At 36.8% G+C, this 120176-nt stretch overlaps 8 protein-coding genes and 1 long non-coding RNA gene across 16 annotated transcripts; 6 read left to right on the top strand and 3 right to left on the bottom strand.

Moving 5' to 3' along the window:
• The first annotated feature begins 2183 nt into the window (after positions 1-2183).
• LOC121737825 (zinc finger protein on ecdysone puffs-like) lies at positions 2184-13284 on the top strand. Of its 2 annotated transcripts, XM_042129542.1 has the most exons (11): positions 2184-2348; positions 2458-2760; positions 3164-3324; positions 4077-4305; positions 5296-5563; positions 6255-6355; positions 7456-7625; positions 9648-9813; positions 10503-10671; positions 10934-11047; positions 13008-13284. In XM_042129542.1, exons 2-11 carry the CDS (start codon positions 2464-2466, stop codon positions 13187-13189), a joined length of 1857 nt encoding a protein of 618 aa, XP_041985476.1. In that variant the 5' UTR covers positions 2184-2348; positions 2458-2463; the 3' UTR covers positions 13190-13284. The 2 variants fall into 2 exon arrangements, with proteins under 2 accessions (XP_041985476.1, XP_041985477.1); XM_042129543.1 differs by lacking the exons at positions 2184-2348; positions 3164-3324 and having other exon boundaries at positions 2611-2760.
• Positions 13285-17839: 4555 nt separating this feature from the next.
• On the bottom strand, positions 17840-23176 carry LOC121737824 (zinc finger protein 271-like). The gene is made up of 6 exons (XM_042129541.1): positions 23027-23176; positions 21131-21238; positions 20755-20869; positions 20327-20413; positions 18923-19912; positions 17840-18616 (listed from the first exon to the last, which is right to left on the bottom strand). The coding sequence occupies exons 1-6, from the start codon at positions 23129-23131 to the stop codon at positions 17946-17948; spliced, it is 2076 nt and encodes a 691-aa protein (XP_041985475.1). The 5' UTR covers positions 23132-23176; the 3' UTR covers positions 17840-17945.
• Positions 23177-33490: 10314 nt separating this feature from the next.
• LOC121737835 (zinc finger protein 724-like) lies at positions 33491-35788 on the top strand. The gene is made up of 4 exons (XM_042129566.1): positions 33491-33625; positions 33995-34099; positions 34218-34323; positions 34817-35788. Exons 1-4 carry the CDS (start codon positions 33521-33523, stop codon positions 35617-35619), a joined length of 1119 nt encoding a protein of 372 aa, XP_041985500.1. The 5' UTR covers positions 33491-33520; the 3' UTR covers positions 35620-35788.
• A 1650-nt stretch (positions 35789-37438) lies between these two features.
• On the bottom strand, positions 37439-44069 carry LOC121737827 (zinc finger protein 235-like). Of its 2 annotated transcripts, none has more exons than XM_042129546.1 (7): positions 43971-44069; positions 42041-42101; positions 41241-41426; positions 40872-40973; positions 40153-40230; positions 39442-39534; positions 37439-38558 (listed from the first exon to the last, which is right to left on the bottom strand). In XM_042129546.1, exons 2-7 carry the CDS (start codon positions 42066-42068, stop codon positions 37573-37575), a joined length of 1473 nt encoding a protein of 490 aa, XP_041985480.1. In that variant the 5' UTR covers positions 42069-42101; positions 43971-44069; the 3' UTR covers positions 37439-37572. The 2 variants fall into 2 exon arrangements, with proteins under 2 accessions (XP_041985480.1, XP_041985481.1); XM_042129547.1 differs by lacking the exon at positions 43971-44069 and adding an exon at positions 42446-42515.
• Positions 44070-45101: 1032 nt separating this feature from the next.
• Positions 45102-50550, top strand: LOC121737831 (gastrula zinc finger protein xLCGF3.1-like). 4 transcript variants are annotated; one of them, XM_042129554.1, is made up of 6 exons: positions 45102-45365; positions 46837-46897; positions 47521-47706; positions 47988-48089; positions 49260-50251; positions 50514-50550. In XM_042129554.1, the coding sequence occupies exons 2-5, from the start codon at positions 46870-46872 to the stop codon at positions 50243-50245; spliced, it is 1302 nt and encodes a 433-aa protein (XP_041985488.1). In that variant the 5' UTR covers positions 45102-45365; positions 46837-46869; the 3' UTR covers positions 50246-50251; positions 50514-50550. The 4 variants fall into 4 exon arrangements, with proteins under 4 accessions (XP_041985488.1, XP_041985489.1, XP_041985490.1 ...); XM_042129555.1 differs by having other exon boundaries at positions 49260-50253; positions 50506-50550; XM_042129556.1 differs by having other exon boundaries at positions 49260-50249; positions 50502-50537.
• A 2292-nt stretch (positions 50551-52842) lies between these two features.
• On the top strand, positions 52843-96203 carry LOC121737828 (zinc finger protein 85-like). Of its 3 annotated transcripts, none has more exons than XM_042129550.1 (5): positions 52843-53046; positions 53143-53244; positions 56480-56588; positions 58369-58443; positions 60410-61085. In XM_042129550.1, exons 1-5 carry the CDS (start codon positions 52921-52923, stop codon positions 61027-61029), a joined length of 1032 nt encoding a protein of 343 aa, XP_041985484.1. In that variant the 5' UTR covers positions 52843-52920; the 3' UTR covers positions 61030-61085. The 3 variants fall into 3 exon arrangements, with proteins under 3 accessions (XP_041985484.1, XP_041985482.1, XP_041985483.1); XM_042129549.1 differs by lacking the exons at positions 52843-53046; positions 53143-53244; positions 56480-56588; positions 58369-58443; positions 60410-61085 and adding exons at positions 87381-87402; positions 94001-94118; positions 94260-94361; positions 94523-94640; positions 95094-96203; XM_042129548.1 differs by lacking the exons at positions 52843-53046; positions 53143-53244; positions 56480-56588; positions 58369-58443; positions 60410-61085 and adding exons at positions 86832-87030; positions 87301-87402; positions 88191-88299; positions 89261-90488.
• On the top strand, positions 64522-81039 carry LOC121737829 (zinc finger protein 846-like). Its single transcript, XM_042129551.1, has 6 exons — positions 64522-64658; positions 64755-64856; positions 68202-68310; positions 69448-69522; positions 71441-71557; positions 80181-81039. The coding sequence occupies exons 1-6, from the start codon at positions 64533-64535 to the stop codon at positions 80975-80977; spliced, it is 1326 nt and encodes a 441-aa protein (XP_041985485.1). The 5' UTR covers positions 64522-64532; the 3' UTR covers positions 80978-81039.
• On the bottom strand, positions 72255-89706 carry LOC121737843. The gene is made up of 3 exons (XR_006037198.1): positions 89692-89706; positions 79794-79797; positions 72255-72317 (listed from the first exon to the last, which is right to left on the bottom strand). It is a non-coding gene; the product is annotated as an uncharacterized LOC121737843 (long non-coding RNA).
• Positions 96204-96347: 144 nt separating the features above from the next.
• On the top strand, positions 96348-114055 carry LOC121737836 (zinc finger protein 239-like). The gene is made up of 4 exons (XM_042129568.1): positions 96348-96653; positions 112201-112302; positions 112787-112898; positions 113025-114055. Exons 1-4 carry the CDS (start codon positions 96549-96551, stop codon positions 113801-113803), a joined length of 1098 nt encoding a protein of 365 aa, XP_041985502.1. The 5' UTR covers positions 96348-96548; the 3' UTR covers positions 113804-114055.
• Positions 114056-120176: the final 6121 nt, after the last annotated feature.

Genomic DNA, 120176 nt, shown 5'->3' with positions numbered 1-120176 from the left:
TTCTGACGTGTCATAATGTATGAGCGGGGCGGGTCGTCCGAATTTTTGTGATCAGAAATTCGGATAATGTGCGGCCGGACTAAAAAGGACATAATATTATCTTATTTTATTTTAACTAATATAATATAGTATAGTATAATATAGCTAATATAATATAACTACTATAATATAGAGTCACTCTAAAACTAGAGGAAGGTTTATATTTATATATCATAATCATTTGTTTTACAGATTCTTTCAAGATCCTCTAATAATAGGAAAATGGCTGAAATTAATTGGGCGTGTTGGTTGGAATCCCAAGAAAAATTTAACAATATGTAGCAAACATTTCATTGAAAATTTTTAAAGAAAAAGTAGAATAAATACTATTTTGGTTGTTAAAGGAGCTATCCCAACTTTATTTGTACAAGTTTGACATACTGTTGCACTTGTTACTGAAGCAATTATTAAAAATAAGCAATTATAAGTAATTTTTGCTTTTTAGTTCATTTAAGATTATACTTAAATGAACTAAAAAGTATTAAATAATCCTTATTCTGTACTCAATCTTCATAATTTTGAAGTCGGTACCAGTCCTAAGTATATAAGTTGCAGTTACACCTATTCTGTCAGAGAACTGGCGATTAGGTTAGCTGGCACCGATTGCAAAATAATGAAGATTGAGAACAGAATTAATACTGAGTACAGAATAAGAATTATTTAATACTTTTTAGTTCATTTAAGTATAATATTACTATTGTCATTACCTTGCAAGTCGGTTTTAATTTTTTGTTTAAAAATAATAATTTTACTATTTTTAGCTGTCCTTAAGGTTTTCTATACTTACAGTTGGTGTTTTAAAAAATCGAAATCAAAATTGCTTTATTTCTGAACAAATCTAAAATAAAATATATTTTCAGAATACATGGTGCCTACCACCGGTTCAAGAACTAAGCCGACGAGAAGAACCGGCGTAAGAAACTCGCACGGGGCCCACTTTTTACCAAAAAAACTTTTTTTTGGTAAAAAGTGAGAGAAAAAATAATCTTTTAAAATACAATTTACAATGCTGTAACTAAAAATTAGAAGTAGCCTTGCAAGCAGTCAGCATTCTACTCCCAAGATGTGGCATCGTTTATGAAATCATTGACCTTATTATAGGCTTTGGCACAAAACGTTCTTTGACTACTTTTTTAAATTTATTAATCGAAAGTTCCCATTTGAATATCAAGGAGTCACTCATGGTTTCCATCACTAGACCACCACTTTTGTGAACATGATACCTACTCGGAACAATACAATGTACAACAAAAGAAAAATTTTGAAAATCGGTTTATAAACGGCGGAGTAATCGTTGAACATACATAAAAAATATATCCACAGGCGAACGTCTAGACTCCTCCTGTTTGGAAGTCAGTTCAAAATAATTGTAATAAAAAATAATGTTATATTTTATGATATGTATTTAATTTAAGAATAAAATATAATATACTATTGTGTGTTGTATACTTTCAACGTTTACTTTCAATGTAAGGGCTGATTTACCAGATAGATTTTACCTGAGTAATAAATAAGTAACTTTATAATGTGTTATGTGTATATTATTTACCCCTATAAGAACCTCATGTCATAACATATCCGACGATTGAAAAATCATTCCAAAAGAAAACGTGTATCTACTTTTCAATCGTCACCTTTTTTTGCCAATTAAAATTTATGATATCTAATTTGAAATACAAATCTGTCAAAGTTGCATATTATTTATTTCTTATAGAAACTCAGGTAAAATAACTCGAACGGACTATACTATCGATAGCAAAATACTATACTATCGATAGTAAAATATACATCACTAGCACACGCACACATTGACAGATCGAAAATGGTCACGCATTTTCGGGTTGTCAGGTGGTCTATACGACAGTACCGTATATATTAAGTCTATGGTTTTTACCATAGACTTAATATATACTTTTTACTGTGCAAAATATTAAAATATTAGTTTTTTTTGTAAAAATGAATGATTAAGAAGCGATTAGCATGAAGAAAAAAATTAGGTCAAGTAGCCTATTTTGTTTTCACTTTTCCTACTCGACACTGGCCATGGTTAAATAGCCGAAGTGCCATAATAAGAAAAAAAAGAAAGAAGACGATGTAGTACTGTCATTTAATGTCGTCGGTGGCCGTCAAAATGGCGTCAAAAATTTGCACGGCTTGCTGTGAGCTGTCGGCCATTTTCTCTCGGATTTTTAGAGAAATTTATCGTCTACAATAACAAATTGTGCGTAAATATTAGTGCACCATTTAAAAGCAAAAACTATCAACCTTTCTTCGTGTAAACAAAGTCTTGGATTACCCACCCGAACCAAGTAAGTGATTATATATTTTATCAAGATAGAAAAGAACAGATAGCCCTTGGTTAGCCCGTAGCCGGTACCAACGCCATTGGCGATCATAAACGTGTTATTTTCTCCTCAGTTCAACATGGCAAACCGAAGACCGCAGCCAGGCAATCGCCGCATGGATTTCGGTCGTAATGACCGAAACAAGAATTTCCGGAGCGGCGTATCGCCATGGCAGGGCGGAGGCCCCGGGAACGATCTCCCGAACCTGCTCCCGCTAGCCGGGGGCTCCACTGAGGCTACCCTGGCTTTGGCGAGCAACATCATCAACCTCCTCCAACCCCGCCAGAATCCTGTCCCTTCCCTCCTAGACATGCCCATGAGACGCGACTTTGGGCCTAACATGGGTCGGTATGATCGTGGTTACCCCCCCAATCGGGTAAGTACATCCCCATTTTGACAAAGTACATATTTCTCCAAAAACTTAGTTCTCCGTAAAAGTTTTTCTCTGGAAAGTTAACAAATGTCTCTTGTCTTTTGTAACATTTAATGCTATATTGATGTGGCATTTTATTTCAAAATCGAAAATTCTCTTTGAAAAATGTTTGTGATCAGACAAATCTCTTAACTTTTAGAATACTAAACTCTCTATTTCGGAACAGTACAAATTAATTTCTCTCTTACTACCTGTGAATACAACTCATCCCTTTATACAATGTGTACTTGATTTCTTGTTTACACTTTCTATAAGTTTTCAGGTAATTCGACATTTGGCTGACGTCAAATGTCCTTTCTAAGGCCAATACGGCTGTTTCGTACTAACACTTGTCAATTCCCTTTAGATGGGCAATCAGGGTAATTTCCGTCGTACGGGCAATTACAATCGGGCTGGTGAGCGTATCAACACGAACCGTAAGCCGTTCAGGCCTAACGATGGCCCAAGGCAACCCAACAAGAACGCCCAGAGAAAGGAGGCCGATCCAAAGCCAAAAGTTAAGGCGAGGTAAGGAGCTTCCTTCCGGTGCTAGTGCCTAGTACCGAGTTTCCGATCCCCGCAACCATTTCAGCATAACTTACGTTCACTGGCAAATTTGGCCGTATTGGCGAATCTGTACCTCCGTTTCGGAGATATAAAACGTGCTTCTTTCAACCATAGAGTGTCTATGGATAAGTTTTGTTGAAATTGTCTTGTACGTAAGACATGTATCCGATGTTATGCATCAACTTCTATTTAGATTGCATGCTATTGGGGTTGTCAATGCAAAAGTGGTAACAATCTTTTATAAACTCTTCCATGTAAAAGTACTTTTGTATTGACTAGTCTATTTTACATCATCAAGGTAAAAGTATGAATAGTTTTAATTTTTTTTATAACTAATTTATGAGTACAAAGTTATTAATTAAGCTGAAATTTTAGAAACTGAAATTATAGAAAATGTTTTATACTGTAATCTTTATTTTATTAAAAATCTGCTAATCTTTGACTTTGGAAACATCCCTATTAAACATGGACGGACAGACTGACAGACTCAGCTAAACATTGTTGCAAAAAGTCACAGTCACAAGGTATGAAGCCCACATGTGTGCTACATTATGTAAAATAAAAATAAGGCAAGCGAATATATTTTGTGCTATGGATTTCTACCAAGCTATGCCTATTCTATTTACTACCACACATTGTTTTTCTGTTCATATTGCAGAGAGTAAACTTGATATTCCTTTCAAATTAATACAATATCTGAGCACTTCTTACAGCGATGAAAAGGAAACCGAAGGTGAAGCTAGCAAGGAACAAAAGGAGGCCCCGAAGACTCGCTATGATGACATCAACCCCCAGCTCCTTCGCTGCCACATCTGCAACAAGAGCATGTGGGATGGACGCTCCTTCGAGAACCATCTGAGTGGCCGAGCCCATGCCATCATGATGCAGAAGACGGCTGAGAGCTATGCCCTCACTGCGGATACCATGAGGCAGGAGTTTAAGGTATAATATTATGTTGATGTTTTTGACCTTTTTGTTGTTTTTTTTAACAGATGGGTTGATAAATTGCAGATGTTGTAATAATAAGGATTCTGTGAAACAATAGTTATTGTAAAATCGCGTCGCATCGCTTTTTAGAGCAAGGCAGATGGGCGTAGCACAGTCTTAATTCACAATATGGATGTTCACAGTATAAAAACTATAAATATACTCCTAAAGACTATACCATACTCCTAATGCTCCCAAATTTTTTAAGCTTTATTCAGTTCTAAGGACGAAAAAGCAGAGCAAATAATTCTAAGTTTAAAATTAAATTATTTTTTTGTATTTCTTACCGCCATACTCAGAGACATTTAATTACGATTAACCTTGAATTTAATAAAGAGTTTGACAGATAATGTTGGTAATTCGTACGCTGCCAATTCAGAGGACGTACTGTGAAAAAATTATCCGATTGATGCGAGCCGTCCGTTGCGTACGATACCAACCTGTGAATGCTTACCTTTTGGCGGTACGTCACAACAGGGGGCCTACCACCTCTACTAAGCGACATCGTTTGACAGATAAACAATATTACTTTAAAGTCAAGCTAGCGATCTTAAAAAAAGTTGATATTTCACAGCAGATTTAACAATGTTTTGCTTTTTTTACCGTTTTTTAGTAAAATTATATTTAAAAAGTGAGTATGGTAATGTGATTGTAATACGACAAAATGTTCTGAAAACATAAAAGTTTTAGGGAAGGTCGTGATAGGCCCCCTGCATGCGTCATAAACTGCCGCCGACTGCCGCCGACACGTGCCGTCGACTGCCGCCGACACGTGCCGCCGATTGTCGCCGACACGCACCGTTCGTCTTTAAGAGCGCTTATGTAAAAATTTTGAATTAATTACAATTAAGTAAATAATGTTCCACTCTGAGTTGCGGCAGCTAGTGACCACATTATACCGAACAGATACTAGAGTAAACATTTTAATAATTCTTTCACCCTCAGATACGTGAGATCAAGCGTACACGGAAAACCGGGCAGCACCCACCTCGCGACTTCTACTGTGCTATGTGTGACATGTACGCAGCGGACGGAGCCATCCATCGCACCACGGTAGGCCACCGCAAGCTCAAGAAGTACCTCCATCCGACCTGCGCTGGATGCCACAAGGAGATGCCCACCCGTATTGAGCTGGATGAGCACCGGCTCACTGTGGAGCATCTCCGCGAGATGCAGAATAAACAAGAGGTGGTTACTAAGCCGAAGCCTGAAGGTTATTATTATTTTTATTATTATTATTTGTGTAACCACAATAGCAGCCATTAAGCTGATGCGTGTGTGTCAAATTGTTTGAAGATTTCATCTCCCAATTGGTCCAGTTTGTTTTAAAGCAGTTCACAGAAGTTGCCATTACAACACTTTCAGGAAGTCTGTTCCAGACCACTTCCACTCGGTTAGGTAAAAAGTGGCTTCTAGGTAACTTCTTGCTGGGATTTCGGCATAATTTTAAAGGATGTCCTCTTAGGTGCTTATTCGTATTCAGGGTGTAAAGTTCTCGGAGACAAGGCACATCATAAATTTCGTGCAGTATCTTATAAGTCTCGATAAGACTTCCCCTTAGCTTAGTAAGAGAGATAAGTTTGACTTGATTGTACAATAATTGACAGTTTCACTTTCATAATTAATTAGACCATCTCAGATCAATAACACCAGTCGCACACATTTGCATTTTAGGTAACTTTTACAGTGTGTATTGACTATTGACAAAACATTCGGTTAACATACGTGTCTAGATCAAGTAGCAATAGAATTACGTCACACGCGCTTTAAAATTTCACGAATATTTCATTTCTTTTCAAAACGGTTCATTCAAATGAGTCCATATTTTAATAAATAATATAAAATTCTATTACCGAGGGACTGCACTAGCAGATTTTTAAAATGTTTTTTATTTTCAATTCCAGTGATGGTGATATCAACTCTGAACATGGAGCAGATGTATCTGCGCGAGGATCCGCCTCAGCGCCGCCGTTTCAACAAGGACGACAATGATGACTCCAACAAGGTGAGATTACTCAACCACTTGCTTACTAGATAACGCCCGCATCTCTGCTGCGCCAAAAGTAGTTTATCGCGCGGGAACCGTAAATTTTTTAAGATATAAAGTACCCTATGTCCTTTGCCGGAACTCAAAGTATTTCCCTGCCTTTCAGCAAAATCGGTTCAGCGGTTTGGGCGTGAAGACGTAACAGACAGACAGACAGACTTTCGTATAAATGATATTAGTATGGATTTTCGTCTTTATACAAGCCATGCTAATATTATAAATGCGAAAGTCTATCTGTTTGTCTGTTACGATCTGATTTACTGTTTAAATTCTTCGACATCTTGTATTATTCCTTACTTAGGACCTGTTTCACCACTTCCTGATAAGTGATAAATAGGCTATCCACCAATTAACTTGACAGATCATGTATGGATATAATCTGTCAAAAAGTTGTGAATGGCCTATTCGACACTTTATCAGAAAGTGGTGAAACAGGCCCTTAATATTTTGTAAAAGTGTGTCTGTCTGTTACCTCTTCACGCTTAAACAACTGAACCGAATTAGGCGAATTTTGATATAGAGGTACTTTGAGAGGCTGGAAAGGACATAGGATACTTTTGTTTTCGAAGAATGTACGCGTAATTATCGAATTTCGCATGTCCTCTAGTAAATGATATTGTTTCGTGCTAGGGTTCGAAGGATTTGGAGAGAAAGACCTGCTGACTCTCTTGAAGACTTTATTCACAAGCACTAGGTCCAAAACACTATGCAGTATCACTGTCCTAGGTCATAGCACTCGTAGCCAAGTCGTAGGTTTCACTGGTTCATTCACTATTGATCACTTGTTTTAACATCTAGCTGAGCAATAAGATTGGGAGTGCTTTATACACCTCATGTTAAGGTATTTATTTTCCAACAAGATTTCTTTTCTCTTTTTGTTTTTGTTGATTGGTATACATTGTACATATAATAAAGTAATGTAAAAACAGAGTATGTATACCATTTTTAGTCTTTTCGTAGCTGTTTTGGAGCATGGCAAAGATCAGAACTTTTCTAGAAATGCCATTCTAAAGAAAGTAGTTTTGTAAGTAAGGTTATAAATTGGTTGTAACCTTCAGGAGGGTGACGAGATCAAGAAGGAGGCAGACGATGGTGAGGCTGAAGACAAGCCGCAGGAGGAGGACACCACAACGAAGAAACCTCCCATGGACACCGAAGATACTGTGTTGGACTACAACGATGGAGACGACCTGAGCCATCTCACTCCGGAAATGGTGCCCGCTTATAGGTGTGTAATTTTGAAATTATTGGCATCACCTGTCATTCAATTATTTGCGAGAATCACTTATTCTTAGTTTTTGGGTTGCAATAATGAAACTACAGCACATACTCATTTGTATACCTACTTCTTACATGTAGGAACCACCTACACATTTATACACAGAATGTGTTGTAGCAATAGATAATATAAACTATTGTTATAAAGCTGAAGAAATGGCATAAAGGACTCTCTCAGCCTTTTGACTTCTTACCTTAAAAATAAGACTCAAAGGGTTGAGGTAAATAGTACAGGGTCCAGAGGAACCAAAATCGAATTTGGTGTCCCACAGGGATCTATATTAGGTCCATTTCTTTTTCTCATCTATATAAATGACTTACCTTACCTTGTTAAGGATAATAATAATAAGATAGTAATCCTTGCTGATGACACTTCACTTATTTTTAATGTGAAGCGACAACAGTCAAACTACGACGAGGTAATCATTGCTTTCTCAAAACTAACAACTCAAACTATTAACATTCAACCAATACAACCAACTATACATTGATTTAATATTAATAACTTTTAGCCCGGGCGCGCACTAGCGGCCAGGTCGCGGCGGCCAGGTACGCGTCGTGTATGGCGGTTTCATACTAAGGTATCTATCTCGGTGGCCGCCGCGGCTTGGCCGCTAGTGGGCGCCCGGCCTAAGTAAAACAAAATATATAAAGTTTACTTTGCCCAATGTTAGGCAAGTCCAAACTAATACTATTAAATGATGAGAAGATGAAATTGGTAGACACCACTGTATTCTTAGGTATTACACTTGTTGGTAAATGACAGTAGGTCTCCATATTGCTAATCTTGCGGATAGGCTCAGTTCTGCAGCATAATATGTAGTCAGAAAGATAAGAGAAATTTCCGACAAAGACACGGCACGATTAGTCAGTTGGGCATCTATGGTCGCCCAGTTTTAAGCATTAGGGCAGTCGTAAGTCAGGTACTCAACCCTTTTTTACGCAGGCCACAAACACTTTGGTCTTGGCTTCGCGGCCCGCAACCAAAATATTTTAGGGTTAAAATAAGAATGTTCTTTAAAATTATTAGAGATCCAAAATTGCCAAACGTTTCATAACTTTTACGAGCACTTTGCACAAATTTGCCGGTGGGGATGAAATTCAAAATAATTGTTTTATTACACGCGGGCCGCTGAAAAAGTCTTGGCGGGCCGCAGGTTGGAAATAGCTGCTTTAGGGCAACTATAGCAGCCCAGATTACTTAGCCCTTGATTTTGATTATTGCACATATACATATTTTCCAGCAACGATATCAAAATACTTAGATACGACGTATGCCGTCAAAACTGTAAAAATGATTTTGCATGCAAAATGTGTGTCGAGAAAATATTGTCGTCCTTTTTTGTGTTACAGTAATAGCATATACTACTTTCTCTTTCGCTCATTTTACGATTTAATCGAATCGAGAATATATTGTAGTCCTTTTTTGTCTTACAGTAATAGCATATACTACTTTCTCTTTCGCTCATTTACCGATTTAATCGAATCGAGAAAATACTGTCGTCCTTTTTTGTCTTACAGTAATAGCATATACTACTTTCTCTTTCGCTCATTTTACGATTTAATCGAATCGAGAAAATATTGTCGTCCTTTTTTGTCTTACAGTAATATCATAATATACTACTTTCTCTTTCGCTCATTTTACGCTTCGCTTTGATTTTTCTCTTAAAATGGAAGACAATAATTTAAATATTAATAAAATCTTAGTAATTACGTGTGAAATATTATACCTTTGGCTTTATTTGTATTCCTCGTTTTGTTGCTGCACTGTCGGAAGGCATGACGGCATTCTGGAGCGAAATGTAGCGAAAAACAACGCGGTAATTAATGAATTAAACACGTCCGGCGGTTACCGCGTCCTAAGGCACACTGCTCTCAGATGAGTGAGCTCACTCATTTCGAGGGTGACACATTTTAGCGCTGACGATTGTATGGAATGCCTTTTCTAACGTTCTAATTCTATGTTTTCCAGTACCGAACGTGGCGTGGGCGCGTCTTTCCTGCAGGAGTTCCGGTGTTACCAGTGCAAGTTGTGCCGGAAGCTGCTCGATAGCGAGGAGACGGCTGAAGTCCACCTGCGCACCTGGCGACACCACCGCCTGTTTGTGCGGCTGCTTGCCGAGAAGAGCGGGAAGGAGGTAGGTATTTATGTCATACAACAGCCGTTTGACAGCAGATATTGTTCTACTAGATGATCCGTAGCGCCAAAATTTGTTTATCGCGCGAGAACCGTACGTTTTTTTCGGGATAAAAAATATCTTATGTCCTCTCCCGGGACTATCCTATGGAGATACTGAGTGTATCTCCATACCAAATTTCAATAAAATTGGTCCAGTGGTTTGGGCGTGAAGCATACAAGCAAGCAGTGGGGATCTTTTTATAAATAAAAAATTAGTGTAATGCTAAGTACTCACATTCGTTTTTGCTCGATCGAGCAATAACGTCAAGTAAAACCCGCGGCTCTGTCTGTTGTCCACACATTCAGCATTGCTCGATAGTTTTACTCGAAATCGATACATTTAATTCCATGAAGCTGGCTCGATGCGAGCCGCAAAACTGTCAGCTCGAAGCTGACAGTTTTGCGGTCCACACAGTAATTATTACTCGATTTGGAGTAAAACTATCGAGCAAAACCGTATGTGAGTACTTAGCATATAAAAATGTTCTCTCAACAAAATCCGTCCTCTTGCGCGTCAATCCTCGCAAAACATAATATCTTGCCCACATCAAACTTTGGTCTTGGACCGCCACTGGACAGACAGACGGACAGTCAGACAGACAGACGCACTTTCGCATTTATAATATTATTATGGATTATATGTTTCAGACGCCCGGCGAGTCGAACAAGCGTCCGCATAACAGCGACGACACCGGCAACTGGAAGCGACGCAAGACCGACGACGACAACGGCGGACAGGACAAGGACAACGCCGACAACGGCCAGGGTGATGACAACGGTGGCAACGACAACGGTGATAACGATGTGCAAGTCAAGTGTGAGTAACTGTAATGCTAAGTGCTCACATGCGGTTTTGCTCGATAGTTTTACTCCAAATCGAGTAACGATTACTGTGTGCACTGCAAAACTGACAGCTCAATGGAATTAAATATATCTAATTTCCTTCAATTTGGAGTAAAACTATTGAGCAATGCTAAATGTGTGCACGAAAGCCCGAGCCGTGGTTTTTACTCTACGTGATTGCTCGATAGAGCAAATCCGTATGTGAGTACTTAGCATTAATGAGGATTTTGTTACAGCGGAGACCAAGAATGATGAGGAGGAGCTGCTGGCCAACGGGGAGCAGGAAACGGCGAATGAGGATGACCTCGAAGACTGGGAGAACACCGTCGATGAAATACTACAGAATGAAGGTCGGCTGGTCAAAACAAATGAGTAGAACCAAGTATAAGCTTAAAGTGCTCTTTAGTTGGTAATTCTGCATGACATGCATCTACGTGACAGTATTAATAATTGTTGCATGACATGCCAATGGCGAAACGATTATGCGTGCATGTAGTGCACATATTGCAGGACGAAAAATTAAACAACTTGTCAATCGTACAGCACGTAGTTTGCATGACATTCGCATCAATCAATACAATAAACGATCATGCGTGCATGGCAGCACGTTACGCATGTAACGCTGAATTATCGTCTACTTTGCGCTTAAATTTTGTGAAACCGTGTTTAAGTTAATAACACTGTCGATGAAATACTATAGAATGAAGGTTGGCTGGTCAAAACTAATAATGAGACAAACCAAGTTAACGCTTAAGAAATTTTGTTTGTAATAGATTTATGTATGTGAGAATAGTTTATAGTAATAAACCCATTTATTACATGTCAAATGTTTACATTGTAGAATGTAGTTATAGTTTGTGCGTTTTAAGATGATGTGGGTGACAGTTTTCATACTCCTTGCTACGGGTTTTGTTTACAAGAAAACAAAAAAAATCAAAACGTAATAAATTATATTCCATCTACAAAAACAAATGTTTTCTATAATTGTAAATGAATAAAAATGAAAAGTCGCTAAATGCTAATTTATTAATATAAAATTATAAATATTAACTGTGAAATAGGAGTATAAAATTATTGTAACGAAAACATTTGAAGAATGTTAGATGCATGAAACGCAACTTATGTCAATAGAGATTGACTCTGTTGAATCGAAATAAAATCGATAAAAAAGGGCGGCCATCTTAAATCGCCGGCACCACTGAAATGTCAGTACGAAATCGATAATTCATATTGTAAATTTTATTTTAAAAATATTAATTTTTTTCTCACTTTTTTGGTAAAAAGTGGGACCCCGTGCGAGTTTCTTACGCCGGTTCTTCTCGCCGGGATAGTTCCCGAACCGGTGGTAGGCACCAGTAGTATCAACATTCTGAAAGCATTTGTTACAAATCTATTCGGAAATGAAACAATTTTTATTTTATTATTTATCATAGCTAAAAATACATACAGGATTTGGCAGGCGCAACGACGTTATGTCAAAATCTTTATTTAATTACAGTAAGGTTAATATTCGTCTCTGAGTCTGGCAGTGAGTTTTTAGGAAAGGCCCCATCGGGAAGAGAAGAAAACTCAAAAATGATACCATTGAATTAATCACAGGCTTGTACTGAAAAGTTGTAAAGAAGGATGGTAGAAAATTGAGGCATTGTTTGGCCTTTATAAATAATAATTAAGTCAAGGTCATTCAAGAGCGAAGCTTAGTGCCGAGTTTCGTGCATTTGTATGTTCGCACTCAGTTGATACACATAAGTATGGTACTTTAGTATTATTATTTATTTTTTAATTAAAACAACATCCTAAGGGCCTGTTTCACCACATCATACATAAGTGCCGGATAGACCAGCCACCAATTAACTTGACAAATAGAGTATGGAAAATGTCAAAATAGTTGTAGATAACCTATCCGGCACTTTATCAGGAAGTGGTGAAACAGGCTTAAATATAATCAGAATTCTAAGCGGTAAGAGAGGTTTTATTTGGTTATAACAGTGTATAACAGTATGGGTCTTATAGTTTCAAAGAAAAGTGACTGTGACATATGGACAGACAGACAGACATGACGAATTTATAAGGGTTTCTTTTTTTTATTCGACTACGGAACCCTAAAATCTGTATTAAATTATGTGCCTTGTTCAGTGGCGTAACTATAACATCCGGAGCCCGTGGCAAAATCATAGGGCCCTATCGTCTCGTTAATAATAAAACAATGTATAATAAAAGAAATTTGGCAAGCCAGCCACCCTATAGTTACGCCACTGGCCTCGTTATTTTGATTGTACACGTGTTTTATAAATATTGATCACATTTCAGATAACGAGGAACCCGCCGAAGAAACGGCTGAAGAACAGACTCAGGTTGAGGAGGAACCGGAACCGGCACCCGAGCCGGAACCGGCACCCGAGCCGGAACCGGAACCGGACACAAAGCCGGAAAGTCCGGCTAAAGTGGCCCGCACGCCGCGCGGACGAGGCCGTGGCCGACGCCGTTACTAAGACAGAGTTTTAGTACATGCACGAAAGTAGCATAATATTGTCCCTCTACGAATAATAAAAACTAAGGAACAGTAACTGTGTCAAAAATGTTGTATAAAAACACAAAATTGTGTACCGAATACTTTATGCATGTATTCGGTACACAATTTAGTGTTTTTATACAAGTGACAATTCGTTTCAATGGCTTTATTTCCTGAATGTTAGTGTTCGTAGCTATTGTCATATTTTAGTGTGCGAAAAAGAATCAAATTCAAAACGATTGAAGTATGGGAGTTACGTTTCCTCTACGTAATATAAAAGTTATAATAATACCAGCTATACTCAACCTGCGGACTGCGGTCCGCCGGGACTTTCTCAGTGGCCCGCGTGAACCATTTTGACTTTCACATTCACCGCTAGAATAAGGCAGTCGTCTTGAAAGTCGGTAAAAGACACTTTTAAATCTCTAATTTTGAAGAATGTTATTAATATTTAATTTTAGTTGCGGCCCGCGACAACAAAGCTAAAACATAATTGTGGATTTAAAAAAGTTGAGGACCACTGTTATGAGCTATACAATGTTTTTGTCTGTTTCTTTCCACTTTTAACTTATCAGTTATCACACAAAGACAAAACATTATCTATTGTATACTTTTATTAGTAAGTAAAAAATATACAGGGTGTAACAAAAATAAGTGATAATACCCTAAGTATTATCACTTATTTTTGTTACACCCTGTATAGGTACTGCATACAGTTTTAGGGTTATCAATCCATAATTTTCCTCGAGTAGTAACCATAGACAGAAACTTCCACTCAGCACTTAATGAAAAATTACCTTAACATTTGCTTCTTTTTTTCACATTTTTTATGAGATTTTTTTTTTTATTTTACATAATATGAGTTTTTAATCAAACTATATTTTAAACAAGTAGATGTAGTTTTTGATATTCGAATTCTGCGATGGCAGCGGCGAGGCGAGCACTTTCAGTGTCATATGATTTTAAACTTTATCTTCATTATTGTAATACATAGTATCGCTTGAGAAATGCTCGCCGCGCCGCTGCCATTCCGGTGTGGCGCGGCCCTTATACTTAACCTTTTTCTGTATTCTTCTATTAAATTATATCACGTATCAAATTAGTAGTACACAAGTAACATTTTCGATTGCAATTAATATGATATTATTGGTGTTTAATACTATTATTAATCTGGGCGTCGCATCGCATCGTCATAACAAAAATAAAATAAAATTTAATTATAAGACTTAATATCTATTCATCATAATATTATTATGATATGTAAGTATAAAAATATTATAACTATGAAATTAGTTCACTTTAAATCCACTAAAAATTAAGTTTTGCAAACAAAAATTCTAAGAAGCATAATTTATTTTTATGCTATAAAGATTGCTGTTTTTTTACAAACTATAATAATTGTACCTCTATTTTAAGGAGTGTATTATAATACAGTCCAAATATCTTGAGAATTGAGATTCATCTATGATGAACTTCATAGATATATTATTATAACAACATGCTGAAACGTGATTTGATGATATAAATATCATCAAATCAAGCGTATTTTGACCTATTTGACCTTAAAAATAACTTATAGGTTATTAAATTTATTTGGATTACAATTTACTGTAGTAATTTATAATTTGTAGATTGTGTCTGGCGTAAGACCATCATAATTGTAGTTTATTTAGATATTATTAAGACAGATATAGATGTAGTTTAGGTATGGTACCTAAAATTTGCTTAAGTACTTTAAGTGTCTAAATAAGGTCCCCTTTTACAAATCTATGTTTATTGAGCCATCTCATCATTATTATAACAGATATAACAATATGATTTAATATGATGGACAATCTGCTTTAACTGAGGTTCGTGCAAGTGGATCTTAAAAAATATAATAATAACTCACTGCAGATTCAAATTTCACAATTTCCTTTAATAAAAATTTCTTAAAACAAGGTTTTTTAAAATTCTAGTAGTTAATATTGAAGTAAATAGATTTAAATCAGTAGTAATGGTGTATCATTGTCTTCATGCTTCTTAAGATTAAATTGTAGAGATACAATCTTGTTGATTGTATCTCTACAATTTAATCATAGGAAAGGTTTCCACAAAAGTATTGACAAAATGACTGATTGGTAAAGAAAGTTTGTCCCTTATAATATGACAGTCCTTATAAAGAAAGAAGACATTTCGAATGTAGTATTTAACATCATTATGTAATAAATAAATCTTCCTTCTGCAGTAATTTAGTTGGGTTAGAAATGATGAAATAAAAAGTAAATAAAAAAAAAATGTCTGGTTTTTTATTTACATACCTATGTTATAGAATATTCCCACTTTTAAACAAAAGTTGTATTGCAATCTTTTTGCCTTGGATTTAAGTAGGTTTATGCCTGCCTGTAATACACTGTAGCTCCCGAGTAGCCAAAGTAATGGTGTAGTTTTTTTAATGACATGATAGGCTCTTTTTCCTTACCCATGAACCCATGTTTGCATGCATATAAATACGTAATTTATATCCAGCTTATGTGTACTTTATGTAGAATCAAGACATACATAATCTTTTTGTTTTTTAGTTTAGCTTCAAGTATTTTATGCACATTGATGTGCCTGGGTCAGAAAATAGAACAAAACACTGTTCAATGATTAAAAGATGACTTTTTATGCCATAGTTATAATAGTCTTGACTATCTTGACTATTGCAATTTGCAACCAAAGTTAGGTCAGAGATGGCGAACCAATGGCGTGCAACAAGTGGTGATCACAAAATTATTTTAGTGATTATTCTACAAAAGCGCCAAGATTATTGGGTGTTAAAATCGTTAAATACGTGTCAGGATAACTTGACAAAGAAACATATTATTTGTTGATACGTCCATAAAATTACTAAAGAATTCTTCAGAAAAGTGGCACATATGTTATGTTATGGGTTGTCATCCCGGTAAGTTTTTTCAATTTACTTTCTTCCTCGCATTAGTTTCAACAATAATTTTGTGTCACTTATTTGTGTCTTTTGCCGCTTCTTCTGTTTTTCTACAGGTTTAACTTTCGGTTTTTTGCTCTCTTGTTTTTGTTTACTTTTTTCAGGTTTCTTGAACAAGTTTTTCAATAAAGTTTCGCTCCTAGAAATGTTTTTAGCCATCGACTCATCGTGTACGGCTTCCTTGAGTAATACCTCTTTTTTAAATGTTACTTTCTTTTCAGCATTCTGTTTCTTTTTAATAATTTTATTTGTTAGGTTACCTGGAGAGGCAGCTTGACTTTTCGCTAGTTTGTTAAGAATTTTGAGTTTGTTCTTCTGTAGTTTCCCCATTTTCTCAAAACACAACTGAGAATATAATGTATGTAAACGTAACAATTTTAATTTTCACTGAAAGTTAATTTGGAAAAATATCACATTCACTATCTTGACAGATAAATAACAACTTCTTCGCCTTCCGTTTTTACTTTCTTCGTCTCCTTCCTTCGATAAATATAAACTAAAGTGCGACAACAGCTGTGAACTGACACAATTGTCAGTTCTTTTTTTTTTTATGAAATAAGGCGGCAAACGAGCTAACGGGTCATCTGATGGAAAGCAACTTCCGTCGCCCATGGACACTTGCAGCATCAGAAGAGCTGCAGGTGCGTTGCCGGCCTTTTAAGGGGTAATAGGGGAGGGTAGGGAAGGGAAAAGGGTAGGAGATTGGGCCTCCGCCCTCCGGTAAACTCACTCACTCGGCGAAACACAGCGCAAGCGCTATTTCACGCCGGTTTTCTGTGAGAACGTGGTATTTATCCGGTCGAGCCGGCCCATTCATGCCGAAGCATGGCTCTCCCACGTATAAAGCCTTGTCACTACAAGGCTCTAAAATCTTTAAAATTAAATCTAAGGCGGGGGCGTTACTAGTAAAAGAGAACTGTCAAAAATGGCGTTTTTGTATGATGATGGCAGCGTTAGGCTGGCCTCAAACAGCCGGAATTTCATCATGGGAAATTCATATTCTTACAGATCGATCTATAAAATTCATAATCTGAAAAAATCAGAATGTGTGTGGAGCGTACTGATATTGTATGGTATTCCGGTCTTTCTGTATTGATAATATGAATTTTCGATTAAGAAGTTCCGGCTGTGTGAGGCCAGCCTTATAGTTTTAAATACATCGTAAATCGTAATACATCATACATGGTTAATTTATGCACTCGGCACATTGTGTAAAGTAAATTGTTTATTTTTTTGAATAAAAATAAATGTAATAATTAATACGCAAGGTTGTGAGTCGTGCTCATAAGTCGCAGAATTTCGGCTGGCAGAAATTCTGCTGCATTCAGATTCATAGAAAATTCCGACTTCATTCACACGAGCGTAATTTTGTAAGTGAATGACTTGTATGAAAAAATATTTACGCGACCGAAATTCTGCGACTCACAAAATTACGCTCGTTTGGCATCATCCACAACTAAACGGTTTATCGTCGGTATGTTTTCGTGCTTGAACCATAAAACTCTTAACTCAGAAAAGTAGGGTTTGTCGCCACGCTGTATTCTTACATATTTTTTGTATCCTTACATATCTAATGCGTTTACAAAGTAAGCGAGAAGCGCAAACAGGAATAGTTACAATAAGTGACAATAAAACGAATATATTAAAATGTTTTATTAGTTTTGACATACTATATGTAATACTAGATAAGCCACAATTATGACTTGTGAAGTGTCGCGTCGCTCTACTGCAGCTTAGTGTCGCATAAGTGGTCCTATACTGGCTCTTATCAGGTTCCATAATGTACTTTCAAATGTCTCTTCAAAACATTAGAATATTTAAACTTTTTGCCGCAAACAGTACAGCTATAGGGCCTATCTTCGCTGTGCACTTTTAAATGACCATTTAATTCACACGTCGTTCTAAACTTTTTACTGCAAATACCACAACTATGGGGTTTTCTGCCACTGTGTTTTTTTAAATGGACTCGGAGATAATCAGCAGTTTTAAAATTTTTGCTGCAAATTTCACAGTTGTACAGTCTCTCGTCGGTATGTAATTTCATGTGCCTCATCAAAATGCCCTTTGTTGTGTAACTTTTACCACAAATCTTACAACAGTGAGGCTTGCCAACGCAGTCTACATACCGAGGGATAAGTAACATTCTGTGCATTTCTTTGTGACTTTTTAAATCAGTTTCCTTAGCGAATATCTTACTACAAATATCACAGCTGTACACTTTGGCAGTGTGTGTTGCTTTATGTCGTCTTAAATGGGACAATACAAAAAAGTCTTTACTGCAAACTTCACATTTGTGAGGTCTTTCGCGGTTATGGGTATTTCTTATGTGCGATAATAAGTTGTTTTTTTTATTAAATTCCTTACTGCAAATATCACAGGTAAAATATATCTTATCTATGTGAATCTTTATGTGCCTTTTTAAGCCATATCCTGTAAGGACATACATTACAATAGCAAGTCGTATAGCTGTGACATTTGTTATAAAATGTTTACTTTTTCCGGAGATTTCAAGAGACATTTAAAAACACATACCGGTGAAAAAGCCTTTTCCTGTGATATGTGTATTAAACAGTTTAATGTTAAAAGTAACTTAAAAAGACATATTATCGATTGTCATAATGAGAAACCGACCAGTAATTGTAATGTGCGCAATAAACTATTGTCAGCAAAAACTTGTGACTTGGTAAAAGATGAGAGGGTGCATACTAGCAAAGAAAACTACACCTGTGATGTTTGTAATAAGACATTTATTACAAACATCACAGGTGTAGTTTTCTTTGCTAGTATGCACCCTCTCATCTTTTACCAAGTCACAAGTTTTTGCTGACAATAGTTTATTGCGCACATTACAATTACTGGTCGGTTTCTCATTATGACAATCGATAATATGTCTTTTTAAGTTACTTTTAACATTAAACTGTTTAATACACATATCACAGGAAAAGGCTTTTTCACCGGTATGTGTTTTTAAATGTCTCTTGAAATCTCCGGAAAAAGTAAACATTTTATAACAAATGTCACAGCTATACGACTTGCTATTGTAATGTATTCTCAAATGACTATTCAAGGAACTTAAAATTTTATACCTTTTAAAGCAAATAGTACAAATATAGGGCTTATAGTCTGTATGTGCTGTTAAATGCTTTTGTAAGTCTCTGGGACATGTATACTTTTTACTGCAAATCTCACAATTATACGGCTTGTAGTCGCTATGACGATATTTTATATGGCTATTCAAATTACTTCTGAATCTAAACTTTTTACTGCAAATACTACAACTGAAGGCTTTGGTTTCGCTGTGTACTTTTAAATGAGATTTGACTTCACTGGATTGTTTAAACTTTTTACTACAAATATGACAACTGTATGGTTTATTGTTGCTGTGTATTTTTAAGTGACTATTCAAATCACTAGAATCTGTAAACATCTTACTGCAATGCTTACAGGTATAGGGTTTTTCACCAGTATGTCTTCTTATGTGTATAGCCAAGTTAGTTTTTCTATTAAACTTTTTACTGCATGTGTCACAAGTAAAGGTTGTTCCATTATGAATTATTTCAATGTGCCTTTTCAAACTCTGATTCCTACTGAACTTTTTGTCACATGTTAGGCAGATGTAAGGTTTGACATCAGGTTTTTGTTCTTTAGGAACTTGTTTGCCTGTGACAATTATTCCATCAGATGTTTCTTTACATTTCTCAAGGTCAGTCTCTATAATATTTTCTTCTTTTATGTCTGGAAATAAAAACATTTTAAGTTTAATAAAAAACAATTGTTCCGTGCACAAAGGCAAAAAAAAAGGTGTTTTCCCAAAATTTACCAACAATATATTTTTATACAATACCATTTTACAATTTAAAACAGACGAAAAACGCAAGAAACTGATAAAGTAAGAAATGAAATAACAAGTAAGAAGGGGAAATAACCAGATAAAGTCAGAAAAGAAATTGCATATAGTAGACTGATATTATCACTATCTCTATAATATAAAAATGAGTCGCTGAATGTGTTGCTAAGCGCAAAACTCGAGAACGGCTGAACGGATTGGGCTAATTTTAGTCTTAAAATATTTGTAGAAGTCCAGGGAAGGTTTTTAAGTGACACGAAGTTCACCGGGACAGCTAGTTTATTATAAAAATTACAACTTACCTAAAGGTAGATGATCAAACTTATTGGTGCTAGTATGATCATTCTTATAATGTTCTCCTGACAAATCCAATTTCAGCTCAGCGGAACCTTCAAACATTCAAGAAAATCATGGTTTAGTAATAAGGCCCCCAGCCCTGGATTTACAAATAGGGCGTTATAGGCGACGGCCTAGGGACGGCAGCGTCAATGGACCCCATACAGATACATACTTGGCGGGGGCTCATAAAAAGTATAAATTCGGCACTGAAAGACCCCTTTGTGTGCTTTATTCTTAATTATTGTATATATATTTTTTAACTTTGTCTATGTATTTGATTGTGCACAATAAAGTATATTTGCATTTCAATAAATAATCATTTCACTACACAATAAGACGTGGAGAAAATTGTAGGAGCAAACAGAATGAAAAAGTGCACATATATTTTTACCTTTACATTGTTTTAAACTTTTTTTGACATCAGGCTCATGTTTGTTTGAGTACTCTGGCGGCACTTCACTATAGTTGTGTGTTGCTGATAGTTTCAGAAGTTGTGTTTCTTGACCCTTAAAATTATTTTTTAGATGAAATACAGTGTAAACTTTCTTACAATGTTTTTATGGCAAGTTTTATACATTTTATCTTAATATAATATACAGATAATAATTATATAATATACATATTTTATTGTATAGACTATAGGTAAGTATATAAAACCTCCAAACTTTAAACTCCATACTTTTCTTCTGTATCTTTTCAGTGCTTTGAGTTTTAGTATGGTAACAGGAACAAGTTAGAAGTAACAGATCTACACACTTGTATGTTACCTGATGATGATCAGTTTTCAAGATATACTGGATTTGTCTGACCAGCTGTTCCCATTGCAGCAGCCTCTTATAACAAATGTAACACAGTGGCTCAGAGCCGGAATGCATCTGTAAAAGTTAGTGTCATGTATTTTCAAAGAATCTTCATTAACCCAATGCCATTATGTCACTGAGCTCCATGTATAAGGGAGCATACTCATACTACGTGACCTACTTTTAAAGATTTTTGGACCCCCCCCCTCCCCCTCGTGACCACGCGTAGTATATGCCAAGACCCCCCCCCCCTTCAATTGTTCACGTGGTATTGACAATAATAATTTTTAATCATTTTGTAAGTAGAAAGAGTATCTAGCAAATGAAAATAATTTGACTCATGTTTGTGACTTGTGTTTATTAAGAGGAACTAGGGCCGTTTTTCCATACAAACATTGTTTCCTCCCTGGATAATGCCGGTACAGTTATAATTTTTTTCCTGAATGTCTAATATCTATGGCCACTATTAGCATGTTTCAGTCTTTTTATAATTTAATTATAAAAAAGATATGAACGTTCAAAAACCAAAAAATGGCCAGATTTTCCGCTGTGTTCAAACATCCAGAAAACAAATTTGGCTAGATAATAGAAAAAAATTAAACATAGGAACACAGCTCAAGCCTTGCTTTAATTTTTAATGAAAAAGGTACTTAAATCGGTTAAGTTTTGGAGAAGAAATCAGGGACAACGAATCATTGATTTTCAATTCAAGCTGAAGTTGTCTCTATTGCGCTCTGCGGCGGGAGGCTTGAGGTTTAGGGAGACAGCAATAGAATTTACGAATACCGTACTTGTTTTTCATTTCTCTAGCCCTTGGTGTATCCTCTAAAGTTATTTATTACAAAAGAATCTTTGCATGTTTATAATAATTATTACTACTTAATTAAATATGAGAATAAAAATAACAATCACCAAAATACATTAATATCCAATAGTTTGCCAAAGAGAAATACTTGACACTAATATTAATTAAGATATACTATACAAGGTGTACCAAAACCCCTCCCCCCTCTCATGACCGAGCGTAGTATTTTGAAGACCCAAAATACTACGCTCGGTCACGAGTCCCCCCCCTAAATGGGTCACGTAGTATGGGTATGCTCCCTAATGGAGGTCAGTGCATTATGTTAATTGTGAAATACTAGATTTTTGACAACTTCCTTTGTCCAAATTAAAAAATAATCCCTGCTGCAAATACTTCCTAGTTCCTGGGAATCAAGGTATGCTTAATATGTTTTAGATACACAGACTAACTAATTAATTTGTAATATTGTATCCAAACCTTGTCAAATAATAGCTCTTCATACACTTTCTGTAGGTGAGTGTTTTCCACATAAACTGTGACATAGCTAGCAAAACACAAAAAGCAGATGTCTTCAGAATTCTTTATAATTTCGGATTGCATGATAGTGCAGTTGCGATTAATGTTCACTCTCAGACTACTAAGGGGATACTGAGTATAATATATTTGAATAACAACTAGCAAGCCATAGCCCCATAGATAATACAGATATAATTATTATAGCAAGCTATACTTAGCTTACTTACTTTTAAACTTTGTGTAGTAAAGATTCTAACAGTAAATACTAAATATATTAAACTAGATAACGCCCGTTACTCCGTGGCGCCATAATTTGTTTATCACGCGGGAACCGTACATTTTTCCGGGATACAAAGTATCATAATATGTCCTTTCAGGGGCCCCAGGATTTTCATTTTCATTTTTGGGCGTGAAGAGGTTACAGACAGACAGACATAATTTCGCATAATATATAAAATTAAGTATGGATAGTTTATTCTACTGTTATAGACTAAAATGTAGATTAACAGGTAGATCCAGCAAGTTCACAGGTAAATACGCACCATCACATTTGATAGACCTTCGTATACATTTTGTAAACGTAGATTTTTTACATAAACTACTCTGGCATTATCAGCAAAACATAATAAACAGATGTCTTCATTCATACTTAAAATAATATTAATTTATTATTTCTGCTAAAAATTAATTGAAAATTGAAAACATCCAATTCGACCACAAATTCGACCAAAATTGACATTAAATTGACGTTCACGTTTCTATTTTTTTTTTTTTGGGATTTGGCACTGACACTAGTGTACTTTGCCATAAACAAAGGTAGGGAATAGGCGGTGAAAAAACAAAGTAAGTACGGAATTTAGGATTTTGGATCTAGTTAGAAAGTTTCATAATAAAATATTATATTATATAGATTTAAATATTAATTAAATTGTGACGTAAATATTGAGATAAAAAAGAATAAACTAATATATTACATGAATTTAATAATATTGGAACAGAAGTAGGAAAGGATATAGATATAGAGGAGAGGTTATCATATAGACAGGAGTGATCATAGAGAGGACAGGAAAGAATAATATGATTTAAATCACCCACTTCCAAACCACAATCGCATGCATCATCGTTGCGAATCCGAATTCTTTTTAAGTGCGCCGGTGTGATGACATGTCCCAACCTCATTCTAATTATAGATGAAGTTGTACTTTTTGATAGCTTTATTTTGAAGAACCAAGGCTTAAACTGAATCTCAGGTTGTATATACTTATAATGAACACCTTTTCTTTGACTACTTACTGCCCAGTCCTTACTCCAATCCTGTTGGAGAAAGTTCTTGGCAAGAGACGGTAAGTCGTGACAATAATTCACATACGGAAACACATCTCCACAAGAAACCGCATCTTTGGCCAGTCTATCTGCCTCCTCGTTTCCAAGAATGCCGCAATGACTTGGAATCCAAACAAATGTAACAGACAAATTACTGACAATACACCTGTGCAAAAGGTTTCTGATTTGTATGATTATGGGAAAACATTTTGATCTAAACGTAAATCTACTCAATGCTTGCAGGGCACTCAAAGAGTCAGTAAAAATTACAGTGTTTTTAAGCTTTGCTAGTAATATGTAGTCAACTGCTTTAAAAAGACCAAAGCATTCACCAGTAAATACTGAAGTTTGTGGAGGAAATTTAGAACTATATTGTATTGGAGATGGTAAATACCTACTCCAACACAATTATTATTATCTACTGACATTTTAGAGGCATCCGTGTAAATGTGATGCCAACCTTGCCAATTATTCGTTGTTAAATAATTAAAAAAAAAGGCTTTGCATAATATTTATCAGATTTTTTTATTCCTATGTCATAGCGGATATCAGGATTTAAAACAAGGGATTCAAAGGATGAGTTAAAAAGCGGGAAAACAGGTAATCTATGTGTAGGGGCATCAAGCGACAAATATCGGATAAAGCTATTAACTAAGCAAGGGCGAGATTTGTGCAACCAAAATTGATTATTATTTACTAAATCTAACAGTTTTTTTTAATTTCGGAATAAGGGGATGGTTTGAAAATTGCAAACAGCGAATAAAAAACTTGTCAGCCAGATATTGCCGCCTTAGATAGAGCGGTGGTTCACCGCATTCTACCTGCAATGCATTTATTGGCGATGATGCCATGGCTCCACAAATTATCCTCATAGATTTTGCCTGTATCTTATCCAACTGTTTAAAACCAGCTACGTTACAAGGTTCTAAAAGGAATGTACCATAGTCTAAAACACTTCTTATTAAAGCGTTATACAGCAATTTTAGATTAAACGGGTGAGATCCCCACCACACTCCAGATAAACATCTAATGGGGAAGATTTTTGCCATTTTTCTCCGCTAGGTGTCGCGATTCCTATGATCCGCTATGCCTATCTGTGCATCGTTACATTTGAGATCTTTTTGACGTTTTTATAATAAATCTAATAAAAATGACAAAGTGTGCAGTGCCGGGATGCAAGGAAAATGGTTATCTTTTGTTCCCAAAAGATAAAAATAGGAAAAGGTTGTGGGCTAAAGCAATAAAACGGCCAGAATTGGCGAAATCGCAATCTTCATATTTACGATTTTGTGGACATCATTTTACAGAAAATTATTATAAAACTTTTCTTCTAATTCTTTTGTATGGTAAATTTTGTGCTTTCAGAGGTGAGGAAGAATATTTTTTCTTCGGGCGATGAAAACTCTATAGCTTTTGAGTGGACACTTCCTCTAATACTACAGTTTTATGTTCAATCATATCAACTGTACCAAACAACACAGTAGCAACATGCTTGCAATGTGAATTAACTCCAGATCCGGCTGTTCATTCACAATTAGTCTCTTCTAATATACCATTTTTGTATAATTTAATATTAACCTCATACTGAGTTTTTTTCATTGCTGCTTTACAAAAACCTTTTATATATATTGTAAAATCATTTATCGAGACAGCTCTTAATATAAGAAGGTATCTATTCTCGTATAAACTTTTCCCCTTTATTAATGATTGACTGCATCTGAAAGAATTAAAATTAAGTAAGTAGAGTAACACAGCAAACTTTTTTCCTGATTATGAAAAATGATCTTTTATAGGCACAAAAAGTTTATTAAATGAATTAATATACTCACTCTCCAAAATACTCTTGTATTTGATGTTTATTTAATGGTGGCAATGGGGTATTGCTGTTTATATCTATATAATAATCGTCTTTTGGTATGACCATAACTTCGGTTTGTACTGGTTCTGAGGGACATGATTTATCAGTGAAGTTAAAATTTCTATCATACGCTTCTTAAACCTACAAAAGCAGAAGATAGCTTAGAACTTGTTTTTCACAAACAATAATAAACGAAGTGAACAAAGGTTCATAGAATTATGGTCAAGAGTTTAATGTTAATCAGTAAAAACATTCACCAAGAAAATATAAAGTACTGTAGTAATTTATTTACTTTTATTTACTAACCTCTCTACAAGGTCTGCCTTTCTTCCACTACAGGAAGCACCCCTCTTCTTTAATTCTTCTTTGAGCTGATTTAATTTCCAGGTACAATACATTGCACAGGTAAACATCAGACAGGTAAACGTGGCACAGGTAAACGTTATACAAAAATATTTCGTATGAACCGCTCCGAACCATAGAATGTAAATAGATCATACGCGTGGCGCCCTCTGACTATGAAATCTTCCCCATTATGTTTAACGAACGTTCACACTTCGACTCATTATGGGCATTACCATTAAGTTTCGAATCTAAAATTACGCCTAAAAATTTGGCCTCCTTGTCAACTGGAATTTGTAATCCATTATATTTTACCACTACTGGAGGAGGAAAGCGCATACGGGTAAAAAGTACAGTGGAACTCTTCTTAACTGAAAGAACTAATCCATTCTCATCTAACCATACCTTTAGACGTGCTAGGGGCTAGGGCTCGCGACAGTCTAATGGAGGCTCTTGCAATAGATTGATCTATTACATAAATTGTTAAATCATCGGCGTATTGCAGAAGATACAATTCACCATCTATATCTGTTAACATATATGATTCCAAATCTGAAGTCACGCTAGTCACTACATCCTCTATATCTGACGAATAAATATTATACAAAGGAGGACTTATCACTGAGCCTTGGGGCAGCCCTTTATCAACAATCCGCACCTCCGTCGACGTTGTATCTTGTAAAGGCAGAGCAATAAATCTTTCCAATAAAACGTTTATAATAAAATTACTTATAATTTCCGGAACACCTAATAAATCTAACTTTCGTTTGAGAATATCTATCCTTACATTATCATATGCTGCGTTTATGTCCAAAAAAGCTGCTAAAACTGATTTATTTTCTGTAAAAGCAATACGAACGTCAGTGATAAAAAGAGCTAAATTATCTATAGTACCTTTTCCTTTTTGGAATCCATATTGACTTTGGGCAAGGAGGTTATATTTTTCAATATGCCACTCCAAGCGGTTTTTTACGAGATGCTCTGCAATCTTTAATAACACTGATGATAAGACTATGGGGCGATAGGAAGAAGCTGAAGACGGAGGTTTTCCAGGTTTTAAAATGGGAATAACCCTCTGTGTTTTCCATGAATTTGGAATATTACCCGTTAATAACATTAAATTAACCAAATCCAAATAATAATTTAAAATTTCATCTGAAGCGTGTTTAAAAAAAGAGTATGGGATACCATCGATGCCCGGAGCCTTTATACAATTTGAAAAATTGTTAAATATATAATATAATATCAAAATAATAGGTTTATACCTAAGTAATAGCAACACCTTATATCTATGGTCCATATTATTTATCTGTACTTAGTCTTTGTCTATGTCAAGATCTTATAAAAAATAAAATGACAGTTGTCTGTAACCGAGCACCGTGGTTGTTTCATTAGGTTATGCGCTCAGTTCGTTTTTCGATAAAAATAGTGAAAATACGTCGCGAAAATGGCAGGAAGTTATATTGTAAATGTTCCGAAGTTACGGGGACGTGAAAATTACGATGAGTGGGCATTCGCAGCAGAAAACTTCTTGATTTTGGAAGGCGTCGACATCAACGCGAAGGAAGATGCCGGCAATGGCGGCGACACAGTAAGCGGCGTTGAAAATCAAAAAGCTAAAGCAAAATTAGTGATGACAATAGACTCGTCGTTGTACGTGCATATCAAGAATGAGAAAACTGCTGTTGATGTGTGGAAGAAACTAAAGTCTTTATTTGACGACTCCGGATTCACACGCAAAATTAGCCTGCTGAGAAATTTAATTTCTATTCGTCTCGAGAACAGCGAGTCGATGACTGCTTATGTTACACAGCTCATCGATACAGCGCAAAAGCTCAAAGGAACCGGATTCAATATAAATGATGAGTGGATCGGGTCGCTATTATTGGCGGGTTTACCCGAAAAATTTTCGCCCATGATAATGGCTATCAAGCATTCGGGTTTGGACATTTCAGCCGACGCCATTAAAACAAAGCTCTTGGATATGAGCGATGTTGGCAGCACTGAGTCAGAAGGCGCGTTTTTAACGTCAAAAAGTTGGCAGCGACATCGACAAAAGTATAAAGTTGGCAGTACTAAAGAAACGTCATCTCGGCCTGTCACTGTCAAAGTCATTAAATGCTATAGATGTAAAAAGAACGGCCACTACATAAACCAATGTCCAGAAAACAAGGAAAAACAAGTAAATGTTTTTAGTGCAGTATTTCTGAATGGCAGTTTTAAAAAAGAGGAGTGGTATATCGACTCCGGCGCGAGTAGCCATATCGTAAGTAGCCAAGAAAACATAAATAATGCGACATACAATATAACCACGAAGGAGATTATAGTTGCAAATAAGGCGACTATGCCTGTGTTGTGCTCAGGAGATACAAAGATTACAACTGTTGTAAACAACAAGGAATACAATATTGTTGTTAAGAATGTGTTATGTATTCCCAATGCTACCACGAATTTACTGTCTGTCAGTCAGCTGATCGAGCATGGTAACAAAGTCAGTTTCCAGCGTGAAAGTTGTTACATTAGGAATCAGCAGAATGAACTGATTGGTATAGCACAGTTAGTGAATGGGGTATACAAGTTAAACACAAGGTCAGCATGTTTGTTCGCAGCCTCAGCGACAAAGACCTCAGATATTATATGGCATAGGAGACTTGGCCATATTAATAGCAGAGACATGAATGACATGAAAAATAATGCTGTTGAAGGTTTGGATTATGAAAAAAGAACAGAAATCAGCAAGTCAAACTGCACAGTGTGTTGTCAAGGAAAACAGACTAGATTGCCGTTTCCGCATAGCAGTCACAGGAGCGAGCATGTCCTCGATGTGATACATGCAGATGTATGTGGACCAATGGAGACTAAATCATTGGGTTTGTCTAGGTATTTCCTGTTATTTGTGGACGACCATAGCAAAATGTCATTTGTCTATTTCATGCGATGCAAGAGTGAAGTTTACTCTCTTTTCAAAGATTTTAAAGCCAGAGTTGAAAAGCAGACAAATCGCAGTATAAAAGTTTTAAGAACAGATAATGGCACAGAATTTTGTTCAAATGAAATGGAAAAATATTTGAAACAATGTGGCATAATTCATCAACGAACCAACCCTTATACCCCGGAACAGAATGGTGTGGCCGAAAGATTCAATCGCACGATTGTGGAACGAGCCAGATGCTTACTCTTTGACGCAAAGTTCGAGAAAAATTTTTGGGCTGAAGCGGTGCATACAGCGGTTTATTTAAAAAATAGGTCAATAGCCTCAGGACTTAACCAAAAAACTCCTTATGAACTTTGGAATGGCCGTAAACCAAATGTCAGCCATATAAGAGTATTTGGAAGCACGGTAATGGCCCATATACCTAAACAAAAAAGACTCAAGTGGGATAAGAAAGCAGAAAAGCATTATTTGGTTGGATATGATGAAAATGTAAAAGGTTACCGGCTTTACAACCCCAGAACTCATAAGATTATAACAAGCAGGGATGTTACTATCATTGAGCGAGATAGTCCAGAAATAATACAAGCTGTAATAAATGAAAATAACATGTCATTGTCTGACAGCCCTCATCAGCTTAGAGATTCTGATAGCTCAGACTCTGAACTTTCAAAAAGTACAGTGAAGAGTAAAAATGATGACAGTACCTACATAGAAGAAGTCGAATTGAATGATAGTTCTTCAGATGAATTTTTTGACAGTATTCCATTGAAGGAGTTAAAAAATTTACAGAGTGACAAACCTGAAAAGGAAGTAAGAGAAAGAAAAAAGCCTGACAGGTATGGTTACAGCAATGTATGTATGAAAGCAGGTACAGATCCATGTGGAGATCAGATGATAACCTATGAGGAGGCTTTAAATGGGGAAGAATCAAAGGAATGGTGTAAAGCAATGCAGGAGGAGCTGCAGTCATTCGCTGAAAATGAAGCTTGGGAAGTGGTGGATAGGCCAACGCAAGCTACAGTGGTAAAGTGTAAGTGGGTGTTTAAGAAAAAGATGGACAGTGACAATAATGTGAGATATCGTGCTCGGCTAGTTGCCAAGGGTTTCACGCAGAAAGCAGGTATTGACTATACAGAAACTTTCTCTCCAGTGGTGCGTTATTCAACTATTAGACTATTATTTGCGTTGAGTGTTAAATATAGCTTTGATATAACTCACCTCGATGTAACCACTGCATTTTTAAATGGATATTTAAATGAAGAGGTGTACATGTGTTTGCCCGAGAATTTTAATTGTGACGGGGAAAATAAAGTCTTAAAATTAAAAAGGGCAATCTATGGATTGAAACAATCAGCTAGGGCGTGGTATGAGCGTGTAGATGATTGTTTACAATCTATGGGATATAAAAAGTCTGTGTATGAACCTTGTTTATTTTTCAAACAAACTAATACTGGTAGAACATATGTAGCTCTGTTTGTAGACGATTTCTTTATATTCTCTGATTGTAAAAAAGAAACTGAATGTCTTAAAATAGAATTAAAATCTAGATTTAAATTAAAAGATTTGGGAGACATTAGACAGTGCTTGGGCATGAGGGTCAGACGAAATGAAAATGAAATATTTGTAGACCAGGAACAATTTGTTGATCATTTGTTAAATAAATTTAATATGAAAAATTGTAAACCTGTTAGTACACCTATGGAGGTAAATCTAAAACTTAAAAAGGAAAATAGTTGTACTCAGTATCCTTACCAGCAATTAATTGGAAGTTTACTATATTTATCCATGTTGACCCGTCCTGATATATTTTATTCTGTCTGTTACTTAAGCCAGTTTAATAGTAATTATAATAAAACACACTGGAATCATGCAAAACGCATCCTGAAATATTTACATAAAACAAAACATTTTGGTTTAAAATATGTGAAAGATGAACATGATCTTATAGGGTATGCCGATGCTGATTGGGCATCAGATTGTGTAGACCGTAAGTCTTATACAGGATTTATGTTTAAGATGTCTGGAAGTGTAATTTCCTTTGAGTGTAAAAAACAATTAACAATAGCTTTGTCCAGTACAGAAGCTGAATACATGGCACTGTGTGAGGCAAGTAAAGAAGCCATTTACTTGAGAAATTTGTTGTTAGAATTAAAATGTAGAGATGAGTCACCTATATTGTTATATAATGATAACCAAAGTGCACAATTGTTAACAAAACATAGTGTGTTTCATAAAAGAAGCAAGCATATCGATATTCGATTTCATTTTGTTAGAACAGCCGTTGAAAATAATTGTGTTGTAATAAAGTACCTAAATACAAATGATATGCCTGCAGATATATTTACTAAGGCTTTATGTAGCCCAAAACATTATAATTTTTTGGAACAGCTAGGTGTTGCTCAGTTGTGAATTTAAATTTATTGTATGCTGTGTTTAGACTTAGAATAATTAGTCTGTATGTGCATTATTTTGATAAGGGAGGGTGTTAAATATATAATATAATATCAAAATAATAGGTTTATACCTAAGTAATAGCAACACCTTATATCTATGGTCCATATTATTTATCTGTACTTAGTCTTTGTCTATGTCAAGATCTTATAAAAAATAAAATGACAGTTGTCTGTAACCGAGCACCGTGGTTGTTTCATTAAAAATAATAAAAGCTTGTCACGCGATTTGTAAATAAACTAGTGCCAATTTAACTGAGTTGGTGATGACTTGCAATAATTTTGACTATTCTGGAGAGGAAATGAAACAACTGGTCCAGGCGATGAATTGGCGTATATCAAAGAGAATTTAATCACTAGTTCACTACGTTTGCCTATATTGAAAATTATTTCAGTTGTGAGAGGGGTGCGGGGGCGGTGCCACGAAGTTGTCGCGGTGTATGCGCGGGGCGCTCCCGCGCGATGTTCACGTTGCGTCGAGTCGATGTTGTGCCGTGCCTCCGCTGGCGCTGCAGTCGCGGAGTCCGCAGCCTTGTAGTTGCGCAGGCGCACTCATAGATGGCGCCGACATGAGTAATATATTTTTATTAAAAAAAAAATATTACTTGTACTGATAGATAGTTAAGTCTCGCGAGTCGCGATAAGCTTTTATTATCATGCAAATTGTATAAAATATTGAGGATTAAAACTTAATATACAGTGTGTTATTATAGTGTAAACACCGTTATCCTTGAAACCATCAAATGAGCCCGCCAAAATGAACTACTTTTTCTATGAGAACAATGCTGGGAATGCAAATAAAAAAATGCCGTCTTCATACCCATACAAATTGCCCGGATGTGCAATTTGTATGCATGTTTGGGTATGAATCATAAAGATAATATAGGTACCTAGCGGAATAGAGCAACAATCTCCAGCTGTCAAACGAAATCGAAATTGGTTTCATCTGGTGCCTTACTCCCGAAACTGATATCGATTTCGATTTCAACGGTTTTTTGACATTTTTTAGACATTTTTTAGATGGCTTAAGTGTCAAAAAACCGTTGAAATCGCAAATCGAAATCGATATCAGTTTCGGGAGTAAGGCACCTGTGTGTAAAAATTCGTTCGCCCGCGGGGGAGATGCGGGGCGACCAGCAACAGTCGCGTAGTTTTGCTGAGTCACCTGTGGACTCGGCGTCGGCGCAACCGGGAGGGGAACGCGGGCGGGGGCGGCAGTGGAGGTGTTCGTTGACCCGTCCGATAATGCTGACGGGCTAAACGTGATCGCCTGTGCGCCTCGGCGTCGAGTTACGAATGCGGCGTCAGGTGACCTACATTTATTACTTTTCAATTGTGATAATTCACTACGTAGGCCATTGATGATAAATTCCGACGCCTGCAATCTACCCCGAAATTCAGCCAGCTCTTCCTTCAGGAACCTGATGTCCTTCAGTAGGCTGACGACTTCGACGTGGTCCAGCGTAACGGGCGGCAGCTTATGCAACTGTTTAGCCACAAAAGCCGGCACCTCATCCGGATCTTCGTCTGCTTCAGCAGGGAGATGATGTCCTGCACGCTCCTTTCGGTTCCGTCTCTTCGTCGCGACAGCATGTTCGCGCTCTGGCCGAGCGTCTCATACAGCAGCTGCTTCCCTTGGCAAATCTCCTCACTGGTGAAGGAAGACTTGCAGATCTGCATGATGCTGACCTCGTCCATGGTGTCGATGGCGTGCTGGATAAACGCCTGCAACTCGTTGGCCACAAGCGCCATGGCCACGTGCAGTGGCAATGTGCCGCGCGATTCGCGAAAATATTAATTAATTAATATTTGCAGCGTGTGTAACGTGGAGCACGACCGTTCGTTATTCGAAAGGTTACCGTCAGGCGTCAAATATTGTACCGATTGTTACCGATAGACGATAGTTGTCTACCCATACGCCATCTAGTTACTAAAATGGAAGCTGTTTGACAATCAAATTAAAAAAATAAGAAAATGCCCCATATTGAATGTCATAGACATAAGAGGATAGATATTGGAGAAAGTTGAAACGTCAACGTCAATATAATGTCAATTTTGGTCGAATTGGATATGTTTTCATTTTTCATTAAATTTTTAGCAGAAATAATAAATTAATATTATTTTAAGTATGAATGAAGACATCTGTTTATTATGTTTTGCTGATAATGCCAGAGTAGTTTATGTAAAAAATCTACGTTTACAAAATGTATACGAAGGTCTATCAAATGTGATGGTGCGTATTTACCTGTGAACTTGCTGGATCTACCTGTTAATCTACATTTTAGTCTTTAACAGTAGAATATACTATCCATACTTAATTTTATATTTGCGAAATTATGTCTGTCTGTCTGTAACCTCCTCACGCCCAAAAATGTAAATGAAAATACTTGTGTCCCCTGAAAGGACATATTATGATACTTTGTACTTATCCCAGAAAAATGTACGGTTACCGCGTGATTAACAAATTATGGCGCCACGGAGTAACGGGCGTTATCTAGTTTAATATATTTAGTATTTACTGTTAGAATCATTACTACACAAAATTTAAAAGTAAGTAAGCATAATAATTGTTTACTATAATTTTGCTTTCGACATCTTTCAGACACAATCTGGCTCCCAGCCGCTGTGCTTCATTTGTTATAAGCGGTTGCTTCTATGTGAGCAGGTGGTCAAACAAATTCATGAACTAAGTACTGAACAACATCAGGTAACGGCAAACTAAGGGTTCTTACTTAAACACACTGAAGTTTATAGTATGCAAGTCATATTATATCTACAATAATAAGTTATTACTGTGTATTAATCAATAATTTATCAATTTTAAGAGTCAAGAAATACCACTAGTGCGTCTGTCAGCTAAAAAGGACTATACTGAAATACCACCAGAGGACTGTCCCAAGTTTTTTGGGTCTGCCGACGAAACTAAAGATTGTGAGTAACTCAAAATCAGAAAATATTCTAGAAACCGGTTTGTGAAATGTTTTACTTCACATTATTAGAGAATTGTGATTGTCTGATAATATTGTCCTTAAAGCAGTGGGGATGTTAATATTATGTACATAATAATAAAAATAGATAATAGCATTCATGGCAACTTATGATATTTTTAGGCAGAAACAGGGGACCCAAGTCAGACCCCTGGGGTACTTCAGATAACAGATTGCACTTATGCTTTCTTGGACATTTGACCATGCATAGATATTATCTGACTTCTATTTAAATATGTGGTATGTGTACCACATATTCAAAGGCATATGAGATCCATGAACTCCCATGTGTTCCATAATATGTTTTGTTAAAAATGATGCTGAATAGTATGATCTAAAACCTTTTTGAAGTCATAATAAGTAGCATGTATTTTCTCTTTTTTTGTTGAAAGTAAAATCTATGTAATGAAAAATTGAAATATCGTTATTTATTACAGATATTAGAGCAGAAGATGTGGAGATTGTATTAGAACATATTGCTGAGGAGCAGGCAGCGAATGCGGCAGGCGCTCAAGATACCAGAAAACGCCAAATTACAAATGATGAGGACAAACCATACAGCTGCGAAGTCTGTAGCAAAAAATTTATAACAAATGGTAATTTGAACAGGCACAGAAAGACACATATGACTGTCAAACCGTTTAGCTGTGATATATGCAATAAACAATTCAACGCAAATTGTAATCTAAAAAGACATAGACGGACACACTTCGATGATAAACCATACGGTTGTAATATGTGCAGTAAGAGCTTTTTCGAAAAAGGCGATTTGGAGAGGCATATCAAGTTTCACACGGGTGAGAAACCGTACGCATGCGATATGTGCAGTAAAAAGTTTATTCGGAAAGGTTTGTTGGACGAACACAAGCAAGTGCACAGTGGTGTAAAATCCTATGCCTGTGATCTATGTGATACAAAACTGAGTACAATAAGTACTTTAAAAGCGCACAAAAGACAACACGCTGCGGTAAAACCAATGCCTTGTGATGTATGCAACAAAATATTCTTTACAAAAGCCAATTTGGAAGGACATAAGAAAATTCACACTGATAACAGATGCTTCAGTTGTGATGTTTGTAACAAAAAAGTGACTAGCAAAAGAAATTTGAGGCGACATAAATTGACACATATCGGTGTTAAACCTTATAGTTGTGATCTTTGTGGTGGGAGGTTCAGTGATTCGAGTTGTTTAGTAAGACATACAAAAAAAATACATACAGACGACACATCTATATCTTAGCCCCATTATACATTAAAAACTGGGAGATTTCTATGGAGAATGAGAAATAAAATTTAAAAGTACTACAGCAGTTAAGGACAGCTCACGATAGGAGAATAAAAAAAGGCTAAAGAAGAATGCTCAATGCTTAATCATTGTGGTGTACTTTTAAAATAAAATATTAAGTATACATTGTATTATAATTTACATTTTATTCACAGTCTATTTAGAGGTTTTCTACAGGGTGATATTAAACCATTTCCAGGGCTTAGGTATCATTAGTAGAGTCCATTAAACAAAAAAAAATGGGTGTTATTTCTCTTTAATGACATAATATGTTATCCCATTTAGCCCGGCCGCACTTTCTGATCAGAAACAGTTGAACGTCCGCGCAGTCTCTTACATTTTGTACTGAGCCGAGTGAGCTCGAACTCGCCGGAAGGCTATTTCGGATAGTGTGCGGGGTGGCGGGCCGGCGAAATTCAACTGTTTCTGATCAGAATTCGGACAATGTGCGGCCGGGCTTAAAATCGTTGCAGAACGGTCACTCGCGTGCAGCGCACGTCACGCGCGGGCAACGCGTCGTGTCCATTAATTGTAATGTTTTTTAGGATAGCATGCACATTACGTCGCAAGCACTGCGGCTTTTTATTTATTTATTTAAGTAATACAAATTATAACTTATGTCTAGTTGAGAGTGTACCATAAACCTGCAAGGTTTATGGTACACTCTCATGGCAGCGCTGCTGCCGCTTGCGACGTAATGTGAAGGCGCTCTAAGGAGAGTACTCGGTAGTCGGTACTCGATTCTCATTATAATTATGTAACAAAATTTTTGACCAAATTTCCCTTTCCCTACATTTTTGACCAAATTTCCCTTTAAATAAATGAATCATGGACACTCAGTAAATTACTATGCGGCGGTATGCGCCCCGCGCCGCGCGCTATCCCTGTGCGGTGTCCATGCGTTGGGTAAATAATTATTTAACTTTAAGCTACATTTACTTAGTGATCAATTGATATTTTTTTTCAACTAACATAATATTATGTTAGTTGATTTTGAAGGGTCAAGAGATTTAAGTAAGTTGATACAATCGCATGCATCAGTTCGATTGAAGTCTTATGTATTATAAGACTTCAATCGAACTGATGCATGCGATTATATCAACGTCTCTAGGGCCCGTATATATAGTCAGTACTCAAGATGCATCTCGGTCTCAAGACACGGTTCAGGCTCTGTGATTGGTTCGCTGTCAAAATTTGGACCAATCACAGAGCCGAACCGCGTCTTGAGACCGGGTCGCATCTTAAGTACTGACTATTTATACGGGCCTAAGTTGTGGATCATTACTCTTGAGGGTCGCGTCCCGCCACAGTCAATTTTAGCTCTTTTGTGGTGAGGGTTCCAACACATCATCTACCGACCTTCGAGAAGGAGGAGCTCTGGCCGATTGGAGTCGTCTACAGGAGGTTCCGAGGACGACTTCCGAACACGTCGCAGACAATACGTGTTTAGTGCTTAGTGTTAGTTTTAGTATAAAATATGTTATGTATGTTAGTATATAAGGTATATACATATAATATGGGCCAAGATGAATTATTTAAATAAATAAAAATAGAGTTTTGAGTAGGTTCTAAAAATGTTGAGTGAAAATATTCAGAGAATATTTCACCTTTGTCAGATGATGTATCGCCGTAATGCATCATTTTTGGCAGTGTCCTCATTTCTTTACTTTTAATGTTCTTACAATAAAAGTACTTTGGGTTTTTGACGCTAATTATTAATAACTACTATTTGTAGGAATTCAACCACCGGCCACCGCCAAAAGCAAATAAAAAAGGCGCAGAATGAATACACTTCATTGTAAGCAACTTTATGTAAAACAGCTATAATATAACTTGACACGATGGCGTCGTTCGTCCTTATTTAGCTTTGAAAGCTCCATACTTATACAGGTTGCTTAAATGTCGATGTTACGTCGCATCTTGGTCTTGAGTAACACATTTATGCCTTTTTAGACGATAAAGCTGTATAAAAGTTCTAGAACAGACGTCACATCTGTACGTTTTTTCGCCGGTATGCACCTGTATATGCCGTCGCAAGTCGCCCAACTGGATGAATTTCTTGCCGCAGAATTCGCACGCGTGCGGTTTATCGTCCGTATGTGACAGCTTGTGCATATTTAACTGCCTGTTATATCTGAATTTTTTGCTGCAAATTTCACATGGGAACGGTTTGTCGCCAGTGTGTATAAGCTTGTGATCGTTCAAATGGCTGTTGTACGCGAATCGTTTGCCGCATGTCTCACACGCGTACGCTCTTTCGCCCGTATGTACCAACTGATGTTTTTTCAAACTGATCGAACTGGCGAACTTCTTACCGCAGGTATCACACTTAAACTCCTTTTCCGCGGAATGGAGACGCATGTGCGTTTTCAAAAACGCAGACGCTGTGAACGTTTCGTTGCATATTTCGCACGCGTGCAGTTTCACGCCTACCTGCTTATCGGGGTTCAGGTAGGTGAACGGATTCTTATTGGTGCACGGGCTTGGACCTGTGTGTGTTTTCTTATGCGCCTTCAAATTCCCCGACCAAGCGAACCGCTTGTCGCAAATGTCACATTTGTGCTTCTTGTGGTCACTGTGCATCACTTTATGTCGCTTTACATCCTGCGTCGTATAGAAGCTTTTACCGCAAACGTCACAGCTGCAGGGTTTCTCACCTATGTGTATTCTTATATGGTCTTTTAAGGAGCTGGCGGTGGTGAATTTTTTGTCGCAAACGTGACAGGAGTGCGGTCTCTCGCCTGTGTGGCTTAGCATATGTCTTTTTAAATGATTGGATCGAGTGTAATTCTTGTTGCAAACGTCGCAAGTGTACGTGTAGGTTTTGTTTCGTTTTTTGGTGCCGTCGATATCTTCACAGCGTTTTTTACTCTTGCGCAACTGCTTTTTAATATCTGAAAAACAAGTAGTGTATTTATTTCTCTCATACAGCGTTCCAAGGCTTTAAATGAATATGTCAATGAGCGCTGCTGGTAAAGGAGAACTGTCAAAAATGACGTTTTTGTATGATATCAGCGTTACTTCCTTTTCTCGCCACGTTCATTTACAGCCTTGTCTAGCTGTATAAGTGACGAAATACGTTAATAGCAGCTGGTATTACACGCATCAATATTATCACGATTCCGTGATAATATTGATGGTGTAATAGGCCGAATCGCAGTATCACAGTACACGTCTTGTGAATCGCGTGATACTAGAATTATGTTAATATTGATGCGTGTAATACCTGCCAACAGTGCCACAAATAGGGCGGTGCCACCGGTGCCCAGGCACAGGGCCTAGACACTGGGGCCAGACCAGGCAGGACTATTATTTTTTCAGTTTGCCGGATAAGTTCCCACTGCGCCCTTAGTGGGAGTGGGGGTTAGCACAGTGGGGGTGGTATACTTGTAACTCGTAACAGACGAAGGGCCCACTTGACATCAGATGGCTCGTCTGCTTGTTTGCCCACATCAGTTCTTTAAAAAAACGACTACTACTGCTATTGTAATTGGTCTTTTGGTGGTTGTAATACGAGTAGCCATATTATTTTGCTCTGGGTACCTACCTATAATAATATCTATAAAAAACAAGGGCGCAGTTAAAGAAGCTCGCACAGGGCGCAAAAAAGGCTGTTTACGGCACTGCCTGCCAATAGGCAATAAAGATCTTTAAACCAAAGTATTATCTTATCTTATCTATTATTAAGTATTAACCATGACAATATAATATTATTAAAAGCATGTAGTAGTCGCGGATTTGCTTTTTGCAAATTTTTTCAATGTGGTCAAAACTTACTTGAACATATTTCTGATTTGGAGTCAACGGAGTCACTATAATTTTTTGTAACGTGATCAGTTTTTTCACTTGGAATACCCCTTGCCCCATCATCTGCAAATACCAGATAAGTGCTTATGATTGGCAAGTCCATTTTCTAGAGAATGGCTTTGTTCTTCAGATGTGATGGCTAGAAACAAGTATTTAAAGCCCATTGTCCGGGGCTGGTCTCAGACCATTCCGGGTTCCATACCCACTACCCACATAATCTCCGGTAAGACTGCACACACTGGCTACATCAAAAATTTTCATAAATCTATATATATAAAACTCAAAGGTGACTGACTGATTGACATAGTGATCTATCAACGCACAGCCCAAACCACTGGACGGGTTATGACGTAGGCATCCGCTAAGAAAGAATTTTGATAAATTCCAACCCCAAAGGGTTCAAATAGGGGATGAAAGTTTGTATATAATAATACTTCTTAACGCGAGCGAAGCCGCGGGTAAAAGCTCGTGACTATTAAAATGACCACAAATTATGAAACCCAGTAAACTGCTTAAGACCATCTGTCCGTTACCTCTTCACGCTTAAAATCACTAAACAGATTTTGCTGGGTATGGAGAGACTTTGAGCCCCCGGAAAGGACATAGGATACTTTTTATCTTGGAAAATGCACGGTCTCGCGCAGTTGCAGGCGTCATCTAGTAAAAATATATTTAACTCACCACATTTCTCTCCCAACTCATTATCTGTGTTATCATCTGGTTCAGACTTGATCACTGGTATTAACTCAATTTCAATAACTGAAAAAAAAATGTGTTTTAGGGTACAATACAAGGAATATTTATAGCTTTAACAATAAATAATATATGGTGAAAACATCAGAAATAGTTAGAAATTGGAATGCCACCATTGCATAGAGTGAAGGTGTATATTAAAAATCCACCCTTCACTCAGACAAGTTGTAGACTACTCAGGAAGTGGTGAAACAGGGCCCGTACCACGAAACGGTTTTGAGACTCAAACAATCGTACGAGAATGTTGCGTCCTACTCTAACAAACGTGGAATGACGTTGTTAGAGCAGGAGGCAACATTCTCGTCCAATTGTTTGAGTCTCAAAACTGTTTCGTAGTAGGCCTCCAGGCCCTAAATACTTATTGATGAGTTGAGATGATAAAGTTTACTATAGGCTTAGCTAACACGTTTCTTTACATAATCACCAATTAAAAATGTATGGTATTGACATAAACCGTTAAATGTACGAATATGAACTCATGTCATGTTAGTTGCACCGATTAAGTGATTCTATAAAAAATAAATAAAGAAAGCGTTTTGGTTAAGCTTCCAGAATTATTGTTAATGAAACAGAAAGAAGGGAGAGAAGACCATTTTTTATCCTTCTCTTGCAATATGCTTTAAACTATCTGCCACAGAAATACTAACCTGGACTTTTTGTGTTTGAGTTTGACTGTTTGCCGGCTATCCTAGAGCGATCATCTTTCCCCTCTGCTATAACACACTCCAACATGTTACTAATAGGGAGATCTAAAATAGAGAAAAAAAAACTAGTTATAAAAATAATTATTATTAACACCTTTCCCTAAAAGAAAAACATTTAGCTTGGTCCGTTTCATTGATTTCAATGGAACAAAGGGTTTATGGCGATACTTGAAGTCCAAGAATGGACGTAGCCCACATAGGATAGGATAGTTTTTATTCAAGAAAAATGCTTGGTACCTGCACTATAAAAAAATAGTACTTATTATAACAACAATAACATTTATTTTATAATAGAGACAGGCCGGTACCTACCTTCACATTCTGCAGCTCTAGTAAGCGGTTCCTCTACTGGTTCTATTTTGACAGAAACCATCTCTGGTTCTTGTTCTTGAACAATGTTGGTCTCTTCCTGTTCAGTTTTGACAGAAACCTCCTCATTCTCAACTGGCTCCATTTTTATAAAATCCGGTTTTACAATTTTCACTTCGAACTCCAAATCTGTGGAAAATAATAAATAATAATAAACAAAGCCTTTATTCACTGACTCTAACCATACGATTTTTATAGCAAAACAGGAAAAACACATTTAGTCAGGTTGTCGTTCAACATAGGCCTCCCCCATTTCTTTGAAAAATAATATACTGTTAATTATAGTATCTCACGTCTTTCAAACTATTTATATATTTTATATTTATTCAGAACTAGACGACCTAGTGAACTTAAAATCACTCCCCGCCTTTCTGGTCTACCACTAATATTTCAAGCTTTTTTAGCCAATTCCGTTCAGTAGCTCCACAGAGATTCAGCAAGAATAACAAAATTTAAAAGTCATTTTTATAATAGATGATAATAACGTAACTTATTATAAATTATTCAGGATTCTGTCCTGTGTCTCTTACAGTTTATTGTCAACAACTTTGGAATATATTATATAGAACACAATGTGTCTACTTTTGCATTTTTTGTATATCAGGGAGATCGCAGACAGCACACTTTTTGTGTGATCGAGTGTGCGGCCAATCTGCATGGCCGCGCCACGTATGTGCGCCGCATATCTGCTGAGTCTGCGATCTCCCTTATGGAAAATTTTCAAAACTGTAAAAGCTACATACATTGCTTATTATCAGTTTCTTCTTGCATGATGATGAGACTTTTTGATTATTTATTTCCTACCTGAAAAGAAAATTCAAATAAGTAATGTAATAAAATCAAAAATTTTACAGTAAGTATAATAGTGCCTCAAGGCAGTGTGTTATCCCCTCTCCTGTTTTCCATCTTCATCAACTCTATTTCTCGTAAAATCTCCTCTTCCTATCATATGTATGCTGATGACCTTCAAATCTATATTCAGGTTCTGCTTCCCTTACTATCCCACGGTATTGCCCAAATGAATGCTGATTTAGAGAACATTCGGGAGTGGAGCAATGCCTATGGTTTGGTCCTCAATCCAATAAAAACTCAATGCATCGTAATTGGCAGCAGGCAGCTTATTGCGAAAGTAGACTGGAAGACCTTACCTGACATTCTTATTGATGGAAATATTATTCCCTAAAGCTCCTCCGTGCGTAATCTTGGAATTTACTTTGACCGCACCCTCTCATGGGATTTCCAGGTCCAAGAACTACGCAAAAGCTGAATGCTGCCACTGCATCTCTTAGGCGATTGAGCAATTTCCTGCCAGTTGCAACCAAAATAAAACTAGCCACTACTATACTTTTCCCAATTCTTGACTATGCTGACGTTTGCTACTGTGATCTAAATGAAAATCTTCTCTCTTCCCTTCAACGCCTTCAAAATTTGTGCATCCGTTTTATATTTGGCCTCCGCAAATTTGATCATATGTCTGAATACCGGTCTCAGCTCAAGTGGCTTCCGATCAAGATGCGTCGAAATTCTCACATCCTACATTTACTTTATAATATCCTTTTTAATCCCTCAACTCCTGCCTACCTAAAATCAAATTTCAATTTTCTAGGTCATGGCAATCCTATTCTTCGCTCTGCAAAGAAACTTACGCTTGCCTTCCATTCCCTTAAAATTTCGTTCTATGATTCTTCTTTCACCATCTCCGCTATTCGTCTCTGGAACTCCTTACCTGATTCTATACAAAGCTCTGAATCCATAAATATCTTTAAGAAACGTGTCAAGAAACACTACTTAGACCTATTTACTTTAATATGAAAATTTTGGTGTTAGTACTAATATTAATTACTTATCATAAAATTCTTATCTATGTAAAGTATAAGTAGTTTATTTTATCTCATATTAAGTATTGTAAGTAATAGTTTTATACTATTGTTTTTTCAATTATTTTATATTGACGGTTGCCTGGTAGAAACCGCTCACAGCGGTAAGGCCGCCAATTTGCACATTTTTATAAATTTTATTGTAATTGTATTGTCATTGTTTTATGTATCTTTTGTTGTGTTCTTCATTTTGTATGTTACCTTATGTGCAAATAAAGAATTTATTAATGGGCTGTCGGTAGCTCAAGCCGGTAGCTCAAATTTAAATATATGTATAGTATAAAAGTATTAAATATATTTCTGTTGTCTGGTACCCGTAACACAAGTCCTTCAGGTACTTAGCACAGGGCCAGACTGACGTGGTGTGAAGCGTCCATAGATATAAAAAAAGATTTTTTTTTTTTTTATGAAATAAGGGGGCAAACGAGCAAACGGGTCACCTGATGGAAAGCAACTTCCGTCGCCCATGGACACTCACAGCATCAGAGGAGCTGCAGTTGCATTGCCGGCCTTTTAAGAGGGAATAAGGTAATAGGGTAGGGAAAGGAAGGGAATAGGGGAGGGTAGGGAAGGAAATAGTACAGGGGATTGGGCCTCCGGTAAACTCACTCACTCGGCGAAACACAGCGCAAGCGCTGTTTCACGCCGGTTTTCTGTGAGAACGTGGTATTTCTCCGGTCGAGCCGGCCCATTCGTGCCGAAGCATGGCTCTCCCACGTTTAAAATATATATAATATATATAAAATAAATAAATAAATAGTTGTCTACACAAATTAAATTGGTATTTATTACTTACACAGTATTACAGACTAAATGATGCCCACAACTCCATTGCACCAAAACTCCGCCCTAGTTTGAAGGGCGTCCGGGGTGCTGCTGGGTTTTTGAAAAGTGTCCGGGTGAAATCCTGACACTTTTGTTGAGAAAAAAACTTTTAAGTCATGCAGCAATAAACGAAAGATAAAAACTCGCTAAGCATCCATGCTTAGCGAATTTTTATTTTTTTTAAGAGTATTTAACAAGAACTTGTAAAAATCTAACTAACTCAAGTGAGTTAGTCAGATTTTTACAAGTTCTTGTTGGAAAAGCTAAAATTGGCAAGACATTATCGTAAATACAGAGCTGAGGTGTCCGGGGAAATAGCCACATTTCGGTCAAATGTCCGGGAATTTTGTCGTGCCTGCAGCCTGACCGGCGAAGGCAATTTGGGTGATGGGCTGATGGCAGCCCTATGCTGAACCAATCTTGATGAAACTTGGCATGGAGATAATTTGAGTCCCGGGAAGGGGCATAGAATACTTTTAATGGCGGAAAAATGTATGGTTTCCAACTTTCCACGCGATAAACGAAGAGTAATAAAAAATATTCACAATATTATTATATCTATCTTCTTCTTCTTCTTTTTTTTTTTTAATAAAATATGTGGGCAAACGAGCAAACGGGTCACCTGATGGAAAGCAACTTCCGTCACCCAGCAGCAGCAGCAGCGGACACTCGCAGCATCAGAAGAGCTGCAGGTGCATTGCCGGCCTTTTAAGAGGGAATAGGATAATAGGGGAGGATACGTAAGGGTAGGGAATAGGGAAGGGTAGGGAAGGGAATAGAGTAGGGGATTGGGCCTCCGGTAAACTCACTCACTCGGCGAAACACAGCGCAAGCGCTGTTTCACGCCGGTTTTCTGTGAGAACGTGGTATTTCTCCGGTCGAGCCGGCCCATTCGTGCCGAAGCATGGCTCTCCCGACTCCCACGTATCTACTTATTTATGGCCAACGAATACTATAGTCTATAGGTATAATCACAATTAACAACTTAGGCCCCAGCCGCCAGCCCCCAAGTGACTCCAACGCTCTCACATTGGCCGTTGGCGATTCACAAAAGAGACATAATTCAAAAAGAAGAAGAAGAAGCCTTTAAGTTTATTTTTCTCAGTCCCTTTTTCACATTGCAAATAATTTTTATTGTTTATTTTTCTTTTAAATAAATGCTTAATATAATTGTATATAAAAACACCATGAAGTTAAACAGAGCTATAAAATTATAGTAAATAGATCGTGTTACGAATTACGAAATGTGTCAGATTACAGTTAAAAATCTGTGGATAAAATAATATTGTGAATCTCTAAAAGTCTAAACAGTTGCAGATTGCATTGAATTGCAATGTTGCGGAAAACTACCTACTTATTATATTATGTAAGTTTTTAATTACTGTTTCTTTACAAATAAGCTAAAAGGAAACGAGTTATTCCTTTATTCTATTTGCGTTAAGAAGGCAGTGAGCTATGCGTACTAATTGACCACTGACGTAAGCTAGATAATATGCTGGTTGTTACGTGTGGATTGTTCAACATTTTATTTATTTACAGATTGACACACAAATACACAAACATATACATATACACAAACCATAAGTCACTACTGCAGTTTATTAGTGTGAGTCATAACTACAATATTTATATGTCAATCTCGTTGCCGTATGTTGTACTCATTAAGTTAATATACCTAGCGGAATAGAGAAACAAAGGCCTGAGCAAAAGAGATGTCACTATCAGTAACACTGCGTGGTGAAAAGAGACGTGTGATACATGACAGCAGCACTCTTTTTTGACGTCCAGTCGGCACGTGCTGCACGTTGACAATTTAATCTCATAGAAATCATGTTCAGTCATGCTTGTGTGAGTGTATACATACACATATTTTTACACACAGATGAAAGCAATTTCGGTTACGTTTGACAGCTCGAGATTGTTGAGCACACAAATACACAAACATGTATTTGTGTGCTCAACAATACGTTTATTGTATGATGTAATACGTTTTTATTACAATTTGTTTTTGAAATTAGAATAAACATTGTGTTGTTCTGAAATAAGAAGTTTTATTATCTATTATTCTCTAAATACTACAACATAATACTATAATTCTATACGTAACATAATTTTACCATACCTGAAATAAGAAAAACGACAATTAAAGTTTATTCTAAACTATTTTTTACTATTAACCTTAAAATATGAAAACTCTTGAAAAATATGAAAACTTGCTCGGTAATGCTTGTCAGTTGTCACAGATAAAACTCCTTCGGCTTCTCCTCTTGATATTTGTCAAATTGTGGCACAATTAATTTTTGCCACTATGAATGGGCGCCAATTTTAAATAAGGAAATATTATTTCCTTTATATACATATACACAAACCATAAGTCACTACTGCAGTTTATTAGTGTGAGTCATAACTACAATATTTATATGTCAATCTCATTGTGATATGTTGTACTCTAATCTGTTGCGCCGGAATTTGTTTATCTCATGGAAACCTCAGGTAAGGTCTTCCAGTCTACTTTCGCAATAAGCTGCCTGCTGCCAATTACGATGCATTGAGTTTTTATTGGATTGAGGACCAAATCATAGGCATTGCTCCACTCCCGAATGTTCTCTAAATCAGCATTCATTTGGGCAATACCGTGGGATAGTAAGGGAAGCAGAACCTGAATATAGATTTGAAGGTCATCAGCATACATATGATAGGAAGAGGAGATTTTACGAGAAATAGAGTTGATGAAGATGGAAAACAGGAGAGGGGATAACACACTGCCTTGAGGCACTATTATACTTACTGTAAAATTTTTGATTTTATTACATTACTTATTTGAATTTTCTTTTCAGGTAGGAAATAAATAATCAAAAAGTCTCATCATCATGCAAGAAGAAACTGATAATAAGCAATGTATGTAGCTTTTACAGTTTTGAAAATTTTCCATAAGGGAGATCGCAGACTCAGCAGATATGCGGCGCACATACATGGCGCGGCCATACAGATTGGCCGCAGACTCGATCACACAAAAAGTGTGCTGTCTGCGATCTCCCTGATATACCAAAAATGCAAAAGTAGACACATTGTGTTCTATATAATATATTCCAAAGTTGTTGACAATAAACTGTAAGAGACACAGGACAGAATCCTGAATAATTTATAATAAGTTACGTTATTATCATCTATTATAAAAATGACTTTTAAATTTTTTGTTATTCTTGCTGAAACTCTGTGGAGCTACTTAACGGAATTGGCTAAAAAAGCTTGAAATATTAGTGGTAGACCAGAGAGGCGGGGAGTGATTTTAAGTTCACTAGGTCGTCTAGTTCTGAATAAATATAAAATATATGTACATAGTTTTAAAGACGTGAGATAATATAATTAACAGTAAGTATGTTATTTTCCAAAGGGAAAAAGAAATGAGCGAGGCCTATGTCAAAGGACAATCTGACTAAATGTGTTTTTCTTGTTTTGCTATAAAAATTGTATGGTTACAGTAATAGAATAAAGGCTTTGTATATTATTATTTTCCACAGATTTGGAGTTCGAAGTGAAAATTGTAAAACCGGATTTTATAAAAATTGAGCCGGTCGAGAATGAGAAGGTTTCTGTCAAAACCGAACAGGAAGAAACCAACATTGTTCAAGAACAAGAACCAGAGATGGTTTCTGTCAAAATAGAACCAGTAGAGGAACCGGTTACTAAAGCTGCAGAATGTGAAGGTACCGGCCTGTCTCTATTATAAAATTAATATTGTTGTTATAATAAGTACTATTTGTTTATAATAATAGCACCAAAAATCATTTATAGCGCAGGTACCAAACATTTTTCTTGAATAAAACTATCCTATGTGGGCTACGTCCATTCTTGGACTTCAAGTATCGCCATAAACCCTTTGTTCCATTGAAATAAATGGAACATAGGGACCAAGCTAAATGTTTTTCCTTTAAGGAAAGGCATTAATAAGTATTATTTTTATAACAAGTTTTTGTCTCTATTTTAGATCTCCCTATTAGTAACATGTTGGAGTGTGTGATAGCAGAGGGGAAAGATGATCACTCTAGGATAGCCGGCAAACAGTCAAACTCAAACACAAAAAGTCCAGGTTAGTATTTCTGTGGCAGATAGTTTAAAACATAGGTACTGCGAGAGAAGGATAAAAAATGGTCTTCTCTCCCTTCTTTCTGTTTCATTAACAATAATTCAGGGAGATTAACCAAAACGCTTTCTTTATTTATTATTTATAGCATCACTTCACCAGTACCACTAACATGACATGAGTTCATATTCATACGTTTAACGGTTTATGTCAATACCATACATTTTTAATTGGTGATTATGTAAAGAAGATAAAGAAAACATGTTAGCTAAGCCTATCAAGTATCATCTCAACTCATCAATAAGACGTAAACTATTATAGGGCCTGTTTCACCACTTCCTGAGTAGTCTACAACTTATCTGACAGAGTAATAATAAACTCCCACACCAAATTCGGTGACGTGGCCGGTTTCATTGAAACCAGGTCAGCTACGCAGGAGTAATTTTATAGTGCCCAAGTGTGTGCGCAGTACACAAGAGCACACTCTATTCCTTTTACTCTCATAAACCAGTGGGACGGAAGACCGACACGACCAGCGAAAGATCAGGCGCAGGACCGACTTTTTACATGCCCATCCGACGCATGGATCATCTTACTTGTCAGACAATCAGGTGATCAGCCTGCATTGTCCTAACCAAACTTGGAAATAACATGTTTCCAACGCGGGAATGGAACCCACGACCTGCGAGTCAAGAGCCGCGCTCTAACTCGGAGGCGCGCTTTACCACAGTCAAGACTGTGAGTGTTGTATAACCTGCCGAGTAATGCAGTGGCCATTGACTGATGGTTGCATGAAATTGATTGACAGTTATCTGGATACTTTGGTTTTTATGTCATGCAACCATCAAACTTTTGAGCAAACGTTTAATGGCATTTCGTCAATCACGCATCAGTCAGTCAGTCGTCCATAATTATCTTGCGTGAAAAGGTGTATTATTTGTGAAGTTTTGCGTATGACTGACGATCAGTCGGAATGACTGTGTAATGTGAAATTAATCCCAACAGTCAAACGAAAGTCATGATTGATGGAATTGACTGACCAGGGCATGACCGTCTAATGGACGCCTAAAGGTTTATCACAATTTAGCTTGAAAAATATCTTCATAAATAGTGACTAATGATAGCAGGTAGTCTAATAATTTTTAAGGTTACTTTTAATAAAATGTTTCTTTACAGATAGCAAAAAAGAAGCAAAGAAGAATACAATCCAATCTTCGTGTAATCCTAAACCACAGACAAAAATTCAAATCAAGACTTTTGCTTGTGACGTTTGCGACAAACGTTTTCACCGAGTCGACAGGTTAAACGCCCACAAAACGAGACATACAGGCGAAAAACCGTTCACATGTGAGATGTGTAGTAAGAAGTTTACTACAACAAACGCGCTCAAAGTGCACAGAAGGTTGCACACGGAAGAGAAAAAATTCACCTGCGACGTCTGTAGTAAAAAATTCTTTGTCCTCGGCGATTTGAAACGACATATCACAATACATAGCGAGGAGAAACATAGTTGTGAAGTGTGTAGTAAACAGTTTACTACTCCCGCCGCTCTGAAACGTCATAGACAGTTGCATACCGATCCGAATCAGTACACCTGCGAAGTGTGTAGTAAATCTTTTACTACGGACACATATTTGAGAACACACATGCTTATTCATACGGGCGAAAAGCCGTACGTTTGTAGTTTTTGTAGTAAATGCTTCACTACGTCCGCCTACTTGAGAACGCACATAATAATCCACTCAGAAGAAAAGCAGTACACATGCGACGTTTGTAATAAAAAATTCGCGAAGTCGAACTATTTGAAGCGTCACAAACTCATGCATTCGGGCATCAAAAAGTACGCGTGTGACGCCTGCGACAAACGTTTCAAACTCATCGACCATTTGAAAGCGCACAAACGTACACACACAGGCGAGAAACCGTACAAATGTGACGTTTGTAGTAAAAGATATCGGAGTATAGGTAACTTGAAGTCCCATAAGGCGACGCATACGGGTGAGAAACCACACGTTTGTGACGTCTGTGGGGTTAAGTTCAGTCTGATTGTGAGCCTGCGGAGGCATATGAAGCTGCATACCGGTGAGGGTCTGCACACCTGCAACCTTTGCTCCAGGATGTTCATACAGCTAGCCAACATGAAGAGGCATAAATGCCAATAGAAGAGTATTTGCATAGTAAAAGAAGGGGAAGTAAGTTATCTTCGTACAAAGGCACCGCGCGCGGCTTGTATGTGGGCGCCATAGTATCAATGTGTCGCCACGTACGGCACACAACAAAATCTCGGCGGTACCAGCCTTATAAAACCGAGATTTTGTTGTGTGCCGTGTGCCGACGCATTGATACTATGGCGCACACATACAAGCCGCGCGCGGTGCCTTTGTATGAAGATAACTTACTTCCCCTCCTTTTACTATGGTATTTGCCCCATCAAATCAGAGTATCAACGCCTCCGTGGTTCAGTGGCGAGCGTGGCTCTTGACTCGGAGGCCGTGTCGATTCCCTCGTTGGAAACATGTTATAAATTCCAAGTTTGGTTAGGACAATGCAGGCAGATCACCTGATTGTCTAACAAGTAAGATGATGTCGGATGGGCATGTAAAAAGTCGGTCCTGCGCCTGATCTCTCGCCAGTCGTGTCGGTCTTCCGTCCCACTTGTTTATGAAAGTAAAAGGATAGATAGTGCTCTTGTGGACTGCGCGCACACTTGGGCATTATGAAATTACTACTGCGTAACTGGTTTGGTTTCTATGACACCGGCCACCGTCACTGAAACCTGTGTGGGAGTTATAATCTATATTTTACGCCATCCGACATCAATTATTATTATTCACATAATTATATAAAATTCTCGTGTCACAATGTTAGATAGCGTACTCCCAAACGGCTTTACTGATTTTAACCAAATTTTATATGCATATTCAAAGGGTCTGAGAATCGGCTACTGCGTACTTTTTACATTGATACTATACCCGTGCGACGCCCCGGCGTCGCACGGGTATAAGATATATAGAAAAAAATTATTAAAATCGATAGCTTATGATCCTTCACGTGGTCTACTTCTTATCGGTGCCAAATAACATAAAAAATAAAAATTGCTCCAGTAGTTCGCGAGCTAAGCCCTTTCAAATAATTTCCCCCGTTTTTTCCACATTCTCCTATTAGTCTTAGTGCAATAAACTATAGCCTTCCTCAATAAATGGGCTATCTAACACTGAAAGAATTTTTCAAATAGGACCAGTAGTTGCTGAGATTAGCGCGTTCAAGTTAGCCCTTTTAAATAATTTTCCCCGTTTTTTCCACATTTTCCTCTATTTCCTCGCTCCTATTAGTCTTAACGTGATAAAATATAGCCTATAGCCTTCCTCGATAAATGGGCTATCTAACACTGAAAGAATCATCAAAATCCGTTGCGTAGTTTCAAAGAATAAAGGGAACAAAGGGACATGAGGGAAAAAAAGCGACTTTGTTTTTTAATAAGTATAAATATAGATAATAGAAGTGCATTAATTGTTGAATATTTAAATAAAAGTAAATTATTAAAACTCGAGACGAGGCGACCATTGTTTGTGCGACGCATAAAGTTAATATACCTAGTGGAATAGAGAAACAAAGGCCTGAGCAAGAGAGATGTCACTATCAGTAACACTGCGTGGTAAAAAGAGACGTGTGATACATGACAGCAGCACTCTTTTTTGACGTCCAGTCGGCACGTGCCGCACGTTGACAATTTAATCTCATAGAATTCATGTTTAATCATGCTTGTGTAAGTGTATACGTAGTATATTAACTTTATGGTGCGACGGGATAGCGATGGACGTTGCCATGGTGACATACTTATTTAGTCACTTCAATAAAATAATATGGGTGAAATACTTGATTTATATTATGGCAAAGCAACGTTTGCCGGGCAGCTAATAATATATAAAGGCAAAATCGCTCTAAAACTCTTCCTTGCCTGAATCGCGAGTTCTCAACTCGGCCTGTACCACGATTTTTTGCAATTTGCCAGTCAAAAAACATTTGAAAATCATGGAATGAATTTATATATGAACGTGAAATGAATATGTTTTATTTGTAAATATTAAAAAAAATATATTTTATTAATAAATTGTTTTAATATTCAAGACGCTTATTTCATTTTTTCACATTCCGATCAAAACAGTAGTTCTGCCGGGTCTATCAGACCTTTGCCAATTAAACTAGCTCCTGAACTTTTTGTTTGACAGCGTTTGAGTTACAACTACGGTACAGCTGCGTCTCACCTAGCTGTCAAAAGGATAGCGCGATACCGAATACGTCAAAAACTTGAGTAACGTTCACGTTTCGGTTGCGTTTCAGCTGAAATTATTTAGCGCGATTGGGCTGCAGGTTAATAATAATTATCTGTCAAAGCTGAAAACATGAATCATAATACAAACAACTTTTATTTACATATTTCGGTTTGGTAATTTTGATACAAGTTAGTATATTTGCATTGTCAAGGAAAATCCGAAGGCTGAATTTTTGGCAAAGTGAAAATAAATAATTATTCATAACTATGAAAATAATTAATAATAAGGACGTAGCGGAAACATGGTGGAAAGACTCAAAAGTCACGGCCATCATGTAGAGGCGTTGCGACCATTGCATGGCCATCGCATGCGCCATTCGTTCGGCCAGCGCTGGTCACTCTTTTATATAGAGGGGCCATAACTGTGCATTGGTATCGATTCTGTACATCCCTAGCATCCGTATTTTGACATGTACCTATTTTTTCAGAACTTGACAGTTAACGACGAAGCAGAAGGAGTATTAATTTTCCTTAGTCAATAATCATTAGTCGTATATTTGCGGAATGCGGCGTATTATAAATTTTAAAATGAATCAAGGGACATGTTTATTGTGTTTTTCTGTAGCAAAAGTATTTAATATTAAATATACTCACTTGCAAAATGTGTACGAAGAATTATCGGGCATTGAGGTTGAGTTTCTTTAATTTTCTCCTAAACAAAAAAGCATTGCTTTTTACTAATTTCAATTAAGTACTTTTAATTTATATTATTTTCACTTTAACCAGATACAAGACGACCCTCACCCGCTGTGTTACATTTGCTACACAAAGCTTCTTCAGAGCCAGCAACTGTTGAAGCAAATACAAGAAAATATTAGAGCTAGTCAGGTAATATTTACATTCAAAGTTTCAACAAATATTTGGCAGTTTCTTGCATTTCTATGTAATTTAAATTATAAAATTATAGTAGAGGAGGGGAGGGTGCTATTTTTGTAGTCACTCGAGCGTTATGGAGACCTAGTAGGTTTTGTACATTAGGTAAAGCTAGGGTTGCCATCACCTTTATTGCCGTCACCGGTCTAGCACTACAAAAATCCCGGACATTTGGCCGAAATATGGCTATTTCCCCGGACACCCATTAAAAACTATTTACTATTACGTCCCAATTTTTTCAACAAAAATTTGTAAAAATTTGATTAAGTAAATAAGTCCTTGGAATCGTACTTGATTTTGATTTGAAGAAGAAAGAAAGTGTGTATGCTTAGCGAGTTTTTATCTTTCGTTTATTGCTACCTGGCCAAAAAGTTGGATTTCTCTCAACAAAAGTCTCCAGCCAGATTTCACCCGGAAACTTTTCAAAAACCCGGCCCGGACGCCCTTCAAACTAGGACAAATCTGGGGAATTCCGGACGGATGGCAACCCTAGGTAAAGCTGATAAAAAATAATAAGAGTGTTTTTTTATTTTAGTGGTGGGTTCAAAAACTGCAGGCATTTTAAAGTTTTGAAAAAGAAAATATATTCAGAAAATTGCTTATTTAGGTAAATTTGTACCTGGATGACCGAGCTTTGCTCGGTATAGCAAACACTCATTGACTTCTTGTTACTTAATAACGCCATCTACTGGTTGTTAAAACAATTAGTTCATAACAAAATAGTATTATTATTCAGTTTAACGATTATCGATAAAACACATTTTCTGAAAATGATTCCTAGATCGATTTATTGCCCCCAAAACCCCCTAAATACTAAATTTTATGAAAATCGTTGGAGCCGATTCCGAGTATATATATATATATATATATATATATCTATACTAATATTATAAATGCGAAAGTATCTCTGTCTGTCTGTCTGTCTGTCTGTCTGTCTGTCTCGCTTTCACGCCAAAACTACTGAACCGATTGCAATGAAATTTTGTACACAGTTATTCTAGAGTCTGAGAAAGGACATAGGCTACATTTTGATGTGGGAAAATATCTTATTTCCATGAAAATATCGATGAAAATTTATTCGCATTGCGCAGGCCAGCGCTCATCCCGGGGGTCCTGGGTTCGAGTCCCGCAGGCGGAACAAGTTTTCAATGTTCCTGGGTCTTGGATGTGTATTAAAATAATATTTCAAAAATCTTAAATATATTTTATGTATAATATTATAAAAAATCCAGAAATATATCGATGCAATTTAGTTCTAATACGATTCAACAGATGGCGTTTTATTTTTTACTTAAATATATTTTATGTTACTATACTTCTATTACTAATCCATACTAATATTATAAATGCGAAAGTATCTCTGTCTGTCTGTCTGTCTGTCTGTCTCACTTTCACGCCAAAAACTAATATTATAAACGCGAAAGTATCTCTGTCTGTCTGTCTGTCTGTCTGTCTGTCTGTCTGTCTGTCTGTCTCGCTTTCACGCCAAAACTACTGAACCGATTGCAATGAAATTTTGTACACAGTTATTCTAGAGTCTGAGAAAGGACATAGGCTACATTTTGATGTGGGAAAATATCTTATTTCCATGAAAATATCGATGAAAATGAATTCGCATTGCGCGTGGCCAGCGCTCATCCCGGGGGTCCTGGGTTCGAGTCCCGCAGGCGGAACAAAAAGTTTTCAATGTTCCTGGGTCTTGGATGTGTATTAAAATAATATTTCAAAAATCTTAAATATATTTTATGTATAATATTATAAAAAATCCAGAAATATATCGACGCGATGTAATGAACATTTTAGTTCTAATACGATTCAACAGATGGCGCTTTTTTTACTTCGTTGGAACATAAAACTAATCATACTTATTAGTTATTATGTTTTTGTTTATAGTTTTTAATACGTTAGAATATTATGTTTAATAATATTATCACTTGCTATAATAATAATCAATCTATCTTATCTTATAGAACTCCTACTGCATTTCTAAGGAGTTCGAGTGTGTTGTGTTGGCCTATATTCCATCCAGAAAATATATCAATTCAATCAACATTTTAATTCTAATATATGAAAAAAAATTTTTGTGCGACAGTGGATCCCCCTGTTTTACACCCTTTCGTATGTTGAAAGGTTCCCCTTTTTTTCCAATTGTACACATGCAATGCTCTGTTTGTATATACCTCGTATTATTTTTATGTATTTGCTATCGATTCCCTTTTCTTCTAAAGCCTCCCAAATTTTCTGATGGATAAAGGAGTCAAAGGCTTTGCTGAAGTCGATGAATGCAAGGTATCATGTTAAATTATATTCGCTATATTTTTCTATTACTTGTCTTACTACATGTATTAGTTAACTTGTAAAATTTTTGTGACTTGCTGTTTTCTATATTGTTGTGTCATAGTTATATAAACTTGTATCTGTGAACCCGGATTGATGTCTGTGAAGTCACCTGTCGGCCCAGCGGAAGATCAGCGCTGATTGCTTACAGTCAGCATATGCTGAGCTGCGTCGGCTTGTGCTCGAAAACATTTTATGATGTATGTATTATTTATTGTAACTAAGCTATGTATGCTTTCCTGCACAAATAAACGTTTTCTTTTTTAAATCTATTGTTATTCTATTGTTGTCGTGGTCACCGGTGTCCTAATGGGGCTTGATGGGTTATACAGTGGACCCTCACTAATTAGTGTCCTCTTGTAATCCGACATGCCAATTACTGGTTAATTTAGGTACATAACCATTATTTTACCCGATCTTTATTTAGGTACATAATTTTTTTTGTTACAATTCATGAAAGGTTTCACGGTTACAGCTCGCTGTTAAGCAAAAAGCTTCAGTAAAATTATTTGAAGTTCAGATAAAACCATAAAAAATTGATTTTAAGGTGTTGTAATAATATGTAAAAATGTATGCAGTACTCAATAATCCGACAAATTCGCTAATCCGACATGGCCATGCAAAAGTTTGCCGGATTAAGGCGGGTCTACTGTTAACTATCTACCTAAGATAAACACAAATTAAATTTGTAACTGGCTTTGGCAATCAATGTTTCAAATAATATTAGACATTCATCATCATCATATCAGCCTATATACATCCACTGCTGAACATAGGCCATTAGACATGATACCATAATGTTGGTTTCTATAGTGGTAAAATTAATTTTATTTTACAAATTTTATCATTTCAGACTGACGCTCGACCTTTAATACAACTGTCCATGGTAGACAATTATGCCTGGTCTCTGCCACAAAATTCTGCAAAAATCCAGTTGCATTCTGTCACTATTAAGGAAGAAAGTAGGTTATTTCTGTCTTTTTTTCCGACTATAACAAAATGTTAATACACATTGCTAGGCTTCCTTTTTCTTTAATCTATTTAACTATTCATCTTATATATATTATTAAACTGACTAATTTGAAATAAACAATAGGCTACTTGACCTAATTTTTTTCTTCATGCTAATCGCTTCTTAATCATTCATTTTCACAAAAAAAAACTAATCTTTTTTAATATTTTACACAGTAGAAACCCATAAAAATGTTGATTGAAAAATATGCCTTATATATGGCGCCGTAAACACTGTCCGCCATAGTGTGACGTTATACGTTTTGTATTTTAAACTCTTTTTATTGAACATTTTTTTATGTGCTAAATGTACGAGTCTAAAAGTGTCCAAAAATTATAAAATAATTAAATAAGAAATTAGAAATCATTTGTAATGTTGAAAACTTTTGGAGAAAAGTTTTGGCCATTTCATTTCCCGTCTATAATAAATGGAGATAATATATAAAACTGATGTTTTATTTGAATTATTGAAGAAAATATATTTTACAAATCTTTCTAGGCTTATTTTTATTATTTATGTACAAATTAAACTTATATACAACGAGCGCGATAAATAAAGGGCGAAAAATTTAATTAGGAGTCTGATGACGTCACATCCAAATCGGAAGTACCGCAAAAGCGTTTTCGTCAGTACAAATCCTATTTTCATAAAATCATATTTTCAAATCGACTTTATTTATCAATAGGCGGGTCCACACCAAGCGAGCCGCCTCGGGCGAGGCCCGCCGCGCGCGGCAAGCGAGCAGCCGCGGGCGAGGCGGACGGGCGTACACCGCAAGGTTGCCTCGCTCGAACAGCCCGAGCTGAGCCGAGCGTACCATAGCTCACAAAGACACGATGGCACCGCACATACGCACAGCCGTGGCAGCTTATGCTTTTATTTTGCTATACACAACTATAAAAAATAGGAGAATCTCGTCTGTATGATCCTAAAAAGACTCCATTTTTTAGATCCTTAACAGGAATATTCATTTTGCCGCTGATTTTTCTCCAAGAATCTTGAGAGAAATCCCTCTGTTAGTGTAATTGGGATCCCTGGCATCCCAAAGCCTTACACTTGCGGCGTATAAACTTATTAGTTGTCGATTCTGATCGTTCATTTTTGACCGCAGCAAAAACCAAAACATGTGACGTCCACACTGCGCGAGGCAAACGACCGAGACACCTTTGAGCATTTCAAAAAAACCGACACCGCTCGGCTCGGCTGCGCGCGCGCTCGCCCGAGCGTGAGCATGCGCCCGCCTCGGGCGAGCAACGTCCACATCAAGCGAGCGTACGGCGCATGCCGCGCGAGGCGGGCCTAGCCCGCGGCGGCTCGCTTGGTGTGGACCCGCCTAATCATAAGCTTTTATTTGGTGATAAAGGTGAAATACGGTTTCCTAGGCCAAGTTCTACTAGAAATATGCATTTGTTCAATGAAATTGAATATAGGTCAAGTAGCCTATTTCGTAGACATTGACAAAAATATACTACACCATAATTTATTACAGGCAACTAACAGTGCCTACAATCATATCAATTCATACTAACTTTATAAAAGTGAAAGTTTGTTACTTCACATCTATGATCTAATTAGCTGAAGTGATTTTAATGAAATTTGGTATGGACTCTGAAGTAAGCTGACATCCTGGATAACACAAAGCTACATCTTACTGCAGAAAAACGTCATGTTAGAAATCATACTAATGGTAGCACAGCTATAATATGTTTAAATGCCTTATTTTTTTTTAGATATTAAAGAAGAATATGTAGAGGGCACAGCTGTAGAATACGTGGAGAGTTCGGGTCGAGAATCAAAAAGTTCAGGTGAATATGATATAGACTAGGACAAATAATTTTAAAACAAAAAAAATACAGTAGGATGAAACCCATTAGAAAAGGAGGAGAATATTATTGAAATTAAGGGAAAAATAATAATTTACGGGCGATCTGGAAAAGTGTGGAGGGAGGTTTTAAGGGGGAAAACGGTTTATCTCGATTTCTGGCAAAACTAATATTCCTATGAAAAAAGTTAAATGGCAAAGTTGTAGGTAAGAAAAAGATCTTCGGAGAAGATTTACTATCGTGAAATATATAATTTCTTTCACCATCGGAAAGTAGGGGGGTATTACATTATCATTTATATTGGATCATTTCTATGATCATATATAGGATCCAATATATATGATCATTTGATCATATCTGCATATTACATTATCATATTTCATTGATCCTATTTTACGTCATATGTGGTTTCAATAGCCAATGGAGAGCGCTAACGCTGACAGGTATTGACGTCAGGGTTACTAGATCTCAGAGAATTCGATTTGTCAAAAGACATCGTCATTTTTAATATGGCTTGTTTTTTGTTATTTCAGCAAGATTATCCAAGTATATAATTAGAAAAATAATTACATTACATTATTCGAAACATATTAACGAAGAAGAAATTAAAAACTCTTTTTTATATTAAATAACTGGCAACACCTATTTCTATGACCGTATTGGATCCAATCTCTCAGCAAATGTCAAAAATCTATGATCAAGGAAGAAATGAATCATATGTCTATATTACATTATCCAATATCATTGACTCAATGATAATCTAATATCCCCCGTAGAGATGTCAACGAACAGAAAGCATACCAACTTTTTGATAAAAGATGATATTTTGACGGGTGAATTTTCGATTGAAAATTAGGGTACTTCTTTCGATATAAATTCAAAATAAATATTTCTAATCATATAAATGACAGCGTATTTGAGTCATAAAATTGTAAGTTTTCCCCAAATTTCGTGAAAAAGAAATAATTTTTGTAAAAGATATAAATAAAAAACCAAAAACATGGTATTTTGAATATTTCACATATATTTTGAGGTTATGGAAAAAAGCGGCAATACAAAAGTTTTAGATTCTTTTCTTACCTACAACTTTGACATTTGACTTTTTTTCGTAGGAATATTGGTTTTGCCAAAAATCGAGATAAATCGTTTTTCCTCCTTAAAACCTCCACACTTTTACCGAAATCAGATCACCCGTAAATTATTTTTCCCTTAATTTTTATAATTTTCTCCGTTTCTAATGGGTTTCATCCTACTATAATTTTTTATCACTTTTCATTATTTTTTAAGGTATCAGCACACGTCTAATACTGTTGTAGATCCACTTAATGCCTACCACATCTCCGCCTGCAAATGCAAGGACATTCCAGACACTTTTATTTTTTATCCCTTATGACCCGATTCCCAAAGGAATCGGAAACACATATACAAAAGCTCCACACCACAGAAATGAAAATGTTGCGATGGTCTGGAGGGGTAACTAAACTTGACAAAATTAGAAATGAATATATCCGGGGAAGCTTCAAGATAACTCCAGTGTCCGAAAAACTGACGCTTAAGATGGTATGGCCACATTATGCGCAGAGACGACAACTACATTGTCAAAAAGGCGTTAAGTCTCCCAGAAGCTAAGAGAGCTAGAGGCAGACCACCAGCCTCATGGTGGACCAGTATGACCAAAGCACTAGCTGCAAATAAATTGCCTAAATCGACAACCCAAGATAGAATTTCTTGGCGCAAATGTACTAGGAGGGCCGACCCTACGTAAAGTGGGAATGAGCTAAGAAGAAGATGACCCGATTCCCAAAGGGCAAAGTTGTTTAACAATCAGCTGTACCTATATATGCCATTTTGTTCCTATGGACTATGGAGGCTTAATAGTAGTTTCCTGCGTTGAGAATGTATATTGTAGACTGTAGTATCTATTACTGAACAAAAATTTTTCTTGCAGCTATAAAAGAAGAATGTGCGGAAAGTCCAAGTCATTACGAAGCCGAAAGTACTGGACAACCAGCGTACGAGCATATCCCCACAAAGCTGACACAAGATGACACAAAACTTTATGACTGTAATGTCTGCAACAAAACATTCATTTCTACAAGATTTTTAAAAATACACTACAAGCAATTTCACCCTAACCTAAAACCTTACAAGTGTGATGTTTGTAGTAAAGATTTTCGTTTAAAATGTTTATTAAACAGACACATACAAATACATACCATTGAAAAGCCTTATAGTTGTGATGTTTGTAGTAAGACATTCAGGGAGACAGGTCACTTAAACAGTCACATACTAATACATTCCAATGTAAAGCCTTATAGTTGTGATGTTTGTAGTAAGACATTCAGGCAGAAAGGTAACTTAATCAGACACATACTAACACATGCCAATGAAAAGCTTTATAGTTGTGATGTTTGTAGTAAGACATTTAGGCGGAAAGGTACCTTAAACAATCACATACTAATACATACCACTGAAAAGCCTTATAGTTGTGATGTTTGCAGTAAGTCGTTCCATCAAAAAGGTTTTTTAAACAAGCACATACTAATTCATGCCACTGAAAAGCCTTAGGGACATATTAGATTATCATTTTTATTGGATCCTAGATCATTGAGTAATTTATATTGGATAATCTATAATATAAAAATGAGTCGCTGAATGTGTTGCTAAGCGCAAAACTCGAGAACGATTGGACCGATTTCGCTAATTCTTTTTTTTAAATATTCCTTGAAATACGAGGATGGTTCTTACGGAGAGAAAAAATTCTAAAAAATTAAATTTCCTGAAAAAGTCTATAAACAACACTTTTCTATACTCCCATACAAAAGATTTGTGATAATACTCAAAAGTCAATTTGAACTTTAATACCACTAAACCTAAAATACATAAATTTCTTTATATTCTTTATATATAAAAATGGATTTTCAAATGTGTTAGTCGCGCTAAAACTCGAAAACGGCTGAACGGATTGGGCTGATTTTAGTTTTAAAATATTCGTAGAAGCTCAGGGAAGGTTTTAAAGTGACACGAAGTTCACCGGGGCAGCTAGTGTAATATAGATGTCTCAGACGGATTTTATAATACGCTGTTTTACATTACGGCTAGCCGATGACATGGACATAATAATATGATTCATAGATTAGATTTTTGACATTTGATGAGAGATTGGATCCAATACGGTCATAGAAACAGGTGTTGCCAGTTATTTAATATAAAAAAAGAGTTTTTAATTTCTTGTTCGTTAATATGTTTCAAATAATGTAATGTAATTATTTTTCTAATTATACTATGTGTTAGTGTAAACACCGTTATCTTTGAAACCATCAAATGAGCCCGTCAAAATGGACAACTTTTTCTATGAGAACAATGCTGGGAACTCAAAAAAAATGCCGTCTTCATATCGATTTCACCGATCATATCGGATCGGCAATTCGTATGAAGACGGATTTTTTTGATTTCCCAGCTTTGTTCTCATAGAAAAGGATGTTCATTTTGACGGGCTCATTTGATTGTCTCAAGGATAACGGTGTTTGCACCAACATCTTGTATACTTGCATCTTGCTGAAATAACAAAAAAGAAGCCATAATAGAAATGACGATATCTTTTGACAAATCGAATTCTCTGAGGAGATCTAGTAACCCTGACGTTAATACCTGTCAGCGTTAGCGTTCTCTATTGGCCATTGCAACCACCACTTAATAGGGTATAATTATACAGTAGAGCAACCACATAATTATGACGTAAAATAGGATCAATGAAATATGATAATGTAATACACTGTTAAGATCAAATGATCATTTGTATTGGATCATATAATATATTATGATCATATAAAGTAGTAGGTCAGTCGTTTCATCAAAAAGTTAGTTACCTAGTAAACCATCGCGTATATTTAATATTCTACGTACCTTAATTCTTATTACAATTAGTTATGAGTCACACGTGCTCACAAATATCAGGTAGATAATTTTAGACAATAAAAGAAATTAAAAAATCGATGTGAACAGTAAACACGTGCTAGCCGCTAGGTAATTTAACAATTATTGTACCTATAAACTTGCATAGGAATTCGATCTGTATATGTATCAAAACCGTGTAAATAAATAAAAATACATTAAAATACGAAGTATTTTTTTATACTAATTGCGATTGTGTTTCTTATTCCTATTACGATGTAGATTAGCTATGTCCACACTGTGCACTTTCATCTTCAATTTTCGTCATCTTCTTTCATTCAACTGTCGTATTGGCATTTGGCGCATTCAATAATTGAATGCGTCAAAGAACGCAACGCCAACATTGTAATTTTTGTTCAGTTGAAGTGTCTGTCAGCTTATTGTAACATGTGCGACGAGAACATTTTACATGTTTTAATGTCAAATGTGTGCCTTACACTCTGGAGTTAAGATTGAATTTGTTACTTATGTTCAACTAGCTGTTGCCCGTGACGTGTTCGTCCGCGTGGATTTCAGTTTATAGCGCGCAGTGTCAACAAAATTGGTGTAAAATTTGTATCTATAAGGAATCCGGAGTTCTCTTAGTATCTTCGGAACCATAGTATACCTTGGTGCAAAATCTTGCGTTTTGGTAGCATATGCCTAGGATACCTCTCATAAAACCAAAATCACCATAATATGTTTCTATATAAATTTTGTGGAGTTCCCTCGATTACTCATGGATCCCATCATCAGGTCACCACTTTTGTGAATATGGTACCAAAAGCTCGCAGCATCAGAAGAGCTGCAGGTGCGTTGCCGGCCTTTTGGTAGGTGCTTTGCTCGCGTTAAGTATATAATATATATGTTAGGTTCTGGGCCAGGGGGGGACAAATTACGCAGATTCTGGGCCAGGGGGGGGGGGGGGGGGCAAATCAGATTTTTTATGAGCTAGGTGTTTATAAAGAACTAGTAGTTTGATTTTAAATATTTTATATTCATTACTACCCGTGGCCCGCATTGGTCGGTACCTACAGCTGCAAAAGCTACTTACGTGATACGTCCCGCAATTTTAAATCTGTAATGTCTTCGAAAATATTCATTTAAAATTAAAATCGTAATAATTATGCTGTAAAGGGCCAAAATCAAGAATGTATTTGAATTATTTAATTGAATAAGGATTATTGCCGTATTGGTTAAAATCGCTTCGAAAATTAGCCATTATTTGAAGTTAAAAGTAAATGACAAAAAAAATATGTTATTGTGGGATATATCCTTATGAGATATACTTATACGTGGGAGAGCCATGCTTCGGCACGAATGGGCCGGCTCGACCGGAGAAATACCACGTTCTCACACACGTGAAACAGCGCTTACGCTGTGTTTCGCCGAGTGAGTGAGTTTACCGGAGGCCCAATCCCCTACCCTATTCCCTTCCCTACCCTTCCCTATTCCCTTCCCTACCCTCCCCTTCCCTTCCCATCTCTACCCTCCCCTTTTAATCTATTCCCTCTTAAAAGGCCGGCAACGCACCTGCAGCTGTTCTGATGCTGCGAGTGTCCATGGGCGACGGAAGTTGCTTTCCATCAGGTGACCCGTTTGCTCGTTTGCCCCCTTATTTCATAAAAAAAAATATACAGGTTTTTTGAACATAAAAAATAATTTCATTTCATTCGGGTGTCTTAATTTTCTTCGTAATTCAAGAGCCTTTGTTATTGACCTTTTCTTTTTTGATATTAGGAGGGAGGTGATCAATACGAAGTTCACCGGGTCATCTGGTGAAGTCGTAAATTATTAAAAATGCACGTTTAACGGCTCACGGCTCACGGCTAATGCTTACTCGTCCATATTGAACGACGTTTAGATCACAACTGAACACGGCCATCATGTAGAGGCGTTGCGACCATTGCATGGCCATCGCATGCGCCATTCGATCGGCCAGCGCTGGTCACTCTTGTTACTTGTATATAGAGGGGCCATAACTGTGCATTGGTATCGATTTTTTAATCGATTCTGTCCATCCCTAGCATCCGTTTTTTGACATGTACCTATTTTTTTCAGAACTTGACAGTTAACGACGAAGAAGAAGGAGTATTCATTTTCCTTCAATAATCATTATTGTAGTCGATATTTGCGGAATGCGGCGTATTATAAATTTTAAAATGAATCAAGGGACATGTTTATTGTGTTTTTCTGTAGCAAAAGTATTTAATATTAAATATACTCACTTGCAAAATGTGTACGAAGAATTATCAGGCATTGAGGTTGAGTTTCTTTAATTTTCTCCTAAACAAAAGAGCATTGCTTTTTACTAATTTCAATTATTTACTTTTAATTTATATTATTTTCACTTTAACCAGATACAAGCCGACCCTCACCCGCTGTGTTACATTTGCTACACAAAGCTTCTTCAGAGCCAGCAACTGTTGAAGCAAATACAAGAAAATATTAGAGCTAGTCAGGTAATATTTACTTTCAAAGTTTCAACAAATATTTGGCAGTTTCTTGCATTTCTATGTAATTTAAATTATAAAATTATAGTAGAGGAGGGGAGGGTGCTATTTTTGTAGTCACTCGAGCGTTATGGAGACCTAGTAGGTTTTGTACATTAGGTAAAGCTAGGGTTGCCATCACCTTTATTGCCGTCACCGGTCTAGCATGACAAAATTCCCGGACATTTGGCCGAAATATGGCTATTTCCCTGGACACCCATTAAAAACTATTTACTATTATGTCCCAATTTTTTCAACAAAAATTTGTAAAAATTTGATTAAGTAATTAAGTCCTTGAAACTGTACTTGATTTTGATCAAAGAAGAAAGAAAGTGTGTATGCTTAGCGAGTTTTTATCTTTCGTTTATTGCTACCTGGCCAAAAAGTTCGATTTCTCTCAACAAAAGTCTCCAGCTAGATTTCACCCGGACACTTTTCAAAAACCCGGCCCGGACGCCCTTCAAACTAGGACAAATCCAGGGAAATCCGAACGGATGGCAACCCTAGGTAAAGCTGATAAAAAAATAATAAGAGTGTTTTTTTTATTTTAGCGGTGGGTCAGAAACTGCAGCCATTTTAAAGTTTTGAAAAAGAAAATATATTCAGAAAATTGCTTATTTAGGTAAATTATAAATATATTTTAGACAAAGAGGACTAAATCATTTAGTTTAGAGCAAAATAAAATTATCTGCGAAGCTTAGTTAAGATAATATGAAGCTTTATTTTTTTATATTCTAAAATGTACAGGCTTACCTAACCTTTGAATCGTCAGTGCTTTATATGGATGCTTCTTTGGGGTATACAGTATACTAAACATTCCCTATCTTAATCTGACAGATCCGACAACATAATCAATATTAAAAAAAAAATTACTTACCACCTGAGAAATCTGATTTCTATACCATGATAACTAGACACATGTCGTAAGCCTATGCAAGCTTAATCTGACACGCTCGAGCTACTCACGAAATCCCCTCTTCTCCTCCCCAACTATTTATTTAATTATTTATAGCCTTTATTTCAGAATTACAGTAACGTTTTTAAATACTAAGTTATCTAAGTTATCAATTTCTGATTGCCATTTGGCAAAGGCCTCCTCTAGCCTCTTCCATTCTCGTCTGTCTCTGGCCACTCTACTCCAAGTAACAAGTTACTCCAGCAATTGGTTTAAAATCATCAGCCCACCTTTTTCTCTGTCTACCTTTACTCCTTTTCCCATGTCTAGGGTACCATGAAGTAATTCTTTCACTCCATTTTTCTACTCCTCGGATGGTGTGGCCAGCCCATCTCCATTTTAACTGTCTGACCTTTACAGTAACATCTTGCACTTTGGTAGTTTTTCTTATAACTTCGTTTCTTATTTTATCCAATTTCTTAATACCTACGAGGGCTGCTATTTATGTATCCGGAATTAAAAAAAGAAACAAACATATATCATTTAATATGGTTTTATTGCTTTTCAAAATATTCGCCGCAATGATCGACACACTTTTGCATACGCTGGAACCAATTTTTATAACACTTTTTCCATTCTGATTGAGGTATCTCCAAAACGTGCATTTTGAACGCATCAACAGCCTCTTCGCGGCTCGAAAAACGTTGACCACGTAATTTGTTCTTCGCGTATGGAAATAAAAAGAAATCGTTAGGTGCCAAATCAGGGCTGTACGGCGGATGACCAGTCAATTCGATCTTATGACCCTCCAAAAACTGAGTTCTTTCAGCTGAGGTGTGACAGCTAGCATTGTCGTGATGTAATATGATTCTGCGTTGTCGGTTGTCCTTTCTTATTTCTTCAAAGACTTCTGGTAAACAAATGGTCGTATACCATTCAGAATTAACCGTTTTACGATTCTCTAATGGCACTGTAGCCACATGTCCATTAATTCCAAAAAAACAGGCGACCATTTGCTTCAAAGTACTTTTTGCACGAGTAACTTTTGTTGGTTTCGGCTCATCTTGGAACACCCACACCGTTGACTGTTGTTTAGTTTCGGGGTCATATGCATAGATCCAAGATTCATCACCTGTGTAGATATTATAAACGGCTTTTGACGTACCACGGTTGTATTTTTTTATCATTTTTTTGCACCAATCGACACGAGCCCGTTTTTGATCGATTGTCAAGTTGTGCGGAATCCAACGCGAACATATTTTTTTTACAGCCAAATGTTCGTGTAATATCTTATGTATGCTCGTCATACTTATGCCTAAGGACGCCTCTATCTCGCGATATGTAACATGACGATCACGCATTATTAGTTCCCGCACAGCATCTATATTTTGTGGGACAACAGCTGTTTTTGGGCGACCTTCTTTATTTTCATCCGTGAGCATAGACCGCCCACGATTAAACTCACTGTACCAGTGATAAACAGTGGTTTTTGATGGTGCTTCATCTCCAAAAGTTGCGGTGAGTTGAATAAAGCACTGTTGTTGATTTAGCCCACGCCGAAAATCGTAGTAAATCATTGCACGAAAATGTTCACGCGTTAAATCCATGTCCATGGCAAATGAAGACACGCAATTTTCAAAATGACGCCACAATGGAAAAATAATTGACAGTCACATGAAACAAAATGTATTCTTCAACCAAAGAGTTCTATTTTCAAATGTTGTAATTACTTTTTAAATATTGTTCTTGTAAGTGGCCAGTTCCGGATACATAAATAGCAGCCCTCGTAACATACTGCGTTCCATTGAGCGTTGGCATATTGTCGCCAGAGCAGCGATATGTTTGTTGGTTGGAGACCATGTTTGGCTTCCGTATATCAAAACTGGCAGTATTGAACAGTTTACTTTTTAGTTTTATGTGGATATCTTTATTTTTTCATCACTTTAGGCTCCAATAGCTTTTCCATGCTTTTGTAGTCCTTCTTTCCATTTCTTTAGCTATTGTGATATTATTTGACCGAGGTATATATAGTCCTCCACATATTCAACTACGTTATTTCCCACTGTTATTATCATAGACATATTATAGGTTTATGGTTATTATCATAGACATAATAAAAAATTGATTTTAAGGTGTTGTAATAATATGTAAAAATGTATGCAGTACTCAATAATCCGACATGGCCCAAAAGTTTGCCGGATTAAGGCGGGTCTACTTTAAGTGCCTACCTATTAGGATAAACACAAATTAAATTTGTAACTGGCTTTGGCAATTAATGTTTCAAATAATATTAGACATTCATCATTATCATCATCATATCAGCCTTTATCCGTCCACTGCTGAACATAGGCCATTAGACATGATACCATAATTTCTATAGTGGTAAAATTAATTTTATTTTACAATTTTTATCATTTCAGACTGACGCTAGACCTTTAATACAACTGTCCATGGTAGAAAATTATGCCTGGTCTCTGCCACAAAATTCTGCAAAAATCCAGTTGCACCCCGTCACTATTAAGGAAGAAAGTAGGTTCATTTCTGTCTTTTTTTCCGACTATAACAAAATGTAAATTTCTGTCTTTTTTTCCGACTATAACAAAATGTAAATACACATTGCTAGGCTTCCTTTTTCTTTAATCTATTTAACTATTCACCTTACATTAAACTGACTAATTTGAAATAAACAATTTCGTAGACATTGACAAAAATATACTACACCATAATTTATTATAAGCAACTAACAGTGCCTACAATCATATTAATTCATACTAACTTTATAAAAGGGAAAGTTTGTGATTTTGTATGTTTGTTACTTCACATCTATGATCTAATTAGCTGAAGTGATTTTAATGAAATTTGGTAATTAGACTAGGACGAGTCGGCGCATGAGTACCGAAAACTATTCCACCTCAATTTTTTTATGCGATCCTCTTCAAATTGCCCTCCTGATGATATAAATGCATGTTGCCAGGGCGCAACCCGGTGCCATATTGTTTAAACAAACATTGTTTAAAACAATAATTGCAAGGAGTTGTTATTTTATAACCAAACAAATTTTTTTTATATTCTTTATTGAAATACCATTAAAAAAGGTCCCATGACTTTTTACGATAAAGTTAATATTTTTAAAGAAATTAATTTTTAAAGGTTCGAAAAACCTCAAATTTGGGTACTTTCGACCGATGAAAAATATTTAAAAAAATAATAATGTCAAAGTTATATATTTTTTTAAATATATTTTTCATCGGTCGAAAGTACCCAAATTTGAGGTTTTTCGAACCTTTAAAAATCTTTAAAAATATTAACTTTATCGTAAAAAGTCATGGACCTTTTTTATTGGTATTTCAATAAAGAATATAAAAATAAAATTGTTTGGTTGAAAAATAACAATTCTTTGCAATTGTTTAAACAATGTTTGTTTAAACAATATGGCACCGGGTTGCGCCCTGGGCAACATGCATTTATATCATCGGGAGGGCAATTTGAAGAGGATCGCATAAAAAAATTGAGGTAGAATAGTTTTCGGTACTCATGCGCCGACTCGTGCTAGTCTGAATGGAATCTGGAGTAAGCTGACAATCTGCAACTGCAGAAAAACATCATGTTAGAAATCGTACTAATGGTAGCACAGCTATATGTTTAAATGCCTTATTATTTTTTTAGATATTAAAGAAGAATATGTAGAGGGCACAGCTGTAGAATTTGTGGAGAGTCCGGGTCGAGAATCAAAAAGTCCAGGTGAATATGATATAGACTAGGACCGATAATTTTAAAACAAAAAAAATACAGTAGGATGAAACCCATTAGAAAAGGAGGAGAATATTATAAAAATTAAGGGAAAAATAATTTACGGGCGATCTGAGTTCGGGAAAAGAGTGGGGGGTTTAAACTAATATTCTTATGAAAAAAAGTTAAATGGAATAGTTGTAGGTAAGAAAAAGATCTAAAACTTTTGTATTTACACTTTTTTTCCATAACCTCAAAATTTATGTGAAAATTTCAAAAAAACATGTTATTGGTTTTTATTTATATCTTTTCAAAAAAAATGTTCACGAAATTTGGTGAAAACTTGCATTTTTATGTCCCAAATCCGCTGCCATTTATTTGATTAGAAATATTTTTTTTCACCTTATTTTGAATTTATATCGAAAATATACCCTAATTTTCAATCGAAAATTCACCTGTCAAAATATCAGTTTTTTTTTTTTCAAAAAGTTGGTATGCTTTCTGTTCGTTGACATCTCTACTTTCCGATAGCGAAAGAAATTATATATTTCACGATAGTAAATCTTCTCAGAAAATGCAAAAAATCGAAAAAAAACTCTTATTTAAAAAATAATAAATATTTCTAATCAAATAAATGACAGCGTATTTGGGACATAAAAATGTAAGTTTTCACCAAAGAAGAATGGGCATTTCGTACCCACCAATGTAGCATGTTGAGACATATACCAAATGAAAGGGCTTGAAAAGTTGAACATTTTATTGTATGACGAAACTTCTCTAAACCATGGGAGAAAAATGTTAACGAGGATAGAAGGTAAGAAAAAATCGCAAAAAAACACCCATAATAATACATATTGCATCAATTTATAGTGTTGCTGGTAAGAAATCATTTCTGGAAAGTAATCGTATATGACAAATTTAAGGAAAGTGTTATATTTTAGTATATTGTTTCATATTTTGAAGAAGTGTATGGGAAAACAATAAAACCTTAAAAATCTAACCTTGGGTACGGGTCAGGACCGCGCCTGGCTTGGGTACGGGTCCATATAAAAATGCCCCTTTTCTTCGTGAAAAAGAAATATTTTTTGTAAAAGATATAAATAAAAAACCAAAAACATGTTTTTTTTTATTTTCACTTACATTTTAAGTTTTATATCCTTTTCTTACCTACAACTTTGCCATTTGACTTTTTTTCATAGGAATATTAGTTTGGCCAGAAATCGAGATAAATCCTTTTATCCCTTAGATCTTTATCAGATCGTCCGTAAATTATTTTTTCCTTATTTTTTATAATATTCTCCTCCTTTTCTAATGGGTTTCATCCTACTTTTTTCTTTTTCACTTTTCATTATTTTTTAAGGTATCGGCACTGGTCTAATACTGTTGTAGATCCATTCATGGGCGTACCCAGGTTCTGGTGCCAGAGGGGGGTGAATTACCCAGGTTCTAGACCAGGGGGGGGGGGGGGGGCAAATCAGATTTTTCATAAGATAGGTGTTTATAAAGAATAAAAAATTAATAATTTTTAATTGTAAAAATATTGTAACAAATGGCAAAAATTCGTTTTCTAATTTTAATTTTTATAGATAAAAGTACTATATAATATACTTAGTACGGACGTCAACATGATCCAGGGGGGGGCAGCTGCCCTCCCCCTGCCTTCCCCCCTCGGTACGCCCATGGATCCATTTAATGCCAACCACTTCTCCGCCATGCAAATGCAAGGACATTCCCGACACTTTTATTTTTTAATCCCATATAACCCGATTCCCAAAGGGCAAAGTTGGTCAACAATCAGCTGTAGGTATATACTATAATATAGTATATACCTACATCCTATGGACTATGGAGACTTAATAGTAGTTTCCTGCGTTGGGAATGTATATTGTAGACTGTAGTTTCTATTACTGAACAAATGTTTTTCTTGCAGCTATAAAAGAAGAATGTGCGGAAAGTCCAAGTCATTACGAAGCCGAAAGTACTGGAGAGTCAGCGTACGAGCATATTCCCACGGAGCCGACACAAGATGACACAAAACTTTATGACTGTAATGTCTGCAACAAAACATTCATTTCTACAAGATTTTTAAAAATACACCACAAGCAATTTCACCCTAACCTAAAACCTTACAAGTGTGATGTTTGTCGTAAAGGTTTTCGTTTAAAATGTTTATTAAACAGACACATACAAATACATACCATTGAAAAGCCTTATAGTTGTGATGTTTGTAGTAAGACATTCAGGGAGAAAGGTCACTTAAACAGTCACATACTAATACATTCCAATGAAAAGCCTTATAGTTGTGATGTTTGTAGTAAGACATTCAGGCAGAAAGGTAACTTAAACAGTCACATACTAATACATACCAATGAAAAGCCTTATAGTTGTGATGTTTGTAGTATGACATTTAGGCATAAGTCCACTTTAAACAGTCACAAACGAATACATACCACTGAAAAGCCTTATAGTTGTGATGTTTGTAGTAAGTCGTTTTGTCGAAAAGATGTCCTATACAGTCACATACTAATACATGCCAATAAAAAGCCTTACAGTTGTGAGGTTTGCAGTAAGTCGTTTTATCTTAAAAGTTCTTTAAATAAGCACATACCAACACATGCCACCGAAAAGCCTTACAGTTGTAATGTTTGTAGTAAGACATTTAAGCAGAAAGGTACATTAAACAATCACATGCTAATACATTCCAATGAAAAGCCTTATAGTTGTGCTGTTTGTAGTAAGACATTTAAGCGGAAAGGTAGCTTAAACAGTCACATACTAACACATGCCACTGAAAAGCCTTGTCTTATCTTATATCTTTAAACGAGCAATTCTTGTATATATATGTAATGTTATAATTGGAATCTCGGAATCGGCTCCAACGATTTCCATGAAATTTTGTATATAGGGGGATTCTAGGGTTAGTTATTCCTAGTTAGATCGATAAATCGATCTAGCTAGGAATCATTTTTAGAAAATGTCTTTTTATTCGTGTTTTATCGATAATTGATAAACTGAAAAATATGACTCTTCCAGACATCTATTGGCGAATAATAATACTATTTTGTTAGCAACTAATTGTTTTAACGACCAGCAGGTGGCGTTATTTAGTAACACGAAGTCAATGAGTGTTTGCTATACCGAGCTAAGCTCGGTCATCCAGGTACTAGTTGTGATGTTTGCAGTAAGTAATAATAATATTATAATAATAACGTTTATTCAACAATATGACACAGCATTACACTACAATAATAAACTACACGATTACAATACAAAGAAAGGAAATTAAAACATCACATACACAAAAGACACAAAATTATAAGAAAAGAGAAAATAAAAAAGAAGGAATAATTCTTGAGACACGGTTTCATCATAATTTTTCTTTAAACAAGGACATACTAACACATGCCACTGAAAAGCCTTAGGCCTTGTTCACACCAAACCGACTGTGAGCCGCCGAATGTGAGCCAACTTTACGCAGTTTATTGTATTTCCATACAAATTCACTTTTTCGTTCACACCATATCGACAATACGCCATTATGCTAGGGACTAGGCGTAGGCGAAGACATTTGATACCGTATATTTTCACATTAAGCGCTCTTACAGACGAACGGCACCTGTCGGCGGCAGTCTGCGGCATGTGTCGGCGGCTGTCGACGGCAGTTGACGGCAGTCGACGGCAACCGTTGACAATTCCTAAAACGATCATGTTTCCAGAAAGCTTTGTTGTAAGATTACAATAACATTACCGTAATCACTTTTCAAATATATTTTTACTAAAAAACAGTAAAAAATGCAAAATGTTGTTAAATCCGCTGTGAAATATCAACTTTTTTAAGATCGCTAGCTTGACGTTAAAGTAATTATTGCTTATCTGTCAAACGGTGTCGTTAATAGAGGTGGTGGTAGGCCCCCAGTTGTGACGTACCGCCTAAAGGTAAGCGGCCACAGGTCGGTATCATACGCAACGGACGTCTCACATTAAACGGATAATTTTTTCACAGTACTTCCGTTGAATCGGCAGCGCACAGTGTATTTTTGGTCCAAAAAATTGGCCATGCCTTTTTTTTTGGAAATCTCATACAGAAATCGTATGTAAATAATTTATTAGTATTTACATGCGTTAATTTCTTATTATGAACAATAAAAAATCACTTTAATTATTTTTTTCAAAAAAATTAAAAATTGCCATAACTTTTTAAACATTCACTTAATTGTCTTCTTGATTATTCTGATCGAGAACAATAAAAAAACACATAATTTAACCTAATTTACATATTTCTAAAACAAGTTTTTAAGGATTTATTTACGATTTATGTTTTTTTTTTTCTTTAATTTTTTATGAACGTATTTATAATTATTTGGATTTTATTTTTATACATAATTGTTGCTTAAATGTACTAAAATTCGTGTAAAAAAAATTAGATCCAAATAATAAAGGGCACCGAAGTTATAGGCTTCCAAAGTTTTCTATGGTAACTATGGTTTTAGGGTTATCAATATTTCTATACCATTTTTTTTTTCATTTGAACTTTGTTTTTTTTTATTCCTGACTAATGTCTAATACTTAAACAGAAGGTTAGAGAAACTACATTGAGTCACTAAAGTGACTGGATAAATCGAGAAAATATTTTATTAATGCCGTGAAATATTTTTGAGCAGAAACAAAAAAAACGGTTACTTTTTAAAACTTATTAATCGGGACTTAACGCGACTTATTTTAGTAGTAAGTCCCGATTAGTAAGTTTTAATTATAATGCAACGCGAAAGATTAAAACGGTTACTTAGTAGTTTTTGAATATAAAAATACTTTATGCTATTACAAAAGCAAATTTGCAGTTTTCATATTAATTTGAATCCTACAATAATATAAACTGACTTGGAATTTTTTTAACAAATTAAAACTTTTCTAATGTACACATGGTGAGACATTTAAAATCCTTTATAATTATATTTCCGGTATAAAATGGTCTCATATAGATTTAACTATAACTGGAAATTTATTGTTTAATAGGTAGCCGGTGCAGACCGGGTCCGGTTTCGGATTTTATTCTCGTCCCAAAACGTTACGTGAACCGGGTGTCCGGGTTTCAATAAAAAAATGAACATTTTAAATAATTTTATTGGGTAACGTATTATAACAAGTGAAATATTATGTATATTTTTAACGCCTGATAATAATTTGTATAGAAAATATTAAAAAATATCAGACTTTCATTGAACTTAAAATAAATTTTAAGTATTAAAAAAATAAATGTCTGTTTGTGATACCAAAACGATCAAATTAAGATCCAGAGAAATTGAATGTCACGCGAGCGAAGCCGCGCGCAACAGCTAGGTAATTGAATAAAACTATGTTTTGACTTGAAATTCCTGAAAGAATACTCTACCAAACACACAGTGTTTCGACAAGTACATGCAAACAAGGCAATATATTTTTACTTATTTATATTATTTAAGTAACTATATTCATGGCATGTTACTATGTTAGATTTTTTGACTGACTTCAAAACTCAATATAAGAGTGGAACAGCAGTGAAGCAAAGGGGAGCAGAGAGTATAACGCGAAGAAAATGTAGACTGTGGATAACATAATGAAATACCACGCGGGCGGAGTCGCGGGCAGTAGCTAGTGTAAAAAAGACTATTACCTACTATTTGTTTTGTTAAAGTTATGAACTTCATTAGAAAAATGAGCATAATATAAAAACCTACTTCAAATATCATTAAACTATACGGTAACAACCCTATCATACAAAATAATATAAAATTGAATAACTCCGGTGCCCCGCCTCATTTGGATCCCATTTTTTTTTTTTTGGGTTATAAGTATCAATAAAGAGAATATTTCAGTCTTAGTTTCCAATCTAAATATAAAAAGACATGGCGTTAAAAAAATAAAACATAAATTTACAAATTCAATCATAAATACGTTATCTTGAACAAATAAAGCCTGGATGTTTTTCGTTATCGTAGGGCTTTTAAGACACTATATAGACCAATTAATACAATATTAAAAGAATATCAAACTTTTGAGCTATAACTGTTTCTATATTTTTTCTGGAAACCATAGATTTTTTTTTCAAGTACTAATTTGCATTCTTCTATATGAAATGGGCAGTCGGGTGTTCTCGTCTTGCATTTATAATCATAAATCCTATAAAATTAAGTAATAAAAACGGCATGGCCAATTTTTTGGACAAAAAATACACTGTGCAGCGTACGGATTATCGAATAGCCTAGTAAATAAATGCTCAAAAGGGGGGTGTGAATGGAATAGTCGAAAGACGAAATTTTGACTTAGAAACTTTGTTTGGACTAATTTTAAGATAAACATACTGTCTAGTCGGTAATCCGTACGCTGCCGATACAGTGGACGTACTGTAAAAAAAAAAACCGTTTGATGCGAGACGTCCGTTGCGTACGATACCGACCTGTGGACCTTTACCTTTACGCGCTACGTCACAACTACAAGGTCGACGGCTGCCGTCGACTGCCGCCGACACGTGCCGTCGTCTGCCGTCAACTGCCGCCGACGCGTGCCGCCGACACGTGCCGTTCATCTGTAAGCGCTCTTACTCACGTTCACACTGGGGCTCACAGTGAGCCTGCTCACATTCGGCGGCGTATACCTAGTTTGTTTGGTGCGAACACGCGCTTATAGTTGTGATGTTTGCAGTAAGTCGTTCCATCAAAACGGTTGTTTAAACAAGCACATACTAATAATATATGCCACTGAAAAGCCTTAAGGACATAATATTAGATTAACATTTTATCAAAGAGCAATTTCATAGATATAGCTAGATCCTGAAATATCCGGACCTGTAAAAATAGCTCATTTTGGCACTGAATCACTCACTCATTCACTTACTCACTGACCGGTAATTAAAACCTCTAGGCCACTTCCAATTATTGCCCTAGTGCGAGCGTTATGAAATTTGGCACACAGGTCGTTTGTTATATGTAGATTAACAAAAAAGTGAGAAATTTAAGAAATCAGTCAAGCGTGAGTCGGCTCATCTACGAATTTTAGATCAAAATTCTTATGTACCAGTGATACAACAAGAATACGATAAGGAGGGCGGGAGGAGGAGAGGGGGGTATAAAATATACACTGTAATCTGTATAGCTTATTAAATAAATATACTGATTACTTAAAAATTCTATCTAAAGTATTATATCGGGCGTGGCACAAAAAGAAAAAGAAAGATTTCTTGAAAAAAACTAAAAAGTATTGAATTCCCACTAAAAACATACCTGTTAAAATGTGGCCAAGTTCCTATCGGCTAACTTTTAACCTAAAAAAAAAGAGTTGAAATCTAATCCAATGCCAAGTTTAGATGCACTTCATCGATCGTATTAAAAAAAAGTTGGTATTTGTTATTTTTATATCTTAAGTCTGAAGAATTAATAAACTCATAAAGTGTCCAACAAAGTTTGTTTTATTTATGTTTCTAATGTTGCGGCCGCACATGACTATATCGTCACGAAGCTTCGCGCTAAAAACGATACCATTGGACGATCTGCGTGTATCGTCCAATGGTATCGTCTCATAGCACGAAGCTTCTTGACGATAGACGCATGTGTGGCCGGAGCATTAGAATAAGACGGGGTCTATCGAGTAAAGTCATTGTAACGATTTATTTTAAAAGCTTAAGTCCACCCTGCGGGATCCAGCGGGATTGTAATGGTTCAGTCCCGCAAAAACCGGGATAGAAATCCTGCGGGATTGCATTCCCTAATTGCACCCTGTATAGTGTATAAAAAACTACTGAACCGAAATCTTTATTTACTAGCTGATGCCCGCGACTTCGTCCGCGTGGACTTCAGTTTATAGCGCGCGATGTCAACAAAATTGGTGTCAAAAGCTTTTTTAAAAAAACCCTGGTACCCCTTAAATCAAAACAGCTGTGCAGTGTGCACATAATATTTCATTTTTTTTTAATTAAACTTTATATTTTATGCCAAATTTTAAAGCTTATTTAGCCCCCCAATTACACAACTTTACCCATAAACTATTTATCATTGATAGGTTTAAGGTTACGTCACTGTATATAATATAAAGTACTGAGTTATTAAATAACGTAAAAAAGAAATAACAATTGAAAAAAATGGAAAGTCAAACGTATGATGATACCACCTCTTATAGAAAGATGTTGGGCAAGCATTAGCGCGATGTAAGAGACGCACGGCGCCATCTAGTATGAATTTTTGGAACTAACTTAATTTGAACAAATTTTCGTATTTTCACCCCCTTACAACCCTTTTTTCCAGTAAAAAACCTATGCCTATGTCCTTTCTCAGGCTTTAGACTATCTGTATACAAAATTTCATTACAATCGGTTCGGTAGTTTTGGCGTGAAAGCGAGACAGACAGACAGACAGAGATACTTTCGCATTTATAATATTAGTATAGATATAGGACTTTGAGAAAAAACCGAATACTTGATTTTGCTCAAAGTCCTTAATAACATGTCTTCTTTAATATTTAATAATAATAATAAAATAAAATAAATCCTATACAAAAAACACAATTTTTGGCCTAATTTTGCCAACTGCAATTTAGTATATTACATACCAAATTTCAGCTTTCTCAGACTTCAGGAAGTACCCTAACAGTTTTGATGATAGGTGAGTCAGTGCCAAAATTGTGGGTTTTTGGACACCTATAAAACCTAAAGTATAATAGCTACGATATTCAAACTTTGTGCATTTCATTATTTCACTCATGTCATTATATCCTAAAAAAAATCTGGCATTATCCAAACCAAAGTTATTAGGGTTCAAAATACGAAGAAACGTTTCGAGAAAAGGTAGGTAGTGCCCTTGCGCGCTTCGTTTGGCTCATCTTGGCGGGGGCACTCCCGTGCCCCCAGATAATAATAGGGCCATAATGTGATGACGCATGGTGTAATGGTAGGTAGTGATGATAATGAATATAATTCGCACAGTAGCGCATTAACCCCCAAACTTGTGTCTATAAGGAATCCGGCGTTCTCTTAGTATCTTCGGAACCATAGTATACCTTGGTGCAAAATCTTACTTTTTGGTAACACATTATGCTTCGGATACTTCTTATAAAACCAAAATCACCATACTTACTTACTTTTTAGTTCATATTATAAGGATGTTATTATTGTTTTTATATTAGTAAGGTTTATAAATCACCATAGTCCATATGTTTCCATATAAATTTTGAGGAGGTTCATTGATTACTCATGGATCCCATCATCAGGTCACCACTTTTGTGAACATGGTACCAAATTGGGGTGAAACCCAATACAACAAAACAAAAATCGGTTCAAAAACGGCGGAGTAATCGTCAACGATTACTTTTTTACAACGATTGCAACGTTTTTTTTATATGTTCAACGAGGTTCAAACCTCGTTGAACATATAAAAAATTTAAAAATATATCCACAGCTGAACATATCACCTCCTCCTTTTTGGAAGTCGGTTTAAAACAAATCTGTCCAGCCAGCTCGAGTCTTTAGGGACGTTCAAATTATAAATTGTTTTTAAAAAATATTCAACAAAATGTGTCACAACTCACAAGATGGAGCTACTCAGATGCAGTCTTTCGGATCAAATAACTTACAACACTTATCAGCGATTTCACATGGTAGACCTTAAGGCCGGGCGCGCAGCTACCTTAGTATGAAATCGCCATAGACCACACCATACTTTCGATAGCCGCCGCGATTGGGCTAAGGCTACATAGCGGCACCTAGTGGCAAATGGAACAGCAAAAAAAACTCATTTTGTAACTCGGCTGCCAGTTGCCACACACTGAAATCTTTGTTCGGGCGCATATTCATTAGTCGTTAACTCGTACGGTATACAGCATACACCATACGGTGAGTCTATAACAACGAATGGCCCATTTTCATTGGTCGTGGCATGATCTCCCGCACCCCGGATGCGATGTTTCCGCTTACTAGCCTGGCTGTATACAGCATGACTGGTGAGACATGATCAATATTTAAGGAGAGTACTCGGTACACGATTCTCATTATAATTACTTATGTAATAAAATTAGGTACTTAATTTTTGACCTTCTCTTTAAATAAATGAATCATGGACACTATAATAAATGTCTATGCGGCGCGCCGCGAGCTAGCTACCCCTCGCGCGGTGTCCATGCGTTGGATAAATAATTTTATTTAACGTTATGCTACTTTAACTCAGTGATCAATTGATGTTATTTTTATATATATATATATATATATATATATATATATATATATATATAATAGCCAAATATCACGTCCTCAAGTATTGAACATGTCTCACCAGTCATGCTGTATTTTTTTTTATTATTAAATAAGAGGGCAAACGAGCAAACGGGTCACCTGATGGTAAGCAACTACCGTCGCCCATGGACACTCGCAACATCAGGAGTAGAATGTATGTGTGAACGTGGTATAAACATTATTTTTTATGACTTAAGAAATAGCCATTGATATTCAATAAGCAACATCATTAAGTTTACAGATGTTGCTTGGGAACTACACCAATCAATAGTCCAGATTTTCGTGTTATTGCATTATATAATCTGTAATGGCCTATTACAATTTTCCTAGAGAAATACCTTCATATATAATGACTCTTAAAAGCGGGTGATTTTTTAAAATAATATGGTAACTTTAAATTTTAATAATTTCTTTACAGATAGCAAAAAAGAAGCAAAGAAGGATACAACAGAATCTTCATGTAATCCTGAACCACAGACAAAAATTGAAATCAAGAAATTTGCAACGATGTTCATATGTGAAACTTGTAGTAAACAGTTTACTTCAACAAAGGCACTGAAACTGCACATAAGGTTGCACACAGAAGAGAAAAAATTCACCTGCGACGTCTGTAGTAAAAAGTTCTTTGCTCTCTATAATTTGAAACGACATGTCATTATACATAGTGAGAAGAAACATAGCTGTGAAGTGTGTAATAAACTGTTCACAACACCTGCCACATTGAAACGTCATAGACAGGTGCATACGGATCCGAATCAGTACACCTGCGAAGTGTGTAATAAATCCTTTACTACGGACATATATTTGAGAACACACATGCTTATTCATACGGGCGAAAAGCCGTACGTTTGTAGTTTTTGTAGTAAATGCTTTACTACGTCCACTTACTTGAGAACGCACATCATAAGTCATTCCGAAGAAAAACGGTACACATGCGACGTTTGTAATAAAAAATTCGCGAGAGCAAGATATCTAAAGCGACACACACTAATGCATTCGGGCATCAAAAAATACGCGTGCGATGTCTGCGACAAACGTTTCAAACTCGGCTGCCATTTGAAAATGCACAAACGTACACACACAGGCGAGAAACCGTACAATTGTGACGTTTGTAATAAAAGATATCGGACAATATATAGCTTGAAAAACCATAAGGCTAAACATGAGAGGGAAAGACCTAACTTTTGTGACGTTTGTGGGGTGACTCATGATTAGAGTGAAGTCACTGTATATAGTAATCGTAAGGGGGTATTATATTATCATTTATATTGGATCATTTCTATGATCATATATAGGATCCAATATATATGATCATTTGATCATATCTGCGTATTACATTATCATATTTAATTGATCCTATTTTACGTCGTATGTGGTTTCAATAGCCAATGGAGAGCGCTAACGCTGACAGGTATTGACGTCAGGGTTACTAGATCTCAGAAAATTCGATTTGTCAAAAGACATCGTCATTTTAAATATGGCTTGTTTTTTGTTATTTCAGCAAGATTATCCAAGTATATAATTAGAAAAAGAATTACATTATATTATTATTAATAGTATATATTTTTTTAATAATAATATCTATGGACGCTTCACACCACGTCAGTCTGGCCCCATGCTAAGTACCTAAAGGACTTGTGTTACAGGTACCAGACAACGGAAATATATTTAATACTTTTATACTTACATATATTTAAGATTTTTATTATATCATACACATATTTAATACACAGCCATGACCCGGGAACTTTGAAAACTTTTTGTTCCGTCGGCGGGATTCGATTCCCGCGTTGGAAACATGTTATTTCCAAGTTTGATTAGGAAATTCAGGCAGATCACCTGATTGTCACTCACACTGACACTTTTTTTTTTAATGGCATGCACTTAGTACATTGCCAATGACGAACGGGAAAAACAATGTAAAAAATTAAATTATTACGAAAAACGAGGAATTTGGAAAAAGGAATTCAGGACAGGATCAGGAAAAAATATATATTTACAAAAGAATACTTATAATTAAATATAGAAATATCAAATCTCAATATTATTATGTAATATGAAATCAGCTAATATTTGATATACATATATTACATATATTTTCTACAATGTAATAAACAAATAACTGAAGTAGGAAATGGAATTTTATTCTTTAACAATGAATCAAGGAAATAGGAACGGTTGTAAACAGGACAAGAAAAGAATATATGGTTGACATCCCCAACCTCAGCACCAAAGGCACAAGAAGGATTGTTAATTATATAAAGTCTAGCAAGATGGTCTGGCGAGCAAGTGTGGCCAAGTGTTAATCGTGATATGATACTACTACATTTTCTATTGAAATTCATACTATAAAACCATGGTTTTGATACAATTTCGGATTGAATACTATAGAAATGCGCTCCTTTTTGTTTATAACTTTGATCATGACGATTTCCATGACGTCTCTAAATGAAGTTTGGGTAAAGTTAATAAATCAGGGTAGTAGATTTTGTATGGATTTAAGTCACCACACGTTACTGCATCATTGGCATGAGAATCCGCTCTAACGTTTCCTTCTATTCCACAATGACTAGAAATCCAAGCAAATGAAACTGAAGTACCTTTCTTGGTAACATCTGTTATTAACTGTCTTATATCGAATATAACAGGATACAGGTGTTGTTGTTTAATTTTAAATGGATTCTTGTTAAGAGCTTGAATAAAACTTAGAGAGTCTGTAAAAATTATAGATTTTTTAAGTTTGGCTAATAAAATATATTCTAAAGCTTTTAAGATCCCTAAGCATTCTCCAGAGAATACGGTACATTCGGAAGGGAGTTTAATTTTTGGACAATATTGTACTGGGTATGGAATACACCTACACCAACATGGCCATTAATATTACTTTTAGAAGCATCTGTAAAGATATAATGATGATCTTTAAAATTGTGTATTAATTATATCATTAAATCTTTCATTGGCCCTCAAAGAGTTCTTCTCTATATTAATGGTCAGAATATTTGGAGCGGACACAAGAGCCCCATAAGAAGAAGAAAAAATCGGTAATTTAGAAGAAGAATTAATAGGTGCAGTAAGAGATTTAAATTTAAAATAGCTCACTTTATTTAACCAGTATGAATTTTCGGAAATATGATAGGAAAGCGTTTGAAGCTTCGCAATAATAGGATGATTATAAAGCTGAAGGCATCGAAAGAGATATTTGTCGGATAAATATTCACAGCGCAAATGTAAAGGACGATCATAACATTAACCTGTAAAGCGTTGATTGGACTAGATTTCATTGCTCCACATATAATTCTGAGGCATTTACTTTGGATTTTGTCTAAAGATTTAAATCTTGATACACGTCCAGGCTCCAAAAGGAGCCATATCCTAATATGCTGCGAATCAAAGCATTATAAACTAATTTTAGATAAAATGGATGGGCACCCCACCATACGCCTGCTAGACATCTGATGATATTTACATTTTTTTTCGCATCTATTTACAACATAATCACAATGAGGAATTCCGGAAAGCTTTTCATCTAGGATGACACCTAAAAATTTATGATGATTTTTTTGTGAATTGATCATGTTATCAAAAATACTCTAACTTGAGAAGTTACGCGCATTCGACTAAAAAGAACTATGGAGCTTTTAGTTGGGGATAAATCTAGGCCGTGGTTGTCCAACCAACGCTTAAGAAAATGCAAGGCTCTTGTTAGCTTAGCGGAAGCATCATCAACATTATTCCCTACAACATATAAGGTCAGATCATCCGCATATTGCGAAACATCAAGATCCAACAACTCTGCAATGGCCAATTCTAAGTATATATGTCATATAACAGAGGGCTCAAAACTAAGCCTTGTGGTAAACCTTTGGTTACAATTCTTATGTTTTTACGGCCATTATTTTAGAAAATAATAGATCTATCAGTTAACAGGTTTATAATAAATGAAATAATTTTTTCAGGAATTTTTAGACGTCTTAGTTTCTGTTTCAATATTGATATAATAACACTATCATATGCATTAGAAAGATCTAAAATGGCCGAAAGAACTAATTTATTTGCGCTGAAAGCTAATCTTATGTCGGTGGTAAAAGTACTTAAGTTGTCATATGTACTTTTATTACGCCGAAAACCGTATTGAGATGAAGAAAGCAGGCAGTTACTTTCAACAAACCACTCCAGGCGGTTTTTGACTAAATGTTCAATTATTTTTAGAAGAACAGACGAGAGGGCTATTGGACGATATGAAGATGGGAGGGAAGGATCTTTGTTTGGTTTCAAAATGGATAACACCTTCAATATTAATTCCATGGAATACACAGTTTGGATTCCGCAAAGGTAGAGGTATCAATTACCATAGATAATATTGCCACAGATATACGCACAGCATTCACAGAAAATAAATCTGTTGTTGCATCTTTTTTGGATATAAATTCTGCATATGATAATATTAATATAAGTATCCTAAAGGAAAAGCTAATTCAATTTGGTTTGCATTTAATTTTAGTAAATTTCATCATCAATATTTTAATAGAAAGAATAATAATTTTAAATAACTCTAAGGAAACTAGAACTGTTCGAAAAGGTATTCCTCAGGGGTCAGTTTTAAGTCCATTACTTTACGATATTTACACATCCGACTTAGAAAATTGTCTAGATTTAAGTATCATAAAATTACTTCAATATGCAGATGACAAGGCTATTTATGTAATTAATAGTTCTATAAATATTGCATGTAGAGATCTTATTAACGCTTTGAAACAGTTAAAATCTTGGATGGACAAGCATGGCTTAGACTTGTCGATCAATAAAAGCTCCGTCGTCTTATTTACCCGTATGCGTATGCCTCCTCCTATTACAATTACTATTATTTATGATGGAGTGCCAATTCCCGTTAAAGACAAAGTCAAATTTTTAGGGGTGTATTTAGATGGAAAATTAAATGGCAAAGCTCACATCGATTACATCTGTTCCAAATGTGAACGGCTTCTAAATATGTTAAGGTGTTTATCTGGTGTTTGGTGGGGATCACACCCATTTACTATGAAATTAATTTACAATGCAATAATCAGAAGTGTCCTAGATTATGGCACTTTTCTTTTGGAGCCATGTAGCGTAACTGATTTACAAAAAATGGACAAAATACAAGCGAAAGCCTTGCGTATAATCTGCGGAGCTATGAGATCATCTCCAATAAACGTACTTCAGTTGGAATGTTGCGAACCTCTTTTTCAACTCCGTCGACAATATCTGGCGGATAAATATTTTGTTCGTTGCTACCAATTTAAAAATCACCCCTTAATTCCCAAACTCAGAACTTTATTTCATCTGTGTCATAGTAATAATAAATACTGGCTTCATAAATCTCATCCTTTACTTCTCACTAGCTATCATAAATTCTTAGTTATTGACGCCCCCTCTTTTCGGTCTCAAACCTTTTCATTATTTGATTCAGTATATGAAGCACTAACTCTTGTGCCAGATATTAGACTAGACATTGGCATTAAAAAAACTGATACATATTTTGCTATCAATATATTTAAGTAGGTCACGCATCACGAATAACAATTGGCCCCTGCCAATTGTTATTCGTGATGCGTGACCTTGCGTAGATGCATCTGTATATATGTGGTGGTAACCCTACCACCACATATATACAGATGCATATAAGAATACTACAGATAGTTGTGTTGGAGTTGGTGTCTACCATTTACAATATAATATTGTACAAAAAGTAAAGTTTCCGCCTGAAACATCTGTTTTTACAGGAGAGTGTTACGGCCTTTTTAAGGCTGTTGAGTATATTTTACTTGGCAGGCTTAAGGAGACACTTATATTTTCAGATTTTTTAAGCGCTGTTTTCAATGGCGATTTGTTCCCTTTTAATAATTATGCCCATGATTTGCCTGCTCTGGCACGGGGTTCCCTATTGAAATCTTGGAATAAGTTGTGGGCCTTGAGTAGTCATACAGTATCGTAAAATTCAACCAGAGATCCCTACTAAGCCCTGGTTTTCTAAAATTTTCCTCTCTAAAAATAATACGTCAATTATTCGGATGAGACTGGGTCATATGTGCATTCCAACGCATCTTAGGAGAATCGGCGTTAAAGATGATGATTTGTGTGACTGTGGAGAAGTAGGTGACTTGAACCACTTTATCCTTTCGTGTTCCCTCCATGATCATTCCCAATTGTATCATAACTTATCTTTAATTCCTATATCATTTCCTACTTCTGTAAATATACTACTTGATTCCAATGATAAATATGTATATATTTGTTTATCTAATTACTTAACATTAAATAATATTAATATTAAGAATAAGTTATATTTTATTTAGTTTATTGTAGAATTTAATTTACCAAAATACCACACTGTTTTAATTAACTTTCTTTCTTCCAAATTCCGTTACCTACCTTGTTATATTCCTTCCGCCGTTCCTTACCTTTTTACCTTGTCTGTGGCACAACCATAGACATAATAAATATATACTAGTAATCTGTGGACATAATATTATATTATACGACAGTATATAATGTCTATCATTGTCTATGATATATTATAGGTTTATGGCAAAGTTTATGGGCACACCGCACAACATACGCATCCTTTGTGACAAGTTGTCAAAATAGAAGAAAAAGTAAAAAAAAAATTAATCTGTGGTAATTTTGTCGAATTTGTTTACAGTTTAATTACAAAATTGAAAATTGTTTTGTTTCTGAACAATTTAAAATAAATATTTTCAGAATGTCTACTTGGTGCCTAGTGCCTACCACCGGTTGGTCCTACGGTGCCTACAATCCATAGAAATTATAAATCAATACTGTAAACAGTATTGATTTATGATTTCTATGGATAAAATCTCAGAGTACCGTATTGTTTTGTTTACCTACTTTGCTTATGGCCGATTTATCTGACGATTGAAAATCAGCCCGCAATCAGCAGCAGTATGTTATAATATATTATAATACCTACACATAACATGCTGCTGCATAGCAATAAAGCCGCCTTTTGTGTTTATTTATATAGTAATTATTAATAGTACTGACTACTAAGTTTGAATTTCTATACTTAATAATGTTACATGTGTAAATACAATAAAGAATATTCATTCATTCACTCATAACATCTATAATACTATCAACATACTAACTGAATAAGAAAAATGAGCGAGAACATATTTTGTTTATTATGTTTTTCGTTTTCAAAAATTACTTACGATATAAATCGTACTCATTTAAAAAATGTTTATGAAGAGCTATCAGAGACAAAGGTAAGTTTCATAGTCACTTCAAATTTTACAAGTTTCTTTGAGATATTCTTATTAAGGAATCAAGAACGTGATCTTACTTCTTAATTCCTCTAATCTAAGGGCCCGTTGTTTGATTGCTAGTTAAGGTTACTAATAGTTAAAAAGACATGCATGTCATTTCATACCTACGATTTTCATAATCGTTGTTATATTGAGAATTTGTTTCTAAGAAACTTGCTCTGTATGATGGATTCAAGCTATTTCAATTACATTTTAAATAAACTTTAACAGACACAAGCTGAGTCTCATCCTCTCTGCTACATTTGTTATGCAAAGCTTCTAAGGTGGGAACAGTTGATTAAAACTGTGCAGCGACACAACACTGCAAATCAGGTAATACATTTTGTTACTACAAAATAACTAATTGACAAACTATTTAAATGTTGGCGTAAATAATTATCGAAATGTTGAAATGCACAAACAAGTATTGAAATGTTTCTGTTGAAGCACTATTACTATACAACAGAAACATTTCAATACTTCATTTTGTAATTTACAACTATCAACTTGAAAATATTTTTCTATTTATTACCTACATAAAAATGGCAAGCTAAAATATATAGATAGGTATCAAAATGAATGATGAATAAGTGTACTTCACTCTTTAACATGGTGAACCAATTTAAAGATTTGGTTACGAGACTTGGCGTTTGGGGAAGGAACAAGTAAATAATCTGGGGGCATGACAGTGCCTCAGCCTTAAGCTTTTTAGCCAAGGCTACATTTACTGATTTTTTTTTTTTTATGAAATAAGGGGGCAAACGAGCAAACGGGTCACCTGATGGAAAGCAACTTCCGTCGCCCATGGACACTCACAGCATCAGAAGAGCTGCAGGTGCGTTGCCGGCCTTCTAAGGGGTAATAGGGGAGGGTAGGGGAGGGTACGGAAGGAAATAGGGGAGGGTAGGGAAAGGAAAAGGGTAGGGGATTGGGCCTCCGGTAAACTCACTTACTCGGCGAAACACAGCGTTTCACGCCAGTTTTCTGTGAGGACGTGGTATCTCTCCAGTCGAGCCGGCCCATTCGTGCCGAAGCATGGCTCTCCCACGTCAAAATAAGTGACGTCAAAAACAGTCTTGAGTAAACCTAAACTCCTAATTGTATTGTTAATAATATTTCAGGCCCAAGTGAGACCATTACTACAATTAAGTGTGAATACTGACAGATGGTCGACTACTGGATGGACAGAATCTGAGAAAATTGAAATTGAAATAGATATCAAGGAGGAATGTAAGTTGAAATGTGTATTAAATGTTTCAGAAGTCTGAATTGAATATTAGTGTGTACCATTGCTAGTTTCGCAAGCAAGGAACAATTTCTTGTAAGCTAGTTATGGCAAAACTAAGGAAAGTGTGGTGTTTTAACAAATGGTCTCATATTATTTATAATAATTACTAGCTGTCCCGGTGAACTTCGTGTCACTTTAAAACCTTCCCTGGACTTCTAAGAATATTTTAAGACTAAAATCAGCCCAATCCGTCCAGCCATTTTCGAGTTTTTTCGAGTCATTTGAAAATCCATTTTTATATATGGACGCTATTAAGCATTCGTGTACTAACCCACACAAAAATTACGTATTGAGTTATGAATGCAGTTATGTTCTGTAGATGATTTAGAACAAGATTGCATTCAAAATTTAACAACAAAAAAAATGTGGGTTAGAACACTAATGCTTAACAGCGACCATATATAGATAATGATACATTGTATTAAATAACAAAATGCTTAAAATCTTCGATTTCCTTGATTTCATTATATTATAATATGTACCTATATCACTTTGAAAAATTTAGAGTTTCATGAGTTGTTCATGTAACACATTTAAAAAAAACTTATTATTTCACTTTCATTTTATAGTGTTAAATTGTAAAAGTAGTTACATATTATATGTATTTTTATATAAAAAATACAAAAATAAACCATTTTTTTCAATAATTCAGGGTTTTTTTACTTCAAATCTATATATATATATATAAATGGATTTCCAATTGTGTTAGTAACGCTAAAACTCGAAAACGGCTGAACGGATTGGGCTAATTTTAGTCTCAAAATATTCGTACAAGTTCAGGGAAGGTTTTAAAGTGACACGAAGTTCACCAGGACAGCTAGTCTATCATATTAATATTTGAAGTAAAAAAACATATTTTTAATTATTATGAAAAAAGTAAGGCTATTTGTATATTTTTTACAGATATTAAGGAGGAATATGTAGAGAGCCCAGATCATAATCAAGATGCAAATGCTATAGATCCAGGTGAAGACCACCACATCTCCACAGCGCCGCGAAAACAAAATCATTGTAGCGAGACATTCACTCAAATTTGGAGCTACCAAGGAAACAAAAAAAAAAACACAGGCGCAAGGCCTTTCAGTTGTGACGTTTGTAGTAAATCATTTATACTGAAAAGCCACTTGAACTCACACAAACTAACACATACTGGCGAAAAACCTTTCAGTTGTGATGTTTGTAGTAAAACATTCACTCAGCTGGGTCACTTAATCAGGCACAAACTAATACATACTGGCGAAAAACCTTACAGCTGTGACATTTGTAATAAAAGGTTTACTCAAAGCAGTGGCCTAAAATCACACAAAGTAAGTCACACAGGTGAAAAATCTTACAGTTGTGATGTTTGTGGTAGGAAGTTCGGAAGATTAATGAATCTAAAATATCATATAAAAGCGTTACACACAAATTTCAATCCTGACAAACCTCACGGTTGCGATGTTTGTGGCATGAAGTTTACACATTTAAGTAAGTTAAAACGACATCAAATAATACACTCGGGCAACAAAGCTTACACCTGTGATGAATGTGGCAGAAAATTTTCTCGATTCAATATTTTAAAAAGTCATCTACAAACACATTCTAGCGAAAAACCTTACGGCTGCGATGCATGTACCAATACATATAAAAGAAAAAATGATTTAATTAAGCACAATATACTGAAGCACAGTGCCAAAAGCACAGAGTCTCTAACAGACAACAAATCAACCAGTGACGATGGTTTCAATTCCAAAAAACGTCACGCTTGCGATGTTTGTAGCATGAGGTTTACTCATTTAAGTAAGTTGAAAAAACATCAAATTAGGCATTCCGGTATCAAAGCTTACAGTTGTGATGAATGTGGCAAAAAATTTTCTCATTCAGATATTTTAAAAAGACATCACTTAACACACTCCAACGTCAAGCCATTCATCTGTGAAGTTTGTCCGAAAGCATATAAAAGAAAAGATGATTTAATTAAACACAAACTTAAGCACAAAACTTAATGACTCATGACTCATGAGTCATGAGTCATGACTATATTTGTAAGTTGTAGATGTTTGTTAGAAAAACCGAATGACACGTGTTAAACCACCAGCACGCAAAGTAGCATGGTCACCATAGAAACGGTTTCTTTCTACGGAAGAATCGACATCGACATCGTCATTAAACGTGGGAGAGCCATGCTTCGGCACGAGTGGGCCGGCTCGACCGGAGAAATACCACGTTCTCACAGAAAACCGGCGTGAAACAGCGCTTGCGCTGTGTTTCGCCGAGTGAGTGAGTTTACCGGAGGCCCAATCCCCTACCCTATTCCCTTCCCTACCCTCCCCTATTACCTTAGTCCCTCTTAAAAGGCCGGCAATGCACCTGCAGCTCTTTTGATGCTGCGAGTGTCCATGGGTGACAGTTAGACAATGGAAATCCGCCATTTTTTCGATAAAATCTGTCAGTATGTCTTTTTTTTTTATGAAATAAGGGGGCAAACGAGCAAACGGGTCACCTGATGGAAAGCAACTTCCGTCGCCCATGGACACTCGCAGCATCAGAAGAGCTGCAGGTGCGTTGCCGGCCTTTTAATAGGGAATAGGGTAATGGTATGGAAGGGAATAGGTTAGGGGATTGTGCCTCCGGTAAACTCACTCACTCGGCGAAACACAGCGCAAGCGCAGTTTCACGCCGGTTTTCTGTGAGAACGTGGTATTTTTCCGGTCGAGCCGGCCCATTCGTGCCGAAGCATGGCTCTCCCACGTATAATTGTCTAACTGTCACTTTGTCTATTCTTCCGTAGAATGAAACCGTTTTTATGGTGACCATGCTACATCTGATGCTGGTAATAATAATTGATAGTAGCGGTCGGTCTATTAAGTAGCCCGAGCAAACACAAATTGACACATTTTTGTATCGTTTGAAGCGTAACGAAAACCTCTCTGAGGTTTTCGTTATGTTTTGACCGTGTTTTGACTTGAAGCCATTGTATATAATAGACATCTACATTTAAGAGGAGTCCACACCGCCGTTTTTCCATACAAACGCTGTCCCCTGTTTCGTCCCTGGATAATACCGGTAGAGTCATGATTTTTTTCCTGAATATCTATGGCCACTATTAGCATGTCCCTATGTTTTTTTTTTTTTTCATAATTTTATTATTAGAAAAGATAAGAACGTCCAAAAACCCAAAAAAATGGCCAGATTTTTCTCTGTGTTCAAACACCCAGAAAACAAAACTGGCTAGAATATACAAAAAAAATTAAACATAGGAACACAGCTCAAGCCTTGCTTTAATTGTTAATGAAAAAAGTACTTAAATCAGTTAAGTTTAGAGAAGGAATCAGCGGACAACGAATCGAAGATTTTCTGTTCATTTATTAGAACTTTTGTCGTGTTGTCTTTATCGCGCTCTGCTGTGGGAGACTTGAGATTGGTAAGACAGCAATACATTTTCAAATACCTATTTTCAATTTCTCTCGCCTCTGGTGTATCCTCTTAAGTTTTTATCTGTAAACGATTGTGTGTGAATAAATTATTAAATTAATTAAATGTGTTTCCTGTATCTACAATTTAGTTACGATTGTTTTGATAAAAATCAAATCGTCATTGCTAATAATTAATCGCTTTAAATCTTGATTTTTGAATATGGTGGTGGGGTTAGCAAAATTCTTTTCATACAAGGGGGTCGCATTATAAAAAAGGTTGAAAACACTGCTTTGAACCAAATGGTTTACCTCTCGTGTTACAATGAAATATTATGTACTCACAAATATTTGCTACATTTGTAATTCTTTGTTAAACATTGTCCAGATAAAAATGCTTTTTAGGGTTCCGTACCCAAAGGGTAAAAACGGGACCCTATTACTGACACTTCGATGTCTGTCCGTCTCCAGACTCTAACTCAAAAACCGCTATAGCTAGAATTCTGAAATTTTCACAGATTGTGTAGATCTGTTGCCGCTATAACAACAAACACTAAAAACAAAATAAAAATAATATTTAAGGGGGGCTCTCGGGGGGGCACTAAAAACAAAATATTTAAGGGCGCGAAGTCATCCTCGGAACCTCCTGTAGACGACTCCAATCGGTCAGAACTCCTCCTTCTCGGTAGATGATGCGTCGGGATCCTCACCACAAAGGAGCTAAAAATGACTTTGTGGCGGGGCTCCAAACGCTCGACCCTCAAGACGAAGTGGGTCTTGCTCCTGATGTAGTCCACGACCTGCTCGACCGTCGAGGACCAGTGCAGCCTGGATACGTACAGCGGCGTCGCGGGAGTCTCACGCCGCAACAGATGCTCAGGTCTTTCGGGTGCTGTGCCGCGATGGTTGCGGACGACGGGTATCTTCTTCTTCCTCTACACTCTTATAAACCCGTCATCATCGCACTTTCGGTCCTTTTTGGAGAGAGGACACTCTTCTGCGGGAGCCTCCTTTTTCCCTTTGTTTTTTGAACGCAGGGGAGAAGGCAAGCGGCGACACTTTCGTAGTTCGGCCGCGGCTCCGTTGCAGGCGGGGAGCGGGCGGCGGGGCAGCGGCGGTGGCGGCGATGACATGCTCGTGCGTTGACCCGTCTGAAAGCGCTGACGGGCTGAACGTGATCGCTTGCGTACCACGCCGGCGAGTGACGAACGCGGCATCAGGTGACCTACATATTGAATTACCACTCTTTAATTGTGATAATTCATTCCGTAGATCGCTGATCGTAGACTCTGATGTCTGCAGTGTACCTCGAACTTCGGCCAACTCTTCTTTCAGATACCTGATGTCCTTTAAGAGGGTGACGACGTCGACGTGGTCCAGCGTTACGGACGGCAGCTTGTGCAGTTTTTTCGCCACAAAAGCCGGCACCTCATCCGGATCCGTCTGCTTCAGCAAGGATATTATATCCCGCACGCTTCTTTCAGTTCCATCTCTCCGTCGCGATGACATATTCGCGCTCTGACCGAGCGTCTCGTACAGCAACTGCTTTCCCTGGGCAAACTCCTCGGTGGTGAACGAGGACTTGCAGATCTGCAGTATAGTGATCTCGTCCATTGTGTCGATGGTGTGCTGGATGAACGCCAGCAACTCATTCGCCACGAGCGCTATGGTGACGTGCAGCGGCAATCAGCCGCGCGATTCGCGAAAATATTAATTAATAATTCATATTAGCTGCGTGTGCATAACGTGGAGCGTGACCGTACGCTAGCTCGACACATTACACACTCCATTTATATGTGTACTTTAATATTTAATAATAATAAACAATAAATTAAAAAATATAAGGGGGCTCCCATACAAAAACATAATTTTTGGCCTAATTTTGCTCTATAATGGTACGGAACCCTTCTTGCGCGAGTCCGACTCGCACTTGGCCGATTTTTAGTTTTTGCTTTGTATATTGCCTTCTAAAAGCGAGCAACGTTGCTACTTGCTACACTTCATTGTACAATGTACGCACTACGCCTACATCTCAGAACAGGCCTACATAATACAATATCTAGTATCGATTTTAATCGATTGTTGTATGTCCCTAGCGGCTAGCAGTTAGCACATACATGGCACATACCGCAGTTTGACATAATATTTTTGACACTTATAAAATGACAGCTATGCTCCGATTTCCGAAGAAGAAGACGCAATCTTCTAATAATTATTTATTTTCGTAGTAAAAATTGATTATTGTTTTCAGCGACTGAAAAATGATGAATGATAACGTTTGTTTATTGTGTTTTTCGTTTTCGAAAGCTACTTACAATATAAAACATACCTATTTGCAAAATGTATACGAAGAAATATCAGAGACCAAAGTAAGTAAAAGAATTTTGTGTAATATCTATATGAAATTCTTACTAAAAGGCAATCACGTATCTATGTATGGTATAATCCATTATTCAAAGCAGGAATAGGTTGAACTTTTATTAAATTACACTAAAAATAATCTTTAACAGATACAAGCTGACTCGTACCCACTGTGCTACATTTGTTATGCGAAGCTTCGCAAATGGGAACATTTAACTAAGACTGTGCAGCGACACAACACTGCAAATCAGGTAACACTTTATAATATATCATGTGATTGAATGCTATCTTAATTTACAAAATTTGCGTATTGCAAATTGCAATGTTAGTTGCCAAACTCCTCTGAAATAGCTGGACCTATTGTCTTGTGATATCCTCTTTCTCGTAAAATGTAATGACATTAAATTTTCAGGCTCAAGTAAGACCACTACTACAATTGAGTGTGTTTAATGCTGACAGATCATCAACTGCGGGACAGATAGATTCTGAGAAAATCGAAATTGAAATTGAAATAGACATCAAAGAGCAGTGTAAGTTGGAATGTGTAATATGATAGTCCTGATGTGATAGCTTTTATGTGCAAGCTGAGACACCTTACAGGAGAGACAAACTTCTTTTTTAAATATAACCTAAACTTCTTGATAAAGGAACAAGGATGTCTTTTTGCCATCAAAATGACGTATTGTAATATTCAATACATTTGTGAGTTATCACCAAAAATACTAAGCTTTATCAACAACAACAGTATTATGTTTTTACTTTTTACTGAAGTGTGGCTTTTAGTGCATTTTAGTCATTAAATTAACTTTTTTTTATCAAAATATGAAACACTAATAAATATTTTTATTGAAGGAAACCCATTTTGCTTCTGCATTTTTGAGTTGAAAAAAAAAATGGAGCTTGTTACACCTTTGTGGTACAGTATGTTGGTCATAATTTTTGTGTTGTGTTATGTTTTCAATATGTCAAAATTTTCTTTGCAGATATCAAAAAGGAATATGTGGAGAGTCCAGGTCATTATCATGATGCGAGCGCCAAAGATCAGCTACAGAACAAGCAAATATTCACAGATCAAACACATAATAGTAAATTTCATGCTTGTGACGTTTGTTATAAGACATTCACTTACACTAGTAGCTTCAAAAAACACCGACTCACATGTACAGGCGTCAAACCTTTCCGTTGTGAAATTTGTAGTAAGACGTTCACTCAGTCTGGTAGCTTCAAAAGACACAAATTGACACATACTGTTGAAAAACGTTACAATTGTGATGTCTGCAGTAGGTCATTTAATCGAAAAACTAACTTAGAAATGCACAAACAAATACACAATGGTAAAAAACCTTACAGCTGTGATGTTTGTAATAAGATATTTACTAAGAATTCTAACTTAAAAACTCACATGCTAATACACAGCGGTGAAAAACCTTACAGTTGTGATGTTTGTGGTAAGATTTTTTCCAAGAGCTTTAACTTAAAAACCCACAAATTAATACACACTGGTGAAAAGCCTTATAGGTGTGATGTTTGTTGTAAGGTATTTAGTAAGAGTTGTAACTTAAAAACACACAAACTAATACACAGCGGTGAAAAGCCTTACAGTTGTGATGTTTGTGGTAAGACATTCATTCAAAATAGTCACTTAAAATTGCACAAACTAAATCACAGCGGTGAAAAACCTTATAGCTGTGATATTTGTCCCAAGGCATATAAAAGAAAAGAACTTTTAACGGAGCACAAACTGAAGCACCGAGACGACGTACGACAAAACGAACAGCCATGTTCAATATAGTCACTTAAAATTGCGCAAGCTAAATCGCAGTGGTGGAAAACCTTATAGCTGAAAAGAACTTAGAGAAAAAGTATAATATATAGCCCTAATCTATGGTTAATTTAGCAAGTGTAATAACTTTTTGTATTAGTAAATTCTAAACTAATAAATAAATGAATTGGCAATCTAAGAATACATGAACTTTATACACATATTTAGATACCTAAGGTAGTGCTTAAAATAATGAAATAAATCTCAGGTGGAGAGAGAATTTAGTTACGTTTTTAGCATCTTCATTTTCTTATATGGCTATTGTAATATGTTATTTGCATTATGCATATAAGTTTTTATCTATAACCTTTAAATAAATTATTAACTTATAAAATGCGTTTCTTGTACATAATCTAAAATATTATGTATTAATCGTAGTAATTTAGATGCATACTTTTGAGATATTAATTACCTACAAAATCGATAAATCTAGTATCGATTTTCAGATAATTGTTACATGTACATCCCTAGCGAATACCATCGATTACATACAAATATTTTTTTAATGACTTGACAGCTATACGACGAAGAAGAAGTTTTCGTATTTATTTATTTTCCTAAAGTGTAAAATAAAAACATTGGTTTTAGTTTGATTTTAGTGACTTGATAATAAACAATGAGTGATAAAGTTTGTTTATTGTGTTTTTCGTTTTCGAAAGCTTCTTACAATATAAAACATACCTATTTGCAAAATGTATACGAAGAAATATCAGAGACCAAAGTAAGTAAAAGAATTTTGTGTAATATCTATATGAAATTCTTACTAAAAGGCAATCACGTATACTATGTATGATATAATCCATTATTCAAAGCAGGAATAGGTTGAACTCTTATTAAATTACACTAAAACCTCCACCTCAGTACTCAGATTCTCCTGAGTACCTACTAGTTGAACTGCAACTGACTGTTACCAATAAAGTTCTCCTAGGAGTTTGCTACTGTCCTTCATCTCAAATGGACTACTTTTTAACTTTTGAACACATACTGGAGACTTCAAACTACAAGCACTCTATTATTATGGGAGATTTTAATACTTGCATGGCTAGGGGCGATTTGAGATCTAGGAAACTCGCTTCTATTTTAGATAGTTGTAGTTTACACATACTCTCTCTCAATCCTACCCATATCTTCCCTGGCTGTACACCATCTTTATTAGACCTCATGTTTGTGCAGAACCAGGATCTCATGGTAAAACATGGGCAATGCTCTGCGGATTTATTTTCGTATCACGATTTAATTTATCTCTCATATAGGATGCGTCCCCCTAAGGTCAAAAGAAAGGTGCTAATGCAAAGGAATTTTTCGAATTTAGATGTGGAAAACTTAAGACGAGATGCAAAAAATGTCGACTAGTCTTCGGTGCACAGTGCTGATAATGTCGACGATAAGTTAAGCATTTTTAACGCTCTGCTTACCGATCTCTATGACAGGCATGCACCCATCAAACCCGTCAGAATAAAACATCTACCGGCGCCTTGGCTGACAGACGACTTAACACATGATAAAGCAAAAGCATGTGGCGAAGACAAGGTACAAGCTATCAAATAGTACAGAACATCGCGAAAAATACGTGAAACTTTGAAACCGCTGTAATAAACTATGCAGGAATGCCCAACGGCGTTACATCCACTCGTCTGAGTAGAATGGAGATCCAAGTCGCATCTGGAAATTTCTAAAGACACTAGGAGTTGGCAGAAATTCTGATGGTTGTCAGGACCCCTGTGTAGACGCTGACACATTAAATCCTCACTTTACTTCACCACCTAATCAATTCGATCAGAAACTAAAATCGCACACCCTGAATTGCCTCTCCCACTTTTTGATTTTACTGGGGGTGACATTCACTAGGGATGACGTTAAAAAACATTACGTCCATCTCGTCGAATGCCGTCGGTGAGGACGGAATTAGTCGCAAAATGATAATACCTGTTTTAGACATAATTATGCCGGTACTTGTCGACATCCTTAACCATTGTGCTACTTCTTCCGTGTTTCCCTCTACTTGGAAAGATGATACCATAATTCTGCTACCAAAAACTGCTCGACCTAAACTGGTGTCAGACTTTCGTCCAATTTCTATTTTGCCATTTCTGTCCAAAGTTTTTGAACGACTTATAGGTGAGCAGCTAACAAATTACGTGATGCAGAATCACCTGCTCAGCACCTTTCAGTCAGGTTTTCGTCGTGGTCAAGGTACGACTACTGCTCTAATTAAGATCACTGACGACATTAGACGTGGCATGGATAAAAAGCATCTTACATTGCTGACATTACTAGATTTCAGCAGTGCATTTAATGCTGTCGATCACGACGTGTTGACGATAAGTATGCTTAGGGTTTATAACTTTTCACCTCAAGTTATTGAGCTATTTCGCAGCTACCTTGTGGGGCGTCGATAAATAGTAAAGATAGCTAATAATTCTTCGGATTGGTCTACGATCCTTACTGGTGTTCCTCAGGGTGGCGTGCTGTCTCCACTACTTTTTTCTCTTTTAATAAACAGTATCACACAATCGTTAACCTCATCTTTTCACCTCTACGCTGACGACTTCCAAATTTATTGCCAATCATCCCCACATGACATACATGCTGCTATACATAAACTCAACAGTGACCTTAACCTAATTTGTAACTGGAGTAAGCGCCATGGTCTCTATATTAACCCAGCTAAGACGCAGTTAATACTTATTGGTAGTCCTGGGCTAATATCTGGGGTCGACTTTGGCTGTTTACCTTCGGTGGTCGTTAATGGCGTTGTAGTTCCCTTTACCAAATCAGTTCCCATTCCCACAAAAATTAAGATAGCTGAATCACTAATTTTACCCACGCTGGACTATGCGGACGCGTGTTTTGTGAATCTCACAGAGGACCAGCTAAACTAACTCGAGCGACTGCAGAATCTAGCTATTCGATTTATCTTCGGCCTTCGCAAATACGACGACATCTCCGAATACCGTGCAAAGCTGAAGTGGTTACCTATTCGCCTTCGACGGGATGCTCGCCTTCTTTCTCTCGTTTATTCCACTATACATGAGCCGCATTTACCTTGTGGCGTCTCTGTCGCACCTGCGAGCTTAATTTTAATTAATATTAATGATCGTTATTTAAATCTGATAATTTTAGTTTGTAGTCTATGACACTATTGCTTATATTATATTTTAAGGCTGGAGAGGAAAAGAATGTACGGAAGACAGTTGGTTGACAAATTGTTAAAAATTATTAAGGCTAGCGACAAGCTAGATGTTGATTTTGTGAACACGCATTTTTTAAATATTATATTTCAGTGAGCTTTGAAGATCTGGTAGTTTCATTTATAGAAATATCTGCCTATCATTTCAATGATCTCCAAAGTGGTGACGCCGTACGTTCAAGTTGGATTTCCATTGTCGGGGGTGAACATTGTGTGCTGCGGCCGTGTACGACTCATGCCATAGGACGTCGGAGACGAGGACTACAGTCCCCACCGTCACGTTCCTGGTTCCTGCGCTGGCTGCCTTGAGGTTTTTTTATCTCGGCCGTCATCTTCGCCGCTACCAAGTACAAATCTATTTTCCTTTTAACGACCCGGCCGCCGTTCCGCGACTAGATTTTCGCTGGATTTCGGGTGGAAATCAACTTATATCGGCATACTCCTAGCTGTAATTCAACCATTCCGTTTTCCGGCATTGAAAGAAGACTCCATCAAGAGAAAATCTCCCTTGAGAAGCTTCGATCAAGCCATTCGCCATATATTGTCGAGAATCGGGACTTTTCCCTGGCGATCAATTCGGTGGTGTGGCCCTACAGTTGTCTACTTCCGCTTTCACTTCATTCGTTTATAGTGTTGGCCGTACTTACTAGTGACATAATATTTTGTCATTCGTTTCCGAATCTTTGACTGTGACTTTTACACCTCGGAACATATGATATTATTATCTATGCTCGGAACGGTCTTTTGTCGTTTGTGGTACGTCAATATCTGTCAAGTGAGAAAAACGTAAACAAACTTTGGTGATAACGGGAAAAGAGTTTTTATGTCGTTTTCTTCGAACTTTTAACAGTAAGTTAGTTAGGTTTTCTTCAAAGGACAATTTAGTTAGTACGTAGTTATAATGTGTATAAACGTATATTGGTAAATGTTTGGCACGTTTTGTTTGCAATTAACTAACATTTTTGGGACATTGCATTAACATAGACTAAGTAATTTTGTTTTCTTACTGGTTTAAACTTAACTTTATGCATATATTATGCTATTATTCTAAAAACTAATAATAATATTGTCAATTCACGCCAGGCACTACATTAATTTTACGCAATTAAGTTTTTTTTTTTGCACTAATTTCACGTGTTTTTGCCTGTAAAGTCTGAATGTTTATTTTAACAAACAAACTTTTATTTTTACAACATTATTGCCTTTAGTTTAACATTTCTTTTCATTTTAGCATTTCTTTGTGTGTTTGAATACTGTTTTTGGATAATAACCTTTCCTTTGTAAATATTTGTGTGCGAAAAACTTAATTTTAATTTTTATAAATAAGATATTAGTTTTTAAGTTACCATTTGTACATTAACTTGGGACATATTTGGTGCACAATTTTTTTTTTTCTTTTCTCGCGGTTTTGGTTATTCCTTTTTCTCAATATGGCAGACAGTGAGGGTGAAGGTGACACATTTCAGCCGGATTTGTCACAACAGTTAGCTAATCTAGTACCTTCGGCAGTGTTCTTTACAGCTGCGCCGTCAGCCAGTGTTTCACCCTCCTTTCCTCCTTCCCAGGATCTTTTGGTCAGTTTGATGGGTAAAATCGAGGAACTTAGCAAACGGATCAATGCTCTCTCCTTACGTGACCGACCTCAATCCCGTGTCCGCAACCGGAACAGGTCAAGGTCTAGGAACTCTCGTGTGAACTCACCAGCTCCAAGTACACTTTGCTGGTACCACCGGCATTTCGGGGTTAAAGGTGCCAAATGCATAAAGCCGTGCACCTGGACCGAGCCCCCGGAAAACTCCAGAGGCAATCAGTAGTGGCGGAGACTGATTGTTCATCAGTTAGCCGCCGTCTCTTCGTTACTGACCAGGTAACTAAACGCCAATTTTTAATTGACACCGGATCGGATTTATGCTGCTTCCCCCATAGCTGGCTTCCTAGACGGGCAGAATCGCCTGACTACGTGTTAACAGCTGCAAACGGAAGTAATGTCAAAACTTTTGGTACAGTCAACCTCCGGCTCAATTTAGGTTTACGTCGGGACTTTGAGTGGCTATTTGTCGTTGCTGACGTACAGCGGGCGATAATAGGTGCGGACTTTCTAGCACATTACCGCCTGTTACCTGATTGTCGCAGTAAGACATTGATAGATGGTATCACCGGCTTATCTTGCCCTGCATCCTGCGCATCCGTCGAGCAGCCCAGCGTCAAAGCCATCGTCGCCGGTACTTCCAACTTTGTGTCTGTACTCGCCGAATTTCCGGATATCACCCGACCGCCTGGTTTGCCCAGAGTCATTAAGCACAATACTGTGCATCACATACAGACTACTGATGGTCCCCCAGTTTCTTGCCGCCCTCGTCGGTTAGCGCCTCAGAAATTGATTTCTGCTAAAAAAGAATTCGAGGACATGGTACGTAGTGGCATTGCCAGACCTTCTAAGAGCGCCTGGTCGTCTCCCTTGCATATGACCGTAAAAAAGGACAATTCCTGGCGTCCTTGTGGCGACTACCGCGCCCTGAACGCTAGGACCATTCCCGATAAGTACCCCGTGAGGCACATTAATGACTTTACTCACAACCTCGCTGGAGCCAAGGTGTTCAGTACCCTCGACCTGGTGAAAGCATACCATCAGATCCCGGTTTTCAAGGACCATATTTCGAAGACAGCCATCACGACTCCGTTTGGCCTCTTCGAATTTCCTTTTATGACCTTCGGTTTGCGCAACGCTGGTCAAACTTTCCAGCGTTTTATCGATGAGGTCACTCGGGGTCTTGATTTCTGCTTCCCTTATGTGGATGACATTCTGATCTTTTCACCAGACGAGGGTACTCACAAAGAGCACTTGCGCACTCTATTTTTGCGTCTCCAGGAGTATGGTGTCGTGTTAAACCCCTCCAAGTGCATCCTGGGTGTCAGCGAGGTAAAGTTCCTAGGATATCACATCAGTGCCGATGGCACTCGTCCTCCACAGGAACGTGTCCAAGCACTTTTGGATTTTAAGCCCCCTGAGAATGTCCAGGGGATGCGCCGTTTCCTAGGCATGCTTAACTTTTATAGGCGTTTTATTCCCCAAGCTGCTAAGTTTCAGGCGCCTCTCATTAACGCCCTGGTTGCTACCAAAAGTAAAGGCTCGAAGCCATTTCCTTGGTCACCAGAACTTCTTAAAAATTTCGAGGAGTGTAAGAAGACCCTCTCGGCTGCAACAATGCTCCACCATCCCGTCGCCAATGCACCTCTCGGTTTATTTACCGACGCGTCCAGTGTGCATATCGGCGCTTGCTTACAGCAACATATCGATGGGCAATGGTTACCGCTGGCATTTTTTAGTAAAAAACTGACCCCTCGTCAGTGTGAGTGGCCAGCGTACTATCGCGAACTTTTGGCTGTGTACGAAAGTGTACAGCACTTTCGGCACATCGTTGAGGTTCAACACGTGACTGTTTTCACGGACCACAAGCCATTGCTGTACGCTTTCGTACAACGTCGCGAAAAGCTCCCTCCACCACAGTTGAACCAGTTGTCATTTATCAGTCAATTCACGACTGATATTAGATACATTCGTGGGGAGGACAACATCGTTGCAGACGCTATGTCACGAATCGACGCAATATCCCTGGAACAGGAATATGAGGCACTTGCCAAGTCACAGGAGACAGACAAAGAGTTGTCCCAACTTCTGAAAAATTCCAGTTTAAAGCTTACAAAAGTAAGCGTACCAGGCACTGACTTCTCTTTATTCTGTGATTTCTCGACTGGCAAGCCTCGTCCTTATGTTCCCTTGGATCTACGTCGCTTAGTATTTAATAAAATGCACAATTTGAGCCACCCTGGCATAAAGTGTTCGGCTCGCCTCATAGCTGATCGCTATGTCTGGCCGTCTCTTAACAAAGATTGCCGGCAGTGGGCTCGTACATGCGATGCGTGTCAACGCAGTAAAGTGTCGAGACACAATTCGTCTCCACTTGGTCAATTCGACACTCCGACTGGTCGATTTATGCATGTGAATATCGACATTGTCGGTCCACTTCCTCCTTGCAAAGGCTTTCGTTATTGCCTAACTGCCATTGATCGGGTATCTAGATGGCCCGAAGTCTGGCCAATGCAAGGTATAACAGCTGAGGAAGTAGCGGAAACTTTTGTTCGTGAGTGGGTCTCGCGTTTCGGTGTACCATCGACCATTACGACTGACCAAGGTACTCAATTTGAGTCGGACTTGTTTCGTAGGTTGATGCAGAGTTTTGCCACTAAGCGCATCAGAACCACCGCTTATCATCCACAAGCGAATGGAATGATCGAGAGATTTCATCGACAGTTAAAGGCTTCCATCATGTGTCACGGTGGCGACTGGGTTACTGCCCTGCCCCTGGCACTGTTGGGCATCCGTTCTGCTTTTAAGGAGGACATTGGATCATCTGCTGCGGAGATGCTTTATGGTGAAACTCTGCGTCTTCCGGGCGAATTAGTAGTTCCCCCTCTTCAGCCAGTTGTCTCCAGTGATCCTGTTGATTTCGTGACGCGCCTTTGCCAGCATATGTCTTCAATTCGACCGACACCTGCTTCTCGTCACGGGAATAAATCCAATTTTATTTTCAAGGATCTAGCTTCAGCCTCGCATATCTACTTAAGAGATGATGCTGTTCGTCGACCCCTTCAGCCACCGTATAGCGGACCATTTAAAATTCTGGATAGATCTGCCGACGGTAAGACCTTTACGGTCTCTATCAAGGGAAAATCAGTCAATGTTAGTGTCGACCGAATAAAACCAGCGTACATAGTTCAGGATGATGCTCCCTCCTCTGTAGCTCCAAATCTACCTTTTCCTGACCCTGTCATTCCTTCGTCCACAGTTACTTCATCTCCTCAGCCTTCACCTTCTACTGATCTGCCCAAAGAACCTTACACAACAAGGTCTGGCAGACGAGTGAGGTTCAGATTGTTTGATTAGTTTGCCCCCGGGGTTTGCTTTCTCCGTGGGGGGGTGGTGTGGCGTCTCTGTCGCACCTGCGAGCTTAATTTTAATTAATATTAATGATCGTTATTTAAATCTGATAATTTTAGTTTGTAGTCTATGACACTATTGCTTATATTATATTTTAAGGCTGGAGAGGAAAAGAATGTACGGAAGACAGTTGGTTGACAAATTGTTAAAAATTATTATGGCTAGCGACAAGCTAGATGTTGATTTTGTGAACACGCATTTTTTAAATATTATATTTCAGTGAGCTTTGAAGATCTGGTAGTTTCATTTATAGAAATATCTGCCTATCATTTCAATGATCTCCAAAACCTTCGTACTTAAAAAATAATTTTCTATTTCGACAGACAGACGTTAAGGATTTACGATCAGTGTCTAATTTGCTTCTGGAAATGGCTGTACATTACACCAAATTTTATGGCTCATCCTTTGTCATTACTGGAATAAAACTATGGAACGCTTTACCAAGAGACATAAAAATGACAAAAACGCTATTTCGGTTTAAGACCTTGGTCAAGAAACACTTCTTTGCTATTGCTTATAATAATGATTGATTATAGTAATTTTTTATGTATAATGTGACTATTGATAATGTTACATAAATATTGAAATATAAATTAATGTTCCATCCTTTTGAAATAATATTGTTTTGTTTGTATGTATGTATAATATATTATGTGTGTATTGTATGTTAGGCTAGGTAGATATGTATGTATCTGTGTATTTATTAGGTATAATAATATTATGTATCATGAATAATATTTGTCTGATATGTATATATTTTCCTGTATAATATGGCACATTCACCTGATGTCGTATACAGGGTGTAAAAAGACCACTTCCGATAACTTTGGGGTATTATTATACTACATTTTCTGATTACAAAAATGTATTTTTTTTTTAATTTTTTTTTTCAAAAAAAAATTTTTTTTTAATATATTTTTTATGATTAATAACCTTTACACATAAGGATAAACCATTTACAAAAAATATTTAATTTTTTTTTTTTTACTTTTATTTTTTTATTCCTATGCGCAATGTAAAGGCGCGAGTCATTGATATCAACTGTAGCGCGCTTAATAACATAAGGTCGTAAACGACCATACTGTACGGCTGCGGCAGTTTTGAACCTTATGGACTATGGTCTTTCCAACCTATCAAGAACTATGACATTCAACTCTCTCAAGTAACTCAGAACTTTGACCTCTGATCTCTTACCTAGAGGCTACTTGCAGTGTTAAAACTTTAATTCCTAAATCATGTACAAAACTGTAAGTAAAGTTTCTGAGCATGAGGAACAACTTAATTACCTATCGATTAGTTAAAAAGTTCTTCGTAAGGAACAAAACCGTGTTTTTCCGTGGGAGAGCCATGCTTCGGCAGGAATGGGCCGGCTCGACCGGATAAATACTACGGGCTCACAAAAAACCGGCCTGAAACAGCGCTTGCGCTGTGTTTCGTCGAGTGAGTGAGTTTACCGATGGCCCAATCCCCTACCCTTTTCCCTTCCCTACCCTCCCCTATGCCCTTCCCTACGTTCCCCTATTACCCTATTCCCTCTTAAAAGGCCGGCCACGCACCTGCAGCTCTTCTGATGCTGCGGGTGTCCATGGGCGACGGAATTTACTTTCCATCAGGTGACCCGTTTGCTCGTTTGCCCCCTTATTTCATTAAAAAAAAAACAATATTGTGTGATATGCGGATGAGCCGTCTTCCGCAATCTCAGGCTTTCTATCGAAATTACAGACGATGCATGAAAACTTCCGTAGGTACGTAAAACTATGGTAATAAACTTACGTGTAAAATGTTAAGATCTTAAAGTGTTCTTATTTCTCTAGACTCTATGCATTTTGTAAGTATTCCTTAGCACTAAGCAATAATTCCACCAACAAAAACACGTCTCTTACACGAAATCTAACACAGTACAAAGTTTTTTGAACGCAACTTAGAAAATAATAATTAATTACACATTTTCCGTGTTATGCGGAACGATGATTGTAGATGGACAGAACCTAGATCTGCAACTTTCGCTTTTTATCTACTACAGACGATGTATGAAAAAACTAGCAATTAACTTACGTGAAAAATGTTGAATTCTGATTTCTGAATGTGCTCTCTATGCATTTTGAAAATAGTCAATATTATCACCAATCAATAACACCACCAATAACTCTTTTTACACGATATCTTACACAACACGTCTTAGTTTTTTACCGCAAACTAATAAGAAATAATAGTCAATTAATTTACATTTTACTCAAATGAGTAAAATGTAAATTAATTGACTAATAAAGCATTGAATTTTTGTGTTAACTAAATAGTTAACACAAAAATTCAATGCTTTAAAAAGATCGTAATAAGAAACGCTTATTAATTAAACTTAACTCAACCGACAACCTTCAACCTCAAGATGCACATTGGAACTAATGTCTAAATATGCGAAAATCGTCTTTAAAAACAATGTACATTGTACGGTATCGACTTTCGGTAAGTTCAAAGGTACCGACGCGACGGCCAGACCGCTTGGCGGGAACATCAAAGGCACCGCCGCACGCGCCGCGCCGGGCGCATCTCTTTGAGCTCACCGCTCGCGCCGCCATCGACAATTATACCGACAAAATTTGCCGACATTAAGGCTTGTTTCCACTTTGATTAGTGCAGGTGCGAGTGTTTAGTATTAGAATTAAGTGATTTGCACAAAACACGCGTGGAAAGCAACTGATTTGTGCGAGTAATTAGTAAACAGCCAACCCGCACTAAACAAAGCGAATAGACATTGTCGGCCATATGTCGGTATGCGAAAGATTTAAGCATTTATGTAACACGCTTAGCAAACAATAGCAAACACCAACATTTGCCACTGTTCGGTTTCGATGTCGTTTTTATTCAAGCTTTTGTTTGCCAAGCATATGGACGGACCATAATGATGCTTGGCAACCAATGGCAAACAGCAAACTACAATGAATAGCGTTTGCTATTCATTGTAGCATGTTTATGCTTCATATGGATGGGTGGTCGTAACTCGTATGTGTTTGCTTGTTCCTGTTTGTGTTCGGCACTGTTTGGCGTTGGTGTCGGATATCTTTCACAAAGCAAAGGCCGTTTGGCAAACAGTTCCCGGGGTTTCCATACAATTGGTAAACATAAAGTGTTGCGCGTGAGCTTACGAGTGATGGACGTCAAGTTGTTGGCAGCAGTTTTGGCGCATTATCACATTCGATTTGTCAATCGATTTTTAATAATTAATATTCACCATCGCACACCACGTTTCGCAAAGTACTGTAAAGGTATTGTTTCTATCGACGCGCCAAGCGACCCCAGCTGACGAAAATTAAAATGAAACGGCACTTTATGAACAAAGCTATACACTTTTATGTATTTTCTACCGACATTGGTCTGGTGACCAATGCTGCAGCTGCTTTACACTGGCGTAGAGCAAAAAATTTAATAGCTACATAAAGTGGTATTTTATTTGAATTTTGGCGGCCGCGGGTCGCTTGCAGCAAGGATCGGAAAGCCACCTTATCATTCGCCAAGCCTGTTTGATAGCAATGTTGGGACTTTGTCAGTGTTGTTTGATATGTGTAGCGAACACAAAGCATACTCCAAGCGAATGGAGACTTCTCGACTGTTTTCGAAACAGCCTATACTTAAGTAATAAAAAAATGACACCAACAACGAACAGTGGCAAACACGAACAGGCAAATACATAATAACAGGGCTTTAAGCCCCGTCCATATGCTTGGCAAATAGCAAACACCCACATGTAATTGGGTGTTCGTATGTGTTTGTCTTCTTGTTTGTGTTCGCCACTGTTCGGCGTTGGTTTCAATTGACCTTCACAACTCAATGACTGTTGATCAATTTTTCCATACGCTTGGTGTTGTGCACTGTTTGGTGTTTGTGGCATGCACCAATAGTGTGGACGGGGCTTTAGAGTTTAGAGTTTTTAGACCATCGTGCTCTGGCGCGGCCTGCAGACTACACGGCGCACTATGACGGCGCGGCCGCGGCGCCACTACCAACTAACTATTATTATGTCTAATGGCGGCTCTCGACATAGGCGAATGGCCGACGTCTAAATACCTACGGCCAACGCGCGAACGCCCGTTCTACACATTGGGCCAACGCGTCTGCAGACGCGTTGGCCAACGCGTTCGCCTATGTCGAGAGCCGCCATATAAAATGTACCGATATGCAGTGTCGGCCAAAAGTGACGGCAAAGTGTCGACATCGCGACAGATTTGCGCGGCAAAACATCAAAGAGATGTTTTGCCGTGTGCGGGCGGCGGCATGGTCGCAAAGACAATAATAATAATAATTAGTGTTGTGACCTATAAAATTAGTTTTGTTCTAGGTAGTCAATATTACAATAACCTACATTATAACTCGGGCGAGTTAACTTGACACCTGGCTTAAATTTTACCCCTCCCTCGCTTCCCCGCGCAGCACCCCGCTCTCGTCGTACGCGTCCAGTAGCGTTAGCATATTATATCTGTTACCGTTACACGTGTGTTATTGAGTTTGCGTTTCGGAGTTATTTGTTAGTAGTTAATGGTTATTGTTTTTGGATTTTTGTTGAGTTTTGTTGTGTTATTTGTTAGTTGTTACGTTTGGACGTTAAATTTGTTAAGTTTTTGTTATTCGTATTAACGTTTGAACATTGCCGTGCGTCTGTGGTATGAATTAGCTACTCACGGAATATATTAATATGAAGCTAGATACAAATTATCGGACGCATCCATAAACCTCGTATTCCTGCTGGGGAACCCTTGGGCGAGTCCAACTCGTACTTGGTTAATACTGTGGTTAGTGTAGCCCTATAAAAATAACTAGTTCCGGTAACGTAATTTTTTTTTTGAAATAACTTAAAATAAAAAACTTTTTTTTGCACTCAGTACTTAAGAGAAACGTCAATTGAACCAGGTGTCATGTTAATTCGCCCGAGTTGTAATAATTTTTAATGTACATTAAATAATAATAATGTACTACTACCCAATAGTACAATAAAATTACGATTGTAGTTTGTAGACTATGTAACTTTTTTCTTATTGAAACCCAAATAAGAGAAATACGTAAGGAAAGTTCTACATTTATAACTTAACTTTAAGTTTCATTTCAAAAATGCGCAGTAAAGTAGAAAATTACTAGAAAAGGTACTTTTATGATTTCACTTATTACGACACCTATAGCAGTCAAAATTATTTTCTTTCGTCTACTCATTGGGCGAGGATCTTAATATTATGTAAAATTTAACAAGAAGAGATTTGAATGTTAGGATGTTTTTTTTAATAAGTACAATAATGTTTTTAGTTTTTTTAAGGAAATTTTTAATTCAAATAACAATGAATATTTGTGGTAATAATAATTATATCGAGTTATTTTTAAGTACATACAATTAAATACAATATGCAAAACAAATAGCGATTTGTCGATAAAAAAATATCGATACTTCAAATGCACAGGAAGACGTCCTTATTGTTTTACATGAATTTTTAATATTTTTTTCAATTTTGTTCAGTTGCCTGTAAACCTGCGTTTTCGAGTGACGTTTCGCCAATTTGGAAAATTTCATAATTTTAATTTCTTCTCAGTTTTTCTTAATCTTAGTTTATTTTGACTTTTTCGTTAGTTTAATAAGTGATTTTCGTTTTTTTTTTTGTAATTAGTGCTAAGTAATTGTTTCGTTTATTATTGACTATTTTTCTTTGTGTTTTGTGTCTTTTTTAATTTTAATAAAATGCCTTCTCCGTATGTGTATACCGCGCGCGAATACGGTATGATGCTTATGTGTTTGGGAGAAGCATCAGGAAATGCCGCAGAGGCTTTGAGGATTTACCGAAGGCGATATCCTCATGCCCGACATCCTTCCGACTCTCGTATTATCACACAGGCATACCAACGTGTGTTGGAAAATAGGCCTATTGCGCCTTCTACTTCTGGCGGTGGGCGGCAGCTGGACGTGCGTGTCGAGGAGCAGGTTTTGGATGTTTTACACCGTGACCCACGATTGGGAACTCGTAGTGCAGCCAAAAGATTGAGACGTCGTTACGGTCGGCCAGTTGCATCGCATGCAACCATACATAAAATTCTAAGGCGAAACAGAATGCGTCCCTACAAAGTCCACCGAGTGCAAGCGCTACTTCCGGTGGACCGTGTCCGACGCACGGATTATTGCAGATGGCTGCTCCAACGGGAGGAAGCGTTCCCCGGGTTCATCCAAAATGTCCTTTGGACGGATGAGTCCACGTTCACGAGGAACGGAATGTGGAACAGGAGGAATGCTCACATTTGGTCTGTCGAAAACCCTCGGGCATGCCAAGAAACTGGCCACCAAACACGTTGGTCAGTTAACGTATGGGGTGGCATCTTTAAAAATTTGATATTGGGGCCAGTATTTTTGCCTGCACGGATGACTGGTGCGTCATATTTAGATTTTTCAAACTGCCAGTTCACTGACGAACTGGATGAGCACATTGCCGTCACTGACCTTCGGCGAATGTGGTTCCAACACGATGGCGCACCTCCACACGTAACACGGCCTGTCCGTCAATGGCTGAGGGAAAATTTTGGAGATCGTTGGATTGAACGTTTGGGTCCCCAAGCCTGGCCACCGAGATCCCCGGACTTAACTCCATTGGACTTTTTTCTCTGGGGTTACGTAAAGAAGCGAGTTTACAACCGGGCGTGCGACAGTGCCGAGGAAATGAAGCGGCGAATTAGGGAAGTGTTTAGTGACCTTAGGGAACTTTGTAGTGCCGACAGAACATTCAGTTTTCGTTTGCACGAAGACACGAAGAGGCGTGCAGAACTGTGTCTCGAGATGCAAGGGGCGCAGTTTGAACCGCATCTTGTAAGACCGCGAGTGCAAAGAAACTGATAAGGTCAGTGACAAACTTTCTATTCTACAAAATTATCATTTTGCTGTTTAGCTTAACTGTCATGTCTAGGTACATTTGAACAAAGTGATATTGTAATTTTTTTAGTCGGGATAAAACATTAAACGTTGTTAACTGTATGAATTCAACAAATGTTAGTAGAAGTTCATAAAATGTAACTTTGTAATAGTCACACAGAAGGTGCGTACAGCCATTGAGTTATAAGTACGTACGTATGTATAATGAATTGCGTACAGTTGAATCAATTCATTCATAAATGGCGCAGGCGAGGGGCCCGGAGCTCACCTGCCTGCCGAGTGCCGATGAATGTGCCACGAAATGTGTATGAACTTACGTTTACGAAATTAAGAAAAGGGTGAAACAGTGCAGTAGAAAAAGTGTTAGAAGAATAGGAATGTCTGCCGTAATTATTTTTGTTTACTGTGGGCATGAATAACTCTGCATCGAGTTAGATGGAGCTCAGTTCGAACTGCATTTCAAAAAACAGACAGCTGACAGGTCAGTGAACTGACAGTACAGTTTATCAAGTCTTTTTTCCATAGATCGGTGTAATTACTGTGTATGAATAATTTGTAGAACCTGAACTCGATGTGAATTTTGATTTGCTTTTTCTTTTTTTACCCGAAAATAAAAACTGAATATTGTTGAGTAAAAACCTACGAAATGTTACTTACTTAAATCTAATAGTTTTTTAAATCGTGAAAATAATTTTAATTTAATAATCATTACAATATTGGTGGTTTTTTCACTACCTACGGGCTAGGGACCACGATCAGCTGTTTTGTCTTAACTCATGACTAGCGGGACGCGCGCGGGGCGGCCGGCTCGGCCCGGGGCGGGGCGGGCGGGGCTTCACTGGTGCGCGATATTATCGCGTATTGACTGCACGCATTATACATTGCGTGTTGAAAATTTTGACTATTTTAAAAACTGGCAATTACAAGAAAATTACTTGCACCAATGGATATATCTCATGCCCTATAATAACCCCACGAAGTTATCGGAAGCGGTCTTTTGACACCCTGTATATATTATGTTTCCTCTACCCGTGGTTGCCTGGAAGAAATTACTAATTAGTAATAAGGCCGCCATTGTGATATACTTGTTTTATGTATAAATGTTCTTGATTTTTTAATTTTATGTGTACACAATAAAGAATATTTATTATTATTATTATTATTATTATAAAAATAATCTTTAACAGATACAAGCTGACTCTTACCCACTGTGCTACATTTGTCATGCGAAGCTTCGTAAGTGGGATCAGTTAACCAAGACTGTGCAGCGACACAACACTGCAAATCAGGTAATACTTTATTTTATTTCAAAATATCATGTGAATAATGATTGAATGCTATCGTAATTTGTAACATTTTTGTTTAGTCAAACTCCTCTGATATGGCTAGACCTTCCTGTAATATCTTCATTTTTGTAATAGCATACAAAACAGGGTGCTGTCCTAAATTGGCATGAAAATGACTAAGTCTCCATGACAAGGTCAGAAAAAAATTCAGTGGGCTTAAACATTGCAATAAACATGGCAATACAACATGTATAGGATCGGCTTAGTGACCTATAAAAATGGCACCATAGTCCATACAAAAGGATTCCTTAACATATTGAAAATAAAAAATAAAATGAAAATAAAACCTAATTACATTATATTACTTTATTTTGTTATACATTACCTACCTCATACTTGCCTTTTATGTAAATAGACTATACATACATTAGGTCTTATGGTTTACCTTAAACTCCTTTATTTAATTATAATGACATTACAATTTCAGGCCCAAGTGAGACCACTGCTACAATTGAGTGTATTTAATGCTGACAGATCGTCGACTGCAGGACATATCAATTCTAAGAAAATCGAAATTGAAATAGACATCAAGGAGTGGTGTAAGTTGAAATGTGTTTAAGATCAGTCCAGATGTGATGTAACAAGCACCATTACTAAAAGTCGTTTTTAAAGTCGTAGCGAAATGCTTAAGAACCCAAAGAGTTTTCAAAATATTTTTTTTACAGATATCAAAAAGGAATATGTGGAAGGTCCAGGTCATTACGATAATGCGAGCACCAAAGATAAAGTACAGGAAAAACACATCTCTACAGATTTATCATGTAATAAGCCTCATGTATGTGATGTTTGTAATAAGAGATTCACTTACACTAGTAGCTTCAAAAAGCACCGACTCACATGTACAGGCGTCAAACCTTTCCGTTGTGAAATTTGTAGTAAAACATTCACTCAGGCTGGCAGCTTCAAAAGACACAAATTAACACATACTGGCGAAAAACCTTACAGCTGTGATGTCTGTAGTAGGTTATTCAATCGAAAAAGTAACTTAAAAATGCACAAACTCACACACAGCGGTGAAAAACCTTACAGTTGTGATGTTTGCAGTAAGATATTTTCTAAGAGTTCTAACTTAAAAGCTCACAAGCTAATACACAGCGGTGAAAAACCTTATAGTTGTGATGTTTGTGGTAAGATTTTTACTAAAAGGTGTAACTTAAAAACGCACAAATTAGTCCACAGTGGTGAAAAGCCCTACACATGTGATGTTTGTAGTAAAATATTTAGTAAGAGTTGTAACTTAAGAACACACAAACTAATACACAGCGGTGAAAAGCCTTTCAGTTGTGATGTTTGTGGTAAGACATTCATTCAAAATAGTAATTTAAAAGCGCACAAACTTAAACACAGCGGTGAAAAACCTTACAGTTGTGATATTTGTCTCAAGGCGTATAAAAGAAAAGAAAATTTAATTGTACACAAACTGAAGCACGGACACGACATATGACAAAACGAATAGTGTCACTTTGTTCGTTAGAAAATCTAGTACCCTGTAAAGTGTAAACGATCAAATTGTTTGTCAAACTTTACGTGTTCGTCAAACAATTTGATAGTGTACAGCTTTGTTTGAAGCGTTTGTCAAACAATTTACGTGTTTGAGCTATTTGAAGAAAATTTGGATTGGCGTAGCCGTGTTTGAATGTGTTCCGCTGTATTTGTCATACAAAATCTCATGATCTCAAACCGATTCTAGCTAATTTGTATGATGCACATTTGTTCGTCTGCGCTGCTGTTTGATAAAAATGTAAATTACATCAAACAAGTTTGTCAAACAAATTTGATCGATAACAGACTATATTTCAGCAGGAAATGTATAAAATAAACATCATACAAAATGATAAAACAATGACCAGGTTTAATGTTTGTAGCAAGTTTTTCAGAGCTGAGTTGTGCCCTTCGTGAGAAGACACCACATTTTGTATTTAAAAATATGCAATCTAATCTGTCTCTGTCTAAGTGATAAATTATTATTAAGTAATTAGTCAATTCAAATATTGTATTGTATTTAAATTCAAATACTTAAACGACTTAGATGATAAAATATACAGAACCTTTATAATGCTTAATTAATTATGAACTAAAAACTTTTTGAGAAAAAGCTTTTATTTAAACACTCTAAAATGAAGAAAATAAATTTCTCCTCAAAATGTTTAACTATTAAGTTATAACTTATAACCTCAATATATTATACAATTTGCATGATAATAAAAGCTTGTCGCGCGATTTGTGAAGGAGTAAATTGATATTATATTTTTTTTATTTTAATAAAATTAAATACTGACAGATTGTTAAGTTTCGCGACAAGCTAGTTAGTTATTCTCTGGCTAGATTTCTTAGTCTGTATGATTGTGGTTTGTTTTGTTTTAAGACTTTGTTAAAATCTGATTAACTTAAGTCCAAGAAATCGTACTTGATTTTGATCAGTGAAAAACCGTGTCTATATTTATTTAGCGAGTTCCGTTTAGTTCCATTTATTTCTGCGTGACTAAAAAACTAAATTTCACTTAACAAAAGTGACCGAATTCAACCGGGCATTTTCTAAAACCCGGCTGGATTTGACCTGACATTTAAACATGATGCGACACGACACGACACGACACGACGCGACGTGACACGACACGACACGACATTACATTTGTTTCCGAGTTACTCTCAAATCTCAACGAGCCCTATCATTTGATACCTATATTGCAGAAGTGCGTTAACAATAACTATTCCCGTGTCTTGGATGAGCCGCCATATTTGATGTAGAGTGACATTACATTCGTTTTCATGTTACTCTCAATGAGCTCTTTCATTTGATACCCATATTGCAGTAGTGCCTACGAATAATAAAAATTATGGAAAAGTAACTCCGTCAAAAAACATGCACCAAAATACTTGTCAAAAAAGTGTACCTTTTTTTTTAAATGAAATAAGGGGGCAAACGAGCTAACGGGTCACCTGATGGAAAGCAACTTACGTCGCCCATGGACACTCGCAGCATCAGAAGAGCTGCAAGTGCGTTGCCGGCCTTTTAACAGGGAACAGGGTAATAGGGGAAGGTAAGGATGGGAAGGGAAGGGAATAGGGGAGGGTAGGGAAGGGAATAGGGTAGGGGATTGGGCCTCCGGTAAACTCACTCACTCGGCGAAACACAGCGCAAGCGCTGTTTCACGCCGGTTTTCTGTGAGAACGTGGTATTTCTCCGATCGAGCTGGCCCATTCGTGCCGAAGCATGGCTCTCCCACGTATAAAATGTATTGAAATGTGTACCTTAGGTACACATTTCAATACATTTGCAATATTTAGGTGACCTTGAGCGGTACTAGGCTGACGTTACATGACAGATCAAAAGGAACCAAATTTGAAACGGTAATAGTATGGGAGTTACGATTCCTTAGTGTTAGAGAGTAATAAAAGCCTTGAATAATTATACATTGAGCGGTATTTATTCGAGCAGAGTTTCACCTTACACGTCTCAAAGTTATTTACAGAATGAATCAATCAATGCAATATGTCTGGCTTTTATACCATTTTACACAAAAGAAACGAACTTCCGTTGACAATTCAAATATAGTAAAATAATTAGAAATGGCTAAGAATAAATCCATACTAATATTATAAATGCGAAAGTATCTCTGTCTGTCTGTCTGTCTGTCTTGCTTTCACGCCAAAACTACTGAACCGATTGCAATGAAATTTTGTACACAGTTATTCTAGAGTCTGAGAAAGGACATAGGCTACATTTTGATGTGGGAAAATATCTTATTTCCATGAAAATATCGATGAAAATGAATTCGCATTGCGCGTCGCCAGCGCTCATCCCGGGGGTCCTGGGTTCGAGTCCCGCAGGCGGAACAAAAAGTTTTCAATGTTCCTGGGTCTTGGATGTGTATTAAAATAAAATTTCAAAAATCTTAAACATATTTTATGTATAATATTATAAAAAATCCAGAAATATATCGACGCAATGAACATTTTAGTTCTAATACGATTCAACAGATGGCGTTTTATTTTTTACTTTATTGTAACATAGAACTAATCATACTTATTAGTTAGTATGTTTTTGTTTATAGTTTTTAATACGTTAGAATATTATGTTTAATAATATAATCACTTGGTATAATAATAATCAATCTATCTTATCTTATAGAACTCCTACTGCATTTCTAATCCATACTATCCATACTAATCCATACTAATATTATAAATGCGAAAGTATCTCTGTCTGTCTGTCTGTCTGTCTTGCTTTCACGCCAAAACTACTGAACCGATTGCAATGAAATTTTGTACACAGTTATTCTAGAGTCTGAGAAAGGACATAGGCTACATTTGGATGTGGGAAAATATCTTATTTCCATGAAAATATCGATGAAAATGAATTCGCATTGCGCGTGGCCAGCGCTCATCCCGGGGGTCCTGGGTTCGAGTCCCGCAGGCGGAACAAAAAGTTTTCAATGTTCCTGGGTCTTGGATGTGTATTAAAATAAAATTTCAAAAATCTTAAACATATTTTATGTATAATATTATAAAAAATCTAGAAATATATCGATGCAATGAACATTTTAGTTCTAATACGATTCAACAGATGGCGTTTTATTTTTTACTTTATTGTAACATAGAACTAATCATACTTATTAGTTAGTATGTTTTTGTTTATAGTTTTTAATACATTAGAATATTATGTTTAATAATATAATCACTTGGTATAATAATAATCAATCTATCTTATCTTATAGAACTCCTACTGCATTTCTAATATATGTGACAAGTTGACAACAGAAGGCGCTCTAAAATAAAGGAGTTCGAGTGTACCGTGTTGGCCTATATTCCATCCAGAAAATATATCAATGCAATCAACATTTTAATTCTAATATATGAAAACAGATGGCGTTTTATTTTTTACTGCATTATTGTAACAGAACTAATCATACTTACTTTATTATATTTAAGTTTCGATTTTTTTCGATTGTTATATCTATTCTACGGTATTAAATAACTCAGTACTTTATCTGTGCAATAACGTAACCTTAAATCTATCAATGATAAATAGTTTATGGGTAAAGTTGTGTAATTGGAGGGCTAAATAAGCTTTAAAATTTGGCATAAAATATAAAGTTTAATATAAAAAAATTAAATACTTATTGTGTGCACACTGCACAGCTGTATTGATTTAAGGGGTACCAGGGTTTTTTTTATAAAAGCTTTTGACACCAATTTTGTTGACATCGCGCGCTATAAACTGAAGTCCACGCGGACGAAGTCGCGGGCAACAGCTAGTTAAATACATAGTTCTAAATATTAATTAATGTGCTTCCCATATTTAAGATAATTATTTACTTAAATATGAGAAGAGGAAGTTATAACGGAAGTAAATAATCCTCCCGCCATTTACAACCAACTATTTGTCAAAATCAAGTACCTTACTCATTACTATGACATTAGAGACATATATTTTATGTCAATTTTGAGCTATTCCTATCTCTAGTAGGGCAAAACCAGAGATAGATAAAATATTGGGAACGGCCGTAATGTGAGCTATTCCTATCTCTACTCTCTAGTAGGGCAAAACCAGAGATAGATCAAATATTGGGAATGGCCGTTAAAAGACAACACGGGTCGATGGTTTTACGGTGGAGCATTTTGCCGAAAGGGCAGCCTAAGTAAGACAACGCAATGAAGGCATGCATGCCGAAGCCCACATACGTACGCGTTGGCAAGGGCGTCGCCAAGGGGGGGCAAGGAGGGGCAGCTGCCCCCCCCTAGAGATTCTAAAAAAGTTACCAAATATAATGCAAACAACTACCACTAATTGTATTATATATTGTCAATAATAAAGTATGAATTGTAGTAGGTAAAGTCAACTTAGCCCCCCCCCCCCCCCCCCCCGCCATCGGCTGGCGACGCCCTTGCGCGTTGGGTCGTCTAAGGGTACCGTAATCTACACCCGAATGGCAGAGGCGAGGCGAGCACACTGAACTGAAACTGCTCGCCTCGCCTCTGCCATTCCGGTGTGTTTTGAGCCTTAGAGCCAGTCCACACGGCCCGTCGCGTCAGCTTTGCGTCGACGCAGCGCTGCCGTTACGTCGACGCAGCGCACACATTGACGGACAGCAGCCCACGAGACGAAGCGGGAGGGGGTGTTGACGTGGACTGCTTCGTAATAACGCAGCGCCCGTGTGGCCGGCTATGCGTCAATCAGCACCGCTGTGTCGACGCAACGGCCAAATATTCTTGTGTAAAGTCGTAAGCCGCACTACCCGGCAGCTTCACTTCGCAAATCGCGACACATAAATCAATTATGACGTAGCTCGTAGGTTACATGATCATCCTGGCGTCAATCTGTATTTGAAAGAATACTGATGGTTATAAAAAGTGCTGCTTAATATTTAAAAAAATGATCAGTCCATCAATCCGTGTGTTAGACGATCAGTTTTCCGTCAATCTAAAAATCGGCCAAGTGCGAGTCGAACTCGCGCACGAAGGATTCCGGTCCATCATAGAGCAAAATTGGGCCAAATTTTGTGTTTTATGTATGGGAGCCCCCCTTAATTTTTTATTTTATTTTAATATTATTATTAAATATAAAGTACACATATAACTAAGGACTTTGAGAAAAAATCAAGTACCTAACATTTTAAACTTTCGCGTTGCATTATAATTAAACTTTTTATCGGGACTTAACGGCCGTGGTCACGAGGGGACGGTCCCCTCGTGACCACGGCCGTTGCAACACGGCCGAAACGTCGAGAAAAAGTATGTACTCGTAGTAGCATTACTACTTAAATAAGTCGCGTTAAGTCCCGATAAAAAGTTTAAATCAAGTACCTACCTGTTGCCTAATTCTAATTGATATAGAGCAAAAAAGGCCAAAAAAATCACGTTTGTTGTATGGGAGCCCCCCTTGAATATTAATTTTATTTTGTTTTTAGTAAGTATTTGTCGTTATAGCGGCAACAGATATACATATTCTGTGAAAATTTCAACTCTCTAGGTAATAGCTAGAGTTACAGCCTGGAGACAGACAGACGGACGGACAGACGGACAGACAACGAAGTCTTAGTAATAGGGTCCCGTTTTTACCCTTTGGGTACGGAACCCTAAAAACTATTTCTTGTACGTTTATCTAAAACATCAAACAAAACAAATATTTCTTGTACATCTTTCTGCAAATAAAAAATATTAATATTATTATATTTGTGTTAAGCGCTCCTTGCTTACGGGCAATTAAATCCCGGACCTTTGGAAGGCATGAGTGGGGCCGAAGCCAACGCGTAGAAGCCCCGTAACACAGTTTTAATCTAAATGCAATGTGACACTAGCCGGCGGCTCTCCCTGTCCGGCGTCCGCACTGTGAGAGTACGCCCAAGGAGAGCCAGCGGCCAGTGTAGGACTATAATTATTGCAGAGAATGGATACTAGAAATTATATCGGACTATGGGGGTGAGGTGCTAGTGGAATGGGTCCCTCAAAATGGCCGCACGCACGGTGCACTGAGGCGGCAATATTTACAGAGCGGCTTGAGGCAGGAACCTTTCCTGGACTTTAAACGCCGATCACTTGAACCCTCAGAGGATCCCATCACGTCACCCACTCGCCACTTACGCTTCACATCCTCCGTCGCGACAGCCGAAGCTCTCGCGACTCCACTTTGACCGGTGGCGACGGGTTAAGGTAAGGCAGAGGTAGGGCCTGATTCTAAGTGAGTGTTCACTCCGGCCGGCCGCTGAAGGCAAGCCGGAGATGGAGAACAGGGACTTCCCTTTGAGCACTCGGGTACGTGGGGTCGCTACTCCCCAACAGCTCGCCACAAGCTGTCCTGCGGGTTTATTATTATT

Source organism: Aricia agestis, chromosome 21 (genome assembly GCF_905147365.1).
Source record: "Aricia agestis chromosome 21, ilAriAges1.1, whole genome shotgun sequence".
In the NCBI taxonomy this organism is placed as follows: Eukaryota; Metazoa; Arthropoda; class Insecta; order Lepidoptera; family Lycaenidae; genus Aricia; species Aricia agestis.
Note: the sequence above shows the minus strand (reverse complement) of the source record. Positions and strands in the feature narration are given on the sequence as shown.

Excerpts from the sequence above, each read along its gene's own strand:
- LOC121737825 (XM_042129542.1), top strand. The coding sequence starts at position 2,464 with ATGGCAAACCGAAGACCGCAGCCAGGCAATCGCCGCATGGATTTCGGT. Across the intron at positions 2,761-3,163 it reads GTGGTTACCCCCCCAATCGG|ATGGGCAATCAGGGTAATTT; the intron begins GTAAGTACATCC and ends AATTCCCTTTAG. Across the intron at positions 4,306-5,295 it reads CCATGAGGCAGGAGTTTAAG|ATACGTGAGATCAAGCGTAC; the intron begins GTATAATATTAT and ends TTTCACCCTCAG.
- LOC121737824 (XM_042129541.1), bottom strand. The coding sequence starts at position 23,131 with ATGAATGAAGACATCTGTTTATTATGTTTTGCTGATAATGCCAGAGTA. Across the intron at positions 20,414-20,754 it reads AAGTTTAAAACAATGTAAAG|GTTCCGCTGAGCTGAAATTG; the intron begins GTAAAAATATAT and ends GAATGTTTGAAG. Across the intron at positions 19,913-20,326 it reads GTTTGATCATCTACCTTTAG|ACATAAAAGAAGAAAATATT; the intron begins GTAAGTTGTAAT and ends TTTTATTTCCAG.
- LOC121737835 (XM_042129566.1), top strand. The coding sequence starts at position 33,521 with ATGAATGAAGACATCTGTTTATTATGTTTTGCTGATAATGCCAGAGTA. Across the intron at positions 33,626-33,994 it reads AAGGTCTATCAAATGTGATG|ACACAATCTGGCTCCCAGCC; the intron begins GTGCGTATTTAC and ends GACATCTTTCAG. Across the intron at positions 34,100-34,217 it reads TAAGTACTGAACAACATCAG|AGTCAAGAAATACCACTAGT; the intron begins GTAACGGCAAAC and ends ATCAATTTTAAG.
- LOC121737827 (XM_042129546.1), bottom strand. The coding sequence starts at position 42,068 with ATGCAAGAAGAAACTGATAATAAGCAAT. Across the intron at positions 41,427-42,040 it reads AGAAACTGATAATAAGCAAT|ATTTGGAGTTCGAAGTGAAA; the intron begins GTATGTAGCTTT and ends TATTTTCCACAG. Across the intron at positions 39,535-40,152 it reads TGAGTTGGGAGAGAAATGTG|ATGATGGGGCAAGGGGTATT; the intron begins GTGAGTTAAATA and ends TGGTATTTGCAG.
- LOC121737831 (XM_042129554.1), top strand. The coding sequence starts at position 46,870 with ATGCAAGAAGAAACTGATAATAAGCAAT. Across the intron at positions 46,898-47,520 it reads AGAAACTGATAATAAGCAAT|ATTTGGAGTTCGAAGTGAAA; the intron begins GTATGTAGCTTT and ends TATTTTCCACAG. Across the intron at positions 47,707-47,987 it reads TAAAGCTGCAGAATGTGAAG|ATCTCCCTATTAGTAACATG; the intron begins GTACCGGCCTGT and ends TCTCTATTTTAG.
- LOC121737829 (XM_042129551.1), top strand. The coding sequence starts at position 64,533 with ATGCGGCGTATTATAAATTTTAAAATGAATCAAGGGACATGTTTATTG. Across the intron at positions 64,659-64,754 it reads AAGAATTATCAGGCATTGAG|ATACAAGCCGACCCTCACCC; the intron begins GTTGAGTTTCTT and ends CACTTTAACCAG. Across the intron at positions 68,311-69,447 it reads CGTCACTATTAAGGAAGAAA|ATATTAAAGAAGAATATGTA; the intron begins GTAGGTTCATTT and ends TTATTTTTTTAG.
- LOC121737828 (XM_042129548.1), top strand. The coding sequence starts at position 86,923 with ATGAGCGAGAACATATTTTGTTTATTATGTTTTTCGTTTTCAAAAATT. Across the intron at positions 87,403-88,190 it reads GACACAACACTGCAAATCAG|GCCCAAGTGAGACCATTACT; the intron begins GTAATACATTTT and ends ATAATATTTCAG. Across the intron at positions 88,300-89,260 it reads AATAGATATCAAGGAGGAAT|ATATTAAGGAGGAATATGTA; the intron begins GTAAGTTGAAAT and ends TATTTTTTACAG.
- LOC121737836 (XM_042129568.1), top strand. The coding sequence starts at position 96,549 with ATGAGTGATAAAGTTTGTTTATTGTGTTTTTCGTTTTCGAAAGCTTCT. Across the intron at positions 112,303-112,786 it reads GACACAACACTGCAAATCAG|GCCCAAGTGAGACCACTGCT; the intron begins GTAATACTTTAT and ends TTACAATTTCAG. Across the intron at positions 112,899-113,024 it reads AATAGACATCAAGGAGTGGT|ATATCAAAAAGGAATATGTG; the intron begins GTAAGTTGAAAT and ends TTTTTTTTACAG.